Source organism: Mesoplodon mirus (assembly GCF_964341445.2).
Source record: "Mesoplodon mirus genome assembly, chromosome: 18".
NCBI classification, from domain to species: domain Eukaryota; kingdom Metazoa; phylum Chordata; class Mammalia; order Artiodactyla; family Ziphiidae; genus Mesoplodon; species Mesoplodon mirus.
Genome location: NC_138994.1, coordinates 61,630,677 through 61,774,855, shown reverse-complemented (window position 1 = coordinate 61,774,855; position 144,179 = coordinate 61,630,677). Strand labels below are relative to the sequence as shown.

Below are 144,179 nucleotides of genomic sequence, written 5' to 3'. Positions count from 1 at the left end.
GTAGATGTAAATGAAATAGAACCTAGAAAGACAACAGAAAAGATCTATGAAACTAAGAGTTGGTTTTTTTGTTTGTTTGTTTGTTTTGTTTTGTTTTTTTGCGGTACGAGGGCCTCTCACTGTTGTGGCCTCTCCCATTGCGGAGCACAGGCTCCGAATGCGCAGGCTCAGCAGCCATGGCTCACGGGCCCAGCCGCTCCGCGGCATGTGGGATCTTCCCGGACCGGGGCACGAACCCGTGTCCCCTGCATTGGCAGGCGGACTCTTAACCACCACGCCACCAGGGAAGCCCTAAGAGTTGGTTTTTTGAAAAGATAAACAAAACAAATCTTTAGCTAGACTGACCAAGATGAAAAAAGAGGAATCAAATAAATAAAATTATAAATAAAAGAGGAAACTTATAACTGATACCACAGAAATAAAAAGGATCATGAGACGCTACTAACAATCACATGCCAACAAATTGGACAGCCTAGAAGAAATGGATAAATTTCTAGAAACATAAAACCTGCCAAGACTGAATCATGAATAGAAAATCTGAACAGATCTATAATGAGTAAGGAGATTGAAGCAGTCATCAAAAATCTCTCAACTAAGAAAAGCCCAGAACCAGATGGCTTCACAGGTGAATTCCACCAAACATTTAAAGAAGAATTAATACCAATTCTCAAACTCCTGCAAAAAATTGAAAACTCACTTTATGAGTCCAGCATTACCCTGATACCAAAGCCAGTTAAGGACACTTTTCTAAGTGAAAAGAAAATTACAGGCCAAATATCCCTGATGAACATAGATGCAAAAATCCTCAACAAAATACTTGCAAACCAAATTTAACAGCACATTAAAAGAATTATCCACCAGGATCAAGTGGGCTTTCTAAGGATCCAATTTTAATTCTTCTCCATGTGATTATCTAGTTTTTCTAACACCATTTACTGTAGGAAAAGGAAACCCAGCAACTACTTTCACCAAACTTCCCTGTTAACAGCCTTGCCAAGGGAGATTTGGAAGGTAGACGAGAAGCAGAAGCCATTATTGTTTCTCCAACATCAGAGGCACATGGACTTCAAGAGACAGCAAAATGAACTTTTTCAGTGGCCACCTGAATTCCCTCTTCCTTGGCCATGCAGGTAGCTGAGAGAGCTTTTAAGATTTCCTTAGTTCCTCGGATTTTTGGTGGTTTTCCATGACCTTTGCTCCCCCAACACTTTCCGAAGAGTTATAAGCATATTATTTCCCATATTAAATCCCCTCCTGCCTGAAACACCTACAGTGGTTTCTCTCTTCTTAGTACTTTCTGATTGATACACCTGATGGAATGGAAACTTTCAGAAGGAACTAAGTATTATAGGAAAATAAACTTACATTCTTTGCACACCTGAATTTGTGGTTGAGATACACGCATACTCACTTCACCACAAGCAGTTGAATCACGGATCTTTAATTAATAGCAACACCTCCTCCTCTATCTCCCCTCCCCTCTGATTCACAGACTAGGTCCAATGTAATCTTGAAATCCAAAAGAGTGGGGTTTAGGAAATGTGCCAGTTTCTGAACCCTAGGTATAACTGTATCTCAGGATGAACAAAATTTTATTTCATATTTGCCCTCGTTTCCTTTCCATGTTTTCTTTTTTTTTTTAAGAATCAATTTTATTTATTTATTGGCTGCTTTGGGTCTTCATAGCTGCTTGTGGGCTTTTCTGTAGTTGCGACAAGCAGGGGCCACTCTTCGTTGTGGGGCATGGGCTTCTCATTGTGGAGGCTTCTCTTGTTGCAGAGCATGGGCTCTAGGCACGCAGGCTTCCATAGTTGCAGCATGTGGGCTCAGTAGTTGTGACTAGTGGGCTTAGTTGCTCTGCGGCATGTGGGATCTTCCCGGACCAGGGATAGAACTCATGTCTCCTGCATTGGCAGGTGGATTCTTAACCACTGTGCCGAAGTCCTCCATGTTTCCTTTACCGTTGGTCTTTACCCATTTGCTAAGTCTGGTACCACGTTCTTTCCATATTGTTTCATCTTTTCTATCCTGGCCCAACTCACCCATTAGTGTTATTAATCCAACTCTACACACAACTAAACAACTCTCCAATCACCCCAGCATGCAGGTGCTGGGAGTAAGGAAAATAAGAAAGACATAATCCCTGCTCTGAGGAGGTTACAGAGTATTTTGAGACACTATATGTGATTTCAATTCTGATGTTACTAAAATGTTAATTGCAGAATGTCCTCTTTAAGAGCCCTTGCAAAACGTAGAATTAGATAGGGTGAGACTAAAATCCATAGATTTACGACTTGACTGAACTCTTGTATATCAGGTTAATTTAAAGCATGCCTACTTGGCTATTAGTGAGCTGTTCTTAATGGAAAGGAGTTGCATCAATTGATTTATTATACATAGGGCAAGATCCAAGCTAGCACTGGTTTGTATCTAAATTTGATTCCCGAAGGGTATCCAGGTGAAAGAATCACTTTTCATATGAAAGAAGAAAATTCTGAAGAACACATGATAAAGTCATAAATACTTATGTTAGCCTGAGGCAAGCAAAGTTTATGTACTACTCTTTTTGAATATTTATTCATTCCAGGAGTGGTTTAAATTAGAACTTTCACTCAAAGTCCCAAAGGCGTTATGTTTTCAGCAAAACTAAAAATCACTTCCTGATAACACTAACTGACTTATGTATGTTTTTCTTCTTATCTTGTTGATTAAGAGAAGGAAGTCATAAAGCTAAGCATCTGGTTTCAGTATTAGGTTTCAAAGAAAGAGATGGTACCTATATTGCAGAGAACTGGTATATTGAAATCATTTTACTCTTTTAATTTACCTCCGAAATCTAGTTGCACAGTATATAACCTGTGGACCACCCAAATAAGAAGGGGCCACCTTCAGTAATGGATGCTCCTTACTTGGTATATTCACTGAGCCCCAAAATCTTGTTTGCAAAAGTCAGATTGAATCCAACCGGTTCAGGTACCATTCTTTTTTTTTGCGGTACGCAGGCCTCTCGCTGCTGTGGCCTCTCCTGTTGCGGAGCACAGGCCCCGGACGCGTAGGCTCAGCGGCCATGGCTCACGGGCCCAGCCGCTCCATGGTATGTAGGATCTGCCCGGACCAGGGCACGAACCCGTGTCCCCTGCATCGGCAGGCGGACTCTCAACCACTGCGCCACCAGGGAAGCCCCAGGTACCATTCTTTAACAAAAGGATTCTTAACTTTATGACATCAGTAAGATATCAAAAGGATTATGTATATATATATATATCTATAGTTCAGCATAAATATGTGTATTAGGACTCTTGGTGAAGGTAACAGAAACCGACTTAGGTAACAGAAACCGACTTGAAGTAGCTTGAAGCTGAAGAGGGAATTTATTATATCGGTTAAAGGTTATCTCAGGCTGGGAGACAGCCAGGTTTCAGGAAACAAGTGTCCTTGGGTACAGGGGAATTATTAAGATTCGGGCTCTCTGGTAGTCTGCTTCTCTGTGCACAACTTGATTTTTCTCTCCATAGACCAAGTTTTGTGCTACTGAGTTTTACTTCTGTCGTTGTTGTTGTTTTGACTGTTTTAAATTTGGGGAATCATAAAGGCCTCAGGACAAATAAGTCTACTCTATGTTCACAAACATATTTAAACTAATGAATATCACTTTTAAAAACTAAAAAAACTGTAAAAGGAGTGTTTGAGACCTGGCATACTAGTAAATACAGATTCAATAGGGTCGCATTTTGAGAGCTTAATTACCTATGGGAAAATCCTTTTTACTTTTCCAGGAAATTATAGTATGAATTTCAGATTGTATTACTAACCAAAGGAATGAAAAATTGTACAGAAATCTTTTAAATCATGCCTTCCAATTTGTAACGCATTAAACCACTAAGCTGGTTTACCCTTATTAAAACAAATTAATCTTCATTTTTCATGAAGGGAAAATTGCATGTATTATGTCTACTAAACCCTCTCCTGTACTAAGAGAGTATGAGATGTTGAGATTTTTCTGGTGAAATTCTTGAAGGAAGATCAAGTTTATGGACTTTGATTAGGGAAAGATAGTATAGACCTCTATTATTGCATTAAACATACACACCTATACAAAACAAGTAAGCTGAATGTTGGTGGCAGGTAAGTCATCCAACTCACAGCTACTTTAGTGGTAATCAGAAATTATTAAGGTATGCAGGAAATATAGAGAATAGGAGAAATAATTTTTAAATCGGTCTAGTGATTTTGAATTTATAGTATAAGGACTGAAAAATAAGACAGTCTCATCAATATCATTTCAAAGAGTTCTCTCTCTTAAGATGTAGTATGAAAATATCAAACTATTTTGCTTTCTAATTGTTAATTAGTGTTTTTGGCTTGGGAACTTTCCAAACATTCTGAAAAAATGCTTAAATAGCAGTAAATATATTTGCATAAAACTGGCTAAAAAAAATTTAGAACTTGATTAATATGTAAATTTAGTCCAGTGGAAATACATCTCTATCGAGTTTATCTAGTAAATCTCTCTTGCTGCAATAGAAACCCAGGTGTATTTATTTACTTTAAAATTGAGCAAATTGGTTCATAAAATTTTTGATCTGAGAAAGTGAATTTGCTTTATAATCCTACTACCAAAAAAATAAATTTTTAAATTTGCTATCAACTTAATTACATGACTTCAAACACAAAATGAAACTAGCTTTCTCTAATATAGTTATCCTATAAACACATTTTTCCTATGTAGAAATTTTTCCTTACCATCTGGAATATAAGGTTGAAGATACACACACAAATGATGTGAATAAAACACCTCTTATCAGAGCTGTGTGAATAGACTGCTCCATTTGGAGAGAACATAGAAGACCAGGAATTTAAAATCCCGTGCCAGGAATGACTTCCATTATTGTCTTCCAGTAATTATGTAGGAAGCCTTTTTGAGATTCACTACAAAAATTTGGCAGTTAAATTCTAGAGGCTAATTATATTCCTCACTTATCAGTTAGAAGGATTAACCAGTGGCTTTTAAATATACATTGTAAACATCCAGTTAAAAATTAGTCCTTTGGCGATTTATTTTATTTTATTTTTATTATGTAACATTTGATGCATACCAAAGAGTAGAAGTGACATGTCTAACTATAATGATACTGAGTGCCTGCTACCTAACCCCCAATGTACGAACTAGACCATTACTTTTGCCTTTGCAGCATGTGCTTCTCCCTATCATATGTTTCTGCTCCACCTCCCAGGAGGTAACTACTATGCTAAGTATTGTGTATTTTCCTGTCTTGGTCTGTTCAGGCTGCTATAACAAAATACCACAGACAGGATGACTTATAAGCAACAGAAATTCGTTTCTCACGGTAACGGAGGCTAGAATTCCAAAATCAGAGTGCTCACATGGTTAGTGTCCATGTCTGGTGAGAGCCTGATTCCCAGTTCATAAACAGCCATCTCTTCACAGTAACCTCACCATGGTGAAAGGGGTTAGGGAGCTCTTTCAGGCTTCTTCTAAAGGGCACTAATCGCATTCACGAGAGCTCTGTTGTCATGACCTAGTCACCTCCCAAAGACCCCACCTCCTAATATCATCACATTGGGTTTCAACATAGGAGTTTGCGGGGGGAGCATAAACATTCAGACTATAAAAATTACTCTCTTGCTTTTAAAATAATTTAATCATGTATATGTATTTCTAAGCAATGTATTACTTAGTTTTGTTTGTGTACCTTATAAAAATGATATTCTGTATGTAGTTTTCTGCCACCTGTTTTTTTTAAACCAGTGTTGTGTTTCTAAGATTCATCCTAAGATTATGTTCTAAGATTCATATGCTGTTGTATATAGCTGAAGCAGTTTTATGACCTACTTTTCCCACTCATTCTTGTGTTTCTAAGCTACATCCTTGTTGCTGCGTATCTGAGTGACCTTGAGCTTTCCTTCTGAGCCAGAGCTTTATTACCTTAAAATATAAACAATAATAGTAACTACCTCATAGGGTTGTTGTGAGCACAATAAATTATTTTTATACTTCCTTTTAAAAAAGTCTTCTGGTAGTTTATTGTTTGTTCCTTGTAGATACCCTGGCTCTTTTCTCTGAGATTTTTAAGGTCTTCACTTTTGGTGTCACACCATTTCATTATCCCAGTATGTCTAGGTGTGGATTTCTCTTTATTTATCATACTTGATCTATGCTGTGCTTTATCTATGCGTTTATCTTTAATGACTTCAGGAAAATTCTTGGCTGTTGCCTTTCAATTTCAATTTCAATATTGCCTTTCTCCTATTTTTTTCTATTCTTTTCTTCTAGAACTCTCATTAGCCATATATTAAACCTTGTTCTATCCTCCATGTCTTTCAATCCCTCTTTCATATTTTCCATCTCCTGTACTCTCTGTGCTGCATTCTAAGTAATTTCCTCAGATATAGTTTCCAGGTTACTAATCCTGTCTATAGCTGTTTTTGTTCTGTTTTTAACACATTCACTGAATTGTTAATTTCGAAATCTATACCTATACCTATTGGCCAAAAAGTTCTATTTGGTTCTTTTACTGATCTTTCTGGTCATTTTTTTTCCTGGTCATTTTAATAGTCTTTTGTTTCTTTATCTATTTAATTCCGTATTTGATTTCTTTAAATAGTTCATAAATGGTTATTTAATAATCTGTAAATGACAGTTCCAATTCCAGTTCTTCAGTTCTTATAAATTTATTTTTTATTGTTTCTGTTGATCCTAACTCATGGTGGCTTATGTGCTGGTCATTTTTTTTAAATTGTGAGCTCATATTTTATTGAACTTAATTTATGGAAATCCAAGGACCCAAGTTGGGAGTGGCTTTCCTCCAGAAAGTACTTACATTTGATTCTGAGGAGTGGTCTGGGATGCAGTTGATCAGAGATCTTTGAAGCTCCTCTTGCAGAACCAGGCTCAAAGCAGGAATCTCAGGTGTAATTCTTATACCTCGCAGTGTGCCCTCATGCTTTGTCTCCTTGTCCTGGACTGGTACTGGCATTTGCCCATGGCAACTCTGACTTTTATGACTGCTTATTGCTTCCTGTTCTTATTTGAGCTCACTTTTTTTCTTTTTGAGCTCTTTCATGAAACCCCAGAAAAGCTTTTAAATGCCTTTTAGTTTTGATCCAAGTCAGTGTTTAACTGTCTCATAGCTAATAGCCCTTCAGGTTATCTAACTTTCCAGTTGCCAGAAATACATGTCTGTACAACATTTCTAGCTGAGTAACAATTCTAGGATGAAAGCTGTGGAGGATTCTTCCATTAGTATAATATTAAGCTTCTCCTTTCACTAAAGTCCCTGTCACAGAACTTAAGTTCTGTGCAAAACGAACACTCAGTTGAAAGTATACATGTGAATTATTGTCTATGTTACCTTGGGAGAAATCATTTATCCTGGATAAATTATTTAACCTCTCTGTTTCCTTTTGTTGAACTATAAAAGGGGGATATACTTACCACCATACCTACCCACAAGTTGTAAGGATAAAATGAGAAACTGTACTAAAAACAAAAAACCAAAAAAAACAAAAACACAGGAAAAACCTTGAAAAATAGTGAGGTGAGAAACAAAATACAATGATAATTTATAGTAACTAACATTTACTGAGCACTTACTATGTTTGGCAGTTTGCTAATAAGCTCTTTATAAAGCTGTCATTGGCTGATTACAGCAACCCAATAAGATGGGTACTAATATCCTGACTTAACAGTTGAGGAAATTGAGACTCAGAAAGACTAAAAGTACAAGATGATGGTACTGTTATTTAGGAGCTCCTTATTTTCATCACATCCCGTTCAGTTGTTATATTAAAGGGCAGATGATTCCTCAAAGTAAGTTAAGTACTACCATATCTCAATTTTCTGGATGATTTTCTCTCAAGTAATGAGAAGTATTTTGCAAGGATGCATGCCCATAGAGATGCCTGCGATGTTAAAACTTCCACCCTGAAGAAGTGATGTGTTTTTGATAAAAGCAACTTAAGCTATGAAGACTCCATTGCAATTTGTACAGCTGTGTAATCGAAACTACTAAAAAGCAAGTTAATATATTATTCTACTCACAGAACAGCAGTTTGATTCCTATGACTTCTTGGCACATCTGTTTGGGATATAAATCCTAAGCAGACTGAGCAGTCACTTTCTAAATCTTCAAAATGCTTTACTAAGCAAAGTCTTTTGTGTGGTTAAGGGGAAAAGAAATTAATAGACTCCCAAGTGAGTGGAGTAGTCTAGCTCACTGTGGAGTGTTTAGGGTAGGTGCAGGCAGACTGGGAACTTGAAGAAGGTGCACTCTGAGGTAGAGGATGGCACACAAGCCTAAAAGCACCAGAAGGTGAACTCTCTTGCCAACTTGAGATAACTAAAGAGGGTCTTTGGGAAATGGGTTGCCCATGTTTGCAACATGTTTAATTTTTATTATTGGCAAGAGTTCAGATTATATTCAAGTGGGCTTGATTAGAGATGCCAATTCTTACTGGCCTGCTCACATCCCTTTCTAATAAAATCCCTACCCACTGACCTTACTGAGTGGTCTGTGGGCCACATGACCATGACCATGGCTAATTGGACACCTGGTCCAAGGGCCTGACCATAAACTATATCCAGTGACATATGCCTCATGTATTTTTGTTTAAAAGGAAAAAAAAGAAGTCAAATCTTCTCTCTTGGGAACTTACAATAAGAGACACAAAGGGAAGCTATAATTTTGGTATATCCTGGGACTGGAAGACCATAAAGGTATAGAGGCTAGAGTGGCCACTTTTGTAGACAGGTACAAGATGAGTCAGTGAAGAAGGCTGGTCCGGAGAGAGAGTGGTGCTGATTCACTGAGAGGTCAAAAAGCCCTGAGAGGGATGACGGAGTGGCTGTTGCGTACTGTCGCTACAGTTCCACCTCTTCCTTAGGCCTTCTGGTTCAGTTTACTTACGTTTTAGTGCACGTATATGTTTTTTCTATAAACTCTCCTTTTGACTTATGTCTTAGTGATGAGTAACTTATCTCTAGTAACTTGACTCAATCTCTGTTTCTTGCAAAGAAAAGAACCCAGTATGGATCAGTCAGTTCATCTCTATTCTGTCAAATGCTGCTCTGGGTGTTAATACCTAGACTATCCTCAAAAGTACCCTACTTGTTTCCTGTTTTAGTAGGACTCCTGCACTGCAAGTGGCAGAAAGCCACATCAAACTGACCTAAAAGGGGTAGTTTATGGGAAGAACTGAAATATCTGATGAAACTATCAAGTCTGGAGAAGGACAAGGATGTTCCTTAGCCTTAGGAACAACTGGAACCAAGGACTCAAGCCCTGTTGGAATCTAGCTCTACCTCTTGTCTCTGCTTCTCTCCCTCCTTTTTTTATTTTTTCCTCTTGCTGCAGACTAACGTCTTCTACGTGATAGAAAACATGGCCTCTGAGCATCCCAGTTTTCTACAGAGCTGTACGGTTTAGTGATTAGGGAACATGGGACCCAAGTCAGGTGGGGTGGTTTTGAATGCGAACTTAGCCATCAACTGGTAGGGAGATCTTGACCTTTAAGCTTAACCTTGACTTTTGCATAACTTCTCTAAGCCTCTGTTTCCTCCTGTGTAAAATGGAGATTAAAAATAGGTGCCTATCCAGAAAGAGAGACACAGATGTAGAGAACAAACGTATGGACACCAAGGGGGAAAGGGGAAGTGGGATGAACTGGGAGATTGGGATTAACATATATACCCTAATATGTATAAAATAGATAACTAATGAGAACCTGCTGTATAGCACAGGGAACTCCACTTTGCTGTACAGTAGAAACTAACACAACATTGTAAAACAACTATACCCCGATAAAAAAAAAAGTAGGTGCCTATCTCCCAGCATTATTGTGAAGATTATGTGTGATAGTGTATGTAAAGCATCTAGCTCAGCATCTGACACTCAATTAAGTTAGTACTTAGCAAAACCAGAAAAGGCTTTTCCTTTGAGAATGTAGATCTTAGCATCTGATACAAATACATTTACAGGAAAAAGGAAAGCAGGACCTTTGGTAAATTTCTCCATCAGCAAGTTGCAGGAGGTTGAATTGCAAGGGACCAGTCAGAAGTAAGGTTTGCCAAGATCTGATAGTAGATTCTGATAGCAGTTCCTTTTAACTGTCACTGGAGGGCCCTAACAGGCCTGGGGATTCTCAAGTAGGACTTAGCTCTGAAACTCACTGCTAGCCAAGGCATAGTCATCCATGGCCACCGGAGGGTGCCAGATCGTCAGGATGGGGAGTTGGCACTTCACTGGCCTAGGAGACTGTTCGTGGAGAACAAGCTGAGAGAAGGAAAGAGCACCAATAAAGAAGTGTGTGCCTAACTGGCTTATTGGAGGTATCATGCCAGCCAGGGACACTGGAAACCTAGGAACAAGAAAATTCAGAGCCTCAGGAAATCTCTGTACGTGCTTGGTCTGGGTTGAAGTCTCAAACAACCAGGTCTCAAAGAGAGCAGGCCGGAGAACCAGGGAACTGGTAAAACATCAAGACAAGAGGGTTGTGAGAGACAAAGAATCAAATTTGAGTTGAAGAGCCTACACAGAAGGCAAGCCAAGGCCAAGAAGAAGACAAAAATGGAGCCTAGAAATATGACCTAAGGCAAAGTCAGCAGAGGGCAAGAGCATCTAGGGTGCTATCTGGTTGGGGTCTGCTGAAACTATCAAACCAGTTCAGACTAAACTGTTAGAATGATTATTTCAGTCTTAAAGTAAACTCTGCTAATTAATTCAATCATGCTCCAAGATAATAGATATTAAAACACAGTTATCTAATATAGAATTATCTAATATATAAAATGGATTTGGCAGTTATTATCTAAGCTGCAGTTCTTTGTGCTCCATCAGAAACTTCATCATAGGATAAAGTTGTAGAAAAAAATGAAAGCGCTACTAGTCAGAAGTCCAGAGGCAATTTAAAGGATAATATTTATTGGGCTTCAAAAATATGGAAAATATAGAAAAGTATAAATAAAACAAAAGTGATTTGTACTCCCACAATTTTAGTTGGTCTTTTAGTCTTATTTTATTTATTTATTTCCGGCTGCATTGGGTCTTCATTGCTGTGTGTGGGTTTTTATCTAGTTGTGGCACGCGGGGGCTACTCTTCGTTGCAGTGCATGGGCTTCTTGTTGTGGTTGCTTCTCTTGTTGCAGAGCACAGGCTCTAGGCGCATGGGCTTCAGTAGTTGTGGCACGGGCTCAGTAGTTGTGGCTTGCAGGCTCTAGAGCACAGGCTCAGTAGTTGTGGCACACGGGCTTAGTTGATCCACGGCATGTGGGATCTTCCTGGACCAGGCCTTGAACCTGTGTCTCCTGCATTGTCAGGCAGATTCTTAACCACTGCGCCACCAGGGAAGCCCTGTTATTCTGTCTTTTACACCTACCATCACTTTACAAGTATCTCTCTATGTAACATTATTATTATTATTATTATTTTTTTTTTTTTTGCAGTATGCAGGCCTCTCACTGTTGTGGCCTCTCCCGTTGCGGAGCACAGGCTCCGGACGCACAGGCTCAGCGGCCATGGCTCATGGGCCCAGCCGCTCCGCAGCATGTGGGATCTTCCCGGACCGGGGCACGAACCTGTGTCCCCTGCATCAGCAGGCGGACTCTCAACCACTGCGCCACCAGGGAAACCCAACATAATTATTTTTAATGACTGCATATGGGAGCCATGAATTTCATGTGGATGTACCACAAATTACTTGAACACGCTTTCACTCTTACTGAATATTTTGTTTTCAATTATAAATTATACTATGATAAATATCTTTTGTGCATAAAACTGTGTTCACATTTCTGATTATTTCCTTAGAAGCTATTCTGGGAACTTCCTTGGCGGTCCAGTGGTAAAGAATCTGCCTTATAGTGTAGGGGACATGGGTTCGATCCCTGGTCAGGGAACTAAGATCCCACATGCCGCAGGGCAACTAAGCCTGCTTGCCACAACTACTGAGCTTGTACGCCTCAACTAGAGCCTACGTGCTGCAAACTACAGAGCCCACGCGCCCTGGAGCCCATGCGCCACAACTAGAGAGAGAAAAAACCCCACGCCACAACTAGAGAGAAGCCCATGCACCACAGTGAAGAGCCCGTGCGCTGCAACGAAAGATCCCTCCCTCATCCCTTAACGAAGATCCAGTGTGCTGCAACTAAGACCCGTCACAGCCAAAAAAAATTTTTTAATAAATAAGTAAATAAAAAATAAATCTTTAAAACAACAAAAAAGAAGCTATTCTGGAAAACAGAGTTGTTGGTTCAAAGAGCCTGAGTGTTTTAAGACTCTTGGTATATAAGGTCAAATTGTTCTGCAGAAATTTTGGCCAAATCTACATTTTTTTTTTTTTTTTTTTTTTGCGGTACGCGGGCCTCTCACCGCTGTGGCCTCTCCCGCTGCGGAGCACAGGCTCCGGACGCACAGGCTCAGCGGCCATGGCTCACGGGCCCAGCCACTCCGCAGCATATGGGATCCTCCCGGACCGGGGCACGAACCCGTGTCTCCTGCATCGGCAGACAGACTCTCAACCACTGCGCCACCAGGGAAGCCCAAATCTACATTTTTTTCTGCATTCTCACCAGCACTGAATGTTTTCTGCTTAAGTAATATGGTTTTTGATAAACAATACTAATAGAACTGTAGATTTTAAAATATTTTTTATTCAGTTGTATTTCATCTGTTATGAATTATCTGTTTATGTCTTTTACCTACTCTTCTAAATTTGAACCACAGTGTTCTTCTTATGCATTTATTTAAATAAAACATAATAAAGATTTTAAAGTATATTAACCTTTTGTCATATTAACAATTGGCATTTTTAAAAACATTTATTTATTTGGTTGCACCAGGTCTTAGTTGCAGCAGGCAGGCTTCTTAGTTGTGGCTTGCCAGCTCCTTAGTTGCAGCACGCGGGCTCCTTAGTTGTGGCATGCATGTGGGATCTAGTTCCCTGACCAGGGATTGAACCCAGGCCCCCTGCATTGGGAGTGCACAGTCTTATCCACTGCACCACCAGGGAAGTCCTGGCATTTTTTTTTATTATGATACCTTGGTTAGAGAAGATATTTCTTTTATTTAATTGAATTTATTTATTATTTGGCATTTCATCTATTGATTTAATGATTATAAAGTTTTTCCTTATCTGAGAGATAAGATGAATATTCTTATCTTTTTATCTTATTGCATTTTCTTTTAGTATTTTAAGATTTTATCTTATATTTAATGCTTGAAATTAGCAGGATTTCCTTTTGAGCTATGATATAAGGTGAGAATCAATGTACCCTTATAGTTAGGCAAAGTGCTTGTGACATACAGCCACTGGACCTGGTGAAGGAGCTTCATAGCACTCAGGGTCTCCCTGGCTTACTCCTGGGTGATTCTAGTTCTATTCTGGTTGCCTGTGCTAGGCACCATGAACATCACACACTGGATTGCTTCTGTTAGTTGTAGCCACAGGAGGATTTCCAAGGTTTTCCCTACTCCCTGGTACTTTGAAATAGGGAACCCACCTGGCCATTTCACTCCCTAGTTTATAAGAGACAGAAAAATCAGAACACTCAAAGAAAGGGGTTCACTTGGGTCTATCTCAGCTGTTCCAGGCTCTAGTGGTCCAAGCACATTGTCACACGATACTGGATACCTTGTATCCAGTTTGATGCTTTCAAACCTCTAAGGTAGCAGTGACAATAAATGATTCCCATTCTTAAATTAGGTAGTTGATATCAACCAGGCCAGCTTCTTCCACGTGTATTGATTGTTGCCAGAGCCACTGTTCTCTTGTGTAATATTTGGGCAACATGGCCCTCACTGCACTGTTAAGGGCATTGGTTTCAATGGTGTAGAGCTGTTTGGATCAAGGGAAGTCAAAGTTGGGAAGGAGACAAGCAAGTCATCAACTGCTAGAATGCTTTATCTAACTCTGGATCTGAGGGAAACTTTTTCTTCCTTTTAAGAAGGTTAATTTTGGTCCAGAAAAGGCAGAGGCCTGTGAGAATTCCAGGAATAACTCAATGCCTTTGGTGAACCTGGCTGAGTAGAAAGTACAAGGCCACCACGTAGACATCTATGAGGATCTCTAACACAGTTTCTGGAGTTGGCCTGGAGTCAGTCAGCCTGCTACTTACTGCCAGTGGTCAAAGAATCTGTTTTGTGGGCTCATGTCAGATTGGGGAAGTATCTCCTGAAATTGTGCAGATAGAGCATGACCTCCAGGAAGTCGTACAAGTTGCTGTTCATAAATGATTAAGACAATGCATAGGCAACACAGCAATGCCACGTATTTAGACTTAATCATAGGCAGTCTTTCTTTCATTTCCTTCCAGATCAGGGAGAAGTTTCAGGTTCCTTAAAGTTTTTATTTTGTAAAGACCTATGCCGGATGTCAGAGATCAGTAGGAGCAGATAGTGGTCTCAGATAGAGGACTTGTAGAAGTTGTAATTCTACAGAGGCAGAATTCCGTATTTATTACAAAGGACACTGGGACTGGGATGAAGGAGGTAAAGAGACTGATAAAACTGTCACAAAAGGGAGGTGGCCAGTTACACTGCTGAAGGTCTCTGACTCTAACTCTGAAGGGAATATATGTGAAGGACACTGGAACTGTTGAATGGTCTCACTTATGTAGTAGGGAGGCTCCTATACTTCTGTCTAAAACCACTTGCCTGAAGGTCTCGTGCTCATCCAGAATTCTGGAAACCGAGATCATGGGTGAGATCTGGCTTGGATGGGAGCTGGGGTGATGGGAGGCACAGACTATAATGATGGCAGAAATATGACAGTGAGGAGAGGGAGTGGGTTTTCCAGGATATGGTGGGGTCATGGGCCTCTAGTCAGAGCCAGAAATCCAGGGACAACACATACATTGAATGTCCCCAGTTTCTATCCATGCTGCAGTGGCCTTATATCAGGTGGGAGAGAGACCAGCCAGACCAGAGAAAGCTGTCTGACCCATCTGAGTCCATCATTGTTTCAATCTAAAGACTGGAACCCACAAACCTATGTTCCACTGGCATGTGAAACATCCCTTCATGAGCCTAAGAACCAGGCTACCCCATGGGCTGAGGTCCAGCAGACTATCTGGTGGGATGAATGGGACCTCTTTGAACCAGGCATCAATAGATAAAGTAGCCCGCTCTTTTTCAGACAAGCCCAGCCACCCAGCCTGCTGGCTGTGGAACGAATAGAAAATGCCAACTAGTTGAGTTGAAACATACCTCACTTTATTTGGCCAATTGTTTGGTTTAATTAACAGACACACTTCCAGACACACTTTGTCTCAGTTGTTATTTTCAGTTTAACATTGAATCTTAATTCAGTCCTTTTAAATAATGACAAAGGAATGGCATTGCAATTGGCCTGTTTTCTTGAACATCTTTCTGTTACTGTAAATAAATATATTTATTTCTGTAAATAAATGAGATAAAACCATGGTTACTATTTTTTTTTTAATTTATTTATTTATTTTTGGCTGCTTGGGTCTTCGTTGCTGTGTGCAGGCTTTCTCTAGCTGTGGCAAGCGGGGGCTACTCTTCCTTGAGCGGGCTTCTCATCGTGGTGGCTTCTCTTGTTGCGGAGCATGGGCTCTAGGCATGCGGGCTTCAGTAGCTGTGGCACATGGGCTCAGTAGTTGTGGCTCGCAGGCTCTAGAGCGCAGGCTCAGTAGTTGTGGTACACGGGCTTAGTTGCTCCACGGCATGTGGGATCTTCCCGGACCAGGGCTCGAACCCGTGTCCCCTGCATTGGCAGGCGGATTCTCAACCACTGCGCCACCAGGGAAGCCCCATGGTTACTATTGAATACAACCACTGTAATTATTATGTCGTCATGATATAGAGCATAGTGCAGGGCTAGTAATTGATAGCCTGCTCCCAGGCAATGTTTATGTTAACCTTCCCTCTACCCACCCACCTTGGCCTTCTGAGGCAACAGTGGAGCCCATTACTTCTCAATGACATGAATTATCTTTTTTTTTTTAGTTTTTTTGTTTTGTTTTGTTTTTTAAATATTTATTTATTTATTTGGCTGTGCCGGGTCTTAGTTGAGGCATGCGGGATCTTCATTGCGGCATGCAAACACTGAGTTGCAGTACGTGGGATCTAGTTCCCTGACCAAGGATGGAACCCGGGACCCCGCATTGGGAGCATGGAGTCCTAGCCACTGGACCACCAGGGAAGTCCCATGAATTATTATTTTTGTATGTGGGGATGACATGGTATAACTATGTCCTCAGTAGATTTATGCTTTGAGTTGCTTTACAAGTTGTAGTAGCAGATTTGCCCTGATTGATCAACGTTCTGCAGTTAGGGTCTATATTAGTTAGAGTTCCTCAATTGTACACAACAGAAACAGACTCTGGAAAATTTGAGTAGAAAATAAATGTTTTAGAAGGATAATGGGGGGCTTCCCTGGTGGTGCAGTGGTTGAGAGTCTGCCTGCCGAAGCAGGGGACATGGGTTCGTGCCCCGGTCCGGGAAGATCCCACATGCCGCGGAGCGGCTGGGCCCGTGAGCCATGGCCGCTGAGCCTGCGCGTCCGGAGCCTGTGCTCTGCAACGGGAGAGGCCACAACAGTGAGAGGCCCGTGTAACGCAAAAAAAAAAAAAAAAAAAAAAAAAAAAAAAAAAGAAGGATAATGGGAAAGCTGGGGAATCTTCCTAGAGAAGGACAGGAACCAGGATATCTCTAGAGGTTTGGACGGCAGGAAGTCCTTGACAGTCTAAGGGCACAGGTGTGGGACAATGGGTGCCAACTAGATTTTCAGTGTCTAGGTCACATCATTCAAGATTCATATCTCAGGGGCTTCCCTGGTGGTGCACTGGTTAAGAATCTGCCTGCCAATGCAGGGGACATGGGTTTGAGCCCTGGTCCAGGAAGATCCCACGTGCCAAGGAGCAACTAAGCCCGTGTGCCACAACTACTGAGCCTGCGCTCTAAAGCCCGCAAGCCACAACTACTGAGCCCACGCGCCCCAACTACTGAAGCCCACGTGCCTAGAGCCCATGCTCCGCAACAAGAGAAGCCACTGCAATGAGAAGCCCGGGCACCACAACGAAGAGTAGCCCCCACTTGTCACAACTAGAGAAAGCCTGCACACAGCTACGAAGACCCAACGCAGCCAAAAAATTGAAAATATATTAAAAAAAAATCCACATCTCAGGAGAGCCTGTTGGCCTAGCTCCTTGATTATGGGATAACAAGGCAGTTTGATTTAGTCCCACCAAGACTATACACACTGGGGGCAAGGTAGTTTCCCAATCAGAGTGCTGTTCCAAAATAAGCCTTGTGTGGTACAAGGGCTCCAAGCCCCAACTGTCCACAGTTGCTCTAATCCTGAGTGCCCCAGGACTTGCTCTCCTTCAGTGGCTTCTGCAGCTCTCCTAGGGTCAAATTTGAATCCTCACCCCTTCTCCTGGTCACCAGGACCACCACATGTCATTGTCCTCCACCACTGTGGCTGGGACTTTGGATGTAATGAAAAGGTTTCCTACAATTACAACTTTTATAGCCAACAGGCAAGACATTTTGCCTACAGAGAAATGATAGTTCTGTTTTTAGGCCCCCAAAATACCACATGGATCCTAAAGTTTTCAGTTCTCCAAGTGAGCTCCCCATGTGGGAATATTTGAGTGCGTTCCTCTGTATCACACTCAGGAATACTTCTCCCTGCCAAAGTCATCAGTGTCCTAACCTGAAGCATGTTTCATCTTATTCTAACCAACATCAGGGTGAATTCTTTTCCTTTTTTTTTTTTTTTTTTTTTTGCGGTACGCGGGCCTCTCACTGTTGTGGCCTCTCCCATTGCGGAGCACAGGCTCCGGACGCGCAGGCTCAGCGCCCATGGCTCACGGGCCCCGCCACTCCGCGGCATGTGGTATCTTCCCGGACCGGGGCACGAACCCGTGTCCCCTGCATCGGCAGGCGGACTCTCAACCACTGTGCCACCAGGGAAGCCCCAGTGAATTCTTTTCTTGATCGTGCTCTCCCCTCTTCAAAGGTATTCCTAGGCTTATCCTCCCTCCCAGTGTTTCAGGGGTGGTATTAGTCCCAAAGTCTCCTACGCCACTTCTCTCATGAAATGAGGACTCCTGGTTGTGTCCGCTGATGTCCCAGAGATGTGCAAGTGAGGTCCTTAATGTGACAGATTTTAAGTGTCGGCTTGTGGTAGCGTATGCAAGGCATGTACAAATAAGAGGCTCCATATTGTGCTGGGGAGGCTAAACTTATCATGGGCCAGGATACATGGTGGGGGTTGGGATCGTTTCAGTGGAGATAAATTACTTGGAACTCCAGCTTGAATCCTGTAGCAACAGAAAGCAACTAATCTGCCCTCTACCACATATGGGGCCATTCTGATAAGAATCAGCACTGTGGGAATAAGGTCAAGAGTCTAGAGGACTCCCAGGGCTGAGGAATATGTGTTACTGGTACTAAAACTCTAAATGCACTTTCCCACAGAAATACCGTTATACATAGTGGTCAGGGTCTTTAGTATTATTAGTACAATATTTAGGTACATTAGGGTTCTGTAAGCTTTTGTGGGCTTGCCTTGGGGCAGAGACACAATTTGTAGTATTGTTTCTAGAGGAAAACTGGTTCCCAGTTCCAGACAACAACCCAACAAATAAACTAATAAGCTGGGAATTGCCTATCTTGAGGCTTTTCACCGGTACACACAACAGATTCATAAGGCTTTTGTAGTCAACATGAACGTGCAGCCTGTAGTCTAAGATACTGGCTCTGAGCCCAGAAGCCCTCCTCTGCCCCTCTGTCCTCTCTCCGCTGAGGGTTTTGATTGGATTCCTCATAGCCCCAAGAGTCCATCAGAGGCTGTATCCCCAGATCCACCTGCAGGCATTCCACTAAGTTAAAAGCTTAGTACAGTCGGCCCTCCACATTGATAAGTTCTGCATCCAAGGATGCAGAGGACCAACTATGGGATTTGAGCATCCATGGATTCTGATATCTGTAAAGGGTCCTGAAACCAGTTCCCCCACAAATACCGAGGGCTAACTGTACCTTTAATCCTAAAGTTTTAAATGGAAACTTTTCAGAATTACAAAAAGGCATAAAGAATAATGAATGCTGGGCTTCCCTGGTGATGCAGTGGTTGAGAATCCGCCTGCCGATGCAGGGGACACGAGTTCGAGCCCTGGTCTGGGAGAATCCCACATGCCGCGGAGCAACTGGGCCCGTGAGCCACAACTACTGAGCCTGCGCGTCTGGAGTCTGTGCTCCGCAACAAGAGAGGCCGCGATAGTGAGAGGCCCGCGTACCGCGATGAAGAGTGGCCCCCGCTTGCCGCAACTAGAGAAAGCCCTCGCACAGAAACGAAGACCCAACACAGCCATAAATAAATAAATAAATAAATAAACTAATTAATTAATATTAAAAAAAGAATAATGAATGCTTATGTCTCCATCTTCAGAAACAAAGTATGAACTATATACTTGAAGCCCTTATGGCCTGTCCCTGATCTTATCCAATCCTGGCCCTAATCCAAGTGTTTGGGGATGGGGACTCAGCCCATGTTGTAGAGGTATCGATTTTAGGAAGTGGAGAAAACAGTCAGTATGTGTCAGGCCCATATTCTACAAGGAGGCAGGGAAGGCAGTCCAGGAAGAATCAGGACAGGGTGTCTCATGAGCCGGACTTGTCTAGCCCGGCAGATGGTCTATGTCTGACAAGCATGGAATCAAGGCCCAGAAATCAGTAACCATAGGAAAGGGTGGGCAAACATGGAGAAAGTCTCATCAGAGAGGCCACCTCTGTGAGTTCAACATTTCTAGGCTACAGGAACAGGGCAATCATAGATAAAAGTCCATTCACTCACTCAGGCATTCATTCAGTCATTCATCCAACAAATTAATCCCTGTCTAGGTCACAAGCATTAGAGGGGAGAAATATAAACAGGAAGAGCAACAACAACAGAAATGGCCCTGTTCTGAAGAAAGCTCGACTAGAAGAGGAGCGGACATATACAAATAGTTACAATGTAATAGGGTAAGTGAAAAGATAAAAGGGGGCTTGGCAGGGCTCAAGAGACAGGCTGGGTCAGCATCAAACCCACACACCAGGTGTCAGTTTAAGAAATGATCCAGAATGAAGCTCCTTAGGGAGGGAGTGGAGGGTTTGGTGGCACAGTGAGGATCTAAGGGATGATCTGGGCCAAAGCAAGGAGATGAGATGGCGGAGGTCAGAAATTCAGGTTCAGTGGGTAGAGATGAATCAGGAGCAGACAGAGATCTGGAATGAAACTGGAGTTCAGGCACTGGACAGGTGGGACAGCTGTCACCTTGTGCTTACAGGTCCTCCTTTAGCTACCATTCTAGATACCACCTTCCTGACACCACCATTTGGACTCCATAAACCGCTCTAATCCCCATACTTCGCTATTTCTGCTTCTCTTTACCCCACCAGACACTTATTTGTGTCCTTAGGACTCCTGTCTGTTGGTGAACAATTTCTCCTCCTTCTTCAACTTCTTCACAGAATTAACTCTAGGAGACAAAATTTGGAGTACCTCCACAGCTCACGAAGACCCCATAGCACCTCCCCTCACCCATAATGGTTCCTCCCCCAACCCTCTACTCTCTACTGGCCACAGATAGCTGGGGTTGATTTCTGTCACATGCAACTTAGAGACCTAGGTAATCTCCCGCCACCTTCTAGCCTGAACTGAAACCTGGCTTTCCCCTGAGGTTACCACTTCCCCTGCAGTCCTTTCAAGTAGAAGCTATTTATTCCTCCCTGCACCACGTAGAGAGAGGCATTAGCAACATTCTTCTAGCTCCTGAAGCTAGAAATTGAGCAGTTTCTCCTCTATTCTAGTATGAAAAACCTGCCCCACTGAGATCTGTGCCATTCAACTAGCCACCTTCTCTCCTGTCATCTGCCAACCTGGTTACACCCTCACATTTTGTTAAATGCCTGGCTCCTTTCTTCATCCCGTGGGGAGAGGGATTTTGCTGACTTCGTGGAACACCCACTCAGTGTCCCAGCTTCTTAGTTCCTTGACCTTTCAAACTCAATGTCTTCACTTCCCAATCTACTTCAGTGTACTCCTGTGACCACACCCTGTACTTTGTCACCACCGGTACAGTTTCACCATGGAAAATGTAAACTCTCTATCACTATGCCTACCCGTCTAGCTCTCTCTGACACAATCTGATGGACTGAGGCCTCTACAAATTTTCAGCTATGTTTTCAGCTTATTGGATAAAGCTTTTTACTTGTTTCTCATTTTACTTGCCCTTTCATCCCCGGCAATCATTATAAACCTTCACTATTCGTCCCAAGCTCTACACAATCAGGTGAAACTCTGTTCATTTATTAATGTACTCATTAATACTATTCAACAAATATGTATTACATACCTACTATGTGCCAGGTACTGTGGCTACAATGGCACAGCTTTGCCAGTGAGGAGCTCAGAGTCAAGAAGGAGGCCAATCCAATAATCACAGAACATAATTACAAACCATGATAAGACCTGGGGGTGGAGGTAGAAAGGAGAATTTCAGGAAGAAACAGCATGAGCAAACCTCTGAGGCAGCATGGAGTGTGGTTTGAGGAAATGAAACAAAAAGACCTATATGATTGGAGACAGAAAACTAGAAAGAGAGTGGAGCCAGGGGAAGCTGAGTGAGGGGAGTGATAGGGTAAGATGTGCACTTTGAAAAGACCATTGTCAAGGGATAAATAGGTGGAGCGCAGGGCCTTTTTTAGGGCCGTGAAACTGTTCTGAATGACACTGTAATGGTGAATACATGACAATATGCATTTGTCAAACTCCACTGACCTGTATAATACAAAGTGTGAACCCCAATATGAAGATGGGCTTCGATTAATAATCATAGTATATTACCATTGGTTCATCCACTGTAACCAATGTACCACATGAATACAAGATACTAATAATAGAGGAAACTGGGAGTAGGAGTAGAGAGGGGGTGTCAGGGAACTCTCTGCTCTATGTGCTCGAGTTTTGTAGACCTAAAACCACTCTAAGAAAGAAAGTCTACTAATTAATAAAAAATAAATAAGGGTAAGGGAGAAGACCACTGGCTGCTGTGAGGAAAGCAGATTGGAGGCAGAGGAATTGTGGGCAAACCATTAGAAAGCCGTCTCAGAAGTCCAGACAAGAGAAGATGGTAGCTCGGACTAGAGTGGTTATAGAGAAAAAGGAGAGGGACTTCCCTGGTGGCGCAGTGGTTAAGAATCTGCCTGCCAATGCAGGGGACATGGGTTTGATCCCTGGTCCGGGAAGATCCCACGTGCCACGGAGCAACTAAGCCCATGCGCCACAACTACTGAACCTGAGTTCTAGAGCCTGCGAGCCACAACTACTGAGCCCGCATGCCACAACTACTGAAGCCCACGCGCCTAGAGCCCGTGATCTGCAACAAGAGAAGCCACTGCAATGAGAAGCCTGCATACTGCAACAAAGACCCACTGCAGCCCAAAAATAAATAAATTAATAAATGTTTAAAAAAAAGAAAAGGAAAAAGGAGAGAAATGGATAGAAGATGGTATTGACAAGACTTGGTATTGGATTGGATATGGGTTGGGGACCAAGGACCACTGAGATTTCTGGCTTGCCCTACTTGATGATTGAATGATGTCCCCTGATGATTAAATGAGGGTCTAGGACAACTTTATCAACACTGTTACTACTTGCTAAGAAACCACTGAACACAGATTCTCAGGATGCATGTAAATATGACGCTCATACGAAAGACATTTCATTGCCTGCTTTTCAGCTCTGACTGTGATGATTCCCCAGCAGACCTTGTTTAAAAGGGGGGCGGTCATCGCATGAGTTCTGTTCTTTTTTCTTCCTTTTTTTTTTTTTTTGCGGTACGCGGGCCTCTCACTGTTGTGGCCTCTCCCGTTGCGGAGCACAGGCTCCGGACGCGCAGGCTCAGCGGCCATGGCTCACGGGCCCAGCCGCTCCGCGGCATGTGGGATCTTCCCGGCCCAGGGCACGAACCCGTGTCCCCTGCACTGGCAGGCGGACTCTCAACCACTGCGCCACCAGGGAAGCCCATGAGTTCTGTTCTTGTTTCAACCATTAACTGAAGTAGACAAGGTTATTTGGCTTTTCTGGGCCTCAGTAGTTACACCAGTAACACAAGAAAGCTGAACCAGATGGCCTCTGAAGGGTAGTACAGAGTTGGAACGGGGGATGCCAGTGGTTTCTGGTAGCCAGAGGTCTTCCAAACACTGAGTACTCTTCATGACTATCTCTCCTCAGCCCCTGGGCTTTCACAGTGAATGCTAATATAGCCTATTGGTTGGTCGTTGTTCTGCTCCTGGCAGAGCTACAGTTCCTGGATTCCTGCTTCCGTGTTCCAGGACCGTGACTAGGGTCTCTGCAGGAACCACCATAACCTCAAGTAGCTATGGACCAACATCAAATACTTCTCCCTAAGTCAGTTTTGGGACACAATACCAGATGGTCCCAGAGAAACTTTCGTCCTCTGTGGGTTTTTATTTCAAAATCAAGCCTGTCTTCAGACAGCAGAACAAATGTGCCGAAATCCTGTTCCAAACACCAAAATACACAAACTCCCGGGAACCACCAGCCCTTTAGTCAATCTGCCTTCTAGAGAATGCTCTTCCTATTCAGTACTCCGGGGTTTACCTCCTTTCCAGCCACACCACTAACACAGCATAGCACCTGTAGCCAGTTGAGCCTTGCCAGCTTTGTTGCCAACCACAATCAACAAGGGAGGGGGCTGCCCCTCGATCTGAATTTCGCCACGTAAACTCCTACCTATGGGTTCCGACAGGGGAACTCAGGGTCATATGCTTTAGTTGTGGCCGTGATGCCTTTGCATACCATGGCTTGTCTAAAACACTTCATTGAGGGAATTCCCTGGCGGTCCAGTGGTTAGGACTCCGTGCTTCCACCGCAGGAGGCACGGATTCGATCTCCGTGGTCGGGGAACTGAGATCCTGCAAGGCGTGCAGCATGGCCAAACAAACAAAAAATAAAATAAAATAAAATAAAATACTTCATATAGAACTGCCTAAAGTAAACACGAGGACATAAGTCTGGCATAAAAACCAGCACTGTGTTGAAAGCTTTGGCACTTAGGCTCAGACTAAGGACTGTCTCAGAGGACCCAAAGGCCTCTTGCTCTTGCCACATCTTCCAGCCAGCTCTAGGAAGCACACCTCATGGAAACTATCACTGATTTATCCCTACCTAAGGCTATGATACCTTCCAGCAAGGAACAGGGCAGAGCTTCCCTATGCCTCACTCTGGCCATGGTTTGAGTGATGAACTCTGCCTTATGTTATGTTCAAGACCGCTCCTGCTCTCTGCCCTGCTTCCTTCTCAGAGTCCCTGAATCAGATAAGTGCCTTCTAACTTTCTATCTCATGAATGAGAAAGTTCCCTATGGATGACATCCTCCCACATTTAGATTACTGCTCTGGAGTGTAAGCTTATCCCCCAGTGGTAAATATGTTAATTCTATATACTGTCTGCTACACTATAATTTCTTCCTTCTATGGGAAGCTTATTATTAATAGTTTGAGTCAAACTGCAGTTTCCTGGCCAGCCACTGTATTAATTGTCCTTGGTCAAATGCCAGCCCTTAGTCTGATCAGCTCTGTCTGGGGAAAGGGGAGTGTCGTAGTAATAAACATGACAACCTATTGCTGCTGCTCCTGGAGGCAGCCAGTTGGTCCACAGAGTTTCCAGCAACTGATCCCAAGGCCTGGTTTGAACAAAGAAACTGAGGCAATTAGAATACACCTGAAGCACTTTTGTGATTATGTGATGAATGTCTCTCTTTCTGACTAAACAATAAACTGCATGGGGGCACATAGTAGGTGGTCAATAGGTATTTTTCAAATTAATGAATACATGCATACATAAACCTGAAAGGCGGTAGGATTAAGAGAAGTTGGGGAAGTCAGGAGGAAAGTTGAATGAGTCAAAGCTTTGACTAAGTCAAGTTATGAGTAACCTAAGTTATGAGTAAGCAGAGCCTATTATGCAGAAAAGACACAGAGTAGATGGTAAGAAAGCCAGGAGGTGGTGAGTGGAGACTGTGGCGACACACAGGGAGTGGCTGAGTCACTTAAAAGTGAAGATTCACAAAATCTGTGGCTGAGGCCTTGGAACTGCCTGGAATCCACAGCCGCTCTCCTATTCCTGTTCTTCCTTACGCTGATGGCTCATCCTTCCCTGGGTTTCCATAAATATGTATCTTCATAATAAACCATTTATTAGTAAAGGTAACTGGAGTGAATTGCCATTTGTTGGGGGGTCTCAGCTTTGGGCAGCCTGAGGATAGTACATGAGCTCCAAGGAATCCAGTTATTATTTGAAGCACATTATCCCTTTCTGTGGCCAGCCCATATGGAAGTGTCCTGACATGCTTGAATTCAGAGTGGAGCTGAGGCTCAGTCTACAACTCCTGCCATCCATATCTTATTTTTTCTTTTTTTTTTTTGCGGTATGAGGGCCTCCCACTGTCGCGGCCCCTCCCACTGCGGAGCACAGGCTGCAGACGCGCAGGCTCAGCGGCCATGGCTCACGGGCCCAGCCGCTCCGCGGCATGTGGGATCTTCCCGGACTGGGGCACGAACCCGTGTCCCCTGCATCAGCAGGCGAACTCTCAACCACTGCGCCACCAGGGAAGCCCCCATATCTTATTTTTTTACTCCACATTTTAAGAAAACTCTCTTATCATTCTTGAGCTAGGGTAGCCAGATTTGCTTGGCCACATCTGCATTTTAAAATGGAAGATTAGAAGGAAAAAATAAGTATTATTTTGGAATAATATTTATGAGTTAAGAAGATCATTTTCGTCATATCATCAATAATTACTGCTTGATTATTATGAGTCATCAATTGGTTAATTAGACAACCATGCCGTCAATTATCCCCATGGTCCTGAGCCATTTTTGGTGCCCGTATATATTGGTTTCTATTGCTGCTAGAACAAATTACCACACCTTTAGTGGCTTAAACAACAGAAATTTATTATCTTACAGCTCTGAAGTTTTGAAGTTCAACATGGGCCCCACTGGACTAAAATCAAGATATCATCAGGGCTTCATTCCTTTCTGGAGGCTCTAGGGAAAAATCTGTTTCCTAGGCTTTTCCAGCTTCCACAGGATGCCTGCATTCCTTAGCTCATGGTACCCTTCGTCCATTTTCAAAGCCAGTAATGGTGAGTCAAGTCCTCTTTCCATCATATCTCTCTGACCCTCCAGAGTCACATCTCCCTCTGACTGGCCTCACCTGGAAAAGGTTCGCTGCTTTTAAGGACTCATGTGATTATCTTGGGCCCACCTAGATAGTCCAGAATAATCTTCCCATCTCAAGGTGTTAACCTTAATCACATCTGCAAAATCCATTTGCCAAGTAAGGTAACATATTCAACATACTTGCAGGTTACAGGGATTAGGACATGGACTTTTTTTTTTTTTTTTGCGGTACGCGGGCCTCTCACTGTTGTGGCCTCTCCCGTTGCAGAGCACAGGCTCCGGACGCGCAGGCTCAGTGGCCATGGCTCACGGGCCCAGCTGCTCCATGGCATGCGAGATCTTCCTGGACCGGGGCACGAACCCGCGTCCCCTGCATCGGCAGGCGGACTCTCAACCACTGCGCCACCAGGGAAGCCCGGACATGGACATTTTTGAGGAGCAATTATTCTGCAGTTACACACTGTAGTTACAAATTCTTTTATGTTTTATTATCTCCATTTTATAGTTGGGGGAAACTGAGACTCAGAGTGGTTAAATAATTTGTGCAAAGTCACATAGCTGTTAAGTGGTAAAGCTGAAATTCAAACTAGATTTGTCAGACACTAAAACCCATGCACTTTCACTATGTCACTTGGCCTCCCAAATTTTCTGTGGAACTTAGCTCATCTATTTAAAAATTGATACACCACCAGACAAAAGATTCCTTCAGGGGCTTTAAGATTGACATTTTTGGACTCTTTAAAGATGTACTTGGCATTGCACATCTGAAAGGAAAACATATTTCTCTCTATTTCTCCACTGAGGTGTAAAACCAGAAAAACTACTAGACACATTAAATATTTTCCTCAGAAAGACACCGTGGATAATCCTGCCATTTTATTAACCAGGAAGGCTGTGGACCTGAGGACTGCCCATGGGGATTTACTGATCCGATTCATGATCCAATCAAGTCTCTTTCCATCAATGACCCTCAGATAAACCTGCCTCCAAGAAGTCAGTGAAGACAGCACTGAAATACTTTTCCAGAGAACTTTGTCAAGTCACCCCCACTCCTAATCATACAGTGACTTATCACCAGCAAGAGTACAGACCAGGCTCACTACAGATGCATTGTCACCAGGGTGAGAGGACTGTAATGGCTGCTGAGGCTAAGAGAGCGTGTTGCTTCTGTATTGAGAGTCCTTCTCTGCTGGATCTGGGTATGTTCTGTATGTTCTGTATGTTCTCCCTTCAACCCTGCCTCTTCCACATTTCCTGTGACCCTCTCTGACGCCAGCTGTTGGACTGATCAGCAGCTCTTCTCCCTGCAGATTGTTTACATGTACTTTGGTCGCCCTATCTTGCTCTGCCCTCTGATATGTATTTACTCACCCTTGATTTCTGTCGATTAATTGGCCTTTGTCTTATTGCTGCTCAAACCCTTGCACTTCTCGTTGCTGCCTTGTTCTCTCATAACCCTCAGCCTGCTGCCACATTCAACATGAATACTGTTTCTCTCTAGAATTCTATATAGGTAGACTGAGCATAGAGTACTTTGGAGCCAACTTCCCTTAGGCCCTTCGACAGTCAACAGCCATTTATTGAGATCAGCAATGTCTTAGGACTGGTGACTTTCTCTTGATTCTATCATTTTGTTACTATTTGTGTTTTTTAATGCATAATGTGATGTTGGTGCTTACTTTTTATCCTTGAATCGCATTCTCCTGCACCTCAGAATGTGCTTCTTTGCAGAGCTTGTTGTGTGTGCTTCTCTTGGTGGACGCTCATAGAGAGGGATTCATTTGTGTGCTTCGCAGCAAATGCATTTTAGTTTTCAGATCAGCTGAACTCCTTAACGCTATTCAGTAACTGGAAAGGTGGATAATAACTGTTCTCGTAACAAATCTTCCAATAATAATAACAAGCATTTAGTAAGTAGTTCACGTAAGTCTCACATAATATTACTTAATCTTCCCAACAACTCTCTAAGACTAGATCACTATTTTACACATGATGAAACTGAGGCTTAAAAAGGTCAGGTACCATGTCCAAAGTCTCCTCACTAGCAGGTGATAGACAGATTCAGGAATTCAACCCCATTTTACCAGTTTCCAAAGTGCAGATGTCCACTACCCATTATTGCTGCTGTTGGTTCAGATCCTAGTTTGCAACATTTTAAGAAAGAGAATATCAAATAGCCAGGTAAGCAGCAAAAAATACCATAGAAACAAAGGGAATTTTGATTACCTTCTTCTGATAGGATAAAATGGAACAAAGGTGGCCAAGTAGAGTAGCATCCTAGAGGGACCAGGATACAGTGCCTAGTCCCCTCACTGCCCTAGAGTGGTGCCAAGGTATGGAGCCAATATGGGTAGGAAAACAAGGGGAGGCAATGAGTAAGTAGAAGCAAAGGGGACAGAAAGGCCTATAGCCTAGAGGAATCTCCAGCATGGAAACAGACATGAGTGGACTTTGTTATAAGACTCCCACGTCAACTTGCGTGGATTTGCCAAGTACAATAACACAGTCTGAAAGGGACCAAACTAGAACAGGGACAGAATAAGAGACAGTATATGGTGGCTCCAGCAGCGAAGAAATGATCTTGAGTTCTGAGGCAATCGGCTTGTTTGGTTCTTTCTATCAAGGATCTCCTGCACACCCTCTTAGGGTGATGGTGACTGAAGGAGAGGAGTATGGTTGACCTGGGAGGGGTCAGGAGGTTGTTGGCTAATGTGTGGAATTTCTCACCCAAGGCAGTGAGAGATGCCCAAATCATAGAAGCCAGCAGAGCTGAGAAATGTTCAAGGAACCAAAATCCTAGAAGCTAGAAGGAGAGTTTGGAGGTAGGAAGTGAGTGAGGAATGTCACCCAAACAAAGAGCCCAGAAAGGGAGGCTGGGTAGAACAGTGGAAAGAGTATAGCATTTTTGTCGAAAACAGCTCAGCCCTTTCACGGTTCTTTCCCAATCCACGAAGACTGTAAAGGCTCTGTGGCCAGCCTGTGGCTGCTCACTCCCCTGCTCCATTTTCTACCAAATCCACTTTCTCTGTCCTGATGGTCTCCATTTCTATCCTGTCTTCCTGTACCTACCCTCTGCTGCTCTGCCTGTTTCTTTGGCTAGGTAAGATAATTCACTAAGATAAGATAATCTAAGATAATCTTCTTGGTCCTCTATTCCAGCTTCAACCCTCGACAGTGTCCAGATTTGCTATGGCCCCATGCTCTGCAGCCTGCAGGCTGTCTTATCCAGCCAACCTGGTTCACTCATCCCAGAACACCCCCCTGAATCCTTCTTAGAGCTAGTGGTGTTCCTTCCATTCCACCTGGGGACCTGTAGAGTGTTGGCTGTGTGCCATACCATGGACCATGTCCTGCTAAATATTATGATGTTCACTTGGAGGTTGGGGGGAATGTTTCCATTACAGCAGAGGAATCTGTAGGCTTTTTAGGTTAATAGGAATTGCTAGGTTTTCCAGAATGACAAATAAGAATACCAGAAAACCCATTTACTGAGCCACTAACCTTGAGCATCCTTTATAACGACATTTTTCAAGACAAGGCAAGGAAATGTTTCTTTCTGTCATGCACTGTATTCACATATACCATCTATAGGAAAACACATGAATCTTAGGTGTACAGCTGGATGAATTTTTGCAAAATGGACACACTAGTTTAATCAGCACCCAGATTAAGAAACAAAACATTATCAACATCCAGTCCTCTCATATCCCCACCTGATTACCACTCCCCATATGGTAACCACTTTTCTGACTTCTAACAACATTGATCAGTTTCTTCTGTTTTAGAATTTCACATAAATGGAATATATATTATGTATTCTTTTGTTTGCGGCTTTTTTGGGTCAACATTGTATCTGTAAGAGTCATCCACGTTGTCGTGCATAGCAGTAGTCTGTTCCTTTTCATTGTTATATAGCCTCTTATATGAATATATATTGAATGAACTCTTTATTCATTCTACTGCTGTTGGACATTTGGATTGTTTCCAGTTTTTAGCTATTATGAATAATCCTGCTATGAACATTCTTGTACATATCTTTTGGTGAACATATGTATGCATTTCTGTTGGGTATATAACTAGGAGCAGAATTGTTTGGTAAAAGTATACGCGTGTTCTATTTTAGCAGATACTGCTAAACAGTTTTCCAAAGTTGTTGTAACCAAGGATGTTTTTTTATCCTTCCTAAATCTCTTGGATCCAGAAGGAAAGGGGTGCAGCGGCAAGCAGAAGTTTGGCTGGCAGTGCCAGCAAGTGCGAGTTAAAAGCAGCTCTTCCCTCTCCTCTGCCATTGTGTTTGTCAGGTAGTTTTCTTTCCAAGGCAAAGGGCTTGGAAAATAGATGCCACCCAGCTGCAGTTGGCTGGTGGAATTCCACAATACCAGGGCTTAGTATGAAAGAATCTCAGCTAAGTCAATATAGGATACCAAGCCAGAGGAGTTAGAACAACTGAAAACTGGGCAAGAGGTCAAAGTCCATGTGGCCTAGAGGAGAAAGTGGAGCCCCGTGAAGAAAGAAGTGGGGTTGACACAAAGAAAGAGGGAGGGCCAAGAATCCAGGATGAGGAGAGAAAGAACAAGCAGGTGAAAGGTGAATGGGAACGGGTATGTGGTTCATGACCAGCTTTTATACACCAGCCTAGAATGGTCAACCAAGTTAAAAGAAATGGGGAAAAAGAAATCAAAACAAAATAATCTCATCCTACTGAAAACCAAAGCTGACTAAGCCTTGTTTGGAAACGTCTTTTGAGGATAATTGCAAACTTCTGGGAACTTGAATGGAGAATGTGGGGGTGGAACAAATATAGAGTTTTCTGTCAGAGATGTAATGTTTGTGTAACACACATCTCTCCAGACCACTCTAGTTTGACACTACAATTGGATAATATGGACAGAAGCAGCCTCCACAAGAAGGTCATTGGAACCACAGGTCCCTTCTGTACCTCTCAAGGATATAGGGGGGAGACAAAGTCTCACATGCATTTCTGAGTGGCTATTCACTGACTCATATCATTAACCACAGCCGGTGTGCAGCCACTTCTCTGCTGAAGTAGAGAGAGATACCTTCCTCCCACCTGTTCCATAATTAAGCCACAAAAAAGGGTGACTTTGGGCCCTGTTTTCTTGGGTGTCTTTAACGGTACAGGATGTTCATTTGACTTTGTCTTTCACTTGAACAAGAAACTGAGATGACAATGTGAGTGATTTCACAATGCGCCATACTCAAAAATCATCTCTTCTTACTGACCTCCCCCGGCCCACCCATGTACTTCCTAATACTAATTGTGTGACCTCAAACAAGTTACTCAACCTCTCTAATATTTAACTTTCTCATGGGTAATATGGCAAGAAAAATATCTACCTTTCAGAGTTACTGTGAGGATTAAATGAGATAATATGTAAGGGGTCACCCTTGGTGTTCCCCTACCTCCACGAGAGGAGTGACTAGTCTGGCTGGTTAGATTCCAAGACACTGACCAGGCCATTTCCCCCAGCAGATAACGTCATGCATGATGTGTTGGATCATACGCAAGAGAAGGATCGCTCCGGGTTTTTCCTCCCTTTGTCCCCATGGGACCGAGTGACCATCCAACCCAGGCATGCCCTCGGGCTTAGGGAGAGGGAACAGCTAGGCTGTAGTTACACTGTGAAGGTGTGGCCTGGTTCAGCCAGTGTCCATTTTGATTAGGCAGCGTCCTAACTGTCCTAATGGTTAGATATTTTTAACTTGCCCCTGAGAAAGGGCCCTGTAAGCCTCCAGTTCTAGGACCTCAGACCACCTTATCAAAAAGTGTAAGCCTAGCTAAAATTCAGGTGTTAGTTTTCTTCTGCCACTGTCTCCTGTGTATAGTTCTCTCTCCAGGAAGGTGGGGGATGGTTGTGGTCTAAGGTGGGATTCTAGTATTCTTTTTTTTCTTTAATTTTTACTAGGGTATAATTGATTTACAGTGTTGTGTTAGTTTCAGGTGTACAGCAAAGTGAATCTGTTATACGAAAACATATATCCACTCTTTAATTTAGATTCTTTTTGGATTCTGGTATTCTTAAGCCTCTTGATCTAATATTAATTAATGGGACTCCAAACCAACCATAACCTTTAACATTATTAATATTAGTACTGTTTTGGTTATCTATTACTGCTTAATAAACCACTCAAAAATGTAGTGGCTTAAAACAACAGTCTTGGGTTTTTGTTTGTTTGTTTGTCGTTTGTTTGTTTTTGGCCACACGGCTTGTGGGATCTTAGTTCGCAGAGCAGGGATTGAACCCAGGCCCTCAGTAGTAAGAGCACACAGAGTCCTAACCACTGGACCACCAGGGAATTCCCAACAACAGTCTTGTTGGGAATCAAGATCACGCAAGCTGTGCGGCGCGGCCAAAACAAACAAACAACCACAGTCTTTTGTTGTTGTTGTTCTTAATTTCTCATGATTGTGTGGGTTGCCTGGTTGGTGCTCCGCTGGTCTCATCTGGGTCTCTAACATGGCTGTAGTCAGATGGCAGCCGGGGCTGGAATCTCCAGGATGGCTTCACTTCCAGGTCTGACACCTTGTCAGGGATGTCCAGAAGGCCAGACCCAACTGGGATGGATGTTGGCAAGGCAAGAACTCACTTTCTCCCCGTGAAGACCCAGGGCTTCTCCCTCTCCACATGGACTTATCAAATGGTGCTCAGGGCTCCTGCAAGCAGAAAAGTAGAAGCTACCAGACATTCTTAAAGCATAGGCTTGGAACAGACACAGTGTCACTTCTGCCATTTCTATTCCTTAAAATAAGTCACACGTCCAGCCTGGATTCAAGGGGAGGGGCTACGTAAGGATATGAATGCCATCAAGTGTAGTTGACTGGGGGTCACTGATGTAATTGACTTCCCTAAGAAGTATTAGTATCAGTTTCATTTGCAGTCTCTAGATTTAGTAAATGTACACCAGGATTTACCTCTCTTCTGACTCAGGATAAGTTTTTTTCTGCATATGGTACAATCTCCATAAAGAGTTTCCTGAGAGTTGGGGGTCTCAGTGTATATATAGGACTGATCATATAAACCCACATATCCAGTCACTATCTTTTGTATGTGGTTTAATTTAAATCATTCAAATAAAGCCTCTGTTGACCCACCCTCTCAAATTTGACCTCGAAGGGCTGTGTAGAGGATTAAGTAAAATCACCTATGTAAATTGCCTGGCACTCTGTGTCAGTAAGAACTCAATAATGGTAATTATTATTTTATTATTACCAGGGTCCCTAGGGTATTGGGCTGGCCTTGGTAAAACCGTAATGAGATGACTTTGGGACGTCCCAGTTTCCCAGGGCACATGAGTGATTAATACCCAAGAAAGCGGGTGGAATTGTTAACCTGAGATAATGGGGACAGAACAGGTTATCAGCTGCCCACATGCAAGATGAAAAGAGAATCAACAAGTGCAGTGGTAGGAAGTATCAGAAAAATAACAACAACAACAAGAAGAAAAAATAGAAATAGTCTGAGGTCAGGTGAATTGGAGAAAAGAATTTAGAGGATAGATATCAGAGCAAAAGGAAGAATCATTTATTTCTTAGTCAGCAATAGACCCCTAACAGGTGATAAGGGTAAGCTAATAGAGAGATTACTTGGGAGGGGAATGAGATGAGGAGCTGCCAGTTTCCAGCTTGCAAGGAAGACAGAGCCAGGTACTGACTAGACTGAGAGACAAGTGGGACCTACATTCCCTTTGGAGCAGTATCAGCCTTCCAACACAACCAATTATGGATGATCCAGACAGCGGAGGACAAAGGAAAAAACAGCCCTTGGAAGGTAATAAATCAACTCTGTCCAGAGTGAGGAACCTGAGCCAATCAAAACAGCTTTGGTCTCATCATGATTACAGGGTTAGCATTTAGTCAGTTTATAACTCACTATCTAGAAACTTCCTTTCCCCACATCTGTTACTCAAGCTTTCCTCTTAGTTCTCTGAGAAAAACATATAATCTGTTTGAGAACAAAGAGATTAAATAAGATGTAAGTAAGATCATAGAGGTAAAAAGCATTTTGTAGACTTACAAGTACTCTACAAATGTGAAGTGCTATTATTTTTAAGGGAAGCAGATTCAAGTGTTGCTCAGAGAGAGGGGTGTTAGAGCCCCATGACTGAGGTGAGCAGCTAAAGCTGGAGAGAGAGGGGAGTTGTAAAAACCACAGAGAGATGGTAGTAAAACCATTGCTAATTGTTGCCCTTCTGAGCCCTCCTCCAACCCCGCCACCCCCGACCCCTCGCCTCTGACCCTCACCTCTGCCCCTTTTCCCAACAGCTTTGAGAGGGAAAGTGTTTGGTATTATTTACATCCAACTAAGTTTGTGAACTGAAGCTGCAAGGAAAAAGCTAATGAATATTTAACCACTCTATTAAATTAATAAACAAATATCTAGATACAAGTAATTCAGAAAGAAGTGCTGAGAGTAAAGCATAGATAATCATCTCTCTCCTAGCTTCATTTCTACCAGAGAAAGAAGAATTTCTGAACAGAAAGGGAGCAAAATTTATGGGGAAATACTTTAGCAGTAGGCTGAAAGGAGGGCAGTCATAGCAATAATTTAATTTTATCATAAACACAGCAGGAGGGTCTTGTAGGGGCTTTTGGTACTAAATTAGCCTGAAGCTGCAAAGCTGTAGAACTGTATCAGAAAAGATGTTTGAGTTTGTCTATAAGGTTCAGTATAATTTTCACTTATTCTTTAATTCAGCAAGTATTTGTTGAGTATTTATACATATGGTCTGTCTGCCCTCATGGAACTTCTTTTCTGGAGGGTGAGACAGAAAATAAAATAATACATAAACAAACAAATATGTACGTGGAATTTCAGGTAATGATAAATTCTATGAAGATAATTAAATTGGGAAAGGGGATGGAGAATAATTGTGTACTCATAGTATATTTGTTCCCTCTGAACTTAGCACGGTAAGGGTCCATAAGTGCCGACCAAATAAATGAATAAATGACTGCTTCCTCCCAAGTTCAGGCCCTCACTACCTCATGCCTAGCATATTGTCAATCGCCAATAGGGTCATTCTGCGTACATTCTCCCTTTGTTTTCAGGCACGATGCACACCATTGCCTGATTTAAAATGCAACTTTTTAAAATAGATTTTATTTATTTGTTTGTTTATTTATTTATTTTTGGCTGTGTTGAGCCTTCCTTGCTGTGCACGAGCTTTCTCTAGTTGCGGCGAGCAGGGGCTACTCTTCGTTGCAGTGTGCAGGCTTATTGCGGTGGCTTCTCTAGTTGTGGAGCACGGGCTCTAGGCGTGCGGGCTTCAGTAGTTGTGGCACGTGGGCTCAGTAGTTGTGGCACACGTGGCATGTGGGATCTTCCCAGACCAGGGATCAAACTCGTGTCCCCTGCATTGGCAGGCGGATTCTCAACCACTGTGCCAGCAGGGAAGCCCTGAGCCCCAGGTTTCTCATCTGAGTGAAGGGAATGACAACACAGTTGTATTGGTGAGGTTAGGCTAAGTTATGCTGCAGGAACAAACAATCCCAGATCTCAATGGTTTAATACACATGAACATGTATTTACCACTTATTTGATATGTCCACTGTGGGCCAGCACGGACTTTGTTTCACCTGCACTGGTGGAGGCTCCACCCTCTAGTAAATGCCTCAGACTCCACGGCAACTAAGTCACATGATCTCACAGCAAGGGAGCCTGGGAAATGTGAGTGGGCAGATAGAAGCTGTGGAGCATCCCTGGCACACCCTTTCCCATGCCCCACATTCTAGGCAGGAGGCTGTGTGTGGTCTGCTTGTTATGTTAAAAAATGGAGACAGTCTCTAGGTCCATCCACGTCTCTGCAAATGGCACAATTTCATTCCTTTTTATGGCTGAGTAATATTCCATTGTATATATGCACCACATCTTCTTTATCCATTCCTCTCTTGATGGACATTTAAGGTTGCTTCCATGTCCTGGCTATCGTAAATAGTGCTGCAATGAACACTGGGGTGCATGTATCTTTTGGAATCATGGTCTTCTCTGGGTATATGTGCAGGAGTGGGATTGCTGGGTCATATGGTAGCTCTATTTTTAGCTTTTTAAGGAACCTCCATACTGTTCTCCATAGTGGCTGTATCAATTTGCATTCTCACCAACAGTGTAAGAGGGTTCACTTTTCTCCATACCTTCTCCAGCATTTATTGTTTGTAGATTTTTTGGTGATGGCCATTCTGACCAGTGTGAGGTGGTACCTCATTATAGTTTTGATTTGCATTTCTCTAATAATTAGTGATGTTGAGTCTTTTCATGTGCCTGTTGGCCACCTGTATATCTTCTTTGGAGAAAAGTCTATTTAGGTCTTCTACCCATTTTTTGATTGAGTTTTTTTTTTTTTTTTTTGTGGTATGTGGGCCTCTCACTGTTGTGGCCTTTCCCATTGCGGAGCACAGGCTCTGGACACTCAGGCTCTGGACGCGCAGGCTCAGCAGCCATGGCTCCCAGGCCCAGCTGCTCCGCACCATGTGGGATCTTCCCGGACCGGGGCACGAACCCGTGTCCCCTGCATTGGCAGGCGGACTCTCAACCACTGCACCACCAGGGAAGCCCAGTTGTTTGTTTTTTTGATATTGAGCTGCATGAGCTGTTTGCATATTTTGGAGATTAATCATTTGTCCTTTGCTTCATTTGCAAATATTTTCTCCCATTCTGAGGGTTGTCTTTCCGTCTTGTTTATGGTTTCTTTTGCTGTGCAAAAGCCTTTAAGTTTCATTAGGTCCCATTTGTTTATTTTTTTGTTTTTATTTTCGTTATTCTAGGAGGTGAATCAAAAAAGATCTTCCTGTGATTTAATGTCAAAGAGTGTTCTGCCTATGTTTTCCTCTAAGAGTTTTAGAGTGTCCAACCTTACATTTGGGTCTTTAATCCATTTTGAGTTTATTTTTGTGTATGGTGTTAGGGAGTGTTCTAATTTCATTCTTTTACATGTAGCTGTCCAGTTTTCCCAGCACCACTTATTGGAGAGGCTGTCTTTTCTCCATTGTATATTGTATATTCTTGCCCCCTTTGTCATAGATTAGGTGACCATAGGTGCACGGCTTTATCTCTGGGCTTTCTATCCTGTTCCGTTGATCTATATTTCTGTTTTTGTGCCAGTACCATACTGTCTTGATTATTGTAGCTTTGTAGTATAGTCTGAAGTTAGGGAGCCTGATTCCTCCAACTCCGTTTTTCTTTCTCAAGATTGCTTTGGGTATTTGGTTTCTATACAAGTTGTAAATTTTTTTGTTCTAATTCTGTGAAAAATGACATTGGTAATTTGATAAGGATTGCATTGAATCTGTAGATTGCTTTGGGTAGTATAGTCATTTTCACAATATTGATTCTTTCAATCCAAGAACATGGTATATCTCTCCATCTGTTTGTGTTGTCTTTGATTTCTTTAATCAGTATCTTATAGTTTTCTGAGTATAGGTCTTTTGCCTCCTTTGTAGGTTTATTCCTAGAGATGTACAGCAAAGGGAAGTCTACTCAACATTCTGCAAAAACCAGCTCCCCAGCAGCCTGCGCTCTCTTGGCCGTGACAGTCAGAGCCCTGGTTTGGGTGTAAGTCATAACACCTGGTGCTGGTGAGTGGTGAGCAACCTAAAATGCATCTTTTATCATGCCACTTTTCTACTCCAAAACCTTCAGTGACTTCCTATTGCCTTTTTGTTTTTTTTAAACAAAGTTTAAAGAAAATAGTACATTTATCTATCACTGAATCTTATTTATTGATGAAAATTATTTCTCTCCTAGGTGTTATTAAAGATGTGGTATCCTTTTAATATTATTATTAACCTGAACAACTTTACAGGAAAGAAGGTAGTAAACAGTAAACTATATTTATGTCACTCCAAACCTTTGAACTATGAAATCACTAAACGTTAGCACTGAGAATGGCCTTGAAATCAGTCGAGATCAACTCCTTCATTTCATAGGTGAGGAAACTGAGAACAAGCAGATAAATTGCTCACATATGGATACCCAGCCAAGTGAAGGCCCTGTCACAACTAGAACTCAGCTCTTCTATTCTCTTTCTTTCCACAACACTACATTATACGTATATTTACATATATACATTATACATATATTTCTACATGGTTTAATCAGAATATATGCTATTTTGTGTCTCTTCTATTTACGTTACTCTATGTACACATTTCCATGTGTACATTAAGCTAGGTTCTTGTCATTTTTGGTAGCTGCATGGCATTCCATCATATCCATATAGGCTCTGGTCCTTTATAAACCATCATTTTGAGTTGCATACGAAAGAAAACTAGCCTACACTAATACTTTGTGTTAACTGTTTTCAATAGTAAAATAATATCTGGGGCTTCCCTGGTGGTGCAGTGGTTGAGAGTCCGCCTGCCGATGCAGGGGACACAGGTTCATGCCCCGGTCTGGGAGGATCCCGCGTGCCGTGGAGCGGCTGGGCCCGTGAGCCATGGCTGCTGAGCCTGCGCGTCCGGAGCCTGCGTTCCACAACGGGAGAGGCCACAACAGTGAGAGGCCCGCGTACCACAAAAAAAAAAAAAAAAGGGCTTTGGAAAGTATTATTCTTTTCCACCTTCCATCTGAAAAACAGAGGGAAAGAGTCTTAAACAAAGGTGAATACCTCCAAAGTTCATTCAATACTTCTCAAAATGTCTCAAGATTTATGTCTTTGGGAAAATTAAGCCCAGAATGGTGATCTAATGATCATTTTGTGATGTTTCAGTATCTTATTTTTCTTGAAATTCATTACTATAAGAAAAAGCAGATTTAAAAAAAATTTTCTAGTTCATATTTGAATTGGGTATTGAATGGACTGCTTTGCATCCAGAGAAAACTTTAAAGAGCAACACACTCATAAATTGAGCTTTTTTTTTTTTTTTTTTTTTTTTGCGGTACGCGGGCCTCTCACTGTTGTGGCCTCTCCCGTTGCGGAGCACAGGCTCCAGACGCGCAAGCTCAGCAGCCATGGCTCACGGGCCCAGCCGCTCCGCGGCATGTGGGATCTTCCTGGACCGGGGCACGAACCTGTGTCCCCTGCATCAGCAGGCGGACTCTCAACCACTGCGCCACCAGGAAAGCCCATAAATTGAGCTTTTTAATCATCGTTATTTTTGTAGTTCCTTCATTTCAACATTTGAAAATCACTAACCATGGATGCTGTGTAGAACTAGGAGTAGGTAAGAACTGAAGAGTAGAAGAAACTTCTCATAGGTAGCATTTCTTGCCCAAATTGTTAATAATAACTATCATTCATTGAGCCCTTACTCTAATTGGCATTGTGCTAAGCATTATTACTACATTATATCATCTAATTCTTATGACAGTTTGGTGTTATTACCCCCATTTTACATATTGGTAAACAGAGGTTTGGAGAAGTTAGGTAACTTGCCCAGGGTCACACAGCTAGCGGAATCAGAATATAGAGCTTTAATACCAAAGCTTATGCTTTTCATACACCACACTGCCTCTGTTTGGCAAATCACTGAGGGAAAGGACAGTAGTTTACTTTGGAAGGGTCTCATAGGGGAGAACTACATAAAGGGTGAGGTGGTTCCTATGAGAAGAATATAAGTCCTTTTATTACTTGAAATGTAACATCTATTCTGGACATATAATTTAGTAACTTATCCCACATTGAAAGATAAAGGTTTTGAATGAATGCAGTGGGCTTATTAAAGAAAAAGAAATTACTGATTATTTACATAGTTTTCATGTTTTTTAAAAAGAAGCCTTCTAAAATCAAGCATGTCACATATTACACATACCTGTCCCAGAAAAAGACAGATGAATTTGTTTATGGTGAGCAGAGAAATGAAACTGGTATCATGATAATACATTTCCTCATCAACGATGACTCTTCAGCCTTTGGATCAATCTTCATTCTTAAGAGGTTCCTGACTTGCTTAACTTGTGCAATAGAGACATTTTTTTTTTAAAGATAGAAATTCAGAAGGCTGGCTTAATTTGTGCTGAAATTCTTTAAAATTTGACCAGGTAATATGATGTTTTTCAATACAGCATACATGATTTGGCTGCCCAAGATGTATCTATTTTGAAAGTAGCTTTGTTGAGGGAAAGAGTATTAACAAAGGAACCTAGAAAGGTAGAAAACATGCTATGGTAGCCAGCCTTCAAGATAAACTAGAACGATCCTCATGTATTGGTATTCCCCTAGTACATTGAATCAGAGCTGATTTGTGTGACAAATAGATTACTGTAGAAGTGACAGTGTAAGGATTTCTGAGGCTAGATAATAAAAGACATTGTAACTTCTGCCTTGGTGCCTTAGATCCCTTGCTCTAGGAAAAGCCACCTACCGTGGATGCAAGGACCCCTGAAGACAGACCTATGTGAAAAGATTCTGAGGTCTCCTGCCAACAGCCAGCACCAACTTGCCATCCATGTAAGTGAGCCACCTTAGAAGCAGATCTGGTAGCCTCAGAAACTGTGAGAGATAATAAATAGTTGTTGCTTTAAACTGCTAAGTTTCAGAATAATATGTTACACAGAAATAGATAACTAATATAGATGTTGCTACCTGGAAGTAAGATTCAGCCATAACAAAATCCTAAGATTCATAAGTAACTTTGGAACTGGACAACAGACTTTGGGGAGAGTGTTAGTGAAAGCCTAAAGTACCTTGAAGAAACTGTTAATAGAAGTATCCCACTCTTTTATATGGCTGGCTGCAGGTGAAGGCTTGCAAAAAAATGAGGTAATGTAATTGGAAACTGGAGGAAAGACAATCCTTATTATATAGTGGCAGAAAGTTCAGTAACACTGTTCCCTGCAGTAACCAAAAGGTAGAAAATGTGTCTAATGAACTGGGTGATCTAGCTAGGGAGATTTCCAAGCAAAGGTTTCTTCTTGTTGCTTGTAGTAAAATGTGAGAGGAGAGAGGTAAACTAAAGGAAGAACTGTTAAAAGTTTAAACAAAAAGGAGACAGAATTTGATGGTTTTGAAAATTCTCACCTTCTCTGAATGGCAAACAATGCTAAAATTAAGATGTAGCTTCTGAGCTACAAATCCAGGGCACTGCTAGTAAAACATGATCCTAAGATGAAGCCAAGAGAGTGATTGTAAAATCTTTTGTTACAGTCTCAGAAAGATTTAAGGTTGTGCCTCAGAATACTATTTGGCCAGACAAAAAATCCTCTAAAGAGATTAAAGGTATGTGACACACAGTCTCTCAATAAAATGATAAAGCACCTAGGAAGCTTAAGGGCATTGTCCATCAGTTATCTCACCAGAAGCCCAAGGTAGAGAAGAGCTTACCTGAAAGATATTTGTAGGTGTGGCTTTCATCTAATGGAGTGGACCCCAATAACATTCATGGAAGGCTCATAACATTTAAAAAGTAAATATGTATGAAGAAACATTGCCATCTTGGACCAAAAGGGATAGAGATAGTACAAAATGAAAAGAGGTCTTTGGACCCTCTAAGTTCCACTGGCAAGAAGTAGGCTGAGAAAAGTTCTCAGTGGTAAATATGGACTATCTTTCATTAAAAAAAAAAAAAAAAAAAAAAAAGGAGAAAGGGAGGATGACTCAGGGGTCAGATCCAAAACTCCAGAACATGGAGCTGAGCCATTTTCCCTCTGTTTGAACAGTTACCCTGCTACACCTGTCTCACCATGGTGTGTTGGGTGTATGGAGGGGCACATAAGTTGTTGTTTTAGTTTCAAAGGGGGAGAGGAACTGTACTCAAGGGGCTGTACTTAAGGAACTACACCCAAGGAGCCTCAGATGTACCTAGACCTGATTTAGAGGATGAGATGTTGGACTTCAAGCTAACTCTATAATGAGATGAGACTCTTGGTGACTTTGGGAGGAAATGAGTGTATTTTGCATGTGGGAGGGACATGAATCATTGGAGACCAGAGGATGGACTGTGGTAGCCATCCTTCAAGATAGCCCTTAATTATCCTTCCCTCCTTGTATTCACACCCTTCTGTAGGCCCCTCCCACACTCTATCATAGTTGGTCTGTGTGACCAAAATCATACAGCAGAAATGATGGTAAGTTACTGCTGAGAATAGGTTATTAAAAAAACTGCACCTTCCATTCTGGTATCTCTGTCTTTCTCTATCTCTATCTCTTGGATAACTCCCTATTGGAGAAACAAGCTGCCATGTTGTATGCAGCTCTAAGGAGAAGGCCACCTGGAAGGATACTGAAGCCTCTGGCCAATGGCCAGCTAGGAACTATGTCCTGCCAACCACCATGTGAGTGAACTTGGAAATCAAGTCTTCAGCCCTACTCTAGCCTTGAGATGACTGCAGCCCCAGCCAATATCTTGACTGGAACCTCATGAGAGACCCTGAGCCAGAACCACCTGGCTAAGTCGCTCTCCGATTACTAAACCTCAGGAACTGTGTGAGATAATGAAATATTTGTTGTTTTAAGATGTAAAGTTTCAAGGTAATTTATTATGCAGCAATAGATAACAAATGCACCAGCCCAAGAGCCAGGACTTCACAGCAGAAGCTGAGACCACAGAGGGAGTTCTGATGCACTCTTGCATATTGCCCCATCATCATAACACCTAGTACAGACCCTTGCTCATAGTAAATTTCAGTAGGTATTAAGTGAATGAATGAGTGAATGTCAAAGTCAGTGATAGAAATGGTAAAAAACTCTGTTACCTTCATCTATATTACTATTAAATCCCTTATATACTCTTGGTGGAACCAAGAGATTCTAGAATAATCTTCCTATTTTCTTGGCTGGTCACATCTTTTGAACTCCTTTGAACCTTTTCTTGGGGAACGAGAACAATAAAATTGCAAACCGGTTTGTATCTTGGCAGGAGTAATTATCCTGCGTGACCAAAGTCTTGCCTGGAACCTTTTAGCAGGAGGAGGAGGTTCAGCAAACTGCACTTGTCTCCTCTCTCAACTTTGGCTATTCTGAGAAAAATCATCTGCTCACTAAGAAAGGAATGCTCAGCATTTTGCAGAAGTGATTTCCTCTACTTCCCTATCTTCCTTGCTGATACCTTGATGGAGGGAATAAATGTGAAACAGAAAGAAAGGATGTTTTCAGATAAGCTCCTCTTAATTAGTTCAGGCCTCTTCACTTCCTGCCTGGATTAGGACAGTGCCCCCAACAAGTCTCTTGGCATCTTGTTTCTAAAACCAAATCTTAGCTCAGCACTCTCATGTTTAAAGTTTTCAGTGGTTATTCATCCTCTTCTGGACGGAATCCAAACTCTTCATGCTTTGGCCTTGAGGGTTACTTCTTCAGCCAAATCTTTTCTTCCCAACACCAGCCTTTCCAGTCCTCCCCCTCTTCTTCTGTCCCTCTCCTTCCCCTCTCGTCTGCATCTCCTAGCTCAACCCAGCTCATCCTTCAAGATTCAGTTTCAACTGCCCATCCAGGAAGTTCCTCTGGAGCCCCTCACAACAGATTAGCACACTTTACAGACCTCTTTGGCCTTGGGCAAGTTGCTCTCTAAATCTCAGTATCCCAATCTAGAAAACTGGGATAATATAGTATGTACTTACCTTAGAAGCTTGTGGCCAGGATTATAGATAAGTAATGTAAAATACTTAGCACAGGGCCTGACATATATTAAGTATTACATATTAGGTGATAAATCACACCAATTATGTAATCCAATCTCTTTATTATGTTTGAGGAAACAGAGATCCAGAGGAGTAAAAATGACTATCTCAAGTAGAAAAAAGATAGGGGGAGGGGCATATCTGATTTGCTTATGCAGGTTTACAAGCCAAATTTCAAAGTGAGGAAATTAGGGGGAACTGGCTTCAAATTTAATATTAAAATAAAACATTTATTGAGAAATAAATGAGGTTGAGAGTTGATGCTGTACTACTAAGAAAAATGGCAAGTCAGGGCAACTGTCAAGATAATCCAGGATATTTGAGACTTAGAACTGTAAAGTGTTCTTATTGTCTCAACTTGCTAATTTACTTTATCTGTTTATTTCTATTTTTAACTAAGAGTGTCTGTGCATTCACTAAATAAAATGGTTTGTAATGCCTCAGCCTTTTGTCTTCTATTGAATTAAGTACAACATTAAACTATTAACTTGACCTTAAGGAAATCAATATTGTCCCCAGGCTCAAGACCACTCACTCCACAGCTTAATTGGTCCTTGGCTCACGGGCCTAGCCACTCCGCGGCATGTGGGATCTTCCCGGACCGGGGCACGAACCTGCGTCCCCTGCATCGGCAGGTGGACTCTCAACCACTGCACCACCAGGGAAGCCCAGCTTTCATATTTTGACTGTAGACTTGTATTATCCAACACAGTAGCCACTAGGCACATGTGGCTGTTAGGCACTTGAAATGTGACTAGTCCAAACTGAAATGTGCTATAAGTGAAAGTACATGCAGATTTTAAAGTTTTGGTTAAAAAAGCAAACCATCCCAATAATAAATTTTTATGTTGACTACATGTGAAATAATAGTATTTATGTTACATTGGGATAAATATAATACATAACTAAAATTAATTTCACCTATTTCTTTTTCTCTCTTTTAATGCGGCTACTGAAAAAATTCTAATTATTTGTTTAGCTCTTATATTTCTACTGGACAGAGCTGCTCTAAACCCTGGGATTTTTCAGGATCAGGAGGGGAGTATAAGTCCTGAGGCCAAACATTGCCCTTTCCCGGACTTTCTCAGTCTCTGGTGATGTAAGTCTGTCACCCTTCCTGGAGGCCTGGCACCTCCATTTTCCCATTCAGAATGGATCCCTTAAAAGGATGAAGAAGTTAAAGAACAGTTTTATTTTTTTATTTTTTAACATCTTTATTGGAGTATAATTGCTTTACAGTGCTGTGTTAGTTTCTGCTGTATAACAAAGTGAATCAGCTACACATACACATGTATCCCCAGATCCCCTCCCTCTTGCATCTCCCTCCCACCCTCCCTATCCCACCCCTCTAGGTCGTGACAAAGCACTGAGCTGATCTCCCTGTGCTATGCTGCTGCTTCCCACTAGCTATTTGGTAGTGTATATATGTCCATGCCACTCTCTCACTTCGTCCCAGTTTACCCTTCCCCCTCCCCGTGTCCTCAAGTCCATTCTCTATGTAAAGAACAGTTTTAAATGTAGATCACTGAGTGAATCCATGTTTCAAAGAGTAGAAGACAGTAGGTGATTATTGACTCAAGGCAACCTCTAGGTGCCTCTTAAGATTCCTGGTTGGCTCTCCTATTTTACTTGGATTATCTCTTTTAATTGTCACAACAACGCTAACATATATGTGCTATTATTACATGCATTTTATAAATTAGTAAATGGAAGTTAGGGAGCTAGCAGGCATGGTGTGGAGTTTTGATCCTAGTTTGTCCAACAGTCCAAGTGCCATATCTAGCAAGATTATGAGCTCCTTGTGTATCCTGTACCTTGTCCTTACATGACCTGACTGACACATTCTAGATGACAAATATGTGTAGTAAAGTGTATATATAGGATGACTTCAACCATATATGTGTATATATATATATATATATATGATATATATATGGAAAGTCATGGGCATATGGGGGGGTAATATACATTTAAAATTGTTTCATCTTTACACTTTTCTGTATCTTCCGAACTTTTGACAATGTACATATACTGTTATTTCCCTTATTCTTTAAAGCACACAAAATGTCATTTTAAGAGAATGTAGGTGGCTACTGACATGTTCTCTGTATGCTGACATTGCTCTTTTCTCTCCTCCCCATGATGTTTCCAGTCCTCTCACAGTTGGTGTCCCTTTCCTCCACTTTGCTTCTCAATTCTTTCTCTCTCAATCTCTCTCTTCAACTTTTTCACCTCTCCCTCCCGCCTCCCCACCCCACTCTCTCCCTTCTTTTTGAGAAGATTGACATTCAACTGAAAAGTCAAGCAAATGTTACTTCCCACCTGGTGGGTTTCAGGCAGATTCTATCTGCCTCTGGAGTCCTGAGGAAGGTGCTCAGGTTGGGGTGGGGGGCAGTGGAGGGCAAGACTTCTAAAAAGGATGGTTTTAGATAAAATAAAAGGTGGGGGAGGACTTTTCAGAGGGACAAAAGCAGTGGGAACAAGGTTCTGAGGATTCTCTCAGGGAAGCAGAGATGAGCAGAGGGTCTCTTACCTTACTGGGCCTGGAGAGTGCTGTCTCCCAGCCTGGGAACTCAGTTAGAAAGGATGTGAACCTTAGTGGATTTGAGCTCCTGGATTGAATTAGTCCTGGTTGTGTAATTGACTTTGATATGTGGCCTTTGGATCTGAATTGGGTTTAATAAGATTTAACTGTTTCAAAGGGCTTTATAAGAATTCATTTTAGCCTTCAAATCTGATTTCAAATGCTACCTACTTTGAGATGCCTGCTCTGACTTTGGTGCTCCTCCTCCAGCACTCCTATTGTGCCATAGTTGATACATACATATTAAAGCAATTATCTACATTGTATTTTATCTTTTTTAAAAAAATTAATTAATTTATTTATTTTTGGCTGTGTTGGGTTTTCGTTTCTGTACGAGGGCTTTCTCTAGTTGCAGCGAGCGGGAGCCACTCCTCATCGCGGTGCGCGGGCCGCAGCCTCTCTTGTTGCGGAGCACAGACTCCAGACTCACAGGCTCAGTAGTTGTGGCTCACGGGCGCAGTTGCTCCGTGGCATGTGGGATCTTCCCAGACCAGGGCTTGAACCCGTGTCCGTTGCATTGGCCGGCAGATTCTCAACCACTGCGCCACCAGGGAAGCCCCTGTATTTTATCTTATTCTGTGGGAAATGGTTCCTTTATTGCCTTGCTTCAGGAATCTTTAGGGATATGCATGTATCTTATTCATATTTGTATCGCAGGCCTAGCACAGACCAGGAACACACTCAGTTGAGCATCAGGTGCTCAATAATGATTTTTAAAAATATATTATAGCCAACATTTAATAAATACCGTGGCAACCCCCATGCCTGCACTGTTTCATCCACCAGACACTTTAGGAGAAAAGTACTTTCATTATTTTTTAAAAATATTTATTTATTTATTTTAAAATTTTTGGCTGTGGTGGGTCTTAGTTGCGGCATGTGGGCTCTTCTTTGAGGCTCGAGGGCTTCTAATTGAGGCACGTGGGCTCCAGAGCGCGAGGGTTCTGTAGTTTGCAGCAGGCAGGCTCTCTAGTTGAGGCACGTGGGCTTAGTTGCCCCGTGGCATGTAGGATCTTAGTTCCCCCACCAGGTATTAAAGCCACGTCTCCTGCATTGGAAAGTGGATTCTTTACCACTGGACCACCAGGGAAGTCCTGAAAAGTACTTTTATTATCCCTATTTTACAATGAGAAAACTGAGAGTAAGAGAAATTAATTTGCTCTGAAGTCAAATTTGATCCAGGATCGGCAAGTGGCAGAAGTTTTTCTATAGGCCTTTGGCTTCAAGATCTGGACTCTTCACCAGCATGTGTGAATCTATATAGGTAGAGGAGGAAAGCTTTTTAATCTGTGGCTGAAGAAGTGACATATAAGAATCCATCATTATTTTACAGAGGCAATTAAGATTAAACATTGGTAGAGTCCTAACTCACTCACTGATGTCTCCAATTTTTTTTTTTTTTTTTTTTTGCGGTACGCGGGCCTCTCACTGTTGTGGCCTCTCCCGTTGCGGAGCACAGGCTCCGGACGCGCAGGCTCAGCGGCCATGGCTCACAGGCCCAACCGCTGCGCGGCATGTGGGATCTTCCCGGACCGGGGCACGAACCCGTGTCCCCTGCATCGGCAGGCGGACTCTCAACCACTGTGCCGCCAGGGAAGTCCTGATGTCTCCAATTTTTTGAATCACCTTTACTTCTTCCTCCCTCCTTCCTTCCCCCCTTCCTTTCTTTCTCTCTCCTTCTCTCCCAGCTAAAACTCTCAGGCAAAAAATGTTTGCGCTCCTATGTTGAAGTGTAATCCAGTCAAGAACTAAATGTTTTGTGGGAAAGGGAACTAACATTTTATTTGACTCCTACTTTTTACCATTCATTCATTTGCAAATTTACATCTATCAAGCATCTACTGTGTGCTAGGAACCTGTTTTAGACACTAGAGATGCAGCGGTGAACCAAAGTAAGTCCCGGTTCTCACGGAGATGACACTCTAGTGGGCACTTTAGATACACTGGTTCACTTATTCCTCACAATAGCCGCACCTAATGATGACAACAATAATAGATAACTCCAAACAGTGTTTATCTGTGCCAGGCACTGGGCTACGTGATTTCTTTGTGTTAATCACCACAACAACCTGTGAGGTAGGGGATATGTTTTCCTCATTTCGCAGATGAGTAAACTGAGACACAGAAAGGTAAGTGATTCGCTCGAAGTTCGAACCCAGGTAGGGTGGCTCTAACTCCCAGGCTGGTAACCAAAGGCTATATTGTTTCGTTTATGTTTCTTAACATCACAGCTTTCAAGTGACCGAATCCTCTCTCAGATCATCTGACTCCCAAGCCCAGGGGTTTGCTCTGTACCCCACGGCCTTGTGGAATAAATGAGAATGGCTTGGAATTTTTGCAACACTTTCTCTTCCAAAGAATTCAAACTGATTTCAACGTAATTCTCAGATTTGTGATGTGAACCCTCTTGTACTGTAAATTCTCCGGCAAGGAGAAAGATCGCGCCAGGGCCCGGGTCATCTCACACTGGCCGGGGCACCCAGCAGATGGCGCTATTTTAGTGGCCACCAGCTGGCTACCCCGTGCCCCTGGGCTCACCGCCTCTGCTGAAAGCTTCCCGGCCCTCCCTCGCTCCCTCCTCTCTCCTCCTCCCCACGGAGACCCGGGCCCATGTGACCTTCAGGCGGCCAATGGGCGAGCAGAGAGGGCGAGCTGGTCCCTGTGGCCGCCATTAAAGCGAAGGGAAAACCCGTGAATTCGGATTAAAGGGGGAAAAACACCGCCCGCTGGGCCCACAAAATGGGGGAGTCTACGGCGTCCCGGCGGTGAGGCCGCAGGAGAGCGGACGCTGGTCCGGCTTGGCTCAGGGACGACACGAAGACACAGCCAGAGAATGGTCTGAGCCCGCAGACGCCGCCACTACCTCCGTCAGAGGAGACTCTGGGCTTAAGGACATCGCCGCTGCCGGGCCGGGGGCCTCGGCTTCTCTCCCGGTTCTCGTCCTTCCCGCCCCTCTGCGGGCGCCTCTCTGCCCGGGAGAACCCCCCAGGGCTTGGGCTCTGCCCTCTCGGACTCGATTTTAATTATTTATTGTGTAATTTATTATTTTTTCTTGTGGCAGGGGCACACATCCCCTCTGTCCCCCAGAGAGGGACGAGCGTCCGCGGGCTCCGCGGCGGCCTCAGTCCGGCCTGCGGGGCGAACGCGGCGCGGCCCTCCCGCCTCCGGCCCTCGGCCCCGGGCGGCTGGGTGCCGGCCGGGCGGCGGGGGCTGCTCGCGGCGGCGGGGGGGTGGGTGGAGAGGGCTGGCGGCCCGGCGGCCTCCTCTTCCACCGCCCCCCCCAACCACCACCCCCCCGCCCTCCCCGGTGTCTGTGTTTCTCTCTCTGGTCGGAGGCGGCGGTAATGGCGGATGGTGGGTTGTGGCGCCGGCGGCGGCTGCTGTGAGGGACGATGAGTTCCTCCTTCGTGCCGAACGGGGCCAGCCTGGAAGATTGTCACTGTAACCTCTTCTGCCTGGTGAGTGCCGGGCGGGGGCCGCGGCGAGTGGGCGGTGGGGGAGGGGCCGCGAGGTGCGCCCTTGGGCCGTGGGGGAGGGGGTCCGGGTCGGATCCAGATGCCCAAGTCCCCGGGCGAGGCCCAGCCGGAGCCGGCGCCGCGGCGAGCTCCGCACCAGCCCGGAGACGCGTTCCACCCCCGCCGTCCTGGGCTCTGTTTTAGGAGTGTCGGCCTTTTTTTCTTGTTTCCGACTCCTTTTTCCTCACCGTAGTCTTGTCTTCAACTTGGGCTCCTTATCTGGCAGGACGCTAGCATTTCCCTCTGTGTTTCTTGCTTAACTGTTGCTTTTCTCCTTGTTGACCATGTACCCCCTCCTCCCACTTTCCACTATCGCCCGTTCTCCCACTGCCTCACTCTGGTCATTTGGTTTCTCCCAGTAAACAGGACCCCGGAACTTAAGCACTCTTTTCGTTTTGCGTTTTTTCATATGAGTCAAACTGTAGGGGGTTAGTTTCTTCCTTGGGTGACTTCAGACTCTGTGTAAAGTACAGTAAATGCCATTTCATACGTTTTCTCTTTTAAACTCTGAAAAGAGTTTGCCATTTTGACAATTTCTGGCCGTCTTGCTTTTATTAGAACATTATGTTTGTGTGAGAGTGGAGCGGGCTGGTGGAGGAGGTGCTGTGGTTCTGTACTAAATGTTTTTATATTTGTTCTGCCTGCGTTTTTAGAGTGTTTTGAGGAGGCTGCTCCTCCTTTTATTGAAAAGTCAGGGGAAGCTGGATGTAGGGAAGAGAATTGTGTAGGTTGGCCCAGGTCTGGGAACATCCAATAAAGAGTTTCAAAAGTACCAACTGTTGCAAAACTCAGTCTTCAATTAGATAGTAGCTTAGCTTCATAAATGATTTAAAGTTTCCGTAACTTTCTTTTTTCGTTTTCCCTGTCCTATGAGAAATATTAAGAGAGTGTGTGATAGGTAAGTGAATTGAGTGGGCGGAGCCCAACTAGTTGGCAAGTATAAACTGCCAGTCGTGTATCAGCAGTTTCAATTTTGGCACCTTAGGCTTTGCACCTTTAAGTTAGATTAAAGAGTTACTGAATTCGCTCTGATGAATTTCTTTCACAATGCTAAATTGAGCTCTTTAATGCCTTTCCCCCTTCTAAAATGTTTTCTTGTACAATATCCATTAATCAGCATCTCTTCAGATGTAATAAGACAAACGGGTTTTATGTTTCTGTCTTCTCCAACTCAGTCTATTTTTGGTACTTTTAGGATCAGGTTCTTTGAAGATAAGACTAGCACAAATCTGACGGTTCTTTGTGAGCAGCTATTTGACTTTTCCTAAAAGGGATGTGTAAAGATTTAACAAGATTTTTTTAAAATGTAGTTCAGATTTCATTAGAGCCATGACTTCTATAAACATGGAATGATGAATCTTTAAAAGTTAATTTTGTTATAAGTTTGACACCAAGAAACAAATGTAACCAGTTAGAACAGAATTTAGGACAGAGAGTAAATGTTTACTCAGTGTGCAGCGTTAAAGTACATGTTTATATTTAACATTGTTAAGTTTCTTTTATTTCTCCTTGGGACACACATTTATTGACTTGCTATTCAGTGACATGTCAGTATTAATTTTTTAACTGTCTTTGTTCTTTTCCTTTAATTTTTGGTTGCTGAATTATCAGAATAAGCATTTCTTTTGTCAGTCTGCTTTAATATCGTAAGCATATGTTGAAAAATTGTAATGTCTTAATGAAATAAGGGACTTTAATAGTGAGTACTTTGGATTTTGAGTGAATACGCAGTAATAAAAAAAATCATGCTTTCTTTTCTTCAGGCTGACTTGACGGGAATTAAATGGAAAAGATATGTATGGCAAGGCCCAACTTCTGCCCCCATTCTGTTCCCGGTGACAGAGGAAGACCCCATTTTGAGCAGTTTTAGTCGCTGCCTGAAGGCAGACGTCCTTGGTGTTTGGCGGCGAGATCAAAGGCCTGGAAGAAGAGAATTGTGGATATTTTGGTGGGGCGAAGACCCCAATTTTGCCGACCTTATTCACCATGACTTGTCAGGTGAAAGCAAGTTATTTCTAACTGACTATATAGCAATGTTGTATACTTTTCTTAAAAACATTTGTATTAAAAATTAAGATTTTTTGGTGGAACATTGTTGAGTATGAAACCAGATAAAAATTCAGCTTCATGTTTTAGTTCACTGGGGTTATTTTATTTTACTTAAAATTATGCATATTATGGCAGTTTTTTTAAGCCTTGAATAACTTTATTCTTTTACCACCCAGCTTTCTCATGAATTTCTGGCAGACAGGGCCCAAGAAAGGCATGTTACATGAATTAACTTAAGAAAAATGGAATTGGGGAGCATTTCCTAGCAGAGTCATAAAATACTTTGGAAGCCAAGTGTAGCTCATCTTTGAGTCAGTTCTGCCACTGCTGTCTTCTGTATGAATGTGTAAACAGTTGTAGAGGATCTAGAAATGTTGTAACTTTCTCGTGTTTTTTTCCCCCAGGCATATAGTTACTTTATTATTTTTATTTGTGGCTGTTACATTATTAACATATGAAGGCATATGTTAATTTTCTTATTCTTGGAAAGTGATACTTTTATTTTAGGTACTGTTCCATCAGAGAGTGTCTTTGATATGAAACAGTGCTAACTTGTTAGCTTTTACAGTGGGACATGGGATCATAATCTGAAAAGTTAGAGAAATAATTTTATGAGCAAATCAGTAAAATTAAAATAAAATTAAAGTTAAATGTAAGCTGTTTCGATGTATATTAAAATATTAGGTGGGTATTTTTTTTTCGATGTTTCATGTTATGTGTTTAAATATGTTTTCTCCTGAAACTTCAGTTATATAAAAAAAAATTTCTTCTCTAGTTTAACGGTTTTTTTAGCATATTTTCTTAAAAATGGTAATACCAACACCTTAAAATATTGATTTGAACATAATGAAAGTAATTTTGGAAGATTAGGCTTTACTTGTCAGATTTTGCTGAATGCCATTGAATACTAAGGATTTATCAGAGTGAAAGCAATTGAAGTAGTAAAGAAAAATATATTAGTAGTTGTATGTAATCATATTCACTGTTCCAAGTCTGTCCTGAACTGTTTTAAACAGGTGGTGTAGCCAATGGTATTTTTATAATGTTTTAGCTTTTTTTTTTTAACTTGTCATTTACTTTAGAATGTTTTTACCTAAATCAGACATATCTTAGAGAATAATAAGGTCTTTGCAGATAGAGTATATTTGTCGCGCCCTTTTGTTTGCTCCAGGGACACCGTCTGCCTCCCTTTTGGGGTAATTAGTCTGCCTCTGTCTCTCTAGCTAACCCCTTTTTCATTTCTTCCCATCTGTGGCACTCTATCCCCTTCTTTTAAGCTCCCCTGAGAAGAGAGCAGCTGGACAGTAGGGGTGGCATCAGCTGCAGGAGGCAATCCTGAGTTCCAAGTGGAGGTGTAGTAGTGAGGAAAGGGGAACCGGAAGGACCCAGGTGGTAACAAAAAGCTGGTTAATTTAGTTTCAGCCTGCTCTTCGCAGGCAGTGTCCTTCTGTTTGCTTCGGCACCTACCACATCTTGTGACTGAAATGTTTGTGATTATGGTGATAATGGTGCCCCTCTTGTTGGTGAGGGAAGGAGGGAGGCATTCCTTTTTGCAGATTAGAATTCTCAGTTTTTCTTACTAACTCAGTAATAAAAGTACAGAGTTGCCTTTGCTTAACGCCCTTAATCTCCTTTGTGTCATCCATAGTGTATTTTTTAAAAGTAACTTTTTGTTTTAAAATAGTTTTAGATTTACATAAAAGTTAGAGATAGTATAGAGTTCCTGAATAACAGCCCTCACCCAATTTCTTCTATTGTTAACATCTTCCATCAAAATGTACATTTTTCACAGCTAATGAACCAATATTGATACATTGGTATTACCTAAAATTGATACTTTCTTTGGTTTTCTTTTATTTTTACCTAATGTCCTTTTTCTATCCTATGATCTTATCAAAGATACCATATTACATTTAGTTGTCATGTTTCCTTCAACTGTTCTAGACTGTGACAGTTTCTCAGACTCGCTTTATTTTTGATGATCTTGATAGTTCTGAAGAGTTCGGTCAGGCTCCATAGTGCCTTTTAAATTTCTGCCTGCCTTTTACATGTAGCACATGTTTGGGTCGCCACCTCCCTTTCAAGATTTGCTGATATGTAGAAATAGAATGTAAATTGGTTTTATTGCTAATTGGTAAAAGTCTGTTACAGCAAACCAGATCTGATTTGATACATACTTTAACTCTCAGTTACTTGTTTTGTAGCAGTAGTCGATACTATTTAGTAATTTGCAAAGACTTGCTGATTTTTGGGTCAGGATTTGTGCTAACTAGTACTGGCCTAACTGTTAACATTCCAGAAAGATAATTTGTTCATAATGTCCCTTGAATCCCAAAGCCAAACACTTTTTTTTTCTTTCGCTTTTTGCCAAAAGTAAAAATGGATAGTTGGATCAGTATCCATATGTTTTGATAGAAAAAGGATTGGAGAACAGAACTCCTCTTTCATTACAACCTTTTAAATTTTAATTTTTTAAAAAAATAAATTTATTTTATTTTTATTTATTTTTGGCTGCGTTGGGTCTTTGTTGCTGCAGGCGGGCTTTCTCTAGTTGCGGCAACCGGGGGCTACTCTTCATTGCGGTGGCTTCTCGTTGCGAAGCACGTGCTCCAGAGCGCAGGCTCAGTAGTTGTGGCTCACGGGCTTTGTTGCTCCGCAGCATGTGCGACCCTCCCGGACCAGGGCTCGAACCTGTGTCCTCTGCACTGGCAGGCGGATTCTTAACTGCTGTGCCACCAGGGAAGCCCCAAATTTTAATTTTTTTAAATTTAAACTTTGTAGCGGCCCTCGTTCAGTGGTTGTGTGATAGAGATGTAAATGTGGTGGTGGGAAAATTTTAGCTTAATTCCTCTGGTCAAAAGTCTTTATATTGGTTCTTTTAAGTGTACTGTTAGTTTGCTTCAGAGCAAGGTTGTTTCACTATCATTAGTGTGTTCTCGAAGGAGAAGAGTTTTGTGGGTATTTTTATTCTGTGCCTTACCTTTTTTTGAATTTTATTGCTGTCATCATTGGCTTTTAGTTTTTCCCTTGAAACAAAAATAAAAACAACTGCTCCCTCTCTGAGGTTTGCATCTTAAAAAGAAAATCATAGTAGCTAGAATGTGATAAGACTCTTTGAGAAAACTGATACCTTGAGAACTGAAAAAACAGAATCAGTCCAGGCTAAAAATATTTATTTTTCCTGGCTCCTGTGGTATATATATGGGATTTCAGCAACATGTCCAAATACTTTTCATCATAACAGAATTTCATTGTAAATAGTGTCAAACTAAACAGGCCATCGTTTAGTCTTAGAATTTAATTTTGGATGCTTTTACTGAAGGATTTTTTTTTTAATTTATTTTTGGCTGCATTGGGTCTTTGTTGCTGTGCACGGACTTTCTCTAGTTGCAGAGAGAGGGGGCTACTCTTCGTTGCTGTGCGTAGGCTTCTCATTGCGGTGGCTTCTCCCGTTGCTCTAGAGCACAGGCTCAGTAGTTGTGGCTCACGGGCTTAGTTGCTCTGCGGCATGTGGGATCTTCCCGGACCAGGGCTTGAACCCGTGTCCCCTGCATTGGCAGGTGGATTCTTAACCAATGCACCACCAGGGAAGCCCTGAAGGATATTAATTACAGTGGAATTTAAGCTTAAGTGGCAGCTTTAACAAGGTTGACAAATAGATAAATAGCAGCCAAATATAGGAGTTTAGTGTCAGCCAAACTAAAAAATTGTTTTGTTCCCCAGGTAGCCGAAGAGAGTTAATTCATTTCTGTCTTCTGTTCCATAATTTACTTGTGACCCAGCTTTTTATGTTTGCTAGTCTCTAGGGACAACTTTGTTAGCCATGCTTTTTTGTGTACTATCCATTTTGAGCAAGAAAGTGTGTCTTTTAAGGCTTCAAATCAAAGGTTAGCATATTGGGCTTCTTTTAAACCAAAATTTGTCAGGTTTTGCTGATCAATAATGCTGCCAGTTTAAGGCTGTCAGTAATATTTGTTGAATGAATAGCTTATGAATGGGCAGTTGTTGTTCAAGACAGACACTGAGCTACACATTTAAACATTTCTCTTTATTCTTTCAAGAAATACACAGTATTTTCTACAGTGATCATTTTTGGCCCATTTATTATTCATTAGTGCATGTTGCATTTTAATAGTTTGGCAGACTTACTTAGGAAAAGATTCCTTTTTTACTGGCTTACCGCTGTGGAGATATTTAAAGATGTCAGTTTTGAGAAAACTGAGTACAAGTGCTAGGTATATCAACTTTTTTTGTTTTTTTTTCCCCCACTCATGGAGAATTATTTTGATGACCTATCACATACTTTTGCATCACTATAATACATATCCTCAGAAAAAATTTTTTTATGGAAATCAAATTTAGCATTTGAACTTATGCATTGTTTTCTTCAAATACTTTGTAAAATTTTTTCAAGTAATGACGATTAAGAGTTCTAATGCTAAGGGTAATGGAACAGTACTAAAAACACAGAATTGAAACTGTTTTCTCTGGGGATACAGATACAAGAGGAGGAAAACATTTATTTAAATACATTAAGCAGACTTTTTCCATTAGGCTATGGTTGATTAAGTTCAAAAGAGCTAGGTAAAGATTTGCCATGTGTTCCTCCTCCCTCCCTTCTCTGTTATAATACTGGTGTTGAGATTCAAGAACTTATATTAATTAATGTAAGAGGTGCATATCACTATGTCTTGGGTGGCTTCGTTGTACCATTTCACTTTTTTAAAAAAATACTTATTTATTTGGCTGTACTGGGTCTTAGTTGCGGCATGCGGGATCTTTAGTTGTGGCATGAGGGAATCTTTTATTTATTTTTAAATTTTATTTCTTTTATTTTTGGCTGCGTTGGGTCTTTGTTGCTGCCCGCGGGCTTTCTCTAGTTGCAGCGAGCGGGGGCTACTCTTTGTTGCGGTGCGAGGGCTTCTCACTGTGGTGGCTTCTCTTGTTGCGGAGCACAGGCTCTAGGCTTGCGAGCTTCAGTAGTTGCAGCACACAGGCTCAGTAGTTGTGGCTCACAGGCTCTAGAGCACAGGCTCCGTAGTTGCTTAGTTGCTTCCTGATATGTGGGATCTTCCTGGACCAGGGATGAAACCCGTGTCCCCTGCATTGGCACGCGGATCCTTAACCACTGCACCATCAGGGAAGCTCTGAGGGAATCGTTTAGTTGCAGCATGTGGGCTCCTTTAGTTGCGTAGTTGCGGCATGTGGGATCTAGTTCTAGTTCCCTGACCAGAGATCGAACCTGGGCCCCCTGCATTGGAGCACGGAGTCTTAATCCCACCATTTCACTTTTTATATCTCTGAATACAACATGTAGAAGTACTTTTATTATGGTTATAATATCAAGATAGAAGCTTGGCTCAGTAGGCTTCTTGTTGCTAAGTGACACCCCCCCCCAAAAAAAAACCCTTCAAGCTTTTCATTGAATGTTATTAGGAATTATTATTTCCTCAGCAATGAAAAATGAAATTATGTTACTTTTGTAATGGTTGCTTAGTTACCTACCATATAGGTGAAGATATACTCAAGATATTTGTTGGCCTTAGAAAATCCTAACAAGTGGTCTGTTTGTTTTATGCGTAACTCCCATTTAGTGTTAATGAGCATTGTGGGCATTTGAGGGTATAATGTAAAATGAGTAGTAAGTTCACCTGAGTTTCTCTAGACAAAAAAATTAAGAGCAATGAGGGAGAAATGCTTGAATATTAATACTGGTTAATTTTCTAAACTATATTTAGTATTCTTAAACTATTTAAGTACAGGTTTAACTGAAATAGATTTTTAAAAATAAAACCATAAAATATTCAGAATTTTATGTGAAAATTTATATAAATTGTATTTATGTAATACAGTCGTATTACTTACTATTCTAAACATTTTTAATTTACTCTTTTGGGGAAGAAGGTAAATTCAGTCTCAAGTTTTAAGTGAATAATTTTCTGATATTTGAAGTTTATAGTGACTGTACAACTTTGAAATGTAATGGTAACTGTGTGCCTTGGCTCTTTGTTGGTTTAAAACTTAGAAGTAGTCAGAAAAAAGATTTTGGTAGGGGCTACTTACGTATGACAAATGTTACTCCATTGTGCTTCCTAGAAGGTAAGAATTTTTGAGGTAAAAGGCAATAAAAATAAAAGTACACTAAATAGGTTATGAAGAAGTGAAGAATTCCGGCATAATTCTCTTGGAATTAAGAATATGTGTACTTTTAGTAATCATAAATCACATAACTTTAGATAAAACTCTTAATGTTGTAGGTATTTAATTTTGAAATAATAGAACCTGATTAGGCTGAAAGCAGATTGCAAAAGATTCATTTTTTTTCTTTCAGCAACTCACAGATATGCTTGTGATCTAGACCTTTTAAATAAAGTGAAATCACTATGTGCCACTTCCCTTTTCTTCTAGCCTGTGTTCTTTAATAAAGTGAAACTTGTAAAATTTTGGCTTTAAATGGAAGTAGATAAGGATGTCTGTAATATAGTAGAATGTGAAGAACTTTCTCTGTTTATTATTAATGATTTAAAAATTATTTCAACTCTCAAGTATTGTAATTTTCTAAAGCTTACCTCATTTTTTAAGAGCTTACCTTTTTGGAAAAAACACAATTAGTTTATTTGAAAGACTTCAACTATAATTTAAGAAACACTTTAAAGGACAACATAAAATCAACATTAACCTTTGTAGTGGCACAAATTTCTAGTGCAGTTAAAGTCCACTGTCATGCTTTTGAGTTAATGTTTATTCTGCCCATTTGTTTTGTAAGTTATGAATATAAACCATGTGTCACTCTTAATATGTGTCTCTGCTTTTATTCAAAAGCATCTTAGTTTATTATTTTTCTATTGGAATGTTATATACATTTTTAGTGTTTAATTAAGAAAGATTATTTTTACTTAAATTGAAAGAAGACCCATATTTATAAAATGTTTATAAAGTTATAGAAGTTATAAAAGGATACTAAATTATATTTGAAATAGCAGTTTAAAATATTACAACAGTTAAAATGCTGACTGTAGTAGCTATCATTTATAGTAGGATTCCTTGGATGCTTTGTTATAGGTATGAGATGGATAGAGAGTAAAAAGTTTTTTTTTCTGAACTACATCCATACTTACATCAAAATGACTGCAATTTTTTTTTGCGCGCGGTACGCGGGCCTCTCACTGTTGTGGCCTCTCCCGTTGCAGAGCACAGGCTCCGGACGCGCAGGCTCAGCGGCCATGGCTCACGGGCCTAGCCACTGCACTGCATGTGGGATCTTCCCGGACCGGGGCACGAACCCACGTCCCCTGCATCGGCAGGCGGACTCTCAACCACTGCGCCACCAGGGAAGCCCTGACTGCATTTTTTTTGTTATTGGTTTTTTTGTTTTGGTAACTTCACTTGGGTGGTTAATAGATTTGCTGGAAAAATTGAGGCTGTATAGTTAGCGAAGATTGCTATAACTTTATATCAGATGTGCCATTTAAAATTTGTCTTTAAATTTTTAAGTTTCTCCCCCCAAGTAGAGAATCCTATACTGAATAGTAAACATGGGAATCATTTGGTTGTAATGAGACCTAAGGTGGCTAATAATGCACTGCTTGTTGGGCTCTTTGCCAAAAGCTTCCTTTTTATCCATCACTTATTTTTATAGTTGAGTCATGGATTAGAATGCTGATGGACATAAAATATTTTGAGTTTAATTATTAACTGTCTAGTTTTTTTGGCAAGGTCAGTTTTGTAAAGTAACTAACAAGTGAGCCAGCTTAGAAATTGGCATCTTAGGTGTAGAATGTGTAATATTTCCCTTGGTTATACAAATGTCCTTTTCATTTATACAGAAATGAAATCAGTCTGTTTGCAGTATATCATTGCCTTTTTAAAAATAATTTAAATTATTAAAAAAATAATTTTCTGGTAATTTAATAGAATACATGGCACTTTGGCCTTTTATTCTGTATAGAGTAGCTTTGAAACCTGATATTTTAATGTCTAGAGAGATACCAAAGTGATTGTAGCTCACTATTCTGAGGTGAAGTAGGGTTTATGAATTTAGGGATTAAACTATCACACTTTTTACTTAGCTCTAAGTAGATATAGTGCCACAGTGTTACCTTTTGTTTCTTTCATTTCTTTTATAGAAGAGGAAGATGGAGTGTGGGAGAATGGACTTTCCTATGAATGCCGTACTTTGCTTTTCAAAGCAGTTCACAATCTGTTGGAACGGTGTTTAATGAACCGGAACTTTGTACGTATTGGCAAGTGGTTTGTAAAGCCTTATGAAAAAGATGAAAAACCTATAAATAAAAGGTAAGCTATCTTATTTAAACTCTTACTTGATATTTCTTTAGGCTTGTTAATTTTAATGAGTTTATAGAAAATGTGTGCTAAAACAAACTAGTATCTTGCAGACATATTCAGGAGGTTAATTTTTGCAAAAAGTACTCTAAGTATTTAGTTTTCTTTGACCCCTTCATTCTTCCTTTTACACGTTTGAATAATATTCTTGCAGTGAGGATAGGCTGTGTGTCAATGCAGTGGCCTAAGTTTTGATTTGGGATGGTAGAAAAAAAGTGGGATGAAAGCAGAGACTTAGGCATTGAAGTATACTTTTTTAGTACTAGTGGAAATACAGTCATGGTACTCTGTTAAAATTAAGCAGTATTAATATTTGTTTTTAGCTGGTGATCTGTAGTCATGTTTTGGGTTGAGGTAATCCTCATTCTCAAACCTCTTTTTGCTCAAAGTAATTTAAATTTGTAATTTTCTATATAAGACATGTTTACTTTTGGGGTGTTTTTCAGTTTTCTTCAACTTTGAATTAGGCAAATTTAGGACACTTAATTTTTAGGATAATTACAGATGCACAGAAGACTTTAAGACCTGTAGTGTTAAAAGCTTTAGGTTACTACAGTTCTCTGATTTAAATAACATAAGGCACGATCTGTTAGAAGATTTAGTCCCAAGCAGTTGTTGAATTAGTGAGACTTCAAGAGAGATGAAAGAGTGGTGAGTAAGATGGGATGTGGGAAAAAGAGAAAATGAAGGAAATGTATTAGTTTTCCCTAAAAGATGTGAGGATATGAAGTACTGGCTGTGATTGTAATCATTGTCGAGATGTCATTTTTTTACGTCACGTGCACATCTTTTTTCATGTGCACCCGAAATTTTTTCAGACTTCCCTTATTAGTTTCAGTGGAATGGATGACGAGGTAAGCCTGGAGAAATCAAGACTCTTTCATTTTTTTCTCTCTGAAAATTAAAATAAACCTTTATTGTCAACAGAATAATTAATCTTACAAGTTAGGAGTGCATTCAGTTGCAAATGACAGAAAACCTAACTACCTGGCTTATTTAGGAATTGATTTTTCTCAATAGCAAGGAGTCTGGAGGTAGATAATCTGTTCAATAACGTCATCAAAACTAAGGTTCCCTCGAGTTTTCTGCTCTTTCATCTTTAGCCTTTGGGTTTTATCCTCATGGTCCCAGTAAGTGTTGCATCTGCAAACCTCACTCACAGTGGATACCAGGCAGGAAGAGGAAGGGAGGGAGGAAGTGAGAAGGGGTGACCCTTGGATCAGAAAGTAGATTCTTTTCTGGAAACTTTAGCTGACGTTTAATTGGCTATACTACTGAGAGAAATATTTTTTTATATGGGAACATTGCCACTCTGAGCAAACTAAGGCTCTGGTTAGTAAGAAGAAATGGAGAATAGATACTAGGTAGGCAGTTAATTAGAGAAGGGGGAATAAGTATCAGGTAGGCAATTAGCAGTGTTCACTGTATATATTTATATAGTTTTAAGAAGTCAAGCTGATTAGCAAGATTTAAAATGAAATGCTATAATCCTGAGCCTAGCTACTAGATGCGCTCCTCAGGGGCAGTCCCTTTTAATTCTTTTAACTGTCTTTTTTAATTTATGTATTTAAAAACTTATAAGCAAATACCATGCTGATTCCTGAGTTTTCTGTTATTTCAGTTATTCAGGATTTAATCTATTGACTTTCTATTAATGGTTTAGCTATCTAACTACCCCAGATGCTTAGACATCGGCATACCTATATACTCTCTTGCCTCTTCCCTTCTCTTTTTTCCCTTATCTTGCCAATATAGTTATGAGATTTGGTAAAAACAATGCCTATTGTTTCTATTACTATAATTTTATAAATATTATTTTCAGTGAGCCATTTGGTATATTAAGATTACATTCCATTTCCTGTCTATAATTTTGTTTTCCCCAGTGTTAATGATTATCTCTTTTTTCACTTAATTATCTATGTCAGGGGCTGGTAAACTACCACCCCACAGGGCAAATATAGCCTGCCACCTGTTTCTGTAAATAAAATTTTTATTGTAACACAGTCCTGTTCCTTCATTTGGATTATTTTATGCCTGCTTTCACACTACAGCAGAATTGAATAGTTGTGACAAGAGACAGATGACTCCACAAAGCCTAAAATATTTCTCTGGCTCTTTACACATAAAGTTTGCTGAGCCCTGATCTATGTACTTATTGGTAATTTGCCCCTAGGTTATGTACCAGAAGTATAAATCTCCCTTCCCAACCTTTAAGGAGTATGTGTAATCTTTTCGTTTCTTCCCTCCCTCCCTCCCTCTCTCTCCCCCTCTCTCCCTCTCCCCCTCTCTCTCCCTCCCTCTCCCTCTCCCTCCCTCCCTCCCTCCCTCTCTCCCTCCCTCTCTCCCTCTCTCCCTCTCTCTCCCTCCCTCCCTCCCTCTCTCCCTCTCTCTCCCTCCCTCCCTCTCTCCCTCTCTCCTTCCCTCTCCCCCTCCCCCCTCTCTCCCCCTCTCTCCCTCTCTCTCTCCCCCCTCCCCCTTCCCCCTCTCTCCCCCTCCCTCCTCCCTTCCCCCTCTCTCTCTTTCTCTCCCTCCCCTCTCTCTCTCTCTCTCTCTCCCCCTTCCTCTCTCCCCCTCCCTCCCTCTCCCTCCCTCCCTCTCTCTCTCAATATCACTATTTGAGCCCTTCATTGTTCTCTTCCAGTCTGGACTTCTTGTTCTATAAGGGCTGTTTCACAGCAGTCATCTTGGGAATTCTCTTTGCCTTTTTGTCTGTGTTGGATCCCTTATTTTCTGGATCTCATGTTTTCTTTTTTGTCTTACTGTTTTGGTAGTGCCCATCTACCTGTAGTTTCCTGAAGTGCATAAGGAGTAATGTTTTTGAGATCCTGAATGTCTGAATTACCTCCTTTTCTACTCTTAAGACTCCTGGGCACTAAAATGCTGACTGGAAGCCCTATGTATGTGCATAGCTCTGAAGTCGCAGGCTTTAGTATGGTGATTGGTCAGGAACCTGGCCAGTTTTATTTAGAACTGTGCTGTTACTATAGTAGCCACCAGCCAGTTGTAGCTATTTAAATTTCAGTTAATTGAAAAAATAAAAATTCAGTTCCTCAGTTGTGCAGACCACATTTCAAATGCTCTTATGACTGCTGGCTATTGTATTGGGTAGTGTAGGTCGAGAATATTTCTATCATTGCAGAAAGTTCTTTTGGATGGTATTGCTTCCACCAGAGCCTTTACACTTATAATTAAAATAATACCTTAGGAGCATCACGAAAGAAGTTAGTCAAGGTTTTTTTGTTTTATTTTTGGCAGTAAATGAAAGACTATAAATTTCACCATAAAGCTCTGTTTATCTTCTGCCACACCTGTGGCTTTTACACAGTCTCTTTATCTCCATTTTAATTAAATATAAGCACCACAAGATTTAAGGTGGTATATTAGTAGCCATTTTATATAGCTTTAGGATGTCCTTTGGTTGGGTTCCTCAGTACCTCTGAAACCCTCAACTTCTAGGGAAGCTAAGAGCTATCACTGTTATGTTTTCTAAGGACTCAGTTCCTTTCTTCTTGTCTTCTAAGGTAGCACTGTCTAATAGAAATATAATGTGAGTCGAAATATAATGTGAGTCGCATATGTGTTTTTAAATCTGGTAGTAGGCACATTAAAGAAAGTTTTTTAAAAAGTGAAATTAATTTTAATATATTTAACCTAAAAATCTAAGATATTTCAGCATGTAATTACATATAAAGATGATATGAACGAGGTATTTTCTTTTTCCTTTTTTTTTTTTTAACTAAGTCTTTGAAATCTAATATGCATTCTGTACTTAGAGTACACCTCGGCATTGTCTGGTCACATTGACAAGTGCTGAATAGTCATTTGTATATAGGTTTGCATTAACAACGCAGTTCTAGGGCTTGAAGCCCAGCCGGGCTTGATGGTGCTTATTGGTAAACGATCTCTTCTCTCTGGCTTACGGACACTCTTGGGATTGTATGCTAAATTGTGAGTGTACTCTAGAATCTCAGAAGTGGGGGGAACTTGCATCTTATGTCAAGGTATCCACTGTTTGCCAAGTTGGGCGTAGTTACTGTCTTGTTTTTCCTCCTTTTAGCCTGTCTTTGCTAGTCTCTTATTAATGTCTGTCATCAAGATTATTACGCATCCTATTTCTGAAGTCTTAAGTGGTGGTATAATAGTACTTAGGACCCATGAAATTTCTCTGTGATGCTTGAGTCATTAGGGTTTGCATGGCCAGTTTTCCACATGCTCATGCTTTCCAGAAACATTAATGAGAGAAAAAATGAAGTGCTAAGAAAGACTTTTTTCTCTCTCTTTTTTCCTCCCCATTAAGCTTTTCTTACTATCATTTCTTACTGTGATTCTTAGAGATTCATACAAATCTGTCTTTTTCAACTATTGCTTTTAGATATGAACCATAATAGAGAAATTTTTTTTCTGAAGGGGAGAAGGGAATGAGCATAACTGGCCAAGCAGTGTTTGAAATCAGGGCTTAATATGTATTAAATCAATTCTCAAAACGACCTATTACTCCAGTTTTACAGTTGATAAATCTGAAGCACAGGGAGGTTAAGGAACTTGTCCAAGGTCGTATTTCTTGCAGGTATTGGAGCTGGATTATAGGGCACGAAAAATATGAGGCAGATTGTGGACCCTGTAGACCACTATATCTCCTGTACCTACATCTTTTTAAAGTTATTGGAAATAGTAAAACAGAAGACTTAAAAATTAAAAATATTAGGGAGATACTATATTTCCTGAGCACTTGAAGTTGTAAACCAGAATAATATGTCATTGCTTTCTAAGTATTCTTTACTGTATAATGTAAGTAATGTGTTCACTGAGTCAGCAGGAGTATGTACAAAATCACAGATAAGGTGTTTTATTCTGGATTTTAATATAGATCTTTTGTTCATTGAGATATGGCAAGGATACCTGATATTGAAATTACACTTATAAATTTAAGAAATTTAAAAAGTTACTGAGGGGGCTTCCCTCATGGCGCAGTGGTTGAGAATCTGCCTGCCAATGCAGGGGTCTGGGAAAATCCCACATGCCGCAGAGCCACTAAGCCTCTGCGCCACAACTACTGAGCCTGTGCTCTAGAGCCCGTGAGCCACAACTGCTGAGCCTGCATGATGCAACTACTGAAGCCCGTGTGCCTAGAGCCTGTGCTCCACAGCAAGAGAAGCCACCACAGTGAGAAGCCAGCGCCCTACAACAAAGAGTAGCCCCCACTCACTGCAACTAGAGAAAGCCCCGCGTGCAGCAACGAAGACCCAATGCAGCCAAAAATAAATAAAATAAATATATATATATTTTTTTAAAAAAGGCTGTAAAAAAATTACTCTGAGGGCTACAGAAATACAGATTAATGCAGTGGTTCCCAAACTTGTCCAGATGTGGAATCACCTTGAGAGATTAAAAAAATAACCTGTGTATTAACCTGGAAGTGTGGTCTGGGCTTTGGAATTTTTAAAAGATCTCTGTGTGATTCTAATGAAAGACAGATTTGAAAACTATTGAATTGATGGAATAAAAATCTAGGAATTAGGATGACTAGGATTTTTTTGGGGGGATGTTAATTATTTCAAATAATGTTAAAATGGATGATTGTGAAGTTGTGCATAATTTTAAAAGTATCACCATAACATGTTGCTATTAGATAACACAACATAAATAGAAATATAGGACCGATTACATAAATTTTATCAACCCAATGATAGAATAGGATTCTTTTTTTTGTCATTGTGGTAAAATATACGCAACAAAATTTACCATTTTAGCCATTTTTCAAGTGTATGGTTCAGTGGCATTAAGTACATTCACATTGTTGTGCAGCCATCACATTATCTCCAGAACTTTTTCATCATCCTAAACTGAAAATCTGCCCATTAAATGATAACTCCCTGTTTTCTCCCCCTCCCAGCCCCTGTAACCACCATTTTACTTTCTGTCGCTATGAATTTGACTGTCCTAAGTACCTTACATAAGTGGAATCACATAGTATTTGTCCTCTTGTGTCTGGCTTATTTCACTGAGCATAATGTCCTCAAGGTTCTCATCTAGGTTGCAGCATGCATTTTCGTTTCTTCTTGAGGCTGAATAGTTCTCCGTTGTAGTTTTGTGCCACATCTTGTTTATCCATTCACCTGGCATCTGACGTTTGGGTTGTTTCCACTTTTTGTCTGTTGTGAGTAATGCTGCTGTAGGTATTAGTGTACAAATATCTGCTTTCACTTCTTTTGGGCATATACACACAAGTGGAATTTCTAGATCATACAGTAGGTCTCTTTTTATTTATTTTTGGAGGAATCGCTGAAGTCGTTTCCACATTGGCTGTACCATTTTATATTCCTACGAGCAGTGCAGGAGGATTCCAATTTCTCCACATCCTCACCAACACTTCTTTTCTTTTTAAAAAAGTAGTAGCCATCCTTAGGGGTGTGAAGTGGTTATCTCATTGTCGTTTTGATTTGCATTTTCTTATTTTTTTTTTTTCCTTTTTCCGGTACACGGGCCTCTCACTGCTGTGGCCTCTCCCGTTGTGGAGCACAGGCTCCGGACGCGCAGGCTCAGCGGCCACGGCTCACGGGCCCAGCCGCTCCGCGGCACGTGGGATCTTCCCGGACCGGGGCACGAACCCGCATCCCCTGCATCGGCAGGCGGACTCCCAACCACTGCGCCACCAGGGAAGCCCCGCATTTTCTAAATGATTAATGATGTTGAGCATCTTTTCACGTTTGGTGGCTATTTATGTATCTTTGGAGAAATGTCTCTTCAAGTCTTTTATCCATTTTTAATTGGTTGTTAGGATGACTAGAATTTTAAGTCAACATTCCCTTTAACTAGGTTTATGATTTTAAGACAAGTCACTTAACTTCTTTGTGCCTTGAATTCCCTACCAGCAAAATGGGGTGTCATCTTTCTGTAACGACGTAACAGAAATGCTAAAAATAGATTAGATATAGTACCTCCTAAAGCAGTATAGATAACTGTTATATTATTAGAACAGCTAAGTTTATTAGCATATTTTCATTTTCTGTCTTAGAATAAAGAATCTTTTGTTTAATTTCAGTACTTAAGGAACATTTTTCTACAATAGAAGATTATCTTTGGAGGTTTCGTCTGTAAAATACTGCCTCACTCATGCCTTTTTGTTTTGGTTATTATAGTAAAAGCTCCTGGAGAGCAATTTTACTGTCTACAATACTTTATAGTAGCCTAACAGTACCTTGGAGTCTCATTGTAGTTGCACATATTTGTTTTAACTCCACTTTTCTAAGTGCTAAGTACCAAAAATTAGGTGATGTTATAAGATGATCTCTCTCCTTGAAAGACAAGCCCTTGTGAATTTAGTATGGCAGAATCACCTAACATTCGCTTTGGCCTATAATATTTTCTGACTAGATTACCTTTAATATAGACATACTTTGGAGATATTGCAGGTTTTTTTCCAGACCGCCACAGTACAGCACGTATAATAAATCGAGTCGCAAGAATTTGGTTTCCAGTGCATTTAAAAGTTACGTTTACACTAACTGTAGCCTATTAAGTGTGCGGTAGCATTATGTCTAAAAAAACAGTGTATATAACTTAATTAAAAATACTTTATTTAAAAAATACTAACCATCATCTGAACTTTCAGCAAGTAGTAATTTTTTTGCAACAGTAACATCAAAGATCACTTATCACAGATCACCATAACAAGTATAATAATGAAAAAGTTGGAAATGTGAGAATTAGCAAAATGTGACACAGAAACATGAAGTGAACATATGCTTGAAAAAATGGTGCCGACAGACTTGCTGGATGCAGGGTTATCATACACCTTCAGTTTGTAAAGCAGTCAGTTATCTGCGAAGTACAATAAAGCAAGGTATACCTCTGTAAGGATTTCCGAAATTTTATCCCATATTTAGAATGTATAGTTTTTTCCTCCTATATCATGCACAAACTTGGCTTATTTTAAACCATTTTATAACTAGATCAGACTGTATTGGAAACATATGCTAGCAGTATAGGAGGTGATGTTTTTCTTAAAATAGGTAACTGAAAGTGAGAGCTTGCTGTTAAGTAGGGCAGTGCAGATAAATAGTGGGAGCAGAGAGATTATTCTCTTTTAGTATTTTATGTATGAAATGGAACAGTTGAAAGCTGTATTTTTTTTTAAGATTTTTTTTTTTGATGTGGATCTTTTTTTTTTTTTAAAATAAATTTATTTTTTTGTTTGGCTGCTTTGGGTCTTCGTCGCTGTGCGTGGGCTTTCTCTAGTTGCAGCAAGTGGGGGCTACTTAACTGCGGTGGCTTCTCTTTGTTGCGGAGCACAGTCTCTAGGCATGCGGGCTGCAGTAGTTGTGGCACGTGGGCTCAGTAGTTGTGGCTCGTGGGCTCTAGAGTGCAGGCTCAGTAGTTGTGTGGCACACGGGCTTAGTTGCTTCACGGCATGTGGGATCTTACTGGGCCAGAGCTCGAACCCATGTCCCCTCCATTGGCAGGCAAATCCTTAACCGCTGCGCCACCAGGGAAGCCCAGATATGGACCATTTTTAAAGTCTTTATTGAATTTGTTATAATATATATTTTTTTATGTTTTGGTTTTTTGGCCATGAGGCATGTGGGATCTTAGCTCCCTGACCAGGGATTGAACCCACACCCCCTGCACTGGAAGGTGAAGTCTTAACCACTGGACCCCCAGGGAAGTCCCGAAAGCTGTATTTTTTAAGAACTCTAGTTCACTAATTAAGTATGAGGATATAAAGTTCAGTCTCCTAGCCTCTTTGTCTTTAAGGATAAAGAACATGAGACTGTTTTAGGTTGTTGCATAAACTTACAGATATTCTTGGAAGTATTTGCAATTTAGATTTTGGAATTTGCTATTGAGTTACTGAGTAAGCACACAGCATTCAAAATCATTTGTATAGAGAGCATACTTACTTGATCCCTAAAACTAATCAAATTACAATTTCTCTGTGTTTAGATTATTATTGCTTGAGTCACTTCCTTAATAAATGTTTTCCTTGACATAAAGTATTTTTAGTAATTTCCCTTTATACTCTTAAATTTTGCCCCCTACCAAGAAATTTATCTTTTAATGTTACCTGAAAAACATGTAAAAAGCTTGTAATGTTAAAAAATATATATTCGTTCTAACCAGTTTAATATGAAATTGTCTTAACTTTTTTAGCGTGTTGTCTTTTAAATTCTCATATCCTTTTTTTGCTGTTTAGAGAGAGATGCTTTGAAAATTGATTTCTGCCTGTTTTATGTCAACACATATAATGGGCATTTTCCTCTCAAAAGTTAAACACTAGTGTTTGCTAAGATAAAAATACTATTTAGAAATTGTTATGTATTTATATGTTCTGTAACTCAACCTTAACAGTTATAGAAGAATTCTACCAGAAGACACTCGAAAGAAAAGCACAAATATGGCTTCATAGGCATTCCCACATTTAGTAATGAGATTAGTTGCATATATGTTTGTTTACTTTAGGTGCATTCTTTGAGGAAAATAAATGTATGAGACTTATGAGTAGTTTTTAAAAATTCTAATGTTTCAACTGGTATCAAGAGTAATGTTTGGGAGCTTCCAGGGGCTTCCCTGGTGGCGCAGTGGTTGAGAGTCCGCCTGCCAATGCAGGGGACACAGGTTCATGCCCCGGTCCGGGAAGATCCCACGTGCCGTGGAGCAGCTGGGCCCGTGAGCCATGGCCACTGAGCCTGCGCATCCGGAGCCTGTGCTCCGCAACGGGAGAGGCCACAGCGGTGAGAGGCCCGCGTGCTGCAAAAAATATATATATATATATATATTTTTTTATTTATATATATTATATATATTTATATATATAATATATATAAATATAAAAATATATTTCCTTAAATTATGGTTGTAAACCAGCAAGTTGTTTTCTGAGTTCTTCTCTTTCTTTTAGTACTTTATCAAGTGTAACTAGTAACAGTCAAACTACATTTTCACTTGATGTGTTCCCCCAATTCTGTAAGTTCATTTAGGCATGTTTTCTGCATTCCAGATTATTTCAGTTTTATGAAGTATTTATCCATTATGTAATATGGGTTACCATTATTCTCACGGTTTTTTCAGTGTTTTATATTCCTTGCTACCAATCCTCTGATTGCAAAACTAATACCACATATTTAGGTTTTTGTCATGATAGTCCCTCACCTTTGGTGCCAGTTTCTGTATCAGCTGTTGCTGTGTAACAAACTACCCCAAAACATAGGGGTTTAAAACAGCAGTTACCACTCAATGGGGAAAGGATATTCTCTTCAACAAATGGTATTGGGAAAGCAGGGTATCCACATGTAAAAGAAAGAAGTTGGACCCTTATATACAAAAAGTAACTTAAATTGATTAAAAACGTAAGACCTATAACTATAAAACTGCTAGGAAAAAACATAGTGGAAAAGCTTCATGTCACTGGATTTGGCAATGATTTTGTGCTTATGACACCAAAAACATAGTCAGCAGAAGCAAAAATAGACAAGTGGGACTATATCAAGCCTAAATACCTTTGTGCGTCAAAGGACATAATCAACAGGGAAAAGGCAGTTTATGGAATGGGAGAGAATATTTGCAAATCATGTATCTGATAAGGTGTTAATATCCAGCATTATAAAGAACTCCTACAACCCCACAAAATATCAAATAACCCAATTTAAAATTGGGCAAAAAACTTAAGTAGACATTTCTTCAAAGAGCATGACATATACAAATGGCCAATAAGCATATGAAAGATGTTCAACATCACTAATCAGAGAAATATAAATCCAAACCACAGTGAGATACCACCTCACATATGTTAGGATGGCTACTATTGCGAAAATAAAGAATAACAAATGTTAGTGAGGGCAGAGAAATTGGAACCCATGTGCACAGTTAGTGGGATTGTAAAATGCTGCAGTCACTATGGATAATGATGTGGAGGTTCCTCCAAAAATTGAAAACGAAATTACCATATGATCCTACTACTGCTTCTGAGTGTGTATCCAAAAGAAGCAATCCTACTTCTGAATGTGTATCCAAAAGAATCTAAAGCAGGATTTTGAAGAGATGTTTGCACACCCATGTTCATAGCAGCATTATTCCTAATAACCAAGAGGTAGAACCAACCCAAATATCCATTGATGGATGATGGCTAAGCAAAATGTGTTATATGCATAAAATGAATTATTATTCATCCTTAAAAGGAAAGAAATCCTGTTACGTGCTACACCATGGATGAACCTTGAGGACATTATGCCAAGTGAAATAAGCCAGTCACAAAAAGACATACTGTGTGATTCTACTTATGTGAGGTATCTAAAGTAGTAAGGTTCATAGAATCAGAAAGTAGAATGGTGCTTTTAAGGGGCTGGTGGGGGGGAAGTAGAAAGGGGAATTGTTTAATGAGTGTAGTTTCAGATTTGCAAGATGATAAAGTTTTGAAGATCTGTTTTACAACAGTATGCATATACTTAACACTACTGACTGGTACACTTAAAATTGGTTAAGGTGGTACATTTTATGTTGTGTTTTTTTTGCAGTGATTAAAAAAATGAGAGAGGGGTGAAGAATTGGGACCAATAACTCTTATCTTCCACAGATACTAAAGTTATGATTCCTTTTATCAAGGAATTTACAACCTGGCAGGGAGTTAAACTAGTAAATAATAGTAATTCTATGATAAATATTATTATAAGCATAGAATATTATGGGAACACAGAAATCATGCTTAAAGGAGTTTTAAGGAATAATTAAGAAATGGAGAGAAATTTGTGGTAAACAAAGAGGTAATTCTTGGTGGATTAAGTATAAGTATCTGTCTAGAGAGTTTGGCAAGGATCAGATTGTGAAGGGTCTAAAGTGCTGTGCTAAGGTTTTAGGGGTTTTTTGACTTCGTCCTGAAGGCATTGGGGAGCTATTGATTTTGAGCCTCCCAGTTACATGATTAGAATTAATTTTTAGATAGCTGACAGTGGTGTAAAGAAAGATAAATTAGAGATTTTAACAGCTACTCAGACCTTAAAAAGACAAAAAACCAAAAATAATAAATTACTTAAGAACTAGAATCACTAGCAATTGGTGATAGATTAGCTGAATGTAGGGAGTTTAAGGAAAGTGAAAAATTTGGGATGATTTATATTTCTGGCTTGTACAACTATATACAGATATAGACTTGATAAGAAAAGAAATATGTTTGGGTAGAAATAATAGGTGGCTCAGATGTGGACTTTACAGTATTTAGTACTGTGTGCCAAGGACCTATTCTAGATGCTGAGGATACAACATTGAACAAAGGAGACAGATTCCTCCTCCAATAGCACTTACAATCTTGGTGACTATAAGAAATAAACTGTATAATATGTTAGATTGTAAGTATTTTTTTAAGCCAAAACAAATCCCAGAAGAGGAATTGAGGGACAATTTAAAGTAGGGTGATCAGTGAAGACCTCACCTAGAAAGTCTTTAAACAAAAACCTGATGAAGGTGAATTTAGCTATTTAGGGTGTTCCAGATGGAGTAACAGTAGGTAAAAAGGCCTGATGTGTTTAAGGAACAGCAGAGAGGTCAGTTGAGGGAGAAGAGGAAGTATTAGAGGAAGACTAGTAAGAAATGAGATTGGCGAAGTAATAGGTATTGGGGGGTAGGCTGGTGTAAGGCACCATAAGAAATAAGAATAACTTTTATGACGTTACCCAAGTGTGATTCTTTTTCCCTTAGGAATTAAAAGTTTATTTTCATTATCTAGGTCTTGTTAAGACCGTATCTTAGTATCCTGTATCTGATTTTTGTTACAGCACTTACCATAACTGTAATTAAATAATTGTGCTTAGCATAGTGTCATGTGCTTTGCTATAAAATACTTTTTGAATAAAGCATTTTATACTTTTGAATAAAGGAATAACACTTGCCTTCACTTGGTGGTTTAGTATATAGTGCATATAGGTCTGAATATAATACTAAGTTTAATGCAGAGTTGTTTTGAATGTGTGTGGGTGGGGAGAGTGACATGTATGTTTTGTTTTAAGTATTTAGAGTTAGGTTTGTGTTTGGTTACTTTTTTTTTTCTTTTGTCTATTTTCTAGTATAGGTTCCTTGCCACTGCTGGAAAGCAATAATAAAATTGAGTTTATTTTAAATGAGCATTAGCAATGGTCTGCCTTTGGATGGATGGTTTTCTAAGTGTATTAGTTAACAAGTCTCTTAACTCGATTTGGTGATTATTTTAGATTTATATGTCGACCCTTGAACAGCACGGGTTCACTTATATGCAGATTTTTTTCAGTAGTAAATACTGTATAGTACTGCATGATCCATGGTTGGTCAAATCTGTGGATTCAGAACCTTGCATATGAAGGATGGACTAGGTTATATGGGGATATTCCATTGCATGGGGAGGGTTGGCACCCCTAACCCCCCTGTGTTGTTCAAGGGTCATCTGTACTCTTATATCAAAGCAAATGTCTGTAGTCTCTGTAATTACTCAACCGTAGTTATTCCAATAGACTTAGTTTTTTAATCAGAAGAAACAAGCTTAATTTATTTATTAAATAATGTAAATAATTTTATTTCCTATAATCATCAATTATATCTCAATAAGACAGGAACAAAAAAATTGGCTAAATGCAGTGTGGTATCTTGGATTGGATTCTGGAACATAAAAAGGGCATAAGTGGAAAAATCTGGTGAAGAAATAAAAGACTGGTGTTAGTTAATAGTAGTAATGTGCCAATGGTAATTACTTGTTTGACAAATGTAGCATGATTATGTAAGATGTTAGGGGAAACTGGGTGAAGGGTATATGGGAACTTTCTATACTATCTTTGTAACTTTCTATAAATTCAAAACTATTCTGAAAATAAGTTTTTTTTTTTTAAAGCAACAAAAGCTACTGGGATGGGGAAGAATACAGTAACCACTAATTAATGTATAGAATTGATAAATTTAAAAAATTTAAGAGTAAAATGATTGAGGTCGTACAGAATGGTATCATAAATTTAGAAAAAGCAAAGATCCTTGCTTAATTACTCTAGTCCCGTTCCCTGGAAGTAACCAGGTTTTGTTTGTTTTTTATTTTTGTTTTTTAGTTTTTTGTTTACTTCTTCTGGTGGTTACTACCATAATTCCAGAGATGCTTATACCTCTAGGCCTTGATTGATCAACTTTAGACAGTGTCTACTGACTCTTTACCATGAAAGATTTGTTTTATTAGTTATGTTATTTTCAGGTTTTGTTAGTATCTTTTTAACTTGAATGATATGCTTAAATTTCAGTTTCTTCTTCCATCAACTTTAGACATTATTTGTTGACATATATATGATGAAGAAATTCTCAGCTCTGCATTACTCTTGACCTCTTTCCTACCTTCTGTTTCCCCACTTCTGTTAACTATAGTATTACTTTTACTATAACTTAATTTTAATTCATTATGCCCTTGCCTTGTCCAGAAAGGGGCTTATAGATATATGCAACAGATTTTGAGCTTATTAGTGGTTATATTTTAAAGAACTGGTTCTTTAAGATGATTTTTAAGATAAATGTGTGGAGAAGGAATAAGGAAAGTAGATTCTTCTTAGTGTATAATTTCATTCCCTTCTGGGCCACTTGACATTTAAATTTTTTTTTTTTTGCGGTACGCGGGCCTCTCACTGGTGTGACCTCTCCTGTTGCGGAACACAGGCTCCGGACGCGCAGGCTCAGTGGGCATGGCTCACGGGCCCAGCCGCTCTGTGGCATATGGGATCTTCCCGGACTGGGGCACGAACTCGTGTCCCCTGCGTTGGCAGGCGGACTCTCAACCACTGTGCCACCAGGGAAGCCCTTGCATATAACTTTGATTCTAGGATGCCTTCAGTTGTAAGACCCATCATTGCTTTAAAATAGCTATTCATTGGGGATGGGTAGGGGGCAGCACATTAAATGCTTGGTTAATTGAATTCAGCCCAATTTCAGAAATAGTAAAATGAGAAAATATATTTGTATTTAATTTTTTTATAGAGAGGGGAAAACAAACAAAAAAATTAGGTCATCTTTAATTCTATTGTACACCTAGATTTTTTTTCACCAAAGTAATAACTTTTCTTTTTTCCTTTAAAAAAAATTGAGACTATAAGCCTGCCTTTTCCATTAAACCCACTCCCCCACCTTTATTTATTTTGGTGGCTATATCATAATTGTATGTGTGGGTGTACCTAACTTGTTTAACTGATTCCTTTCTTTGCAGCTTTTTCTGTTATAAGCAGTACTGTGAAGGACTTCTCTTATAGCTAAATCTTTGCTCATATCTGTGGTTTTTGGGGTTTTTTTTTCCCTTTAGATGATGAGGTGGAATTTCTGGGTTAAAGAGAATGTACATTTTTGTGGTATAACTTCGTAAAAAAGAAAAGCAACTTGACTTTTTTTTGGCTATAAATCATTACTAAAATATAACTTTTTCTTCTTTATTAGTGAACACTTGTCCTGCTCTTTCACCTTTTTCTTGCATGGAGACAGCAATGTTTGTACCAGTGTGGAAATTAACCAACATCAACCTGTATACCTTCTTAGTGAAGAACATATCACCCTTGCTCAACAGTCTAATAGCCCATTTCAAGGTAGATTATTTTATTGGCTTAGTTATTTGATCTTTTATTGTTGTTTCAAGAAAGAATTCTTACTGAAATTGGTAGCGATTAATGAGATTTCCCCCAATCTTTAGCCTAATGATGATTCTGATGTAGTTTACTTCTTTCCCATTTGAGTATTAAGTCAATGAAATAAGTTTTTTAATACAAATATTTTAAAAATTTCTTGTACATGAATGTTAGCGTAATTTAAAGTGTTTCTTTAAGTAGCCTCTAGATGGTGTACATGTTTATATTTTCAAAGTTATCTTGTGTATCAGGTCACATAAGCCTTTTTTTTTTTTTTTTTTTTTTTTTTTTTGTGGTACGCGGGCCTCTCACTGTTGTGGCCTCTCCCATTGCGGAGCACAGGCTCCGGACGCACAGGCTCAGCGGCCATGGCTTACGGGCCCAGCCGCTCCGCGGCATGTGGGATCTTCCCGGACCAGGGCACGAACCCGTGTCTCCTGCATCGGCAGGTGGACTCTCAACCACTGCGCCACCAGGGAAGCCCCAACATATAAGCCATTTTTAACATAGGTACACAGAACTTTTGATATAATTCTTATTGTGAAAGTGGCGGAACTCTAGAGGAAATATTTTATGATTCATGATTTGTTTTTAAGAACTGGCAGTATGTTCTTGTTTTAATTCTAAGCCTAGTATTTGCTCTTTAAAAATTTACATGGCAGCATATAATAAGTACTTATATTTATTTACACACACACACACATATTATTCTTCCTCAAATTGCTTTTCCTTAGGGGAGAGTCAAGAGAAGTTGAAGGATATACAAGTATTCCCAGTTTATGTAGGAATTCTATCCATCTGAGATTTTTGGGTAGACAAAATTTTAAGTTTTTATAATAAACTCAATGTTGTACTTTATCTTCAAAATAATGAAGTACAATAAATTGATTTTCTCTGGAATTGATCATTATGGATTTCCTTTTTTTGAATTGCATAATTACTTGCCATACTGTTCAATGTCATCTTATTTGGTCTAATCATCTTTAGTTACTTACTTGATATCTGTTTTGGGTTTCTAGTTATCTTAAGCCCATTTGGACTAAATGGCACTCTCACAGGACAGGCATTCAAGATGTCCGATTCAGCTACAAAAAAATTGATTGGTGAATGGAAGCAGTTCTATCCTGTCTCATCTTGTTTGAAGGAGATGTCTGAAGAAAAACAGGAAGATATGGATTGGGAAGATGATTCTTTAGCTGCAGTAGAAGTTCTTGTTGGTAGGGATTCCGAGTATTTAATCCTAAGGGGGGAAATATGTGACTATATGTATTAGTTAGATTTTGCTGAATAATAACTCTGATATCTTAGTGGCTTTTAACAGCAAACATTTATTTCTTCCTTATTTCCTGCTTACAGTACATAAGGGCTGCAGTTTGGTTGTGGTTTGGCTCCTTGTGTCTTCTCATCCTGCAACCTAGGTTCATGGAGTACCCCAGTATCTGGGACATACTACTCTTACAAGAACAGAGGAATAATAGGGACTGAGCCTAACCATATAAGTGTATTTAAAGCTTCTGCTAGGGATATGATGTATGTTGCATCTGTTCACACTCCATTAGGTAAAACTAGTCATATGGCCAAGCCAAAGTTATTGGGGTGGAGAAATATATTTCACCTAGAGGGAAAAATGCTAAAGGTGGGAAGAAAATAATTGTGAATGAATAATATTTGGAGGTTGGAAAGTTGACAGCATGTGTGATGCAGTATTTTAACATTTGGTAAAGCTGTTGCCTCTGATAAAAGGCAGAAAATGTATACCAAAAGGACTTGTGGCTTTGATTTGCTTTGTCCAGGTCAGCACTGTTTAGGTTGGCTTTATTATATTTATCTTCTTACTTAGGGACCTAGGTTAACAAGGTAAACTATATTTGAGACATGCCAGAGACAAGGCAGAGGACATAAAGTAGGAGAGGCTGCATTGATCCTGCAAGTACTTCTGAAGTTCCTATTGGGATGTGGCATCTATCACATGCGCTTACATTCCAGAGCAAGTTGCACAGCCCAGCTTAACAATGAGGTGAAGATGTATACTCCACCTTAGAGAGACATGGGAGGTGTGGGGAATGTATGGGTGAACAGATAATTGGTTGAGCAGATTAGAATTTGCAACACTGTATTTAATGGATTCATATGGTAAATGTTATATATGAGATTACCTTATTTTTTTAATAAAAGAAATATCAGTATTCAATTTCAATAAATATATTACAAGAGTAGTTGTGTCAAAAACAAAAACAAAACACAAACATATATTTGGCTTTTTAAATAGAGGCATATAAAGAAGAAAACAGAAAATGGTCTGTATTTCTAGTGCCAGTTACCTTTGTTAAAGTTTTAAAATAAACTTGGTCAAATTTGCAATTAAAGATCTTTTTTTTTTTTTAAGAAATACATATTCATGGTTAGAAAATCCGAAAGCAAAAAGAGAAAGCTGCTTTCTTCTAAGTCTCTGTCACTAAAGGTAACCACTATTACCAGGCTCTTGTGGCTTGTTCGAGAAAAACCTTATGCCAGAAAGAGTACATTTATAAAAGTACATTAAATGTATTTTTATTTTAACAAGCATGATCATATTATATCTACTTTTCCATTATTGCACTTTCGAGTGAAACTAATCCCACTGCACTCACAATAGTAATTGATTTTCTTATCCCTTCTTTTTTTTTCCTTTTAGCTGGTGTCCGAATGATCTACCCAGCATGCTTTGTTCTAGTCCCTCAGTCAGACATTCCTCCTCCTAGCTCTGTGGGATCCTCTCACTGTTCAGCTTCTTGCTTGGGTGTCCACCAAGTGCCTGCTTCCACAAGAGATCCTGCTATGTCTTCAGTTACTCTTACACCACCTACATCTCCTGAGGAAGTTCAAACAGGTATTGTACTAGTTTGTTTCATTAGCTCTAGTGATAAATCTGTTATCTTGAATATAGTAAACACTTAAAAAATAATTATTTTGGAATAATTTCAAACTTACTGAAGTGTTTGTAAGTATAGTGCAAGGAACTCTTCTCATTCAGATTCCCAAACTGTTAACATTTGCTCCATCACCCTCTGTCTATGCATACATTCCTTATCACTGGTCTTTTTCTGAACCATTTGAGAAACAGCTGCAGACATGATGCCCCATCATGGGATGATGCCCCGTCACCCCATCACCCCTAAGTACTCAGTCTGTTTCCCCAAATTAAGTACACTTTCCTATATGACTACCATTTAATCTTCCAAGTCAGGAAATTAACATTGATATAACACTATCATCCAGTTCCCATTCCCTGTTCAAATTTTTTTTTTTTTGCTTTCTGTATTTTAAGTAAAGTGACATGCTTTTTTGCCTCAAAATATAAGTAGGCTTACCAGATAGCTACTGGTAAGCTGTCTATCCAGCTGTCTATCTTACCAGGGCAAGTTATATCAGAAATTAAAAAAAACAAAAACACAATAATGTTATTTTAAACCTACCTTTATTCTCCTACAGTCTGTTCTTTTTTGTTTTCAGTTGATCCTCAGTCTGCCCAGAAATGGATCACATTTTCTTCAGTATCTGATGGCTTCAGCTCTGATAGTACTAGCCATCATGGTGGGAAAATACCCAGAAAATTAGCAAATCATGTGGTGGATAGAGTTTGGCAAGAATGTAATTTGAACAGAGCACAGAACAAGTATGTATTTTCATCTTCAGGTTTAAAAACTGCATGTTGGTAGTTACTTGTAGATAAGAGATATTTAAAGTATAAACCGTTATTCATATGATTTTAATTGAAAAAATGGATTTTTAAAAATTCAACTTTAATGCTTAATTCAGGGTTACAAAAAATTTTATGAATTCTAAAGAGTTTTACAATTTCAAATCGTAGGAGGAAGTATTCGGCTTCATCAGGTGGTCTATGTGAAGAAGAGACAGCCGATAAAGTAGCATCCTGGGATTTTGTTGAAGCTACACAAAGAACAAATTGCAGCTGTTTGAGGTAGATTTTTTTTCTTTTCCATTTGATTGATGTCGGTATATACACGTATGTGTGGTAGTTTCTTATGCAGTTGCATACTTAGGCCCCACTTTGTTTGAGATACCTTACGTAAACACACTGTTAGGATTTTTTCCAAAAGAAAAAAATAGAGGAAAATAAAAATTCAGTAATACGGAGCTGATTGTAGAAGGACACACAGATGTATGTCATAGGTTCTTACACAGTTACCAGAGCTGGACTGTGAGAGCTTGGATTCATAGCCAAATAAAAGAATTTTATACTGAATTATGGAATATATGGCATCTATAAGGTAAGAGGAACACAAGTCTCTTGAGAAAAGTGTTCATAAATGGCACTGTGCTTGAGAAATTTCTCCCAAGCGTTCTCATAGAAAAGATGATGTATGATATACTGAGATAAACTTTTTCGCAGTCTTTTTTATAGTAAATACAATATTGGGTTTTGTGCAGCAGTTTCTTATAACATCCCTTTGGTCAAGCTGTAGGTGCAATGCTGAACTAAGATTCAGAAAATAAGATTCTACAAGGGACCAAAGCTGTACTGTAAAAATACAGGCTTTCTAATAGTCTGTGTTGGTTGAAAGGTCGGTAGAAGAATGGATGTACTTGGAATGTTTTAGGCAATGATACTTATTTTATACATTGGGGATTTTGATGAGATTTGTTTATCACAGGCATAAAGATTATGTTGCCTAGAGTTTATTATTTTATTCTACAGATTAAAGATGATCATATGTTTTTGCAGTCAATTAAGTAAATAATGGCATTGACATCCCTAACCATGACTTACAAATGCACAGTTGGCCACCCCTTCTTGTCATGACTGTGAGCCAAAGGGATGGAGTGCTTGCAGGTTAGGGCTGAGGGTTTTCTTACATTAGCTCTGTTTGATTGAGTACAATGACAGACTCTCAAGTGTTCTGATGTGTTTTTGCATAGATTAAGTTTTCTTTTATATAGATTCTTTGGATTAAAGACTACAATTTTTTAAAGCCTGGCAACTTTGTTAAAAACTTGCCTCTGTTGGAATAAAAATATGGATAGATTAGCTCCTGTTTAACAGTTTAAAATAGTAAAAACCACACTCACCTTGAGGGGAAAAAAATCCAAACTTAGTCCCCTTTTTTTTTGGCCGCGTTGGGTCTTCGTTGCCGTGTGTGGGTTTTTCTCTAGTTGGCAGCGAGCAGGGGCTACTCTTCACTGCAGTGCGTGGGCTTCTCATTGCAGTGGCTTCTCTTCTTGCGGAGCACGGGCTCTGGGCGTGCGGCTCAGTAGTTGTGGCTCGTGGGCTCTAGAGGGCAGGCTCAGTAGTTGTTGCACACGGGATTAGTTGCTCCGCGGCATGTGGGATCTTCCCGGACCAGGGCTGGAACCCGTGTCCCCTGCATTGGCAGGCGGATTCGTAACCACTGCACCACCAGGGAAGTCCCAAACTTAGTCTTGAAATGCAGGGCTTCAGTGCATTATTTGTCTAAGACCAAGGGTTGTTGGCAAACTACGATCTGTTGACCACATTTGGCTCACCTATTTTATATGGTGTGTGAGCTGAAATGATTTTTGCAGTTGTAAATACTTGAAAAAAATGAAAGGAAAATATTTTGCAAAAGTTATGTGAAATTCAAATTTTAGTGTCCATAAATAAGAATCTATTGGGACAGAGCCACATCTGTTGATACACATCTTAACTGTGGCTGCTTTTACAGAGCTGAGTGGTTACAAGACAGACTCTATGGCCCCCCAGAGTCTAAAATGTTTAACGTCTGGTCCTTTACCAAAAAAGTTAACCAATCCCTGGTCTAAGACCAACAGAATGCTTAAATGAAATTAGACTTTTCTTTCACTGTATTGGCATTTTTATCAAGCAGCTCTTCTTTTTTAGTTTCTCACTTAGGCATTGCTTTATTCTTCTTGAAAGATTTGGGTTTTAAGTCTATTTGTCTAAAATAGTTGTAGAGGAAGACACTCAAAATGCATGTTGGTAAACGTAAGTTTTAATTCTTGCTCTAAGCTGAACTTTTATTTTTAAAAACATACTTTCTTTCCTAATTCCAGAAATTCCTCCTAGGTATGTAGAGGTTTGATATGATGAAATTTCATATAATCTATATATTTGACCAGCTTTGGTAAATTTACCCTTCTAGTAAATACAGTGTTTCTGATCATTTACTTTTTAATTTTTTTCATTCACTTTTTTTTTCACTACTGCATATTCTAGATTCCTCCTCTACCCCTGCCTCTCCCCCCAAATCTGGTTCTCTTCTTTAGTTCATAAGTAAGGCTTGAAACAGACTTGGAGCCACCCTAATTATGTGTATCCTCTCCTGGTATAGAATATAGGAGGTAGCGCATACATTGATAACTGACTGTACTAGTCAGCCAGTCTGTTCTCATATCTATCCCTACATTTTCCCTGCTCTGTTCTGTTCTGCAGGGAGTTACAATTCCTAGGCTCCCTTGCTTTTAACATGTGTTTTTTGGTTTCCCCCCGCCCCCAGTTTTATTGCGATATAACTGACAAATGATATTGTATGACTTTAAGATGTCAGTGTGATGATTTGCTTAGGCTCACCTTTTGGAGTTGGCTAGTTGGAGGCACTAAGAGAAGACTGGTTGATAAGAGGAGGGAAGAAGCCAGGGTATTTCCCCACCCCTTTCTGAGCCAACTCCAGCAGCAGCTCTGTGTCCCATTGCCAGCCCCTTCTTCTGTGGTGCCAGTTACCATTGGGCAGTTCCTGCTGTGGTTGAAGCACCATCCCAAGCTTCTGTGATCTGATGAGACTACTTCATCTTACTGTCCTTTCAGCCACAGAAGTGATTGAAGCTCCCCTGCTGTTACTGCTTTCTCCGTTACCTCATTTTCCTCTGTTTTTGCGGGCCTCTCACTGTTGTGGCCTCTCCCGTTGCGGAGCACAGGCTCTGGGCGCGCAGGCTCAGCGGCCATGGCTCACGGGCCCAGCTGCTCCGCGGCATGTGGGATCTTCCCGGACCGGGGCACGAACCCGCGTCCCCTGCATCGGCAGGCGGACTCTCAACCACTGCGCCACCAGGGAAGCCCATTGTTTTTGTTTTTTGATAAATGATTGTAGTACATTTACTCTGTGTGAAAGATAGGACTGGACCCTTCTCTTAGAAATTGATTTGAAAAAAAAATTGCATAAATATAAGCAGTTTGCATGATATTTATGTGATTTTAAGGAATTTAAATTATACAAATAAAGCTGAAGTACTGCTTGACCACTCTCTTTCCAATTCCTACTCTCTCTCCCTAGAAGTAACTATTTGCCAATTAGGTATTATCCTTCCATGCTTTTCTCTGTAATATTGTGTGTATATGTGTTTTTCCTCCCAACACATAAACATAATACAGATGTATTTAGCAGTTTATTTTTTCACTTCATGTGCCTTAGGTCTCTCCATTCTAGTTACTTGTGGATCTGCTTTATTGTTTTAAAAAAACTTCTTGGCATTCCACTGAATGGAAGTACCATAGTGTATTTAATCATTCTGGGTTTGATGGACAAATAGGTTGTTTCCAAAGGTTTTTTTGTTTGTGTTTACTTTTTAAAAAATAATACTTTTGTGACTATTAGTTATTTATTAGATTTTTTTTTTTTGGACACTCTGTGATAGACAATGTCCAAGGCTCAGGATACATTAGTGAACAAGGCTCCTGCTGTTGTGAAGCCTGCATGCTAAGGGGAGTGGGGCAGATAATTAGTTTTCAAAAAAAATTCTTAATCCTTTTAAAATTTAAGAGTGGTGAGTGCTAAGAAGTAAATAAAATCAGGTGGGTGATGTGATAGAGTTGTGGGCAAGGGGGCTATTTAAATACTTTGTGACTTCAGAAAGCTTCTACCAGTTTCACTCCCACTTCTTGCATATAAGTGTGCTGGTTTTTCTTACGCTTTCACTGATCTGAGAACTGTCCTTAAAATTATTTTTTTCCCATTATAGTAAGTGAAAAGCATAAAATTGTTCTAATTGGCATTTTTCAGTTGTTAGTGAGATTAAAAACTGCACATTTATGGATATTAGGCTTTAGTCTGGTGGAATGTTCATAAGAAAATTAGCACTTAGCAAGCTGTATAAGTAGAAAGCAATACAATAAATTTTAGATATTAACACCAAAATACTAGGAACTTCAATTAATAGGAAAAATAATTAAAGGAATCACTCTGTGATACTTTCAGGACCACTTCTTTTTTAGAAAGATTATCCACCTTGGTTGACTTCTAGTATGAAATTCAGTTGTCTCTAAAGAAGACTAGCTTTTAGAAAAAGGTCTATATACAAGAAAGGAACTATGATTTAATGTTACCAAAGTTTTGGAGAGCCATTGCTATTTGTATATAGCCCAAATTAATAGTTTCTTTGCCTTATGGAAGGACAAAGGAATGTATGGCTGTTTACTGTTTACTTTTCCCATCCCTTGTATACTTGGAATGTAACCAGGTAGCTCACCTCAGATTATTGGAGACTGTGTTTTTCCTTAGTGCCTTGCATAACTTGATGAATTCTTAAACTTTTGGTTTCAAAACTCATTTACACTCTTAAAAATTATAGGGTATCCGAACATGCTTTTATTTATGTGGGTCACGTCTTATTTATATCATTTTAGGGAAATTTTAAAGCAGTGCTTAATTTATTTAAAAAATAACATAAGCCAGTACAAATTAACATGAATAAAATACTTTTATAGAAATCAACTATATTTTCCAAAGCCAAAAACAGATTAGAGGACTTCCCTGGTGACACAGTGGTTAAGAATCTGCCTGCCAAAAACGCAGGGGACATGGGTTCGAGCCTTGGTCCAGGAAGATCCCACATGCCGGGGAGCACCTAAGCCCATGCGCCACAGCTACCAAGCCTACGCTCTAGAGCCCGTGAGCCACAACTACTGAGCCCACGTGCCGCAACTACTGAAGCCCACGTGCCTAGAGCCTGTGCTCCGCAACAAAAGAAGCCACCACGATGGGAACCCTGTGCGCCGCAATGAAGAGTAGCCCCCACTTGCCGCGACTAGAGGAAGCCCGCACACAGCAACAAAGACCCAACGCAGCCAAAAATAAATTAAAAAAACAAAAAACTATATGTCATAAAATAACCTTAAAAAAAACAGATTAGAAGAGATAGTTGACATTCTTTCTTTCATAAATGCCTTTAAAAATTGGTGGATATTTTATACTTAACAGCACATCTCAGTTTGTACTCTCCACGTTTTGAGTGCCTAGTTAGCCACATGTGACTTTGGGATACCATTCTTGGACAGCACAGCTTTAGAAATAGAGTTCAAAATAGGACTAATGTCTGGATATAGGAAAAAATATATACATATACACATATATATAAATGATATAGAAAAGACGAGTTTCTAGTGAATATATTATTTTCTAACAACTGGAGGAGCTGCATTTCCTCATAAGGTAATGTGGTCCTTGTCATTGAAACTATTCGAAGAGGGGTTGGTTAGAAAAGGGGTTATTCTTACATTGGATAGAACCTACTGTTTGTTTTTTTAATGACCAATAACTTTATTAAATTTTTTTAAGTGCTAATTAAAAATTTAAATAATGCACACGAATATACAACTTAAAATGACAGGTTCTCCCTGTTACGCATGTATGCAGATCTGCCTGCCTGTTTTCTTTTCTACAAATGGAATCATGCTTTGTATGCTGTTCTTCAACGTGCTGTTTTTGAAACACAGTTACCCTGGGTGCCTTTCCTTGTTAGCACATATAGCCCCACTCTCTTTTTTCTCTGAAGCTCATAGCACCCCATGATACTGTTGAGGTGTACTGCTTTAGTTGGCCAGCCACCTGTGCTGCACTCTTGCTGAAGAGTTTTAGAGCAAATCTTAAATACCGTCATTCCACTCCTACCTCAGTATGCAGCTCTAAAAAGTGTTAATATTTTCTTACGTAGCTATAATGCCATTATCACACCTGATAAAAGGAACAGTAGTTTATTGGTATCATCTGATACCTTCTACAGATATGTCTCAGAAATATCTTTTTGTAGTTGGTTGGTTTGACTAGGATTCAAACAAGGAGTAGACATTTGATTGTTAAGTTTTCCAGGTCTCTCTTTTAATCCTCTTCCTCCTTTTATGACATTGACTTGGTTGGAGAAACTAGGTCAGTTGTTCTATAGAATGTCCCACATTATGGATTTTCTCAATTTGTCATGTATCTTAACTTGTTCTTCTGGTGTCATTTAACTTCTTTTATCCCTTGCATTTCTGTAAATGGAAGGTAGCTCTAGAGCCATGTCCTCTAATACTAGCTATGTTTGTAACCACTAGTAACTATTTAAATTTATTTATTTACTTGGCCACACCACTCGGCATGTAGGATCTTAGTTCCTGGACCAGAGATCGAACTCATGCCCCCTGCAGTGGAAGTACGGGGTCTTAACCACTGGACCGCCAGGGAAGTCCCTGTGGCTATTTAAATTCAAAGTAACTGGATTTAAATAAAATTAAAAATTTAGCCCCTCCATTGCACAAGTCACATTTCTAGTTCTCAGTAGCCACATATAGAACATTTCTATCATCACAGAAAGTTATTTGGACACTGCTGATCTAGAGGCTTAATTAAGTTCAGGTTTAATATTTTTGATGAGAATACTACATAGGCAGTGCTGTGTTGCTTTGTATGATGTCACATCAGAAGAGACATATGCCCAGTTATCCCACTTTTAATGTTAAAACTAAGAAAGTGGTGATCAGCCTGATGCCTCCATTGTAAAGTTCTAATCGTGTTTACTATGAATAAAGACAGTGTTTCTTCTTCTTTTGAAATCTCTGATCTCTTTTTTTTTTCTTGACTTATTGCATTGGCTAAAACTTTCAATAAAATTGTTGAAAAGAAATGTTGAGAGTTAATATTCTTGCTTTGTTCCTAGTCTTAGGGAGAAAATATTTAGTCTTCCATCATTAAGTATGATGTTAGTTGTAGTTTTTCATAGACGTCCTTCATTGGACTAAGTTCTGATACTTGCTTGCTGAGTCTTTTTATATGAATAGGTGTTGAATTTTGTCCTGTTTTTCTATATTTATTGAGATAATGTGGTTTTCTGTTTTATTCTGTTATGTGATGAATAGTACTGGTTTTTTTCTTGTGAATGTTACACCTTACATTCGTGGGACAAATTCCATTTGGTTATGATGTATTCTCAGTTTATATATTACTCATTTGCTCATTTTGTTAATGACTTACATCTGTGTTCTTAAGGAATATTGTTCTGTGATTTCCTTTTCTTATGATGTCTTTGGTTTTGGTGTCAGAGTAATGATGGATTTCTCTTGTGTCCTTTTGACATAACTGCAGTTTTCTTTGATAACTTTCATGCTTTTTTTCCCCTCATGTACAATAAGAGGTCCCAGGCTGTGTACAAAAGGGTGTCTCAGCATGTTCCCTCAGTAGAGAGGGTTCTTTGAAAAAGTGCCTGCCACTGCTTTTTAATAGTCTTTCAAGTTACCTCTGATATAACAAAACCATGAATAAAGTATACTGTAAAAAGAAAACAAACCAAAAAAACCTAATGAATACTTAATGCTTTAACTCCAAATCCCTGCAAATTTTTTTTCTAGTTTTTTACTTAAAAAATATTTTTTTTTTTTTTTTTTTTTTTGCGGTACGCGGGCCTCTCACCGTTGTGGGCTCTCCCGTCGCGGAGCACAGGCTCCGGACGCGCAGGCCCAGCGGCCACGGCCCACGGGCCCAGCCGCCCCGCGGCACGCGGGATCCTCCCGGACCGGGGCACGAACCCACGTCCCCTGCATCGGCAGGCAGACTCCCAACCACTGCGCCACCAGGGAAGCCCTTAAAAAATATTTTATATACATTAATATCAGTTGAGTTTGGAAATCTCCAAGTGCACAGTATTTTTACTGCACTGAAAGAAATCTTAAACTTTGAATAAAATTATTAGATTTTAAGGTATATAGTTTTAAATTCTTCAATTTAGAATTGCTTCACATCATGAGGAATAAATTCTTTTAGGTACTTCCTTTTCTTTTTCCTTTCCAGTCAGCTTATTCTTTCTGTATTGGTAAGCCTTGGGAGAACGAAGGTAGGTATGGTATGGGACATCAACCAGTCAATTCCAGAACTATCCGGATGGATATAACTACAATCTTGATTGATCTAACTTCAGTCCAATAGAGTAAGTTTCCTAGCTGGTTGCTGTAGGATCGTAGATGATGACTGAGCTCAGCCAAGCTGTTGACATTGATTTATAACAATTACTAATGATAAAATATCAGGTACATTCATAAATGAATAAATTTGAGGACATTTTGTACCTTTTTATATCAAAATAACTAGAATCTTATCTCTGTATTTATTCAGATACTAAGATATTTAGATTATGTAAGGCAGATCATCTTTGGCTATCTGATCACATGTTAAATGAGGATGGGAGGTTGGCTTTTATGAAGCTTTCTGCATGCTCTTAGTCTTAGGCCACTGAACAAAGTATTTTTTTTTCTATGTAAATTCAAATAATTTTACTTTTAGGATTATGTGTGAAAAACAAATGACATCCAAAATTTCTAATGCCGTTAACTTGTATACTCTGATATAATAGTTATACTATAAATAAACCTTTCTTTTAACTTTTCAGGCACAAAAGTCTCAAACCAAGAAATCCTGGACAACAAGGACAGGCACCAACTTTAAGTCAGCAACAACCAGTACTTCCGAAGCACAAGACCAATGAAAAGCAAGAAAAGAGTGAAAAACCACAAAAACGCCCCTTGACTCCTTTTCACCATCGTGTATCTGTTAGCGATGATGTTGGCATGGACACAGATTCAGCCAGCCAAAGACTTGTGATCTCTGCTCCAGACAGTCAAGTGAGATTTTCAAACATCCGAACTAATGATGTAGCAAAGACTCCTCAGATGCATGGCACTGAAATGGCAAATTCACCTCAACCACCCCCACTTAGTCCTCACCCATGTGATGTGGTTGATGAAGGAGTGACTAAAACACCTTCAACTCCTCAAAGTCAACATTTTTATCAAATGCCAACACCGGATCCCTTGGTTCCTTCTAAACCAATTGAAGACAGGATAGACAGTTTATCCCAGTCTTTCCCAGCTCAGTTCCAGGAAGCTGTAGAACCTACAATATATGTTGGTGCAGCAGTACACTTGGAAGAAGATGAAGCTAATATAGCCTGGAAGTATTACAAGTTCCCAAAGAAAAAAGATTTAGAGTTTTTACCACCTCAACTTGCAAGTGATAAATTCAAGGATGATCCAGTTGGACCTTTTGGACAGGAAAGTGTAACATCAGTTACAGAGTATGTATTTTTTTTAATAGTCACTATTATAATTTAAGGGTGGAAATGATGTAGGTTCTTAATAGTAGGACTCCAGAATGGTTTCAGGGTAGGATTTACAATAATAAATCCTTTGAGTATTTGAGTATTAATTTTGCATAATTTCTTTACTGTGTTTTCTCCTCAGGGGACCTCTTTGTTACGAAATATTTTAGTCACAAAAAAGTGGAGAAAATAATAACATTTATCCATCAGCAAACTTAAGAATTTTACGTACAGTTAGAACCCCTGTGTACTATTTTTCTTCCTCCATTCTTCCTTCCACTGTCCTGAATTTGGTATTTATCATTTGTATACATGTTTTTATACATGTAGCTCTAGTTAATTCATTTTACTTGCTCTCTAGTATTTCTTTGTAATGAATATGCCATAATTTATCTACTCTCTTGAGATGGACATGTTGGTTATTTTCAATTTTTCACAAAGGATGTAGCAGTGAACTTTTTTGTACACATTTCCTTGTATACGTATATATATATATATATATATATATATATATATATATAAATATATATATATATATATATATATATAAGAATTCCTCTAGGGAATACAGCAAAAAGTGGAATTGCTGGGCCATGGGGTATGTCGATATTCAACATGAAGGGTTGTTGCCAAGTACTCTCCAAACTATACTAATTTACACCCTCATCAACCAGCAGAATATGGGAATAGCTGTTCTACATTTTCCTCAGTACTTGGTATTATTCGACTTTTAATTTGGCTAATCTGCATGCAGAATGGCCTATTATTGTCTTACTATGTTTTACAGATTCCTAGTGAGGTTAAGCATCACTTAAAGTGTTTACAGGCCTGTATATCATATGTTTTAGTCTATTTTCGTTTCTTTTTTTTCCTGATTTATTCTACTCATGTTCGGTTATTAATCTTATAATAATTTTATGTGCCTCGGATATCATTTTTAGTCCATTTTTTTTTTCTTTTCTTCCTAATTATTCTTTGTATATTCTGGCTATCAATCTTGTATTAGTTATCTGTGCTACAGATATCTTCCTCTGTTCTGTGGTTTGCCGCCTTTGTCCACAATATGTATGACATACTTTGGGGCAGAAATAGGGTTTTTTTCAGGTCTCCCTTTACTTTCTGTGTTGTTCTGATTATATTTATTATCTGTCCCACAAGCTTTTTGCATTTTTATCTATAGTGGGGTTTTTTAAAATTTTTATTGGACTATAGTTTACAATGTTGTGTTAGTTTCAGGTGTAAAGCAAAGTGAATCAGTTACAGTGTTTTTTTAAAGGTGAAAGTCAACCAACCATTATATTCATTTTACCGTTATATTCATTAAAACTGTCTACCTATTTATCAATGCAAGGCCAAGTAGTTTGCAAAGATTACATTTCCTTCTCTATCAGTCTCTAAAACTTTTCGGGTCTTTAGCTTAGAATGTTGAAATTTCACAAGAATATGTGTATACATAGTGGTTTTTTATTCATGACTTGTACTGAACTTTTGAGGAGGGCTGGTTCAATTTGAAGTCTTTTTTGTCCCGTCACTGGGAAGTTTCTCTTTTCTTGGAAAATATATCCATTTTTTTCCCCCATTCTCTGCAGAACCTCTAGAATTCAGATGTTGAACTTGTGTATTTTCTCTCATTTTCCATCTTTTTTTCCTGAGGGGATTCCTCAGCTTCTAGCCCTTTTCTTAAAGTCTTAATATTTGTTTCTCATGTTTTTTTAATTTCTAAACTTTTTTTTTAAATAACAACCCCTTGTTTAATGTCCTGCAACTTTTTTTCCTTTAGAATTACTTTATTTTGGTCTTTTTCTTTACTATACTGATTCTCATCATATTTCTTCTTATCATTTGATCTTATACATTTTAGAATGAGGGAATGAATAGATGAGCTGATTGGAAATTTTGTGTATAAAGGCAGAGCCTTATTGATTGGCAGGACTTAACTCACTCAACAAATATTTTAGAATGAACTGTGTATCAGTTCCAGAAACTTTGCTTTATGGTAATGGGGTAGGGGATGTTTAGGAGGGGAGGCCTTGTACCTAAACTTCCAGGATAAAAAGGATCTTATGCCTTCACCAGATAGTTTATTCATTTTTCTTAGAAAAGGAAGCCTTTCAGGACTGGGGGGCAGGGGCAGGGGGATAAATTAGGAGTTTGGGATTAACGTATACACGCCACTATATATAAAATAGATAAACAACAAGGACCTGCTGTGTAGCACTGGGAACTATATTACAATAGCTTGTAATAACCTATAATGGAAAAGAATCTGAAAAAGAATATATATACACACATACACACAAAACCCAATCACTTTGCTGTACACCTGAAACACACAACATTGTAAATAAACTATACTTCAATTTTTAAAATGGTTATAAAAAAATAGGAACACTTTGTTTCTCCTTTTTCAGCTTTTTTTCATTTCTGTCTAGAGATGTAAGTCCAGATTTTCTCTGGTTTTTAGGCAGTTTGGCTCTCCTGTTGTTTATATAGTTTGCCCTTAGCCCCCTCTTGCATATTGTAAGCCATGAACTTTCTCTGCTGTGTTTCATTGATTTTGAGCTTCCCTGAGACTAAGTAAAATTCCTGATCTATTTATAGCTTCTTTCTCATTTTCCCTACTGTTAGAGATATATTTTCTTTTAAAATTCCTTGGTTATTATTTTAGTAGACAAACCCATGTGCTTCATCTAGCACTTTGAATCTTAAAGGCATTCTAGTATGACTTTTTTTAAAATTAAAATTAATCTGGACTTGAAATTGAGGGACTTGAGAATACCCTTATGATCATGGAAGACGACTAACTTAGTTAATAAATTAGCAGATTTCTTGAAAGCAAATGATGTCTTGGAAACAAGGCTTAAAAGATCTTAATCTTATCTGTGCTGGATGTAATATAAAAATCCAAGCTAACTTCAACTCTTTCCTGAAACTGTTGGTCTCCTTGATTCTATACTTCTCTTTATATAGTCTGTATACAGCAGTCAGAGTGATCATTGTAAGTTAAATATAATGTTACTCATTTGCTTAAAACTCTTCAGTAGTTTCCCTTTATATTTAGAATAAAATCCATACTCTTTCCCTCATCTGTAAGGTTCTACACAATCTCCTGCATACCTAGTTCTTTACTTGTATTTACTGGTCTCCTGTTTGCTTCCTGATTTAACCACACCAGCTTTCTTGCTATTCCTTCAAAAAAGTTAAGGTCATTCTTCATGGCCTTTAGAATTGCATTACGGGGTGGGAGGAATACCTCGCCCCTTACTCTTCAGTTGAACTCAAAAGTTACCTTCTCAGGAGGTATTTCCTTGACCACAGTACCTAAACTGTGACCTCTCTTTAATCCCCAAGTCACAACCTATCCTGTGTACTACTTTCATTTTCTCCATATATATAGTTATCTGAAATTATATATTTGTTAATGGTCTCTTCCCTATTAGAATGTAAGCTCTATGAGGGCAAGGACTTGGTCTTGTGCACTACTGTGTTGTTCCAACTTACATGCACGCACGCACGCGCGCGCGCCTTCCCAAAACAATCCTGGGCACATAGACATTCAGCAGATATTGGATGAATGAAATGACAATATGATCCTAGATTACTTTATGATTTTAAAACATTTCTTTCTAGGTGTTATATTTTCTTATTTAATGTATGTAAAAATGTAGTGATGTAAATATTTTCAGTTTTAAGAACTTTAAGAGTGAGTTTTTATGGACATATTATATTCATTAGGTTTAAGAATTCTAGCCATAACTATTTAGTGTATTGGCTGCTTGTGTGCATGAGCATCCGTAAGTGAAATGAAAGTCTCTTGGAAGTTAATACAGTTTAACCTTAAGAGTCGGTTCTAAAATTACTTCGGCATTTTTCTCATTGAATAAGAATGAGAAAGAAGCATAATGTAGAAAGGTAACATGCAGAGTAGAATGGTTCTGGGTCATGATTACGTAAATTAAGGAAAATACATGCCTCTGCCTGTTCCTGGTCACCATCTTTTTCTACCTCATAAAAGAAGACATAAAAGATTGAATAGAGGATTTTTTGTTTTTAAAGTTGAATATGAATACAGTTTTGGTTATGCTAGTTACTAAAATGTGTGTTGTGTCACAAATTACTTGTAGATAGAATCCTTGTTTTCGTATTGTAATACTAGATTAGAATAGGGTAGATATCACAGAAGGTCAACCATCAGAGTCCTCGCTGCTGTATGAACTGAGAAATATTTGTGGAATACACCTGTTTTATACTTGATAGGTTAGAAGTTTTGGTCTTACGTTTTAATCATCTAGATGATTTTATTCTATCTTCCTGAAGTTACTGGCAGTAGTTCTCAATTGGAGCAGTTTCTGGCCGCCTCCCATCCCCCCACCCCCAGGTGACATTTGGCAGTGACTAGAGACATTTTGGTTGTCACAACTGGGCGTGTGCTACTGACATCTGGTAGGTAGAGGCCAGGAATGCTGCTAAATATCTTACAGTGTATAGGCCTGTCCCCCACAACAAGGAATTTTCCAGCCCAAAATGTTAGTAATGTTGAGGTGCTTTAATGTTACAAATAACTTACTCTAGAGTTCAAGTTTCTGTTAAAAGTTATTAAATTAGATATGCCAAACATGTTTAATGATTAAGTTTCACTAGGGAGCTCTCTCCCATACTGCTTTAGTCTCCCCCAAACCACAGTAAAATACCTGGCATGGTCTTCAGTGTTCATGTTATGCTAAAAGAAAAGTTATTTTTTCTCATAGTTAAAAAGATCTTGTTGGAATAACTTACTAATTCAAGTACCTGCTCTTAATATTAGTTGAGATGGGATATCATGAGGCTCAGTCATCTCCTTATAGCAAGTTGGCAAAGCCAGTTGACAAAGTCAGATGATGTTCCTTGTCATTAAAAATAAATTCTAGGGCCTCCCTGGTGGCGCAGTGGTTGAGAGTCCGCCTGCCGATGCAGGGGATACGGGTTCGTGCCCCGGTCTGGGAGGATCCCATATGCCGCGGAGCGGCTGGGCCCGTGAGCCATGGCCGCTGGGCCTGCGCATCCGGAGCCTGTGCTCCGCAACGGGAGAGGCCACAACAGTGAGAGGCCCGCATACCGCCAAAAAAAAAAAAAAAAAAAAAAAAAAAAAAAAAATTCTAAAAATTACTATTACGCTTTCTTAGTGTCATTTAAACAATCTTAAATTCTTTGTAGAAGCATTCTGTATTTTTAAGATATAATATGATCAAACATATTTCTGGTAATAAGAGTAATCCATTCAAAAACCTGGTTTGTTTTATATTAAAAAATTTGTGAATTTGTGTTACCCAGTCATTGTAAATTTCTATTATCTTTTTCCATGCTTTGAGTTTTGAAAATGTTTTTAAATATATAGCAGTTAATTTTAATGAGGTTAATTAGAGGGCTGTTGCAACTCCTATATTCTTTCTCCTTTCTTAGGAAGATTATCTTTCTTTTTTAATTCATACTCCTCAAAGATACACTTTTTCAGTTTGAATAGAACTGAAATTTCTATAATATACAAGATACTGTAAGGCACTGTTGGGGTATAAAGTAGATTTGGATCCTGGCCCTAAATGAAATTGTAGTCTAATGGAAAATAGTATTAAATTCTCTGATACAGCTATATAGATAAGATACAGTAGGGATGCAGAGCCAGAGTGGAGAATAATTCATTTATGGAGATCAGAAGCTTTATGTAGTTTTGTATGGATAGATTATAGGGTGCTCCTTAGTGGTTTGCTGTGTTATGGTGAGAAATGAGACCTAAAGAGTGGGATAGGGCTATATAATGGAGTGGCAAAATATTATTTATAAGGTGATATAGGGGCCTCATTAGGAAATTAGAAAGACATGGTAGGGATGGAGGGATTTTATAGATGTTGTGGAGTAGACTAAAGAACTTTATGGCCAATTAGATACATAATACAGAGGGACAAGAATGCATCAGTAGAAATTTAAAAATGGTTTCTTTATAGTAGTTGACTTCTACAGATGTGTGCCTTTTTAGAAAATTATGGAGGAGAAGTTTAGACCTTTGTTTTATTTATGTTAAGTGACAACTCAGTTTCCATTTGGCATAAATAAATGAAGTTTTCCATTGATTGGTTTTAAGGGGTGAGCACTAGGCTTTCATAATAGGTAGATAAACAAAAAGAGGTACCCTTTTTCAGTTTTAGATGGTGGTGGCTGCTTAACTAGTGCAGAGTAATTTCTTCATCATTTCTAAGCATTTCCTTTATTCTTAGACTTCATGTGCAGCAGTCGATGCCAAATTTTTTAGCAGCTACTTTAAAGCAAAATTCCTTTTCTAATTTGTTAGAATTTATTTGGAGGGGAGAGAGAGGTTGGGGGTGGAGCATAGCATATCTCCCACACAAGATATACACATCTGTAGCAAATATCTTTATTTTCTTTTTGCTTCTAATTATTTTTAGTTTCTTTATTAGTTAATGATAACATCTATTTTAGATTAGTGGCTTAAGACCTTGTAAGTTTTAAAGAAAGCAAAATTTCTGCCAAGAAACATTATAGTTGTTTTTAAATATATTTTTTCAAGGGTCTAGCACTTAGTTTTAATAGAATTTGTGCCAGCCTAAAACAGTCTGTAACTCTTGATTCAGAAGGAACCTTTCTAAACCCTGAACAAAGAACTGTACTGGAGCATAGTTCTTATTATGTCTTATTCAGTATAAAAAATACATCATGATATCTTAACCATAATATCCCTCAATAGAATTAGCTCTTACCTTGTATATAATATGTATATACCAGATTTTTATTGTATGTATCTAGTTATATAATGCATTATTTGATCTCTAAAAGATAGTTTCTAATTTTTTGTTTCATAGAAAGAAGTCTATGATGAAATAAACTTGTTTTGATTTATTGTATTCTAGACCTTTTAAGATTTTTTTCTTTTTAAGATTTTTTTTCTTTAAGTCTTCTTTATTTGATATCTTATTTGAATGCAATAAAGCTATACTTTTGACAGCTAGCTTGACTCAGTTTAAGGATTGGTTATGAATATTGGAGATGGTACTGGAAAAGTTACTATTAAAATTTTTTGAGATTTATTGAATTCATTTCTTCATTAACATTTCCTGAACTGTAGCTTATCTCCTGTAATTGCCAATTCTAAAATATTGTCACACCTTGTCTAGAAGAATTTTTATTGAATAAAGGCATAAAAGCATATGCTATAGGCCATGTTAAATTCTCTACAAGTACATTTTAGGATAGTATGTAACTTTGTCACAGTGAGAGGAAGGAGATATAGTTAATGAATAATATAAAAGTAATTTCAGTTTGCTATGGGCATTGCAAAGCTTCCTGTTCATGGCTGTACCTAATCATTCTTTTCCAGTTTGTCTGTATTTAGCTTTATATTTGATTGAAACTATCTCTGTAGTTAACTATTTGGCTATATGTGAAAGTTCCTTTTAGAAAAGGAGGGGTGTGTTGTTCCTATTCACAAAAAGTGTATGTATACTATATAATTGGAGAGTGAAGAAATGCTAACTTGAGTTTTTAATCTGGCATCTCTTAAAAAAATAGCAATTTTAATTTCTATTTTTATCAGTTTTAAAAATAGAAGGATGTGTAATGTAAATAATTTATATTTTTAATTTATTGTGAAGATACTCTTGATATTATTGACTTCATTTAAATTCTTTGCATATCCCATTGTCTGTGAGAACCATTCAATAAAATAACAAAAAGTTGTCTTTAGGTATTGCATTTGGTTTACTCATTTTTATTCCTAGTAGAGCCCTGTGCAGTAGGATTTTTCCTTTTAATGTTACTGCCTACTAGCTTAGCAACTACTTGCATAAAGAGTGTGGCAGTTTTCATGCTTCTGCTAGAGGACAACTTTATATGAAAAACAGTTGTTTTATTCACCTCAACACAGAGTAGTCTTTCAGCTTAGTGACTGGGGTTGAGGGGGGTAGGCTCTTAAACTTTCCGCCTATGAATGGTTATGTGAATTGGCATACTTAAAATCTTTCCAGCCCTAAATCTGCCACCATGTGACCATTTCTTTCAATATAATTTTCATATCAAAGAGAGCACACCCTCTGGTTCCTATTTTAATGATGTTATTTTAAGTATTAAATAAGAAAATACATGTCAAAGTAGATAGAAACGCTATTTTGAAAAGATTCACATTGGTATCTGATAGACAATTCAGGAAACATTTAGGGTCTAATATGGTGAGGTACAAAGCTTCTTCTAAGAAATAAATTCTTATTCATTTATAGACCAGGACTATTCTCACAGATAATTGTAGAATATAGCTCATTGACAGTTATGTTAGCACTGTGTTCCTATGGAAGAAAGTTTTTGTAGACTTGGGATTTTAGTTTGGGAATAAATCTGAGGCACATTGAAATAACAGTGACATATATCATATTGGATAGCATGTTTAGAAAATGTCAGTTATTCTTTTGATGACCTCTGTTTCAACCTTAGTTTATAGGGTATAGAGTGCTTCTCGTGCTGGACATGGGTGAATAGATTAACAAGATACGATACCTCTGTCATTCAAAGAATTTATAAACTAGCAAATACCTTTATTGATTCCAAACCTTACTTCTCGTATGATTGTTTTGTCCTGATACTCAGGACAGGCAAGTAGCGGCAGCAGTATCACTTCCTAATGAATAAAGATGATTTATTTCCAAGTACAACATACTGTATTTTAGAATTATTAACGCAAACACAGTATCTCAATCCTGTGTGGCTTTTAGATTTCATGTATTAACCTAGCAGGTATTTATTGACACCTATTATGTGCCAGGCACTCTTCTAGGCATTTGGGATAGTTCAGTAAATAAAGATAAGATCCCTGACATTTAGAGGCTTATAGTCTAGTGGAAGTGACAGACAACCATGAACATAAGCACATTATATAGTATATTAAGAGATAAATGCTATGGAGGGAAAAACAGAGCCCGGTAAGGGAGATCAATGTTGAGGCAGTGGACATATTGCAATTTTAAATAAGATCTCGTAGATAAGGTGACATTTAAACAAAGACTTGAAGGAAGTGAGGGAGTTGGCCATACAGATATTTGGAGGAAGAATGTTCCAGACAAAGAGAACAGCCAGAAGTGTGTCTGACCTGTTTGAGGAATATCAAGGAAGACCTTGGAAGAAGAGTAAGAGAGGGAAGAGTAGAAAAATAGAAGATGAAGTTGGAGGGGAAAAGAGGAGACATCATGGAAAGCTTTGGTAGGATATTATAAGGACTTTGTTTTTTACTCAGGGTAAAATAGTCATTGCAGGATTTTGAGCATTATCTGACTAGAAGCCTGGCTGCCATTATTACGGCAGCATGGGAATCTCAGCTTTGCAAACCATAGAGAACATGAATTTGGGAGTCTAAAAGTGTCATACACAAACCAAAAATGAATCATTTCTCTATTCCCACTCACCAAGCACCTTGGCCTTCGGAGATGTAAAAGTCCTGATGATTTCGAGGGTTCTGTGGTGCAGATCAGCTTCTTTTGTCTTCCCTCTCTAAGCCTTAGAATTCACCTTTCTCTGGTCTCTTTCCAATAGTTCATCTTTCTAACTTCAGTGTTGTCTTCTCGCCTGTTCTGTTGTCCTTTGTCATTTTATTGGATATTTTAGGAGAGTATAAACATATTTATCATTCACCATGTGGAACCAAAAAGACTAATAATTGATTTTCCAATGTGATTAGTAAAAACCTCTGAGATACTTGAGCCGAAACTCTGTTTGACGCTGTAAAATGTTTTGCTGGATTTATGGTAATAATGTTATTTTTATGAAACACAAGTCATTCTCTTAAGTTTTTTAAACTTAAAATATATCCACTCATGGCAGTAGGAAAAGGATAATCACTTTCATTGTATAAAGGTATAAATTGTATAAAAGTAGTGTCTCACTGTATAGCCCACATTTTGAGAGTTTCTGTGCTGGAACAGTTTAGATTTGAATCCCATTCAAGTGAATGGATTTGGACAAGTTAATGCAATTGAGGACTTGGGAACAGAGTGGATAACCAAAAGACAGCACATTTTGGTGGAAAGACTATGAGACCAGGATTTTAGCTCCATTTCTCTATTGCTAAATTTGATACTTCGGTAAATCACATAACCTTTCTATGCCTCAGTTTTTTCATTTGTAAAATGAAGGATTGCAAATTAGATCATCTTTAAATGTTTTTTTTTAATAATTCTAAAAAGTTTATGATACTTAAGTCATTTTGGAAATTTGTTATACTTTTATGGAGAAGATTAATTTTCCGTTTTTATTTTTTTATGCAGGTTAATGGTGCAATGTAAAAAACCTTTAAAAGTTTCTGATGAATTAGTGCAGCAATATCAAATTAAAAATCAGTATCTTTCAGCAATAGCATCTGATTCAGAACAAGAACCTAAAATTGATCCATATGCATTTGTTGAAGGAGATGAGGAATTCCTTTTTCCTGATAAGAAAGATAGACAAAATAATGAGAGAGAAGCTGGAAAAAAACACAAGGTAAGAGAAATCAAAGTACACCAAAGTGTCAGTGATCTGTAGCTCTGCATATAGTACCACACTTGTATTTGAGGGAAAAAAATTTATCATTTTAACTTAAAAAAACATTTTTAAAAAATAGGTAAATCAGGCACATTGTACACAATTTAAGAGCTTGTATGGGGTTGCAATTACAGCTGGTCTCTGATAATGAAAAGATCTTTATTGTTTGTTGTAAAAGTTTTGAGGTTGGAGAAAGAGTGCATTAATTTCTGTTATATTGAAATCAGGACATTTAGGTAGATGAACTGTTTTGATTTTGAGTTAAACTATGCTGTAAGTGAATTACCAGTTTTCAAAAATGCAGTAAAATGCACATCACTGAGTTTATAAAATACATGATATTTTGAATATGTGAATCAAGAATCTATAGTGCCCCTGAAAGTAAAATGTTTTGAGAATAAAGTGTGAGAGGTACAAATACTTACTTGATTAAAATTTTAAAAATCAAATATTTGAGGATCTATTAAGGACAGAGAAATCTATTAAGATAACTCTGCTAGATAAGAATTTTGCCGTAAATTCAAAATTGGAACTTGAAAGCTGTAAGAAAACTGTAAAGTTACAAAAAGGACCCAATAATATGTTTAATACAAAGAATTCATTTCACAAAGTTTTATTTAGCCTTACTGTGTGCCAGGTACTTGACATTTTGTTCTTCTGTAAATGTGAAAACAGTAGTATCTGGGAAGGCAGTAGGTATTGTAGAAAGAACATGGACTTCGGAATTGGGCAGATTTAGGTTGAAATCCCAGCTCCACTACTTATCAGCTGTATTTCCTGCGTTATCTTTAGAACTATTTTTTGTCTGTAAAATGAGTGTACTACTTCCTTATCATATAGGTTAGTTGTGAGAGTTATTGATGTCTGTACTACACCCAGCAGAATGCTTGATACATAGCTACTCAATAGTTGGTATATTTTATTATTGGTAAAATATGTATTTCAGTCTAATATGTAATATTGTATGCAGGTAGAAGATGTGCCATCTAGTGTAACAGTGTTATCACATGAAGAAGATGCTATGTCATTATTTAGTCCCTCTATCAAGCAAGGTAAAACTTTAATTTTCTAATTAAAATACTGCATTCCAGGATTGTTACTCCGAAGTAATCTGACATTGTTGGACTTTTAGTGTTCCTTTTTGCATAATTCATATGTTTCATAGAAAGGGACCTATCTTAAAATGATGGATTTATTGTTTATTTTGTACTGGGAGAAGCAAGTTTAGGTGATAGAAACTCTGTTTTGAATTGTTGGAACTTCTTTCCTTTTTTTTTTTTAATTTATTTTTATTTTTGGCTTCCTTGGGTCTTCATTGCTGTGCGTGGGCTTTTTCTAGTTGCGGTGAGTGGGGGCTACTCCTCATTGCGGCACACAGGCCTCTCAATGTGGTGGCTTCTCTGTTGTCAAGCACGGGCTCTAGGTGCTTGGGCTTCAGTAGTTGTGGCACGCGGGCTCAGTAGTTGTGGCACACGGGCTTAGTTGCTCTGCAGCATGTGGGATCTTCCCGGACCAGGAATCGAACCCGTGTCCCTTGCATTGGCAGGCAGATTCTTAACCACTGTGCCACTAGGGAAGTCCCTCCTTTTTTAACAAATAAAAATAATTTTCAGCTGTAAAATGAGGAGATAGGATAAGATCATCGCCTGAGATCTCTCTCAGATCTAAAAACTCAATTTATGAATTAGACTTTACTGTAATTTGGTTGTCCTTTTCTCCCCCTCTCCCCAAGTTAGAAGAATTGTTACTGAGGTCATTAATTTAACAAATATTTATTGAGCACATGTTATGTGTAGGCACTGTTCTCGGCACTGGAGATAGTGGTGAAGACTCCACTTTGAAAGTGTCTGATTTGTGCTACTTGTGAATAGAATAGAGAGATATGATATATTAGTTCTTTTACAAGATCTATTTAATTTTTGATGGAGGCAGAAGTAGTTGTCCTTTGTTATGTCCTTTGGTAACTTTTTAGGGGCAAAGTTTGGTTTTAGTATTTGGAATAAATAGAGAAGGTCAGTCAGGCTCTGTGCAACCATAAACAGGAATAAGAAAAAAAGTCCATCTGAATAAGGAAGAGATGGTCTTTCATTAAATAAATTTAGTTGTCAGTGGTTCTAAGTAGCTTAAAGTGAGTTAACAATTTGGGTTTTTTTAGCCTGTTTACCTACCCTAGGATATAGGAAATGTGTAATTGTCCCTGTGGTGTGGCTTTCTCAAAATGTGGACCATCTGCCACATTCTGGAGCATGTTTTGAGGTGAAACTGGGAAATCTTGGTTTTTAATAAATATCCTAGATGATTTTTACACACTAAAAATTTCAGAACTACTGCTTTAGTGAATCTTTAGGACAATGTGCAGAGGCACTTGGAAAGTGACTTTCACCTTTCTGAAAGGGAGGGCTATTTCAAGTTGTTTAACCATTCTGAGGATGCTTTGGAAGGTTTATACACCAAACTGCTTTTTTTTTCTTTCTTGTGTGGGAATGTAAGAGGAATTTAACTTTCCTTTGTATTTTTATTTTTTCTAAAGTAGTCATTTTTTTCCCTAAAACTGGGCGGGGGGGAGAAAGGAAAATAAAATTTTAGAACTGAAATGAAACTTAACTAAGAGGTACTTAAGTGAGTACTTAAGTGAGTACTTAAGTGCCTGGCTGGCACTGGGCAAAAGTGCTTTATCTACATTCTGTCACATTTAATTCTTGTCATACTGTTAGTGTTGGGGTTGGGATTCAAATTAATAGTCTGTCTGACTCAAGAGCCAGATAACTTAATTATTCTGTGCTTCCTTTATATTTTAGGAAGATAGAAAAAGTAAATGTGTGTGTTTAATTCCCTTGTCCTGATAGTGTTTATATTTTTATTTGACACATTATTAATGTAGATTACTTAGCTATGTTATGGATTACATAGCCTTTGGTGAGCTTCCTGGGGAAGGTATGACCATATATTTAAAACTTTATTTCTATGAAACAGAATGTCTAAATTTTAAACAAGTCACCATTTCTTATTGCATAACACCCTTATAAAGTTACATGTCTAGCTTAAATAAATAGAATAATACTCATTTGGTCAGTAGTAGAATTTTTGATTTTGTTTCTCTGGTTGACATATGTAGATGCTCCACGCCCTACTAATCATGCCCGTCCTCCATCAACCAGTTTGATTTATGACTCAGACCTGGCTGTCTCTTATACTGACCTTGATAATCTTTTTAATTCTGATGAAGATGAACTGACAGTGAGTATCCTATTAATGATTACAATTATAATTTATTTTCCTTGATTTTATATAAGTTTATTTTTCAGAAGTGATATGTGACTTGAATTCTATGTTTTAGCCCTGAACAATAGGAAATATTTTGGAACAAAATTTCTTTAATTGGTGTCCTTTTTTAACCTCATGCTTGAGCCTTTTTTGTTTTGTTTTGTTTTTTTTGGCTGCACCGCCTGGCTTGCAGAATCCCGACCAGGGATTGAACCCGGACCCTCGGCAGTGAAAGCACAGAGTCCTAACCACTGGACCGCCAGGGAATTCCCTGAGCATTCTTGATATAATGTCACCTATAAACTTTGAGCATTCTTGATATAAACTTTGAGGGTTTTTTTTCTTTATGTTTTGTCTTTGAAGGACATGTATAATTAAGCTTAATTTGAGCTCTGCCATATATTCTTTTTCTCTAGTCCTTACGAAGCAGAATTATTATTTTTTTTAATAACTAGAATTATGACTTATAACATTATACCAGAACATATAAGATTGTTAGAAATTTCATGTAATGTCTGAAACATTTATATTAACATACTTCCATACAAATAACCCAAAGAAAGTTTAGTATTAGTTGTTTTTTGTTTGTTTGTTTGTACTGCAGGTTATTATTAGTCATCAATTTTATACACATCAGTGTATACATGTCAGTCCCAATCGCCCAATTCAGCACACCACCATCCCCACCCCACCGTGGTTTTCCCCCCTTGGTGTCCATGTTTCTTCTCTACATCTGTGTCTCAGCTTCTGCCCTGCAAACCAGTTCATCTGTACCATTTTTCTAGGTTCCACATACACGCGTTAATATACGATATTTGTTTTTCTCTTTCTGACTTACTTCACTCTGTATGACAGTCTCTAGATGCATCCACGTCTCAACAAATGACTCAATTTCGAGGAAGCAGAATTATTAACCTAATCTTTGATCCTCTAGTTTTAGAAATGACCGAAAAATTGACTCAATTAGAGAATAATAAGTAATTAACAGTAAAGTTATATGCCATGTCAATTTGTTAAGGAATACCACTTGTTTTGAATTTATTTGGCTTCACAGCCATTATTATAAGACACCTACATACTATAATAATGAAAGAGGAAGAAAAAGTGATACTTAATCTTTAACACCCATTTGCAGAGAAAGGTGAAGATAAAAGAAATTAAAGCTTAAAATGAGATTCCCTAGAATGTCAAGTCTCTGGCAAATTAATGAATTGGGTGCTGCATTATAAAAGGGAATTCCTTTTTCATCTGCATAAAGGTAGCTTCGAAACTTCTATAGTACATTTGGTCTCTTCAATTAAGTGACATAAAGCAGATATCACTATACATAAACTTTTACTCCACATCCCGTAATATAGTATATTTTAGGTGAATATATCCCTGAATACTTTGATACTTTTGTACTTTCTCTCTCTACCATTCACATATCAGCAGTGGCTCTTCTGAGGTCAAAGGTTGTAATCAGAGCTCAGTCTACATATCTAAGACAAGGTGGCTAACAGGAGACAAGGAACCAAGTTGTCAGCTCTGACAACACCGGTGACAGATAAGAGATTCTAAAACTTGTTTTGTTCAATGTATTAAAACTTACCTTTAGTTAGGCATCCTATTGCTTTGTCGTATGAGATCTTTCTGAAGTTTTGCTTAGTTTTACCTGTTGTAGCGTTTTTGCAGGGCAAGAAGATTATTAAACAAGGTAAAAGTGTAAACAAGACTTTGGAGGGGTGATTGATTATATAGGAATCTTTAATGTCTTTTATTTAAAGGGACAAATGCTTTATGAGTGTCTTTTACTAAGAGGCAATTCTGATGTTAATTACAAACGCTCATAGTAGGTTTTCTTACTTTTATTTTTAATAGGTTTTAAGTAATAGGTTGTTCTATGTATTTTGAAAGTATTGGTCATTTTCTTGAAGGAACTTTTTCTTCTGTTATTTGGAGCATTATCAAATCAGTAGAAAAACTAATCTGGTCATTGATTACCTAAAATGTGTTTCATGTCTTTAAATTATTTTGTATCTTTAAATTGTATTTGTATATATTTGGCTCTAGCACAAATGGGCTCTACTTTCAAGTTACATCTGAATGATTACTATCTTGATCACATTGGATTTAAATTTCAGAACAATATGTGTGTGTGTGTGTTTTTTAATAGCCTGGATCTAAAAAATCGGCGAATGGATCAGATGATAAATCCAGCTGCAAGGAATCAAAGACAGGAAATCTGGACCCATTATCTTGCATAAGTAAGCTTCCCAAATCTGTGTTCCAGATAAATCTGCAAACTTAATCTCAACAAAGTTCCCCACCGCTTTGTTTTAAGCACAGAGTAACTTCTTTTTAGTCTTATGTTAAAATGTGTGTTTTATTAAATATAGGCACTGCAGATCTTCATAAAATGTATCCTACACCACCATCATTGGAACAACATATTATGGGATTTTCCCCAATGAATATGAATAATAAAGAATATGGTAGTATGGATACAACACCTGGAGGAACTGTTCTAGAAGGAAATAGTTCTAGTATAGGAGCACAGTTCAAAATTGAGGTTGATGAAGGATTCTGTAGCCCAAAACCTTCTGAAATTAAAGTAAGTATTTTATTTTTCTAGAAAAATCATTCACTTCCTATATTTTTGTATAGAATTAGTTTATTGCTAGATTCAAAAATCCTTTCTTAGTGATTCTAATTTTGTTATTAACAAATTTGAATTATGGTGACACTATTAAGAATGCATTTAAGAAAAGAGTAGAATTACGTTTACATTGTATTATTTTGTTTAAAGACAGGAAAAAAGGGCTAGAGTCAGTTTGTTGTTTTTTTTTCCCTTGGAAAATAAGATGCTAAAAGTCATGGTCTTTATATTGTAGGATTTTTCTTATGTCTATAAGCCTGAAAATTGTCAAGTTCTAGTGGGATGTTCCATGTTTGCACCTCTAAAAACTCTACCAAGCCAGTGTCTGCCTACTATCAAATTGCCAGAAGAGTGTATTTACCGTCAGAGTTGGACTGTTGGAAAATTGGAATTGCTTCCTTCAGGGCCTACAATGCCGTTCATCAAAGAGGGGTATGATTTAAATATATAGTATTGGTATAGTATATGAATGCTTATATAGCTTTAATTTTTTTCATAGAAGCACCTAGTATGTTGGTACCTGGAAAAAAGATACTGGTTTTTGAAAATTCTAAAAATCATTTTCTGATTAATAGCTTATAATGGTGTTTGTTCGGTATGGTTAAAGTATTGAAACACTTAAGACCAATAAACTTTGTCTTTGGAAGCACCTTTTATTTTGGTCTGAAATTCTAATCACTCTCATTTGTACATTTGCCGTATTTCACACACTTTTTATATTTAAGTATCTCTGAAATTGGGGTGTCTTATAATTCGTAACATCTTAGAATTGCCATTGTCCTTTTTTTACACATAAATATCTCTAAAATTGGTTTGTTTTTTTTAAACAGTGGCATCTTAGAATCAATGAAATATGGGTATTTGTAGTACAAGACACATATAGATAGTAATTGTGGATGTCTAGGTGTGGAAGAGTGTATACAAATTTTATTTATAATGGAACTAGTTAGTTGGGTCTCACCCCACAACAATCACCTAGAGTGGATGTACTAACCAAAAATACATTTTAATTGTACTTGTAATTTTTGCGCTAATCGTATTTTTATAATTTTTGGTGTTATTGAAAAACATTTGGGACATTTTTAGTTGTATTTCACATTACTAATATGTTCCTTTATGCGTGTTTTTGGTTCTCTTTTGCCCTGCTGACACTAGTGATGGAAGTACTATGGATCAAGAATATGGCCCTGCTTATACACCTCAAACTCATGCTTCTTTTGGGATGCCTCCTAGCAGTGCACCTCCTAGTAACAGTGGAGCAGGAATTCTTCCTTCTCCATCTACCCCTAGGTTTCCAACTCCAAGGACTCCAAGGACTCCAAGGACTCCTCGTGGAGCTGGTGGACCAGCTAGTGCTCAAGGTTCAGTCAAATATGAAAATTCAGACTTATATTCACCAGCTTCCACCCCATCCACGTGCAGACCCCTTAATTCTGTTGAACCTGCAACTGTTCCTTCCATCCCTGAAGCACACAGTCTTTATGTAAACCTCATTCTTTCAGAGTCAGTTATGAATTTGTTTAAAGACTGTAACTTTGATAGTTGCTGTATCTGTGTCTGCAACATGAATATCAAGGGTGCCGATGTTGGAGTTTACATTCCAGATCCAACGCAAGAAGCACAGTATAGGTGTACCTGTGGCTTCAGTGCTGTCATGAACAGAAAATTTGGAAACAATTCAGGATTATTTCTTGAAGATGAACTAGATATCATAGGACGCAACACAGAATATGGCAAAGAAGCAGAAAAACGTTTTGAAGCTCTCAGGGCTACTTCTGCTGAACATGTTAATGGAGGACTAAAGGAATCTGAAAAGTTGCCTGATGAGCTGATATTGTTGCTACAAGATCAGTGCACTAATTTATTTTCACCTTTTGGAGCTGCAGACCAAGATCCTTTTCCCAAAATTGGTGTAACTAACAACTGGGTACGTGTTGAAGAGCGGGACTGTTGCAATGACTGCTACCTTGCGTTAGAACATGGGCGTCAGTTCATGGATAACATGTCAGGAGGAAAAGTTGATGAAGCACTTGTGAAAAGTTCATGCTTACACCCCTGGTCCAAAAGAAATGGTAAGTATGCTAATGGAATAATTTTTCTCTTTATTTTCATTTAGTTGTATGACTTTTCTTTCTTAGGAAAAGGTATTAAAGGCAGTTTCCCATGTAGCTGATAGAGACACTTAAATTTGGGCTTAAAACTCCTTTAAGAATGATATTTTTAGGGCTTCCCTGGTGGCGCAGTGGTTGAGAGTCCGCCTGCCAATGCACAGGACACGGGTTTGTGCCCCGGTCCGGGAAGATGCCACGTGCCGCGGAGCAGCTGGGCCCGTGAGCCATGGCCGCTGAGCCTGCGCGTCCGGAGCCTGTGCTCCGCAACGGGAGAGGCCACAACAGTGAGAGGCCCGCGTACCGCAAAAAAAAAAAAGAGTGATATTTTTAAAGGGAGAATTTCCTAGCAGTTTAGTTTAATTTCACCAACAAAAGTATGGTTATTAGAGGTCTGTAATTATGTACTTGTGTCGGACTATAAAAGATACTTTGCACATGTTACTTAGCAGAAAATTACTAGTTGTCTGATTTATTCAACATTCTATCACTCATTATTTATTGAGCAACTAGTCTGTGCCAGGCACTGTTCTTTTACAAAGTACAGTATTAAAACAAACATACTTCCTGCCCTTTTTGAGCCTGTAATTCTCAAAATAACAAAATAAACAAAAAATAAGTAATTATATGATATCAGTTAGCGACAAGTGCTTTGAAGGAAAAGCAGAGGAAAGGAGTGGAAAAAGACAAGAATATGCTACTTTAGATGTATGTTTAGAGAAGCTATTACTGAGGGACAGCATTTGAGCAAAGACCTACATAGAGTGGGGGAATGTGAACTGTGTGGCTAACTGACAGAAGAGTGTTTTCAGGTAGTGCAAAGACTGAGGGAGTAGTGTGCCTAATATGTTTGAGAAACAGTAAGGAGGCACTGTTGCTGGAATGAATTGAGTGATGGGGAGACTGGTAGGAGTTGGAAGGCTAAGAGATGGCCGAGCACCAAAATCACGTAGGGTCTTACGTACCATGTAAGTAAGGCCTTTATAGTTTATTCTAAGAGTTACGGGAAGCTGTAGGACAGTTTTGAGCAGAGAAGTAACATGATCCTTTTACTGTTTATTTTTTTAAAAGATCACTCTAGCTGTTGTGCTGTGGGTGGTGAAGGTGAGAGTAGAAGCAGATAGATCAGTTAGGAGGCGGTTACAATAGTTCAGGTGAAAGATGACAGTACCTTAGACAAGATTGGAAGCAATAGAGATGTGAGTAGTAGGTTCTAGGCATATTTGGGAAATAGAACCTACAGGATTTGCTGATATAAGGAAAGATGAGGCATCAAGGATAGCTTGAGCGAATGGATGAATGATGGTGCTAATTATAGAGGAGGGGAACAACTGGGGGAGAAGGTCAAGTACTTATTTGGAGAAACGAATTTTAAATTCAGAGGAGTAGGTGGGGCTAGAAATTAAAAAATATTGTGTATGAGTTATCAGTATTTCAAGCTATGGAGATGGATGAAAAAACTTAGAGAGTGACTGTAGATAGAGAAGTCCAAGGGTGGAACTGACATTTAGAGATGGGGGAGAAGAGGAGGATCCAGGATAGGAAACAAAGGAGGTAGGAAGAAAACCAAGAGAGTGTGTTGTGCTGGTAGCTAAGTATAGGAAATGTTTGAAGAAGGAGAGAAATGTCATCCACGTCAAATACTTGTGTGTAGTTATAAAGATCTAATGAGTTAATACATATGAGCTGCTTAACACAATCCTTGGCACATAATAAGTACTGAATTTATATAAGCTGCCATCATTAAAGTCATCATTTAGTTTTTTTTTTCAAGCATAGCCACTGGGAAACATATTTCTAAAAAGATGTCTCAGTATACCACTCGTTAACTTTTTCCTAACTTTTGGTAATTATGCAGAAAGTTAGCCTTTCTTCAAAATGTGGTTTTTGTTAAGAATTTTTGTTCTTAGGTGATATATGCCATTTTATAACTTTGATTTGGTTCCTTACGTCATTTGCTAATCCAGCCATTTTTGGACATATGTGCAAAACAATGTGCTTGGTATTCTGGGAGATATGAAGATATCCTATATTTAAATTGCTTATAGACGACTTGGAGAACTAAAACTAATGCAGGGTTGAAGTAAAAATACTCTAAATGCCCATTGACAGGAGAACGGATAATAATTATGATAGTACAGATAGAATGTTACATAAGCTCTGAAAATGAGTAAAACTCTTGTAACAGATGAATCTTGGTAAAAGTTTTGAGGGGAGGGAGACGGAACAAGTCCCAGAAGATTGTATATAGTGAGATATTTTTTCATAAAGTTCCAAAACAGGCAAAACTACATGTATTTTCTAGATGCACATAAAATTCAGGATGGTGGTTAATTCTTAAAAACTGAGGGATAGGATAGGGAGAAGCACTTAATAAGATTGGGTAATATTCTACTTCTTGGGCAGTGAGATCGTAGTTGTTTATAATATTATTAAGAAAATTTGTGAATAAGATAAGGCTATGCATGGACCAGTGGTTACATTTTGTTCATGATAATAGTTTGATGATTCATCAAACTCACTATACTCAAGGATCAAATTTTTAAAGAAAAGGGTATAAATAAATGTCATAGATTTTCAAAAAAAGGGCAGGATTATTTTCAGCCATAGATAGTAGTTAAGAACATAGGCTGTGGAACCGGGCTTCCCTGCTGCTGCAGTGGTTGAGAGTCCGCCTGCCGATGCAGGGGACACGGGTTCGTGCCCCGGTCCTGGAGGATCCCACATGCCGCGGAGCAGCTGGGCCCGTGAGCCATGGCCGCTGAGCCTGCGTGTCCGGAGCCTGTGCTCCGCAACGGGAGAGGCCACAGCAGTGAGAGGCCTGCGTACTGCAAAAAAAAAAAAAAAAAAAAAAATCAGTTGACTGTAAATGTGAAGTTTTATTTCTGGATGTTTACTTCTATTGATCTATATATCTGTCCTTCATGATCACTCTTAAAAATCATTATATATTCTAAAAACCATTGCTTTCCACCAGATCTCAGCATAGAGACCTGGCACTTGTCATAATATACAATTATATTATTTTTCATGCATTCTCCTCCACAAGATTGTAAGATCCCTGAAGACATGAATAAGAATTTATTTACACAGTATTCCCAGCAGCTAATAGCATAATTCCTGACCCATAGTAGGTCTTCATTAAATATATATATATATATATATTTTTTTTTTTTTTCTTTTTGCGGTATGCGGGCCTCTCACTGCTGTGGCCTCTCCCGTTGCGGAGCACAGGCTCCGGATGCGCAGGCCCAGCGGCCATGGCTCACGGACCCAGCCGCTCCGCGGCATATGGGATCCTCCCAGACCGGGGCACGAACCCGTATCCCCTGCATCGGCAGGCGGACTCTCAACCACTGCGCCACCAGGGAGGCCCTAAATATATATATTTTAAGAATGAAAGAGTATCTATGGAAATCTCTCTGAATTAAAATCAAACTGTAGTTTCCTGAGCTTCACTCAGATCAGAATTTCTCAGGGTAAGCTCTGTGTATATGTTTTTTTTAAAGTTCCCCATTTGATTATGATAAACAACCTTAGCCAATGACAACTTTTTCTAGCTTTTATGTAAATACTCACATATGAATACACATAGTTCTATTTGTGTAAAGTTATCTTCCATAGATAGTTTTAAAACCTGTTTTTTTATTTATTAGTGTATTAGTCATTAGTCCATTCCAAATAGCTCTGTTATCACTTTTAATGACTAGTATTCTATTATGTATATAATAGTTTATTTAAACATAGTAGTGATTAAGCAGTATATCTGAAATTAAATTATTTCTGATTCTGTATACTATTTAGATATAGGGAATTAAAACAAGAAATAAATTAGGCAATAATAATAATAATTAAAGTTGAATGATTTAACATAACAGAGTGCTCAAACAGGTTTAATGATACAGCTGAACCATAATGGAGGGACAGAGTACTTATATCAGTAATATTTCATGGTTTTTTAAAAAGCCATTTGACATTTAAGAGCAACACCCTCCATATCCATCCTGATAGTTGGTCAGAAATGTAGGTCATAATAATCTGATAATCTGTAAATCTATTACGTCTAGGTTAATAAAATATCTTCGGATATTACCACACTTTTTAGCAGTATGAACAAGTTTATCTGTTACTGTACAAGTTGTATACTTCAGAGTTGTTACAGTCTACTATTTTTCACAAGTTAAGCTTTAATCATTGTAACCAGTCTTGTCCATCTGGTCATTTTACCAAAGTGGTGGTAATGAAGGTGCATAATTTATAACTCATTTCTGTGTGAGGCAAAGTTCTTTCTAGTAAGATACCTATAAGCACCAAAAACAACCAAAATAGGGACTTCCCTGGCAGTCCAGTGGTTAAGACTCTGCGCTTCCACTGCAGGGGGCACGGGTTTGATCCCTGGTAGGGGAACTAAGATCCTGCGTGCTGAGCTGCACAGTCTAAATAAATAAATAGATAAAACAACCAAAATAAATGCAAAAAGGAAGAAATTTATTTGATTAATTTATAAATTGATCAATGAGCTAATGAATGACTTTTTATGAAGATGAGTTACAATAACTTTTATTGTCTCTTCATGGTTTTAAATACCTAGAAAAACCATTTCTACAGATCACTTTAGATAGAACTTGCTATAGTTCTCTACACAAGCAGATGCTTAATCTTGGTGATGAAGAGCTAAACTTCCCCAGGTGTCTTGTTATCATAAAAATTTTTGTGTTGACAATAGCAATTCTTATTCTTTTTTTTTTTTTTTTTTTAATGGTTGTAGATGTGAGTATGCAGTGCTCACAAGATATACTTCGAATGCTTCTATCTCTTCAGCCAGTTCTTCAGGATGCTATTCAGAAAAAAAGAACAGTAAGGCCTTGGGGGGTTCAAGGTCCTCTCACTTGGCAACAATTTCATAAGATGGCTGGCCGAGGCTCTTATGGTAAGTAATTTATAGTAATGTGTATTGACTTATTTTATATCATTTCTCAGTTTCTTTGCCCAACTTTAATAAGCACATTTATCTTTAAATATTTTGGTGGCATATGCTTGACGTAAGGCCAGTGTGGTCAATCTTAGCCTTCCTTACTTTGAACGTTTTCAGCATTCACTTTACTGGGTTCTCCAATCCCACTTCAGAAAGAACAGCTTGTTTTTACATATTTTACTGACCAGTAAGATTTTATGTGAAATACTGCCAAATAAAGACTGAAACACGACTTTTCTTGTAAGTTACTATTTTACAAAATTGAATGAAAAATGGGGTAAAAAAGAGAGGGTAATACTAGTGATAAAAGGCCCCAAGGTCTTCATTTTAAAAAAAAAAGAAAAAGAACAAAGACAGAAATTTGCCAGTTGTGACAAGAGTAGCAAATGAGTACTCTCAGTATGGTAAATAGTAGATTTATGGTCAACTGTAATGGAAGGAACATTCAAAATGCTTGAACTATCTGTTGAAGATTATCTCTGGGGAAAAAAACCCAAAAACGATTGGGGACTTCCCTGGTGGTGCAGTGGTTAAGAATCCACCTGCCAATGCAGGGGACGCGGGTTTGATCCCTGGTCCGGGAAGATCCCACATGCTGCGGAGCAACTAAGCCCATGTGCCACAACTACTGAGCCTGTGCTCTAGAGACCACGAGCCACAACTGCTGAGCCTGAGTGCTGCAACTACTGAAGCCCACACACCTAGAGCCTGTGCTACGCAGTAAGAGAAGCCACTGCAATGAAAAGCCCGCGCACCGCAACAAAGAGTAGCCCCCACTCGCCGCAACTAGAGAAAGCCCACGCTCAGCAATGAAGACCCAACACAGCCAAAAATAAATAAAATTTTAAAAAGCCCCAAAAAACAAAAAAGAGTGTCTCTGAAAGGTGGGATGTAATTGGAACTTTTAAAATATATGTGGAATAATAGTTTTTATTCTGACGTCCTTGACTTTTTTTGCATGGTTTTAGAATGCATTATGTACAGAAGTAGTAGATGATTTGCTCATATTTTCCTTTTCCTCCTTTTATTAATGGCTGAATAATTCAAATTTCATTTAAAAAAACTTGATATTCAGTGAAACATGCAGTTTAATTATAGTATTTTTATATATGTATTCTACTTTTTTAAAAATGTTTCAGTTTTATTGATTGACAATGTTGTGTTAGTTCCAGGTGTACAGCAAAGTGATTCAGTTATACATATACATGTATCCATCCCTTTTCAGTTTCCTTTCTCATGTAGGTCGTCCTGGAATATTGCGCAGGGTTTCCTGTGCTACCCAGTAGGTCCTTGGTGGCTGTCTATTTTATATACTAGTAGTACGTGTGTATGTTCACCCCAGGCTCCTGAGGTATCCCTCCCCGCCACGTTTCCCCTTTGGTAACCATAAGTTCTTTGTCTATATCTGTAGGTCTGTTTCTGTTTTGTGAATAAGTTCATTTCCATGTTTTGTTTTTTTAAATTGGATTCCACATATGAGTGATACCATATATTTGTCTTTCTCTGACTTACTTAGTATGATCATCTCTAGGTCCATCCATGTTGATTCAAATGGCATTATTTCATTCTTTTTTTTAATAGCTGAGTAATATTCCATTTTACATACGTGCTGTATCTTCTTTATCCACTCCTCTGTCGATGGACATTTAGGTTGCTTCCACGTCTTGACTATTGTAAATAGTGCTGCAGTGAACATTGGGGTGCATGTATCCTTCCACATTATGGTTTCCTCCAGATATATGCCCAGGAGTGGGATTGCTGGATCATATGGTAGTTCTGTTTAAGGAACCTCCATACTGTTCTCCATAGTGGTTGTACCAATTTACATTCCCACCAACGGTGTAGGAGGGTTCCCTCTTCTCCACACCCTCTCCAGCATTTATTGTTATAGTATTTTTATGTTCTTTTTGAAGCCAAAATAGTAGACACACACAGAGTTCTGCACCTTACTGTTCAGTACATAGGAGCTTTTTTTTTTTTAATGGCTGCATATATTCCATTGTTCTATACATATGTTATTTTACCAGTCTACTGTTTATGGATTTATACATTGTTTGCATCATTATCATTACAGCTATTCTAGAATGCACACAATCCCTGGCTTAAAGCATGTGTACATTTAAAAATATATATATTGCCAAATTACTCTCTCTGATAGTGGTTTAAACTCCCACCAATAAAATGCTTGTTTCCCCAAACCCTTGCCAGTAGGGTGCTGAGTAGATGGGAGAAAGTGGTTTGTTTCATTATAGTTTGAGAGGTAGACTAGTACAGACTTTGAGGGTAGATTTCCTAGATTCTAAATCCCACCTCTGCCACTTCTTATGTGATACTGGACATGTTGTTCAACGTCTCTATTCGTGCTTTTTCATCTCTAAAATAAGGTTGATATTAGTATCTGCTTCATGGTTTTTGTGGGGATTAAATGAGTGAATACATGTAAAGATCTTTGAACATTACCTAGCACATAGTAAATGTTATAATTGTTTGCTATTAATTTTTTAAATTCCTTGCTCTTAATGAGATTGAGCATCTTTTTATGTATAAGAGGTATTTCTGTTTCTGTGGACTTTGTTCATATCCTTTACCTGTTTTTCTGTTAGGATGTTGATCAATTCCTTACGGATTTATAGGTCCCCTTTCTATGGTAAGGAAATTAACCTTTTGTTATACACATTGCAAATCTTTTTTCCAATTTATTGTTAATTGTTTGGCTTTGTTTATAGTGTTTTTTTCATGCCAAAATTTAAAATTTATGTTGTCAGATTAATCAGTTTTTAAATGGACAGGTTTTACATTATGCTTAAAAAGGCTTTCCCCAGTCTGAGTTTATTCAAAATAAAATGATGACGATATAGGTGAAGGTGATTAAGAGGTACAGACTTCTGGGCTTCCCTGGTGGCGCAGTGGCTGAGAGTCCGCCTGTCGATGCAGGGGACACGAGTTTGTGCCCCGGTCCGGGAAGATCCCACATGCCGCGGAGCGGCTGGGCCCGTGAGCCATGGCCACTGAGCCTGCGCGTCCGGAGCCTGTACTCCGCAACGGGAGAGGCCACAACAGTGAGAGGCCCGCGTACCGGAAAAAAAAAAAAAAAAAAAAGAGGTACCAACTTCCAACTGTAAAATAAATAAATCATGGGGATGTAATATACACATGGGGAATGTAGTCAGTAATGTTATAACAACTTTGTATGGTGACGGATGGAAACTGGTCTTATTGTGGTCATTATTTCATAATGTATAAAAATATCAAATCACTATGTTGTACACCTGAAACTAATATAATTTTTTTTAAAACCCTCCCGTATCTTTTGTAGTAATAAGTTTTTCGTTCTAATTAATTTTTTTACATTTAAGTGAAGGTATAAGTCACATATTTTATAAAAGGTCATTTAGCAAATTCCTAACTGTGAAAGTCTCAATCACTGGCTTTTAGGTATTTTTGTCTTTAATTAAATATTTTTACTAATAATAATGACTACACTAACTCTTGACATTTAAATGTTCCTCTTGGGACTTCCTTGGTGGTCCAGTGGTAAAGAATCTGCCTTCCAATGCAGAGGACATGGGTTCGATCCCTGGTTGGGGAACTAAGATCTCACATGCTGAGGGGCAGCTAAGCCTGCGCACCACAACTACTGAGCCCGTGCGCTGCAACGAAAGAACCCTCAACGAAGATCCTGCATGTCGCAACTAAGACCTGACATAGCCAAAAATAAATAAAATTTTAAAATATTCTAAAAATAATATATAAAAATAAATGTTCTTCTTTTAAATCTTTTCTTAAAATATGTCTTTTCTTATTTAGGAACTGATGAATCCCCAGAACCACTGCCAATCCCCACGTTTTTGTTGGGTTATGATTTTGATTTTCTGGTGCTTTCTCCATTTGCTCTCCCTTATTGGGAGAGACTTATGCTGGAACCCTATGGATCTCAAAGAGATATAGCCTATGTTGTACTGTGTCCAGAAAATGAAGCCTTGTTAAATGGAGCCAAAAGCTTTTTTAGAGATCTTACTGCAATATATGAGGTAGGTGCTTAAAAAGAGGTGTCGTTTTAAAACTACCTTATGATTTGTATGTTTATATATAAAATATACTGGATATTTCAGTTGATTGGTAAAGAATAATAACAATGTCAGACTAGATGTTTAGTTCTCATACAAGCCAGTTACATTCTTTACAGCTTTGAGCCAGACCCTTTGTTAGATGTGTGCGCCATGTGTCACTGTGGAAATTGCCATACTGGGGGAAAACCGTTGAGAGCGTGTATGTCCCATTTAAGATAATCTTTTTCTGAAACAAAGGGTAACATTGTAAATGGCCAGGAAAAAATTACATTTATAAAAATTCTAGTCTTGATTCTCTAGGACCTCAGGTTTAGACACTAGGCCTTACTTCCTCATATGTAAAATAAAGCTATGATAGGCCTCTCTAAGATCCATTTTATTTCTGAAATTCTTGGCTGGTCTTTTAAGTTATAATTCTCATGTTGTATCCATCATTGAGTACAATGATTATAAATTTTAAGTACCCTGGAACATACAGTCTTAAACTTCATTTTATAGTCGTTCCTGAATATCCTCAGGGTGTTGGTTCTAGGACCCCTTGCAGACACCAAAATTTATGGCTGCTCAATCTTATATAAAATGGCATAGTGTTTGTATATAATCTATACACATCCTCCCTTATACTTTAAATCATCTCTAGATTACTTGTAGGTATTTACATAGCATTACATACCTAATGCTATGTAAATAGTTGCAGACATGGCAAATTCAAGTTTTGCTTTTTGGAACTTCCTGGATTTTTTTTTTTTTTAATTGATCCATGGTTGGTTGAATCTGTGGATGCAGAACCTAAGGATACGAAGGGCCAACGGTGTCTCCCTTTTCCCACAAATGCTTGGAAATCTAGTCTTTAAAATTTAGTTTCTTTTACAATCTGAATCGTTAGTTTGTGCTGGTTTAGCTCCTCATTAATGTTCTACTTAACTTTAATTGCAAGGTATCTGTACTGTGTTTTGTAAAAGTAAATATTTCCAGAGAGTGTTATTTAGAACACCAGTCCTGCAAAATCTTCCCAGAAAAAAGTTCCTTAGTTAGATAGGTTTGGGGACACATTTTGTATCTATTTACCTTTTAGAGATTCACTATACATGTTAGATTATCAAAGCCTTTGAAAGTCTTACAGTAAAGAAATCCTTTGTCTAAACTTTCTTAATCCCGTGTTGCAAACCTGTTTGAGATTGGGCTTCCTGTAACAAACGTTAGTGGCCTGCAGAATTGGAGGGAGAGCTGGATAGTGCATTTATATACATGAATTGGGATGGATGTACAACTTAAAATGACTGCATATTCATGCTCAATTATTTCTGTATTCTGCAAGTCTTCGTTATTCAGACTACATGGTTCTAGTGCTGTTATTATCTAGGTGTTTTATTTCATTGGAGATATTTTAATTTTGATAGAAATTCAATGGATTTCTAATGTAGAAAAGTAAAAAGACCTGTGGCACCATCTCACCTTGATACTATTATTGCAAATGTTAATTATAAATGATAAAGCTTATTTTTAAATAGCTTAAATCCTTTATTTTATGATATGAACTAAAAAACTGTAGCAAACTCACTAATTCTGATTTCTGTGTCTGCATTTGTAGTCTTGTCGATTGGGTCAACATAGACCTATTTCTCGACTATTGACGGATGGGATCATGAGAGTTGGATCTACTGCATCAAAGAAACTATCAGAAAAGTTGGTAGCAGAATGGTTTTCTCAGGCAGCTGATGGTAACAGTGAAGCATTTTCTAAACTCAAGCTTTATGCACAAGTCTGCAGATATGACCTAGGTACTGCATTTGTATTTATTGTATAAGGTCACTTTAGCACAGTATGACCCAGTCCGCCAGCTTTTTGTAACTACTATTTTCATGCAGCACAGCCGTGCTCATTTATGTACAGATGTCTGTGGCTTCTTTTTTGCTACAAGCTCAGAGCTGAGTCGCTGTGACAGAGACTGTGTAACTTGGAAAGGCAGAAATATGTACTGTCTGATCCTTTACAGAAGACGTTTGTTGATCACCAAAATAGGGATCCCATCAAGTAGGAAGATTTGTGTTTTTATTGAAGTTTATTAAAATTAAGATCTTTGATCTATTGTTAATGGTTTAGAGGTAAAACAACTTTAGTTCCCTCTACAACACAGAGAGACCGTTCTTTGTTGGAATTAAGAAAATGACAGCTATTGAAGACTTGCTTTTAACACCCTTGAATTAAATATCAGTGGACTTAACTTTAGACTTAATCCAAAGAGACACAGAACCAAAACACTGAACCTCATTAGACATTCCTATAATTTGAACCCCATAACATTCCTCCATTTTATATTTAATTAGCTCCCAGTATAGTCACTATTCAACTTGTGACCTAGGAACTTGTTGAATGGTTTAATGAAAATTTGCTAGATACTGTTATTTTTATTTAATTAATTATGCCTACAAAATAGAATTTTATTATATTTCATGGAAACCATTTATTTATTTTGTATAAACTGGTTTATTTTTCAATTCCATTTAAAAAATTTTTTCACCTTGTAGGGGAAATAGAAAGCTAGTGTTCGCTACACTGTTAGCAGGCAAGTTAAGGGGAGGGTAATCACCAAAAGAGTATAAACTAGAAATCATTATTCACGTAGTAGATTAAATAAAGAACCAGTCAGTGAAATAAAGAATTAAATATCCTGTTTTTATTGTCTTTAGGTCCTTACCTTGCTTCCCAGCCATTGGACAGCTCTCTGCTTTCCCAGCCAAATTTAGTTGCCCCTACAAGTCAGCCTTTGATTACTCCACCTCAGATGACAAGTACTGGAAATGCTAATACTCCATCTGCCACCCTAGCATCTACAGCGAGCAGCACTGTGACAATGACTTCAGGTGTTGCTATGTCTTCTTCAGTTGCAACAGCTAACTCAACTTTGACCACAACCTCAGCTTCATCTTCATCATCCTCCAGCTTGAATAGTGGAATGTCGTCAAATAAACTACCTTCATTTCCACCCTTTGGCAGTATGAACAGTAGTGTTGCGGGACCCATGTCTACGCAAGCAAGTACAGTTCAGAATGGCCAGCTAGGAGGGCAACCACCATCAGCTCTACAAACAGCTGGGATTTCTGGAGAGTCGTCTTCGATTCCCACTCAGCCACATCCTGATGTGTCTGAAAGGTATATTTAAATATACCAGCCTTTGCAGAAATATAAATATATGCTGCTTCTTGTCCAAATAACATAAAGAGCCTTTGATCTTATCCTTGAAATTTTAGTTTTTATAATGTCGAATATTTAACCTATAAAATTATAATGAAGACTCTTCATAAAGTCTTTATCATAGAGTCTCAGGGTGGGAATGAAGACCTTAAAAACCATTTAGTCTAACTATCCTGTGATGTTTGAATCTGTTCTGTGACATAACTGTCAAGTAGATTTGCCTATGCAAATCACTCCAGTGATTTAGAAGTCACTATTGAATGACCCTGTTCAGAGGCATAAGAGTTGTACCAGGATTTGAATCTGTCGTTGACTGGCTATGTCACTTTAGGAAAGTTACCTAACGTTTTTTTTTTTAAAAAAAGAAATTTATTTATTTATTTATTTTTGGGTGCGTTGAGTCTTCTTGCTGCCCACTTTAGTTGCGGCGAGCGGTGGCTGCTCATCGCGGCGGCTTCTCTCGTTGCAGAGCACGGGCTCTAGGCGTGCAGGCTCAGTAGTTGCTCCGCGGCATGTGGGATCTTCCTGGACCAGGGCTCGAACCCATGTCCCCTGCACTGGCAGGTGGATTCTTGACCACTGCGCCACCAGGGAAGCCCCTACCTAACGTTTTTGAGCATGTTTTCTTATCTGTAGAGTGGGAGCAATAGGATATAATGTATATTATGCTCTTTACAAAATGCTTCCACTTAAGTTATTTATAACGACAACAATGATGGTGACAGCTCTCTTTATTACTTTTATGAAGAAGGTATTCCGTCTCAATTTATAGATTAAGTTAGCCTAAGCTTGGTTATATCTTTCAGCTACCCGGATGCAGTTTTGCCCAAAGTTCCATACTTATATGTGATTAAAAACAAACTCTTAATTACCCAGCTAGATCTTCCATTTTGAACATCTAAATAGATTTGGAGTTTTAAAAAATCATATCACCATCAAAGAATGAAGCTTAATCACCACTGACGTTAGGAAGTATGGAATGAATATGTATATTCTAAACATGTAATAGCACATTGACCAGGTCTGGGGAATTGGTTTCTGTTTGGTCTGGCTCTGCCTCTAGCCAGCCTTGTGATCCTGGGCAGCTCATTTAACTTATCTTGGTCTCAGTTTTATCACTTAAGCACTAAGCTCTCTGACGTTTCTGATGCTATGCGGTTTTAAGAATTCTGTTTCTTCTTTTTAATTCAAGACCTCTAAATGCCAAGGGTCTTTGTACACCATCAAATTGTGAACTTTTTATGGTTCTCTTTGGAGAGAAAGATGTCCCTCATTTTTAGAGAGGCTCTCAACACCACATGCCCCCCCCCCCGCCAAAAAAAAAGGGAAAAGGGTATTAAGAACCTGCTTTGATGCTATTCCGAGAAGGTACAGGAGAACTTTTTCCCTAACTGTCTTATTTCTACTTCAAATTTTAGCACAATGGATCGGGACAAAGTGGGCATCCCCACAGATGGTGATTCACATGCAATCACTTATCCACCTGCAATTGTTGTTTATATAATTGATCCTTTTACATATGAAAACAAAGATGAGAGCACTAATTCTTCTAATGTATGGACTTTGGGGTTACTTCGATGTTTTCTGGAAATGGTCCAGACTCTTCCTCCTCATGTTAAGAGCACTGTTTCTGTACAGGTGAGAATGATAAATGTTATAAGTTAAATTTATTTAAAACGGTTGATGTTGATAGAAGTTTCAAAGTTACTATTCTGTATCCACATTGATTTTCTAAAGGCCAGGTTCTATTATATTGACTTTACTATAAATGATATTATAATAGAAATCTTAGTTTATAAAAGATAAACTTGCAATCATACAACAGTAAGAATAGAGAATTAAAAGACCACATTAAGTATGTTAAATATCTCCCCCGTGTTACTTTTATAAACGAATTTTTAAATTTATAAGCTTAAATAGGGAAAGAATGGACTTATATAAACTAGAGTTCTAAATAAGAGGCTACAAACTAGAAGTAGAGAGAAATTAACCGTATTAAGTTGTATGCAGAGAATTTGAATTATTCTTTATAGACTACAACAGGACTATGGCAGTCAATGGCAGTATTGATCAGTATAACTGCTATGTAGAAATGTTAAAAGATTTTTATGTAGCTTATTAATAAAATGGAGTATTCACTAAAAATCTATATAATAAGAAAATATCATTCTTTAGATTATCACTTTAATTATGGTTTGTTTAAATTTTCTAATAAAATGTTTAGAGTTTTAGACTCACTGTTCTTTTTATTCTCTTGTGGAAAGTTTAACATTTGTAATATTTGCCTGTAATTCTTAGATTGTTCCCTGTCAGTACCTGTTGCAACCTGTGAAGCATGAAGATAGACAGATCTATACCCAGCATTTAAAATCCCTGGCTTTTTCGGCCTTTACCCAGTGTCGGAGACCACTTCCAACGTCAACCAATGTGAAAACATTGACTGGTTTTGGTCCAGGTTTAGCCATGGAAACTGCTCTTAAAAGTCCTGATGTAAGTATGTTTTCCATTACCAAAGTTATTGAATGACTACATTTTATGATTTTATGCAAAACTAAGTGCAAGTCTCTGATTAGCTCTCATCTTCCATTTATCTTATAATGGGTAGATATACTATATCCTTCTTTCCTTTTTTTAAAAAAATTAATTTATTTTTGGCTGCGTTGGGTCTTCGTAGCTGCGCATGGGCTTTCCCTAGTTGCGGCGAGTAGGGGCTACTCTTCGTTGCAGTGCGTGGGCTTCTCATTGCGGTGCCTCCTCTCGTTGCAGCGCACGGGCTTAGGCCCATGGGCTTCAGTAGTTGTGGCATGCAGGCTCAGTAGTTGTGGCTCACGGGCTCTAGAGCACAGGCTCAGTAGTTGTGGCTCACGGGCTTAGTTGCTCTGTGGCATGTGGGATCTTCCTGGACCAGGGCTCAAACCCATGTCCCCTGCATTGACAGGCGGATTCTTAACCACTGCACCACCAGAGAAGTCCCTATCTTTATTTTCAATAAAAGATTTTTCTGTGATTGTATAGTACCATAGTAACTTAATTTTTTACTTTACAGAGACCAGAGTGTATTCGACTTTATACACCTCCTTTTATTCTGGCTCCAGTGAAGGATAAACAGACAGAGCTAGGAGAAACATTTGGAGAAGCTGGACAGAAATACAATGTTCTTTTCGTGGGCTACTGTTTATCACATGATCAAAGATGGATTCTTGCATCTTGCACAGATCTATATGGAGAACTTTTAGAAACTTGTATCATTAACATCGATGTCCCAAATAGGTACTTTTATTTCCTTAAATGTATCATTGTATCATCCCTTGAAAAAAAATTCATACACGCACATTATGTTTCATTTTTAATGAATAGAAAATGGTTTGGAAGGTATATATATTAAAGTTTTAAGTCTTGGGATTGTAGGTGCTTTTCATTTCTTTTGTAGTGAATATTTACATTGTATAATTTAACGGACTCAAAAATAATTTTGATTATCTCGGTTACATAGACAAAAGAGGTTAAAGCCCCTGTATTCTGTGTAATAAACCTTGAGGTAATGATTTTAGCCTAACAAATTTTGAAACATGGAACTAGAAAGCCATCTGCAAATTAAAATCTAGTAAGGCATCCTAGAACATTTACTTTTCTCATATACCATCTAAGATATAATCCCTAATAAAGTGAGTTAACTTTCTTTACTGAAAATTTTCCTCTTTAAATGTTGAAGTGTCTTCTGAAAATGGTGGCCTTCTTTTTAGAATTCTTCTTGATAGTAGTTAGGTATCATGACCAGTTATTCATGAAGACTGTAACTAGTAGGTCATAAAAGATGAGCCTCATATTGAATTATCACTTAATAGACACTTCTAATAACATATTTCAAGGCTAGTGAACACTGCCTAAGAGAACCTGAAAAATCCATGAAGTAACTTTAAGTTTCAGATTTGGTTTTGTTCTTTATTTTCTTCTTTATTATCTAAACGTTCTGTTCTTTTAAGTTCAGAAATTGGTTATGTGCAAAAAAACTTAGTTGATTATTTGGTTATAGTGGCACTGAAGAAACAGAATATAGAAACATTGATCTGTGAAGGATGAGAAAGAGAATAGCGGAAGAATAATACCACCTTTCCAATAAAAAAATAGTGCATTGCCATTTTACTGAAAGTAGAAGTGAGATGATGGTTAAGAGGTCCAACTCTAGAGTCATAGAGATGTGGGTTCAAATCCCAGTCCTGCCACTTACTGGCTGTATGATCTCGACAAAATTACTTTATCCAACTGAGTTGTAGCTTACTTCTCTATAAAATTAGGAAAATAATTTTATCTGCCTTATAGGGTTGTTAAGATGAAATGAGGTATTACATGTAAATTGATTGGACATACTGCTTGGTACATAGTAAGTACTCAATAAATGGTAGCTACTGTTGCTCAGCCACAGAGCACTTAACGTTATGTACTTGCCTAATAAAGGACGTGCATGCAGAAAACACAGCATTGTTCTGTTCTGGGAAGTGTGGGGGGGTTTTATTCGATATTCTTCAATTTAAAGTATGAAGCAAGGGACTTCCCTGGTGGCGCAACGGTTAAGAATTCTGCCTGCCAATGCAGGGGACATGGGTTCGAGCCCTGGTCTGGGAAGATTCCACATGCCGCAGAGCAACTAAGCCCATGTGCCACAGCTACTGAGCCTGCGAACCACGACTACTGGGCCCGTGTGCCTAGAGCCCGTGCTCCGCAACAAGAGAAGCCACCACAATGAGAAGCCTGTGTGCCGCAATGAAGAGTAGCCCCTGCTCGCCGCAACTAAAGAAAGCCCGTGCGCAGCAACGAAGACCCAACACAGCCAAAAAGAAATAAAAATAAATTTATATAAAAAAAATAAAGTATGAAGCAAGGGTTGGCAAACTCCAGGCCATAGGCCAAATCTGGCCACACTCATTTGTTTAATTATTGTGCATGGCTGCTTTAGTGCTGCAGCAGGTTGAATTCTTGCAGAAGAATCTTGATGGCCTGCAAAGCTTAAGATGTTGGCCCTTTAAAGAAAAAGTGTGCCAGTCTCTGGTATAGAGCAGTGTTTCTGGTGAATTTTGGTGGTTCTTGGACAATTTTTAATTTTAAGTATATATTTTAATATGTATTAAACAAAATACAAACTATCATGCCATACCTGTGATTTTATATATATTCTTGCTTAGGACTTGTGTAAAAAATATCAAGCATTAAAATGAAGGGACCAGTTTTTCACAAATTTGAGCTCTTTCGAAATGTCATCATAGGAATTTTAGAAATATTTATGACTCTATTCCATACAACAGGGCCCGTCGGAAAAAAGGATCTGCTAGAAGATTTGGTCTGCAGAAACTTTGGGAGTGGTGCTTAGGACTTGTACAAATGAGTTCATTGCCATGGAGAGTTGTAATTGGCCGTCTAGGAAGGATTGGTCATGGAGAATTAAAAGGTAAAATTGTGCTTTTATTATTTAATACTTAAATTTCTGTGTTTTTTTGAATTTTATTTTTTTATACAGCAGGTTCTTACTAGTCATCAGTTTTATACACATCAGTGTATACATGTTAATTCCAATCGCCCAATTCGTCACACCACCATCCCCACCCCACCCCTACCACAGCTTCCCCGCCTTGGTTTCCATATGTTTGTTTGTTCTCTACATCTGTGTCTCAACTTCTGCCCTGCAAACCGGTTCATCTGTACCATTTTTCTAGGTTCCACATATATGCGTTAATATACGATATTTGTTTTTCTCTTTCTGACTTACTTCACTCTGTATGACAGTCTCTAGATCCACCCACGTCTCACCAAATGACCCAATTTCATTCCTTTTTATGGCTGAGTAATATTCCATTGTATATATGTACCACATCTTCTTTATCCATTCGTCTGTCAATGGGCATTTAGGTTGCTTCCATGACCTGGCTATTGTAAATAGTGCTGCAGTGAACACTGGGGTACGTGTGTCTTTGAATTATGGTTTTCTCTGGGTATATGCCCAGTATTGGGATTGCTGGATCATATGGTAATTCTATTTTTAGTATTTTAAGGAACCTCCATACTGTTCTCCATAGTGGCTGTATCAATTTACATTCCCACCAACAGTGCAAGAGGGTTTCCTTTTCTCCATACCCTCTCCAGCATTTGTTGTTTGTAGATTTTCTGATGATGCCTATTCTAACTGGTGTGAGGTGATACCTCATTGTAATTTTGACTTGCATTTCTCTAATAATTAGTGATGTTGAGCAGCTTTTCATGTGCTTCTTGGCCATCTGTATGTCTTCTTTGGAGAAATGTCTCTTTAGGTCTTCTGCCCATTTTTGGATTGTATTGTTTGTTTTTTTAATATGGAGCTGCATGAGCTGTTTATATATTTTGGAGACTAATCCTTTGTCCATTGATTCATTTGCAAATATTTTCTCCCATTCTGAGGGTTGTCTTTTCGTCTTGTTTATGGTTTCCTTTGCTGTGCAAAAGCTTTGAAGTTTTATTAGGTCCCATTTGTTTATTTTTGTTTTTATTTCCATTACTCTAGGAGGTGGAACAAAAAAGATCTTGCTGTGATTTATGTCAAAGAGTGTTCTTCCTATGTTTTCCTCTAAGAGTTTTATAGTGTCCAGTCTTACATTTAGGTCTCTAATCCGTTTTGAGTTTATTTTTGTGTATGGTGTTAGGGAGTGTTCTAATTTCATTCTTTTACATGTAGCTATCGAGGTTTCCCAGCACCACTTACTGAAGAGACTGTCTTTTCTCCATTGTATATCTTTGCCTCCTTTGTCATAGATGAGTTGACCATAGGTGTGTGGCTTTATCTCTGGGTTTTCTATCTTGTTCCATTGATTGATCTGTGTTTCTGTTTTTTTTGCCAGTACCATATTGTCTTGATTACTGTAGCTTTGTAGTATAGTCTGAAGTCAAGGAGTCTGATTCCTCCCGCTCCATTTTTTTCCCTCAAGACTGCTTTGACTATTCGGGGTCTTTTGTGTCTCCACACAAATTTTAAGATTTTTTGTTCTAGTTCTGTAAAAAATGCCATTGGTAATTTGATAGGGATTGCATTGAATCTGTAGATTGGTTTGGGTAGTATAGTCATTTTCACAATATTGATTCTTCTAATCCAAGAACATGGTATATCCCTCCATCTCTTGGTATCATCTTTAATTTCTTTCATCAGTGTCTCATAGTTGTCTGCATACAGGTCTCTTGTCTCCCTAGGTAGGTTTATTCCTAAGTATTTTATTCTTTTTGTTGCAATGGTAAATGGGAGTGTTTCCTTCATTTCTCTTTCAGATTTTTCATCATTAGTGTATAGGAATGCAAGAGATTTCTGTGCATTAATTTTGTATCCTGCAGCTTTACCAGATTCATTGATTAGCTCTAGTAGTTTTTTTGTGGCATTTTTAGGACTCTCTATGTACAATATCATGTCATCTGCAAACAGTGACAGTTACTTCTTCTTTTCCAATTTGTATTCCTTTTATTTCTTTTTCTTCTCTGATTGCCATGGCTAGGACTTCCAAAACTATGGTGAATAATAGTGGTGAGGATGGACAATCCTTGTCTTGTTCCTGATCTTAGAGGTAATGCTTTCAGTTTTTCACCATTGAGATTGATGTTTGCTGTGGGTTTGTCATATATGGCCTTTATTATGTTGAGGTAGGTTCCCTCTATGCCCACTTTCTGGAGAGTTTTTATCATAAATGGGTGTTGAATTTTGTCAGAAGCTTTTTCTGCATCTATTGAGATGATTATATGGTTTTTATTCTTCAATTTGTTGATATGGTGTAGCACATTGATTGATTTGTGTATATTGAAGAATCCTTGCATCCCTGAGATAAATCCCACTTGATTGTGGTGTGTGATCCTTTTAATGTGTTGTTGGATTCTGTTTGCTAGTATTTTGTTGAGGATTTTTGCATCTATATTCATCAGTATTATTGGTCTGTAATTTTCTTTTTTTGTAGTATCTTTGTCTGCTTTTGTTATCAGGGTGATGGTCGCCACATGGAATGAATTTGGGAGTGTTCTTTCCTCTGCAATTTTTTTGGAAGAGTTTGAGAAGGATGGGTGTTAGCTCTTCTCTAAATGTTTGATAGAATTCACCTGTGAAGCCACCTGGTCCTGGACTTTTGTTTGTTGGAAGATTTTTAATCAGAGTTTCAATTTCATTACTTGTGATTGGTCTCTTCATATTTTCTATTTCTTCCTGGTTCAGTCTTGGAAGGTTATACCTTTCTAAGAATTTGTCCATTTCTTCCAGGTTGTCGATTTTGTTGGCATAGAGTTGCTTGTAGTAGTCTCTTAGGATGCTTTGTATTTCTGTGGTGTCTGTTGTAACTTCTCCTTTTTCATTTCTAATTTTTTTTGATTTGAGTCCTTCCCCTCTTTTTCTTGATGAGTCTGGCTAATGGTTTATCAATTTTGTTTATCTTCTCAAAGAACCAGCTTTTAGTTTTATTGATCTTTGCTATTGTTTTCTTTGTTTCTATTTCATTTATTTCTGCTCTGATCTTTATGACTTCTTTCCTCTGCTAACTTTGGTTTTTTGTTTTTTATTTTTTATTTTTTTTATTTTTGGCTGCATTGGGTCTTCATTGCTGTGCACGGGCTTTCTCTAGTTTCGGTGAGCAGGGGCTACTCTTTGTGGTGGTGCGATGACTTCTCATTGCAGTGGCTTCTCATGTTGTGTAGCATGGGCTCTAGACACGCAGGCTTCAGTAGTTGTGGCTCACAGGGTCAGTAATTGTGGCACACGGGCTTAATTGCTCCGTGGCATGTGGGATCTTCCCGGACCAGGGCTTGAACCTATGTCCCCTGCATTGGCAGGTGGATTCTTAACCACTGTGCCACCAGGGAAGTCCCTAACTTTGGGTTTTGTTTGTTCTTCTTTCTCTAGTTCCTTTAGGTGTAAGGTTAGATTGTTTATTTGAGATTTTTCTTGTTTCTTGAGGTAGGCTTGTATAGCCATAAACATCCCTCTTAGAACTGCTTTTGCTGCATCCCATAGGTTTTGGATTGTCGTGTTTTCATTGTCATTTGTCTCTAGGTATTTTTTGATTTCCTCTTTGATTTCTTTAGTGATCTCTTGGTTGTTTAATAACATATTGTTTAGCCTCCATGTGTTTGTGTTTTTTAGGCTTTTTGTCCCTATAATTGATTTCTAATCTCATAGCATTGTGGTCAGAAAAGATGTTTGATATGATTTCAATTTTCTTAAATTTACTGAGGCTTGATTTGTGACCCAAGATGTGAGCTATCCTGGAGAATGTTCCGTGCGCCCTTGAGGAGAAAGTGTAATCTGCTGTTTTCGGATGGAATGTCTTATAAATATCAATTAAATCTATCTGGTCTGTTGTGTCATTTAAAGCTTCTGTTTCCTTATTTATTTTCATTTTGGATGATCTGTCCATTGGTGTAAGTGAGGTGTTAAAAGTCCCCCACTGTTATTGTGTTACTGTCTATTTCCTCTTTTATAGCTGTTAGTAGTTGCCTTATGTATCGAGGTGCTCCTATGTTGGGTGCATATATATTTATAATTGTTATATCTTCTTCTTGGATTCATCCCTTGAGCATTATGTAGTGTGCTTCCTTGTCTCTTGTAACATTCTTTATTTTAAAGTCTATTTTATCAGATATGAGTATTGCTACTCCAGCTTTCTTTTGATTTCCATTTGCTTGGAATATCTTTTTCCATCCCCTCACTTTCAGTCTGTATGTGTCCCTAGGTCTGAAATGGGTCTCTTGTAGACAGCATATATATGGGTCTTGTTTTTGTATCCATTCAGCGCGCCTGTGTCTTTTGGTTGGAGCATTTAATCCATTCACGTTTAAGGTAATTATCGATATGTATGTTCCCATGATGATTTTCTTAATTGTTCTGGGTTTGTTTTTGTAGGTCCTTTTCTTCTCTTGTGTTTCCCACTTAAGTTCCTTTAGCATTTGTTGTAGAGCTGGTTTGGTGGTGCTGAATTCTTTTAGATTTTGCTTGCCTGTAAAGCTTTTGATTTCTCCATCGAATCTGCATGAGATCCTTGCTGGATAGAGTAATCTTGGTTGTAGGTTCTTCCTTTTCACCACTTTAAGTATATCATGCCACTCCCTTCTGGCTTGTAGAGTTTCTGCTAAGAAATCAGCTGTTAACCTTATGGGAGTTCCCTGGTATGTTATTTTTCGTTTTTCCCTTGCTGCTTTCAATAATTTTTCTTTGCCTTTAATTTTTGCCAGTTTGATTACTATGTGTCTCGGCGTGTTTCTCCTTGGGGTTATCCTGTATGGGACTCGCTGTGCTTCCTGGACTTGGGTGGCTATTTCCTTTCCCATGTTAGGGAAGTTTTCCACTATAATGTCTTCAGATATTTTCTCGGGTCCTTTCTCTCTTCTCCTTCTGGGTCCCTTGTAAAGCGAATGTTGTTGCGTTTAATGTTGTCCCAGAGGTCTCTTAGGCTGTCTTCATTTCTTTTCATTCTTTTTTCTTTATTCTGTTCCGGAGCAGTGAATTCCACCATCTGTCTTCCAGGTCACTTACGTGTTCTTCTGCCTCCGTTATTCTGCTATTGATTCCTTCTAGTGCAGTTTTCATTTCATTTATTTTATTATTCTTCTCTGTTTGTTTGTTCTTTAATTTTTCTCGGTCTTTGTAAAACATTTCTTGCATCTTCATGATCTTTGCCTCCATTCTTTTTCTGAGGTCCTGGATCATCTTCACTATCATTATTCTGAATTCTTTTTCTGGAAGGTTGCCTATCTCTACTTCATTTTAGTTGTTTTTCTGGGGTTTTATCTTGTTCCTTCATCTGGTACATAGCCCTCTCCCTTTTCATCTTGTCTGTCTTTCTGTGAATGTGGTTTTTGATCCACAGGCTGCAGGATTGTAGTTCTTCTCGCTTCTGCTGTTTGTAAGCAGTACTTTGCAGGAGAATGGTAAATTTCTGTTTTATGTTAATTCATATACTGTTCTGACCATATCTAGGAGTAGGTACTGAATAAAATGCAAAGGTTCTAAAAATCTAGTTTTTTGTTGTGTTTTTAAAGAGGAACCACATATGTCCAGTCCACAGATGGCTTAACTCAGATTTTAAAAGGACGTATTGGAACTTTATATCAGTGTTATTACTACTATTCTCATCATCTTCCATTTTTTTCCCCCTTTCTGCTTAGTGTGCAACTCATCCTATGTTCAGCAGGTCCTAATTGATATTAATGTACATTGAAGTTGGGATAAAGGATGTTGAGTAAAGTCAGCAATAAGAGTTTTTTGACTTAATGATGACTCTTGAGGAATACATTAAGTTTAAAACCATTATGTTTTAACTTTTTGTTCTGTACAGTGTTAACAATGCTGTTACTTTGGATATTTTTTTTTTTTTTTACTGTTGATACCCACAGATTGGAGCTGTTTGCTGAGTCGTCGAAACTTGCAGTCTCTAAGTAAAAGGCTGAAAGACATGTGTAGAATGTGTGGTATATCTGCTGCAGACTCTCCCAGCATTCTCAGTGCTTGCTTGGTAGCAATGGAACCCCAAGGCTCTTTTGTTATTATGCCAGGTTAGCTATCTTTAGTTTATATCAGATTTAATTCTTTATGCACTTAAGTTTCTACATATTTTGTAAAATCGATTTTTCATTTATTAAAAGAAAAAATACCTTTCATTTTCTTTCCAGATTCTGTGTCAACTGGTTCTGTATTTGGAAGAAGCACCACTCTAAACATGCAGACGTCTCAGCTTAACACCCCACAGGATACATCATGTACTCATATACTTGTGTTTCCTACTTCTGCTTCTGTGCAAGTAGCTTCAGCTACTTATACCACTGAAAATTTGGACTTAGCTTTCAATCCCAACAATGGTAGGTGGATTGTTCTGTACAGGTTTGCAAATATAAAATAAATCTGGATGATTGTGGCTGATTATAGGCTGGATAATACCTCCCAAAACATCTGTGTCCTGTGAATGTTCCTGAAACCTGTGAATGTTACCTTATATACCCTCTCCCCCACCCAAAAAAAGACTTGCAGATCTGATTAAATTAAGGATCCTAAGATGGAGAGATTACCCTGGCTTATGCAGGTGGGCCCAAAATGCAATCTTATAGATTCTTATAAGAGGGAGATAGAGAGGAATTTGACTGTACACACAAGAGGAGAAGGGCATATGGTGGAAACAGAGGAAAGCAAAGTCAGAGAGAAATGACTATGCCACTGACCTTGAAGATGGATCCAGATGCTGGAAAAGACAAGGAAACGGATTTTCCCCTGGAGCCTCAGGGGAGAACATAGCCCTGCCAGTACCTTCATTTTGGCCTAATGACTAACACTTTGATTTGAACCCAATAAAACTGATTTTGGACTTCTCGCCCCCAGAACTGTAAGAGAGTAACGTATGTTGTTTCACGTCGACGAGTTTGTGGTAATTTGGTGAGGTGCAATAGGAAACTAATACAACCGTTCTTCTACCTTATTGATAATCAGAACTAGTGCTATGACTTATCCCATAAATGTTTACTTATTTTAAAAGCCAACATGGATTATAAAATATTTGTACAGGTTTATGTATGTGCTGTTGAGTTACCTGTACATGAACTTTGCAGGTCATTTTATATTGTATTTTGATTTGCCAGAATAATATAGTAATTTGTAAGTTTTCTAGATGAACCTATTGATTGCATTTTAGTAGAAGAGAAAATAAGTGATATTCCATTGTTGCTCTGAGTGGTTACCTTAGAAAATGGCATATCTCTAAAATCACAAGTATGGGTATTAATTATTCTACTCTTTTAGTGTGTTATACAGTAACTTGAATATTTTAATAGTAAAGAATTTAGGAATTAGTCATGAATAGTCTCATTTTAAATATGTTTTCATTCCCAGCATTTGTATTAGTTTCCTATTGCTATTTGTAACAAATTACCACATGTTGTTTTAGTGGCTTAAAACAACACACATTTACTACCTTACAGTTCTCGAAGTCAGAAGTCCAAACTCAGTCTTACTGGGCTATAAAGTCAAGGTGTCTGCAGGGTTGGTTCTTTCTAGAGGCTGTAAGGGAGAATCTGTTTGCTTGCCTTTGCCAGCTTCTAGAGACCACCTACATCTCTTTCTCATGGCCCCTTTTTCCATCTTCAATGCCAGCAGTTTAGTATGGTCACATCTTCACTGACTCTTAATGCTACTGCCTGCCTCTTATTAGGACCCCTGTGATTACATTGGACCCACCTGGATAATCCAGAATAATCTCCCCATCTCAAGATCTTTAGCTTGATCACATCTGCAAAGTTCTTTATGGTAACATATTCACAGATTCCTGGGATTAGGATTTGGACATCTTTGGGGGGTCATTATTCAGACTACCACATGCTTATTTATGCATAGTTGATTATTTGGCTCCTAGCACAATAGTTGGCACATAGTAGACATTCAGTAGATGTTGATTAAATTAACTCATTTTGTTTAAAATCCATTAACTCTCTCCTGTAAATGACCATAGGATATGAAAAATGGAGTATTTAATTTTTTTCTTCTTCCTGTATAGATGGAGCAGATGGAATGGGTATCTTTGATTTGTTAGACACAGGAGATGATCTTGACCCTGATATCATTAATATCCTTCCTGCATCTCCAACGGGATCTCCCGTTCATTCTCCAGGATCTCATTACCCCCATGGAGGTGATGCTGGCAAGGTAACCTTGTTATAAAAGTTCAGTTTATCTAAATGTCATTCATTAACTTAGTAACAGATTATATCAATGAAATAGAACACTTTTTTCCTTGAAAATTAGCAAGAACATTACAGCAGTGCATTCATGTACTTCTACCTTAGAGACATCAGTATGTTGAGTTGTACGTTATTAAGAGAGTATCTTAAGGTTCTGCTTTCTTGGATTTTGTATTTTCTAGACTACTTGGCATTAATCCTTCTTCTATATTAATAGTTTTCCTGCTATTTCACCATAGCAGGATATAGGATTGTATTATCTGAGAATCAGTATATTACTCTAAGAGCTGCCATTCGTATCAGGGCTGTGACAAGGAACATAAAGGAAATAATTTTCTAATAAGAACAGAAAAAACACTGACCCTCGTGTGCCCCCCCCCCCTTATTTTTAGCAGCTATGGAAGCAGGCTGTCTTGTCATCCTATTTGAACTCAAAACTAATTGGGCTTCATTTGAATAACATTATTTTAATGAAATTATATAGAGTGGTTATTTGATTATTGTACATAAGTTTAAAATAAAAAAGCATCTTTGTCCAACTTTACCTTGCATCCTTTCCTCCTTTTTCTTTTTTAACTGGAAAGAAATGAGATTACGGAAAAAAGAAAAAATATATAAGGAAAAGCACCGATAATCATACCTCTTTACTAAAATCAGTTTTACCTTTCTTTTGGCTGCTCTGTGCAGCTTGCGAGATCTTAGTTCCCAGACAAGGATTGAACCCGCGCCCTCGTCAGTGAAAGTGCGGGGTCCTAATCACTGGACCTCCAGGGAATTCCCAGAAACCATTTTTGCTTTTGGCAAATTACCTTCCTTTCACATGTTGCAGCTTTCAAAAAGTATAAGCAGCTTTTTATATTTTTTATTTTTGGCCGCTCAGCTTGCGGGATCTTAGTTCCCTAACCAGGGATCAAACACGTGTACCCCTGCAGTGGAAGCATGGAGTCCTAACCACTGGACCGCCAGGGAGTTCCCTTAGCAGCTTTTTAATGTTACATTGTTGCTTTACCATAATTGTTATATCATTCCCCAAACGTTGGACATTTAAGTCTTATTTTTTTCTGTTTTAGGTAATAATTGCAATGAGCATTTCCATGTATATCATTTTTCTTCTTTTTATGTTTCCTTAAAATAAATACCAAAGAATACATTGAGTAATCTAAAGGATATGAGCGTCACTTAATAGTTGTCACTTCATGTTGCCATATTTCTTTCCAAAACACTATTAACTGCATTTTATAGAGAGTGCTAGATAAGCAAAGCTAAATTTAATCCACCTTTTGGATTGGGGTGTGATGGTCAGGAATTAGTTGAGGGCATATTAGGAAATAAGAAAGTTCATTGAATATTTTGTATTTTTCAGTCAGATGCAAAGGTTTATATACACACACACTGAACACGGGCTTGACATAATAATACAAACTTGTTAAATAGTTGGTATATTCATTTCCTCATGCAACTCTTAAAACTCAATATTTAATGCGAATTATGATACATAGCAATTGACTTTCTAAAATATCCTTCAGTATTTTTTAAATTGAAGTAATAAAATAATGAGACTGATTGCCATAAACCATTCTGTATTTATAGCTAGTGCTAGCTCTATCAAATGAACTAACACAGTTTTAATTTTGTCTTTTTAAGGGTCAGGGTACTGATCGGCTACTTTCAACAGAATCTCATGATGAAGTAACTAATATTCTTCAGCAACCATTGGCCCTTGGTTACTTTGTATCAACTGCCAAAGCGGGTCCGTTACCTGACTGGTTCTGGTCAGCATGTCCTCAAGCACAATATCAGTGTCCCCTTTTTCTTAAGGTATTGCTTTTTTTTTTTTTTTTTGCCAATTCCTAAGTAATGCTAATTGACGGCTTAAGTCCTAAGAAACATAGAAGTGGCTTTTTGAACTCTTGTAGCTTTCGTCTGAGGTCTTAAACGCATTGCCATGTATGACTCTATAGACAAGATTACAGAGAGAATTACGAATCTAATTATGAAACAACTGTAATTCTTAAATTCATATTAAGTTTAAACCTTTAAATAACTTTAAATCAAATTTCTGGGACCCTTACTCTTAGTTATTTTCAGCTGCACGTATAGACGTTTAGAGCTGGGAGAAACCTTATATTACCCTTAATCTAACTTCTTCATTTTCTCGGTGAGCATATTAAAAGTTCAGGAAAACTCATTTGTCCAGGGCTTCCCTGGTGGCGCAGTGGTTGAGAGTCCGCCTGCCGATGCAGGGGACGTGGGTTCGTGCCCCGGTCCGGGAGGATCCCACATGCCGCGGAGTGGCTGGGCCCGTGAGCCATGGCCGCTGGGCCTGCGCGTCCGGAGCCTGTGCTCGGCAGCGGAAAAGGCCACAACAGTGAGAGGCCCGCGTACCGCAAAAAAAAAAAAAAAACCGTTGAGTGGTTTTCAAGTAATGAGGTTCTCGGACCCACAGTGACTTATTTTATCGAAACAAATTCATTAGCAAGTGATATAACAAGGTTGAGATAAATCATAAAATGGTAAAACGAGACGTGAAAGCCCTATTTAGAGTTTGTTCCTGCTGCTGCTACTACTATTCCAAAATAACAAATTTAGATCTGATTTCATTTATATAAACCCACCAGAAGTTGACTGATTTAGTCCATAAATCATGCTAATTTAACTACTTGCCAGCTGATTTTTATTTGTAGGGTAAAAATTGAATAGTATGCTTTAGTATTTTAGGGTTATACTTTAGTGGGTACTTTAACCAATAGGCTTGTTGCTGTCTCTTAAGCCTGTTGCTATTAAATCTTGGTTCCCTTGGCTCACATACCATTGAGTCAGTGACATTTGTGATTAAGCAATGAATTGCTGTGGCACATTCATGAAGAATACAAGAGCTGTTGATCTGAATTGACTGTTAGTGAGGTAATATAATTAGAGAGTGTCGGCCAAGGTAATAGTTTTAGCATATGACTTTTCTTCCCCTTCCAGTCTATTCTTTTTGCAGTGGTCTACACAGATCTCATTACAAGAACATATACCCGAGGGGGTTTCTGCATCATAATAATCCTTGGAGTTTCTACAAAACAAAGTGTTCTTTGGTCCTTTCGGAAGTGCTTTCTGCCCCCACCCCCCTTTTGTTGTTAGAATACACATTAAAAGCTCTGAAAAACAGCAGCAAATAACATTGTTTACCTACCATTTCCCAAACTTACTTTAATACACAGGAAAAGGGTTGTGTAACACCTATTAATAGTGTTTCACAGAACATATTTTTAAGAAACACCACTTCACAAAAAGTCCAAGGGACTATCCAGATTCTTTTCTACTCAGTATTTGCAGACAGCATAGTGTAAAGTGGGCATTCACCCTCAGATACAGTGTAACAAGATTAGGACTTCTGGTCTGAATTATCAGGTAAGGCATAACTTACCATAATTTTGTTCACCTTTTGTTTTCATACATCCCATTTTATTTCTGTATCATAGGCAAATAAAACCATCTGGTATGTTTCTCTTGGCTTGGGGAAAAAATAGGTTGTTACCTAGATGATTAAAAAATCTTTTTATCCTTGAAATTAGAGACTGGTACTAATTACATTCATTTATTTGTAGTGACCTGCCACATGAGAGACTTCTTATAACTCAAATCAAGAGTTTATGGGTAGTTGAAACATAGTTTTGGTTATATGTCTGAATATACAACACGATTTTATACATATATTACAATTGTAGAGGAGAGAACACCTAAATATAAAATAATACCTTTTGTAGTATACAGAATGAGACCTGTCAAGAGTTTCTACAAGGACTTCCCTGGTGGTCCAGTGGTTAGGACTGTGCACTTCCACTGCAGGGGGCTCGGGTTTGGTCCTTGGTCGAGGAACTGAAATGTGAAATGAGTACCACATTCCTTTCTTTCACCCTTCATTGCCATACCTAAATGGGTGTGCCAGTTGTTATTAAGCCTCCATTATGAAATTGAGTGGGCAAAAGAATGCATCTGAGCTCACAATTCCACCAGAGGTAGCTCTGCTTAAGATTTATCACTTTAGGGGCTTCCCTGGTGGTGCAGTGGTTGAGAGTCCGCCTGCCGATGCAGGGGACACGGGTTCGTGCCCCGGTCCGGGAGGATCCCACATGCCCCGGAGCGGCTGGGCCCGTCCGTGAGCCATGGCCGCTGAGCCTGTGCGTCCGGAGCCTGTGCTCCGCAATGGGAGAGGCGACAACAGTGAGAGGCCCGCGTACCGCAAAAAAAGAAAAAAAAAGAAAAGATTTATCACTTTATAAGTAAAATATTTGCATATGCTTACTTCTATTACTTTTTTTCAGTGCTAGACCTAGGTTAATTTGCATAGTCTGTGTAACCTAGAGACTGTACTCAGGTTTATCAATTTTGTGCTTTCTTAAACATTTACTTTACACATCTAGGCAGGTTACACTTAGCAAATAATTGGAGATCCTTTTTTCAGGATTATTATGCTATCTCAAGCAATAAAGCTGAAAAAGTTTTAAGTATGCACTTAAAAATTACTTACGTAATGAATTAAGGAAGAAGATCAAACATGTTTATAGTGGCCCCCATTCATTACAGAGATGTAAAATGTATTTCATCAAGGAAGAGACCTTGCGAGAATAAGGTAAAACCAACAGGTTTTTTCCGTTTGGCTGACTGATTACCTGTTATTTTTTAGGCCTCTTTGCACCTCCACGTGCCTTCAGTGCAATCTGACGAGCTGCTTCACAGTAAACACTCCCACCCACTTGACTCAAATCAGACTTCAGATGTCCTCAGGTACAGCTCTTTTTACCATTAAGAGTTCTCCATAACAACTTTGCAAGAATACAGTGTTGATCCTTATGTATTTTTCTCATTTTTGGTGGTAGTTTACAGTTGTGCACCTTGGATTGCTAGATGAATTATATATCATTCAGAGTGAGTGCTTTTCTTTCTAACACGTGTAATCTACTTTTGAGAACAATTTTAATGAAAATCAGTTTTCTTTAGTCTCCTCAAGACTCTCTATTTCATACCTTCCACTTTTTTCTTTACATTGACTTTGAATCTTAGATGCCATCATTGGAAATTGCCTCCAGAATTTAAAGCGCAAGTAAATACATGACTTATATAGTTTACTTGCTTTTCAGGTTTGTTTTGGAACAGTACAATGCACTCTCCTGGCTAACCTGTGACCCTGCAATCCAGGACAGACGCTCATGTCTCCCAATTCATTTTGTGGTGCTGAATCAGTTATATAACTTTATCATGAATATGCTGTGATCTTCATTTGATGGAACTGTGCAAGAAAAGAACAAGGGAAAAAGATACTTCGCTGCAAGATTAAGTTACAATTACACTCTCAGTGAAAGTCAGTTGTGATGGGGTCTAATTCTTATTACTTCAACAAATATTGTTTTGACTTGGGGGTATGGGCGATAACCCTGTTATTTTTCATTGACTATACTGAACTCTTTAGGATGATGACTGATCATACAAAGCGTATTATAACATTTTCGTAGCAAAATTAACCTTTTTTTTTCCAGTCACAGTATTTGTGAAAAGTAATGAGCCATAGTACCCAGTCATGTTAAATGAATATTAAAAGCATGGAGAAGGAAACATGAGGAACAATGAATTTCAACATATGGCTTCAGAACATCAAGATGTTCTTGTATTGGATTATAGTATCTAGTATTCAAAATGCCTGCATCTCTTATTTATTGTAAGTTTTTAAATGTATAAATTGTCTTATATTTCTTAACCTCTTTTATAAAAATTTTCCTAGAAGGTTTATACTGCCTTCTTGCTTTAAAGCAATTGGTCTAAAATATATGTAATCGTCTTAATTAAAAAGTTGCAGTAGGGTTGCTTTTAGAGTATTATTTTTTTGTAAGGGGGTGGGTGGGACAGTAAATTTGTATTGTCTTGATGTACAGTTTAATGGGGATAGAGGGGGAATAATGTCCATACCATTGTGTGTGGAGGATTTACAGCTAAGCTGTAGTTGCAGAGTACATGTACAGTAATGAAGTTCACTGTGTTTATAAATTGAAAAGGTACCAGGTCTTACAACATTTTATATATCAGTCACACTTTACAGAATAACATGATGGCAATATACAAGTGATATTGTTAGGTGGTTTAACTTAGAATAAAATGAGAATTCTTCAGTTATATTTTGTACTATGGTTTAGGGCTATGACTAATATTTCAGGCCATTTCCAGTGAAAGAAACTTAGTTTTACAAGAAAAACATTTGCTACTGAATGCTTAAACTAATTTTGGTGTTTAATGTTACATGCTTACATTTTTTGTTGTTGTTTTAACAGTGGCACATCTAGGCATGGGAATATTATTACTTATGAAAATTATCTTCAGGATCTGCTATAAGGTTGAAATTTAGCCCAGCTCTAGGCATTTTACAAATTATTTTAAGAGCAGTCACTCTTGATTGACTTCTTTTTTTTTTTTAATTAAAGATTGGGAATGTGTGTGAGAGTATGCATATGTATGGATGTGTGAGTGCAATCAAACTGTGGTGTAAATAGATCCTCAGTGAATTCTGGTATTCAGACTATTCCACTAGTTAAAGAACCATTTTCTAAACTTAACCTGTTTCCTTTTGCCTTTTTATTTATTTAATTTTCTTGGTTTGGAGATGGCAGTCCCAAACACCAGAGTCTGTACTTTTCTGTAACACAGCTCAGATTAAGGCAGGGCATATGCCAAGGAGGTTCTCACCTCCCTAAAGAAGGGACTTGAATTTTAGGGACTTTAATTCACCCCTTCCTTCAATACAGCTTTCCCTCTTCTTGTTTGCACATGCCAAGATAACTGCTTCTATGCAGGCTTTATCCCCTTAAAAAATCCTTTCTACAGTGCTGCTCACAAGAGAGTCCAAGTTAGCCTCCTACCTGTGTCGCTGACTTGAATTCACAGTCGCCAAGTCTACCTGTCTTTCTTGGAAGCAGTCTAGCTAAATTTTGAATTTGTATGTTCACTAATTCTCTACAAGGACAAAATTGATTGTATTTACAAAACTGTAATTTGGTATGTTTTGTTGTTTTTTGGTTGGCTTTTGTTTGTTTTTTTAACTGAAACTTGTTTTGTAAATACTATATGCTTAGCTTAAATATCACTTTCTTATGAACAATGTAATTTCTTCAAATTATATATATTGAAACATTAGCAAGTCTTGTTTTTCCTATAGAAAAAAACAATTGGTGACAGAGGTTTTTGATCATTTCTTCAGAATAATTATAATGCAATCCCAATGGTCAGCATACTTTGAAGTTAAAATTTAAAGATCACATCTCTGCATTTGTTCTTAAATTATGCTAACACACTAAGATTATGTTGGCATGTTTTGTTCTGTACTTTAAAAAAAAACTTGTCTGAGATTTGAGGGGAAAGATGCTTATTTGGAATTTCTATTAAAACAGTATCCTTTTTTATATATTTTATTAACTCAATAGTGACTCTTACAAATAAAAGCTGTATTCTCAATTGTTTAAATCACTAGCCTATAGTAGGCTAAATCACCACACCTCAGTTTGAAAACAAATTTTAAAAAAATTATTCCCTGATAGTTTCTTTTATATGGAGCCATAAGGAAGGAACCCATTATACAATTCCTTTTTATCTGGGAATCAGGGAATAGTTCCCAAATATGCAGGATTTACTGATAAGATTTTTTTTCTGCCCTTCATATATAAATTCACACTCAAATAGAAAATTATTAAATAGCCATTAGAAAAGGTCAGGAGATTTGGTTCAGGAAAAAAAAATAAAGCCTTTCATGCAGGATGATGGATCTGACTACTAATGTACTGTCACAGACAAGTATGGGTAGTTTTGTTTCGGTTAAATAGGTAAGCAAAGTAATACACTTTATACCAGTTGATCACCAACACCTTGACTTCTTTGTTACAGTGCTAATGTCTGTTTTTTGTGCAGTTATCCATTACAAAGCAGGGTGGGAGTTGAATATTTTGGCATTTTAAAAGATTAGTTATATAATGTCTGCTTCCAGCCAGTGAGAAACATCTAGCCATACCTTTCTTATGCAAGCCATTCAGTTATCAGGACTGTGAATTAACACTGTATGAATAAATTTCTGTACACCTTATTGTTTGGCCAGAAGGCCACCAAGTGTACTTATATGTAATCCTTAAATTTTAAAGTAGCTGTAATTTTTAAATCTTTCTAACTTTTCTTAAACCACTAAAATTAAGCTCTTACTACTTAGTCAACTATCCTCAGCTGTATTCGTACTCAATTGTCAGTATGGCACAGATTACTGTATTAAAATCTTCTCTTTTCGTCTTCATATTTACCTTCTGAGGTAATTTTTTAACTTAATGTGTTACTACAAAGATTTGCAGATCTTTAATCAAGCACTATGTTAATACTGTAATATCAAAGTACTATGTTGCATTATTTAAAATGTTCAAATTGAATACATTAAAAGGAAGTTTTTAAATGTTGTTGCATCATATAATTTGCTATTCATCCACTATGGCATCGCATATCAGTCTGTTAATACATTTAATGTTGCATGAGTGATGTTTTGGTCTGGGTTTCATCTTAAGAGTTTAGTTTGTCTAAATTAAGGAAAAATGTTTTTGACATACATTTTTTTTGTTTCCCCCCACCCCTCAAAAAAATCTGCTAGAAATCTTGACCTTTCGATTTTCCTTGGTGTTTTAATGGGCCCAGAACTGTGTTTAAATTTTTATGTATATGTTTTCTTTTTTGTGGAGTATTAATTTAAAAACTGGATTTGGGACCTAAAATACTCCTCAGGTTGATGTATTCATGAAGTTTTAAAACAGCTTTAGTTTTCAAAGTAACTGGATTTGTGGACCTTAAAGTTACTGAGTTTAAACTACAAAATGTAATGTCATTACTGGACATGTCCGCATCAACTCTCTCAAAATAGCTTGGTCACTTTATGAAGGGGCGTTTTAAAGTTGTTTAGCAGTGAGATTTAATATGGTCCAATTGCTTTTTTTTTTCTTTAACGCAACAAAAAAAGAAGAAGGAACAAACACTATTGCTGCCGAATGCCATAACACTGAGTTGTACAAATTGTGATTGAGGAAATGAAAAGGTTTATACTTTTTAAAAAAAACAAAAACAAAAAAAAACTTCAAATGGAATAAATTATTCATGAAGCCTTCATTGTGGTGTCTCATTCTGTTGAAAATATTTCTGTCTTAAATTTGTGTAAAAAGTAGTAGTATTTTTATGTCACTTACAAATGAAAAGGGACAACCTAAAAACTGACTAATGGAGTTTCAACTTCTTCATCTGAAGTATTTTATTTCTTTAAAGATTTTAATCATACCTTGGTGTATAATATACAGGAAAATTGTATATGTACCTACGTATTAATTCCTTTTAGGCTGATCGGTTTGATATCAGTTTTCTGGTCTAAACAAGTTACCTTCAAATATTTAAAGCTTAGTTCTGTCCTGTTTTTTAAAATCACACAGATGTTTTTGAAACATAAGAAAAGTGGGTGTTGTTTTTTTTTTTTTTTTTTTTTTTTTTTTTGTTGCACTGCACGGCTTGGGGGATCTTAGTTCCCGGACCAGGGATTGAACCTGGGATTTTGGCAGTGAAAGCACGGAGTCCTGACCACTGGACTGCCAGGGAACTCCCAGAAAAGTGTTCACATATGAACAACCCACTGAAAATAGCTCTGCGCATTTTTTATAAGCTGCTGTTTAACATATTTTTGTCCAAACTTAAGCTGAGTAAGGACAGATACCAAAATTGTTGTGGACATTTTAAAATCGTTTCTGACAGGGAAGTAAAAACAAAGAATCCTGTATGTTGTTGGAACTTTTATTTAAAATTTTTTTGTCTTATGGTTTATGTTACCTCTGATTTTTTTTTCTTTTAAAACAGTTTAACTTTATGTATAACTAAAAATAACTGCAGGGACTTCCATGGTGGTCCAGTGGTTAAGACTCCATGCTCCCAATGCAGGGGGCCCGGGTTCAATCCCTGGTCAGGGAACTAGATCCTGCATGCTGCAACTAAAAAAAGTAGATCCCATGTGCAGCAACTAAGACCCAGTGCAGCCAAATAAATAAATAATTTAAAATAACTGCAAATCAAGCTTTTGGGGGGGAGGGGTACTCACTTGTTGCCCAACTACATACACCCTTTCTTTACTGTTTGTGGTTTTAAGTATTGAAAACCAATCTCTGAAAAATCCTATTTTGAGTGGCTTACTGAAGGAAATGATATTTTTAAAAAATATTTGTTAAGAATTCAAGCTGCTTAGAGACAGGCATGTTCCCTACCTTAGGCAAATGTACTTTTTACATTGTGACCCACTGTGCTGCATCATGGCAAAATCTAAGACTTGAAAGCTCAAGATGGTAGTGAATCCCTGGGAATCTTTTCTTGCAGAACTTCTGCCAAGTTCTCCATGTGAATTAAGAACTACAGATGGAGAGGTAAAATGG

The 144,179-nt window shown here is 38.5% G+C and overlaps 1 protein-coding gene across 1 annotated transcript; it reads left to right on the top strand.

The window, feature by feature from the left end:
• The first annotated feature begins 49,035 nt into the window (after positions 1-49,035).
• MED13 (mediator complex subunit 13) lies at positions 49,036-142,884 on the top strand. Its single transcript, XM_082603166.1, has 30 exons — positions 49,036-49,846; positions 51,667-51,901; positions 60,079-60,247; positions 75,710-75,855; positions 76,914-77,111; positions 78,569-78,763; positions 79,387-79,549; positions 79,745-79,855; positions 88,504-89,187; positions 99,507-99,720; positions 100,733-100,814; positions 102,878-102,999; positions 105,182-105,272; positions 105,405-105,619; positions 105,900-106,096; positions 106,820-107,736; positions 112,541-112,702; positions 116,555-116,778; positions 118,409-118,598; positions 119,508-119,970; positions 121,431-121,650; positions 122,311-122,502; positions 123,059-123,282; positions 125,313-125,455; positions 131,392-131,550; positions 131,668-131,853; positions 133,536-133,684; positions 135,364-135,537; positions 138,392-138,492; positions 138,846-142,884. Exons 1-30 carry the CDS (start codon positions 49,781-49,783, stop codon positions 138,976-138,978), a joined length of 6,525 nt encoding a protein of 2,174 aa, XP_082459292.1. The 5' UTR covers positions 49,036-49,780; the 3' UTR covers positions 138,979-142,884.
• Positions 142,885-144,179: the final 1,295 nt, after the last annotated feature.

Bases quoted from the DNA above. Each gene is read 5' to 3' on its own strand.
- MED13 (XM_082603166.1), top strand. From the start codon at position 49,781: ATGAGTTCCTCCTTCGTGCCGAACGGGGCCAGCCTGGAAGATTGTCAC. The intron at 78,764-79,386 runs GTATTGTACTAG...TTTTGTTTTCAG, and splicing joins TCCTGAGGAAGTTCAAACAG to TTGATCCTCAGTCTGCCCAG. The intron at 89,188-99,506 runs GTATGTATTTTT...TTTTTTATGCAG, and splicing joins AGTGTAACATCAGTTACAGA to GTTAATGGTGCAATGTAAAA.